The 144,179-nt window shown below is 36.3% G+C and overlaps 1 long non-coding RNA gene across 1 annotated transcript; it reads right to left on the bottom strand.

Annotated features, from left to right (window-relative positions):
• Positions 1-36,501: 36,501 nt before the first annotated feature.
• On the bottom strand, positions 36,502-100,000 carry LOC115896416. The gene is made up of 5 exons (XR_004056294.1): positions 99,709-100,000; positions 99,462-99,554; positions 99,076-99,181; positions 45,415-45,586; positions 36,502-36,938 (listed from the first exon to the last, which is right to left on the bottom strand). It is a non-coding gene; the product is annotated as an uncharacterized LOC115896416 (long non-coding RNA).
• Between the last annotated feature and the right edge of the window lie 44,179 nt (positions 100,001-144,179).

The following is a 144,179-nucleotide window of genomic DNA, read 5'->3' as shown; positions in this document are numbered from 1 at the left end:
TAGTAGTATTTAAATATGCATAATTTAGGTAAAAAGGAGAATTTAATTGTTTCAATAAATATAATTAGATGTAGCATATATATGCAATTTATGGAAATAGAAATATAGAAATGGGTAATTAATATTCCATCTGATTAATGGAGAAGTGTTAAATCCACAAATTACATACTTCTGCTTTTAACCTAATCAACTTTAAGTAATTAATTTTTGGGACAAGTATAATAAATTTGGGTGCATTTCATGATTACTACTAATTTCAATATCTTTTTACATACTCATTATGCTCTCTTTCATCCTTCAAAGGTATTTCATAATAATTCCTTCTACTCATATGACTTTAAAAGACTAAAATTCATTTTACCTTAAAAAGTTAACTGTCCACAGCAAAATTTAGAGCATCATCATTTATAGCAGGCAGGACTGAGTATGGAGCACCACACTGGAAAGGAAGTCAATGTCCGTATGTCCCAGTCTCAGGCTTGCTGTGCCTTCATTGTATGAAGCCGAGCATGTACCTTCTTTGATTTAAATTTCCTCACCTGAGATAAGGAAATAAATTAGGAGATTCTAAATTCTCCTTTGATCCTCCCAAGGTTCTATTATAATAGCATCTTAAAATATGAGTGTACCCCCCTGTTTTATCCATGGAGACGGATTTGCTGTAGAGGAAGTTGTGATCCATGGAGATGATAAGCTGTAGAGGAAGTTGTGATCCATGGAGATGATAAGCTGTAGAGGAAGTTGTGATCCATGGAGATGATAAGCTGTAGAGGAAGTTGTGATCCATGGAGATGATAAGCTGTAGAGGAAGTTGTGATCCATGGAGATGATAAGCTGTAGAGGAAGTTGTGATCCATGGAGATGATAAGCTGTAGAGGAAGTTGTGATGCTTCACTGTGTCTTTTAGAATATCAAAGGGTTGTTATCGCAAACTTCAAAAAGAAAAATATGTAGAACTGAAAGCTTAGGAGCTCAGCCATTTTGTTTTACTGTTGGAAGAACTGATGTGGATATAAACTTTTCCTGCCCAAAGTCACATAGTCATGGAAGATAGCATTAGAACTAGAGCCCAGTTCTCTTGACTCAACAATGTAGAAAGAATAAAATATCTTCTATTCAATCTGTACATATGAATATCACCATTTTTGGTGGGATCCTTGGGGGAATTGTTTTTAAAAGCAAAACATAATGTGCATCTATGAGTGAAAGCTAAGAACAACTCTTAAGTGTGTATTTGTCATCTCTTTTCTTGGAATTACTAAATTTTACTTGAAACTATAACAATTATTTAATTATGTAAATGATCCATATGTTTCACAAATGTTTTTACCATAAAATCTGTGGTTACATTAAAGCCAAAATTTTTCTTTATTTTTCTGTACTCAATGACAAATATATAACTTATTTTACAATGTTTATATGGTGATACAAGGAATTTCCTCCCTTCTTCTCTTCCTTCCCTATATATATAAAGACAGTCTCCAATGTGAGAAAATTTTTGCCAGGTACTGAGGATATGGGAATTAACAAAATAGACATGGTTCCTGCCTTCATGGATTTTACAAGATAGTGCAGAGATAGGTTGCAAAAATTAATATGTAATTATAATTATGGCATTTTATAAACATGTATATGATACTATAAAAATATTGAGGAACTAATGTAGATTGGTTTGAGCAATGAGGAGGACTAGCAATTCACATTTTGAAGAAAATGATGTTTAAGCTGGACTTGCAAAATGAATGTGTGTGAGGTAAAGCATAAACCTTATAATCAGGGTGTAAAAAATCCTGTCAGTTTGAATAACTCAATGGGTGGTAGGAACTGAGGAATATTGAATGTTAGAATATGGCTAAGATGAAGCTGAAAAACTGGTGCTGCACTATTTTTACTCTGAAATGTCATGGTATCATAAAACTAATTCTCAGACTCTGCTAATTTTCCTGCAGAATATTTCTTTTGTGCCTTATCAGTAGGTTTCATAACCTCTTGTTTCTATGCTTCCAAGAAACATTTCATCAGCCGTATTAATTCAAAAATCTTCTCACTTTCATATCTGTTTTCTTGTTTAACCATCATGGTGGTATATACCTTACCTAGAAGATGAACTTGATTTTCCTAGAAACTTCTGACATACAAATCTCTACCAGGCTCTTAAGATGAAAGAGTTTTGAAGAGGTTTAAAAAAAGGAAAGAAACAAAAGAATAAAGGAAGGGAGGAAAAGAGGGAGGAAAGTAGAGAGAGAATGAAGGAAGGAAAGAAAGAAGGAAGGAAATTACCCTTGAATATTAGTGGCCATTTTAAGACTTTCTGCTATATTCATTAAACTGGAGCAGAAAAAAAAGTTCATCACTCACTGTTATGAAACATTCCAACTACTGATTGATTCAAATAATTAATGTGTTCTTTTACTAAACAGATATTGAACCTCTGCTATAAATAAAGAGCTCCATTTTATGAAAGGGAAATAAGAATGTATAGAGAGTCACAAATGTAGCAACTGGATTTTCTGTTGCCATACCATAAATACACTGGCAGAAGAGCGGTTGTCCCAGAAGACAAACAATTGAGTACAAGATAAATTATCCATGTGATTATTTAACTTTGATATTTCACTGACAACCTGTCATCTCCTGCCTCCCGAAGTACTCTTCCAGATGATTCAATAGCTTAATTGGATGGTATTAGTTTAAAAAAAAAAAAAAAAACTATTTTCTTTTCCTCCTACAACATAAGGGACAGGGAAATCCACAGTGTGACACATTGCTTCTACTGATTCTTTTTACACAGGTTACTTGGCCTTTTTTATTTCACTGTATGTCCAATAACCTGGCATACTTTGGAGGTGCTTAATTCTTAGGACACCTTAGGGATTGAGCTATTATTTTCTTGTTAAGAGTTAGGTCATTAAACCTGAGAATATATGCATATGGACAGGTAATATCTCACAATAAATTGACAGAAGAATAAATAGTCTCTTGACTTCTATTGCAATATCCTTTTTATTAGAGAATACAACATGCCAAATTGGAAAATCTTCAGGGAAGATAGTGATGATTAAAAAGATACTGTTTATGGCCTGACTTTCACCTTACCATCACAACCATTCATCACCTTTATATTCCAATTAGCCTGTGACTTTCATCCATTAAATCCTAACCATTAAGAAATAAAATACAGAATTTTACCACACAATAATAGAAAAATAGCAATTCATAGTTAAAAATAAACAAGAAAAGTCTGCATGCCTTTGTTTTCTATTACACTTTATTCTATATTAAAATTCTTTTGCAAAAAATGTGAAAGATAGCGACAACAAATGCATCAGTCTTTAGAAAAGGTAATATGGAATAATGAAATAACTCTGCAAAAAAATGAATTTGATGGCCTACAAATATGGTCTAAATTTACTGCAATTGTGGAAAGATTTGGAAGGATGAAGAAAACAGTATAGCCAAGAGTGCATAGAAATTCCTAGAGGAACTTCCTTATGTATAGCTAAATGTGCATCACTTGTGTTATGTGAATTTACATTATGAGTTTCGCCCATTCAACCGAGTTGTTTCTTCTTCCTTTAGTGTCATTCACTGTGCATCCAAAAAGATACAACATAAAGGACAATAGGATGTAGGTTTGTTTATTGAATCTGATGTGTTTCATGTTTTATTTTAACTACCAAAGCCAATTTCTTAAAAACTATGAAAGCATTCCCCTAATGTGATCATTGTACACATAATGACAATTAAAAATACATTTTTCAGACAGTTGTTCAGATTCACTGACAGCTCCACACTAATTGTTGCTAAAGTCACTGCCTGTAAAGAACAAAAGGAGCTTGCGAATTATGTCGAGCCTTTGTGTTAAACAATGGAGAATTTTTCTTTTCTATTTTGAATCTAAGAAGATCAGTACATAATCAATTTGCATTAATGATTTCACTTTTAGAATAAGAAAAATGAGTAATTTTTATTCAATTTGTAGAAAATTGGCTTCATAAGCAAATTATTAGAAAGAAATATAAAGTAATGCAAACAGTCTGAAGAAATACTTTTAAAAGTCAAAATGGGAAATATATCTCTTTAAAAAGGTTCTGGAAGAAGCTGAAAGGTAAAGAGTGCAGTATTTGAACATCACTGTTATATGTTTATTAGACAAGTATTCAGAAAATGAAAATGGTTAATTGTATATGGTAGCACATTTTTAGATTTTAAAAATTATTTAAAAGTATCTTCATAATAAACATTTAGAAGGAAGATTGCTTTATATAGTCCTGCCCTTAGATAACTTGGAATGTCTGGTACTGTCTCAAAGAGTGAAGCTGTAATCACATTCCTGGGCATTTGCGATATCCGTGAATGGGAAAAGTTCTTTTATGAAGTGGTAGTTTGTGAAATGTGTACCTTTACTCTAACCAGACAATTCAAACTGATCCTGCAGATGTGTTTATGAGGCAAACTTACAAGAGTCATTAAAGATGCATACTGTGGCCAAGGAAATTATCTGTGACTTTCTTCTAAGAGCACACTGAAGAACAGTAAACATATTAAAAAAAGAAATTCCACCTGTATTGTTTTAGCACTGGTATCTAACACCAGGGTATTTTGCTACATGTTTAATCTCCAAGGAGTGGTGAAATACTTCAAAAAGCCTTTCCTAATTGGTGGATTTGGTCTCTAAACTTCTTTTAGCTCATTTGAAATGCAATTTTAGGTGTGTTTGCATGCATTATCTACAGATATTTACTTTGCCATATTGCAAAAAAGTCTTCGTGAGAGAGTATCTCCTTCATCCTGCTCATGTGTGTGATAATATCGAGGCCTTTGCAAGAGGTTGACTGTCAGCCTCTCATAGAAGATCCTGTTAGATTATTTAAACTTTTATAGGACACTCACATTATGAGGTGACATTAGCTTGTTTTTTAAAAAACTACTGGTACTTTATAGAGTTTCAAGATCTTTTATTTTCAAAGTTAAATATAAAAATCCTACAAATATTGTTGACAGCAATGATATTTCTTTATTAAAAACTGATTTGGTGGAGTGGTTCTTAAGTTCTTAACACAAGTATTGTACCTAAAATTATTTAGTAATTATACAATCTATAAAAGAGTTAGAGTTAATTTTATGTGTATGTTTATTTCAGTAGTACTAAAAATATATTTCATATAAAATATATGTCTAGTACGAATTTATAACTAAATAGAATAAGCTAAGGCTTTCAAAAACTGTAAAGTTATTTTATGTGTCCTTTCATCACTTTGCTTTGTTAGTAACTATCATTGCAGTGTCACCCAATGGAGGTGAAGCGAGATGGCTGAATAGAACCCTCCAGTGATGGTCCCCACTACGGGGACCCCAAATTGAAGAACTATCCACACAGAAAAGCACCTACAGAAGAATCAAAACTCAGGTGTGCAATCACAATACCTGGTTTTAACATCCTATCAAGGAAAGAGGCACTGAAGAGGATAGGAAAGACAGTCTTGAATTGCTGACAATACCCCTCCCCCAGCCCCCTAGCAGTGACCATGTGGTACAGAGGGAACCTGTGCCTTTGGCAGAGAACAAGTGCTGTGATTGTGGGCATTTGCATTGGAACTCAGTGCTGCCCTGTCACAGCAGACAGCAACATGGGGGAGAATTCAGATGGCACCCACAGAGGAAGCATTTAGATCAGTCCTAACCACAGGGGAACCTTCCATCACAGATGTCAGAACCTGAGTTACAACTAGCCCCATCATGATGGGCTAAATCAGTCTATGGTCCTAAATAAACTTGAAAGATGGTCGAGGCCACAAGGAATGCAATTCCTGGGCAAAGTCCGGGTGCTGTGATGAACTTAGAATGAGTGAACTTGGGTGCCTGTGACCTAGGGAGAAACTAGCTGGGTCAGACAAGAGAGTGCTTGCATCACCCCTCCTGCAACTCCAGGTAGTGCAGCTCACCATTCCAGGGGAGAGACTCCTTCTTTCTGCTCTAGGAGGAAAAAAAGGAGAGTAAGGAGGACTTTGTCTTGCAACTCAGATACTCACTCAGCCACAGTAGGATAGGGCACCAGGCAGAGTCCTGAGGTCCCCCCATTCCAGACCTTAGCTCCTTGATGACATTTCGAGATACACTTTAGTCCAGAAGGGAACCCACTGCCTTGAAGGGAAGGACCTAGTCCTGGCAGCATTCACCACCTGCTGATTAAAGAGCGCTTGAATAAACATCAGTGGTACCCAGGCAGTACTTTCTGTGGGTCTGGGTGAGACCCATGGTTGTGCTGACTTCAGGTAGGACCCAGTGCATTCCCAGCTATGGTGGCCATAGGGAGAGACTACTTCTGCATGAGGAAAAGATAGAAAAGGGTGGGAAGAACCTTGTCTTGAGGCTTGGGTGCCAGCTCAGTCACAGTAGAGTAGAGCAACAGTCAGACTCTTAAGTTTCCCAACTCCAGGCTTCTAGATGGCATTTCTGATCCCATCCTTGGCCAGGAGGGGAATCTCACCACCCGGAAGGGAAAGACACATGCCTGGCTGGATTTGCCACCTGCTGACTGAAGAGACCATGGGCCATGAGTGAATGTCAGCAGTAGCCAGTTAAAATCACAGGTCTTGGGCAAGACTCAGTGCTGTATTGATTTTGGGTGTGACCCACCACAGTCCCAGTGGTGGCAGCCATAGGGGTGCTTTTGTCACTTCTCTCACAGCTCAGCATGGAAAAACAGGCTCCGTTTTTTGGGGGGAAAGTAAAGAAAGAGAACAATAGTCTCTGCCTAGTAATCTAAGGAATTCTTCCAGATCTTACTCGAGAAGACCATGGTGATACGTCTACAAGTCTGCAAGAGTCACAGTTTTACTGGGTTTGGGGTGGTGCTTAAGGCAGATGTTGCTACAGCGACCAAAGATTTAGATCACAACTCTCAATTTCCTTTGAATATTTAGAAAGCCTTCCCAAGAAGGATGGCTACAAATAAGTCCAGACTGTGAAGCCTACAGTGAATACTTAACTCTTCAATGCGCAGACATTGATAAACATCCACAAACATCAAGACCATCCAGGAAAACATGACTTCACCAAACAAACTAAATAAGGGACCAATCCCAGTGATCAATCTTAGATTGACAGAGATATGTGACCTTTTGACACAGAATTCGAAATATCTGCTTTGAAGAAGCTCAACAAAATTCAAGATAACACAGAGAAGGAATTCAAAATCCCATTAGATAAATGTAACCAAGAAATAATTTTTAAAAATCGAGCAGAAATTCTGGAGCTGAAAAATTCAATCAACACACTGAAGAATTCATTAGTCTCTCAACAGCAAAACTGATTAAGCAGAAGAAAGAATTAGTAAGCTTGTAGACAAGCTATTTGAAATTACACAGCTAGAGGAGACAGAAACAAAGGATAAAAAACAATAAATCATTCCTACAGGATCTAGAAAACAGCCCCAAAAGAGAAAATCTAAGTTATTGACCTTTAAGAGGAGGTAGAGAGAAAGATCAGAAGAGAATATTTATTCAAACACATAATAATAGAGAACTTTCCAAACACAGAGAAAAATAACAATATTCAAGTAGAGAGGGTTATAGAATACCAAGCACATTCAACCTAAATAAGACTACATTGAGACGTTGTGGCTGAATGAAATAAATAAAATTGAAACTAAAAACAATACAAAAAAAGCAATGAAATGCAAAGTTGATTTTTTGAAAAAAAATAAAATAAAATAAACAAAATCAACAAATGTGTAGCCAGATTAAGAAAAGAGAGAAGACACAAATAAGTAAAAATCAGATATGAAAAAGGAGATATTATAATGGAAAATTCAGAAATTCACAGGATCATTAGAGACTACTATGAACAACTGTATGCACATAAATTGGAAAACCTAATAGAAATGGATAAAGTCCTAGATACACATAAACTACCAAGATTGAACCATGATAAAAAATAGAAAACCCAGATAGACCATCATCAAGTAATGGGATAAAAACTATATTTAAAAGTCTCTCAGCTAAGAAAAGCCCAGGACTCAATAGCTTCACCGATGAATTCTACCAAACATTTTTAAAAACAAGCTAATACCATTCCTACTCAAACCCTTCCAAAAAATAACCGAGTAGGGAATACTTCCAAACTTATTCTATGATGCCAGTATTACTCTGATACCAAAACCAGACAAAGACACACAACAAAAGAAAACTGCAGGCCAGTATAACTGGTGAATGTTGATGCAAAAAATTTTCAAAAAAATACTAGCAAACAAAATTCAATAACCATTAAAAAGATCATTCATCAAATCAAGTGGGATTATTCCAGGGATGCAAGGATGGTCCAATATACTCAAATCAGTCAATTTGATACATTATCTCAACAGAATAAAGGACAAGAACCATATGGCCATTTCAATTAATGCTGAATAAGCATTTGATAAAATTCAACATCTCTTCATGAAGAAAAGCACCTTAAAAACTGGGTACAGAAGGAATGTATTATCAAACTGAATGGAGAAAAACTTAAAAACTTTCCTCTAACACCTGGAAAAAAGATAAGGTTGCCCATTGTCTCCACTGGTATTCAACATGGCACTGGAAGTCCTAGCTAGAACAATCAGATGAGAGAAAGAAATAAACGACATCTAATTTAGAAAGGAATAAGCCAAATTATTCTTGATTGCAGTCAATATCTCATATTTAGAAAAACCTCCTTCAGCAAACTATTAGAACTGATAAACAAATTCAGTAAAGTTGCAGGATACAAAATCAACAGACAAAAATCAGTAGCATTTCTATATGACAACAGTGAATGATGTTAGAAAGAAATCAACAAAGTTATACCATTTGCAATAGCTACAAATAAACATAAATACCCAAGAATTAACCGAAGAAGTGAGTCTTGACAATAAAAAGTAAAACATTGATGCAGGAAACTAAAGAGGACATAAAATATGAAAATGTATTCCATGTTTAGGAGTGGAATTATCAATATTATTAAAAATGTTCATACTATCCAAAGCAATCTACAGATTCAATGCAATCCCTATGAAAGTACCAACGACATTCATCACAGAAATAGAAAAAGTAATCCTAAAATATATATGCACCACAAAAGACAAAGAATAATTAAAGCCATCTTAAGCAAAAAGAACAGAACTAGAGAAATCACATTACCCGACTTCAAAGTATACTATAGAGCTGTAGTAGCCAAAATGTGATAGGTACTAGCATAAAAAGACACATAGACCAATGGAACAAAATAAAGAAACTAGAAATAAATTCACACACCTAAGTAAACTCATTTTTGACGACAGTGCCAAGAACATATATTGGAGAATGGACAGTCTTTTCATGTCAAGTTAAAAAGCTTCTACATAGCAAAAGAAACAATCAAATAAGTGAATAGACAATACACAGAACAGAAAAAAGTATTTGCAAACTGTCTATCTGACAATGGGTTAATATTCAGAATATACAACTCTATAGGAAAAAATCTAATAATCCCACTAAAAATGGGCAAAAGATCTGAGTAGATTCAGAAGAAGACATACAAATGGCAAACAGAAATATGAAAATGTGCTCAACATCATTGACCACCAGAAAAACGCAAATCCAAACTGCAAGGAGATATTATCTCACCTCAGTTAAAATGGCTTTTATTCAAAAGACAAACAACAACAAATGCTGGCAAGCAAGTGGAGAAAAGAAAACCCTTACACATTGTTGGTGAGAATGTAAATAAATACAGCCACCATGAAGAAGAGTATGGAGGTTCCTCAAAAAACTATAAATTTAGCTACCACATGATCCAGCAATCCCACTGCTAGGTATATATTCACAAGAAAGGAAATCAATATACCAAAGAGATATATGCACTCCCATGTTTACTGCAGCACTGTTCACAATATCTAAGATTTGGAAGCAACCTAAGTGTCCGTCCACAGATGAATGGATAATGAAAATGTGGTACATTTACACAGTGGACTACTATTCACCCATAAAAAAGAGTAATATTCTGTCCATTGCGACAATATGGATGGAATGGGAGGACATAATGTTAAGTGAAATGAGCCAGGCATAGTCAGACACATTTTGCATGTTCTCATTTATTTGTAGGAGCTAAAAATTAAAAGAATAAAACTCATGAAGATAGAGAGTAAAATAATGGTTACCAGAGACTGAGAAAGGTAGCTGAGGATGGGAAGAGTTGGGTTGATTAACATTTATAAATAGATAGATAGAATGAGTAAGATCTAGTATTTAATAGCAAAACAAAGTGACTATAACCAACCATAATTTATTGTACATTTTTAAATAACAGAAAGAGTATAATTGAAAATTTTAGACAAAGAAATAAATGCTTGAAGTGATGGATACTCCATTCACCTCGATGTGATTGTTATGCACTGTATAACTGTATCAAAATATCTCACGTATTCATAAATATATATACTTACTACATATCCATAAATTTTTTAAAGTTGCAAAAAATAAAATGCAATTAAAATTAACATAGTAAAAAGTAATAAAATAAATTACAAGTCCCCAAGAAACTGAGTAAAGAAAAAGAAATTATTATCCAAATTACATAGTTACGAAGAGGGGTTGCCAGAATTAAAAACTAATGCATGACCCCATTTTAAAATAGGAGAGGATTAGCCCCTGTGAGCCGCTGGAATCAATTGTGTTGGGAATTGGTCCAAATTCTGTCTTTGTGCATGAACAGTTCATATTCAGATGGATGGGGCTGCCCCTTAGAATTCTAGGCCATAATTTATCCCACTACCTACAGGCAATACTGTTTATAAAAGCAATCCTGTAGAAGGGCTGTTTCTTATATTTCAGAGAAGTAAACATTGGTGTAATTTTAAAATCACAGCCTCAGAGGTTCACAGACTGAAATTGTAAACACAAGCTTGCAGCACTGACATTGATTCTTAAAGGTTCAAAATCTTCCAAGCTTCCATACATGGTAAAAAATTGTGTTGGAATGTGGAGAAAACTGTTAAAAGATTTTTTAAATAGATTACTCTTTTTTTCAAATGAGCGATTACTTTTCTCACGTGACTGTTCATTCAACTTGTATTTTGAAATATTGCATTACAGTAATTGAAATTCTTAAAAGTTACATAAACTACCCTACTATTAATAAAATAATAATATTAGCTATTATTTATATAGTGCTTATGTTCTAGACAACTCTAAGAGATTTTACTTAGTTTGTTAAATAATGGCCAGTTGTTCACTAAAAAAGCTATGGGACACAGATACAAAATATAAAGCATCTACATGAATCAATGGGCTATGGACCCAAATTTCAGAATGGTTCTAATTGTTTCCTTGGGCTGTTAAAAAGTATATAAATAAATGATGACCAGATAGCCTGCATTGTCTAGTATAGCACTAAATTAATATGTTCTTTCTCCCATGTTTAAGACTGTGGGATATTCCAGGCTTACAACACATGTTCAGCTATCTGCATTTTAAAGATTACAAGAACTGAGGACAGAAAAGTAGAGGTGACTATTTTGATATAAAAATGAAATCTAACTTCTTATTGGATAACTCCAAGTTAACTTAAAATGTCTCAGGATCCAGTGGATTAAGAGTTAGAAAAAAAAAATCATGGAGGATTCCTCTAAAATTTCAAAAGCCACTAAAAATATAAGAACAGCTGGAGACTCTCCTATAAAATGTGGAGGTATCTTCGGTAGATGCTATTTACTGAGACTATTATCACTGTGAACCGACTTTAAATGCAATGTATAAAAATCAACTATTTTTATGACAGAAAAAAATGAGTATAGTAAAAATAAAATTGAAACATTACAAAAAACTGTCAGTTGATTTCTCACTTTCAACTGTGATTACCTGTCTCTCAGGGACAAACATATTTTATTTGTTTTTGTAACATCCTAAGTATTCTGTGCATACAGAAATTATGACCATTCACTTTACAAAAATGAAAAATGGGGAACATAAATGGTTTAAAATAGCAGAATACTATACACACTATATTTGGAAGATTATTTCAACCAGTATGTATTTATTTTAATGGTTACATAATATTCCATTGTATGAATGTAACATAATTTATTCAACCAATGTCTTCATCAGATGTATGATTGGTTCCAGTCTTCTGATATAAACTATACTGCCATGGGTCACCATGTAAACATTTGTTCAAATATCTTAGAAGTAGAAATGCAAAGTTAAGTGTCAATATAATCTTATTATTAATATGCATTGCCCAATTTCCCTTTGGATAATTTGTAGCAGTTTGAATGCTTATAAGAAATGTATGAGTGTTTTGTTATTCAGTCAGAGACCAACACAAAGTGCTATCAAACTGATCTTTGCAAAACTAACAGATGAAAAATGAGCTCTAGTATTTTTAATTTGTATTTATTTCATCTTGAATGCCATTGAGTATTTTGTCTTAAATTTAAAGAATATTAATTTTTTTAAAAAGTTTGACTTCTCTAATCATATCCTTTGCAAATATTGTTTTCTCTACCATAGTTTGTCTTTTGGTAATTAATTTTTTGACAGGCAGAAAATTTTACACTTTGTATAGTTAAAGTCATTAATCTCCTATTTTGGGCAAAATTTGGGTATGATAATAGAGATGCACTAACTCATTCCAATGAGTTTTTGATTAATTAACAAACTTACAATGGATTTTATTTTTTCTTGAGAAAGAGTTGTTTTTTTCTGTTTGTTTGTTTTTTGAGACAGAGTCTCACTCTGTCGCTGGGGCTGGAGTGCAGTGGCCGGATCTCAGCTCACTGCAAGCTCCGCCTCCCGGGTTCACGCCATTCTCCTGCCTCAGCCTCCCGAGTAGCTGGGACTACAGGCGCCCGCCACCTCGCCCGGCTAGTTTTTTTTTTTTTTTTTTTTTTTTTTTTTGCATTTTTTAGTAGAGACGGGGTTTCACAGTGTTAGCCAGGATGGTCTCGATCTCCTGACCTCATGATCCGCCCGTCTCGGCCTCCCAAAGTGCTGGGATTACAGGCTTGAGCCACCGCGCCCGGCCGAGAAAGAGTTGTTCTTAAAATTTTGGCTCAAGATCAGTTTGTCATTGAAAATGAACGAACGAAATTCTTTTCTTCTTTTTACTATATTGAGCAAGCATTCCTATCCTTATTTTGTTACAGGAGACAAATATTTGGAAACATTAATTATTTTGCAAAATAACATATGTAATAGGTCAATACAAATATTCTGATTTTAAATGTACTATGCTTCCTACTATATTGTTCTCCTCTTTACCCTAATCAATTTTTAAAAATAGTTTTTATCTAAAATTAACGAATGTCATATTAATGGTTCAGGATATCCTTTTAATACCAATTATCTTAGAATGATTCTAGGATGTATTTATCAAGATTCAGTATATGAACAGGACTAAAAGAACTGCAGCAAAGCTAACCTTGGGAAAGTCAGAAACCAACCTATAAATATGGATGATTAATTAAAATATATTATTTAGGATTTGAGGTAGAGATACATGCAATCAAAGTCTGGTTACAGTTACCAAATAAAATAGATGAATGATAATATAGTTTGACACTCTTGGAATAAGTTACCAAAAATATAAGGTGCTATTTATCACCATTTAAATTGATTTATATTCCCATTTAATACCCCATTAAGGCTGATATCCTCTTTATTGTAGATTTTAATTATTGAAGCCCTATAAGGCAGTTAAGTACATCAATTCCTCCCAAAGCAATTGTTACTGTTTTTAAGCAAGAGCTCTTTTACACTCTTCCTGTTAAGATATTTCTTCTCCTTTTTGATATGTATGGTAAATGTGATTTCAGCTGAAGCACAGAAACATTGATACTTTGGAAATTACAAATGCACCTTTCACTTCTCAGTATCATGTCTCTGTTAGTGACAAGCCTATGCAAGAGGATTGTCCCCCTTTTAGGATCATGCCATGTTCACACTCAGCTTTAGAACTTGACTTCAGGTATGTTTGTTTTGGGTTCTTACAAAAATAAGAAACCTAACAAAATGATGTCTAAGCCACTTCCAGGTTGAAGTTCTATAATCCTGTGATGCATCCATAAAAAATCTAGAACCTAGGTATGTTTGAGAAAGTAATTGCACTTCAACACAAAAATTATCTTAGATTTTTATCAAGAAACATGCATGTTTTTGAAGTTTATTAGATTTATTTTACTATTAGTATGAATATTTTTTAGCTTTGAAAATTTCTCATCCTTTAGGAAATCACGCCACTTAACTATAACCCACATATAACACTTGGAAATGCAGTTTCTTGAAGGATGATCAGGTCATTTCTCACCATCTCCAACTGCATCTGCCCCATCATCAGTTCACATTTTCACACTTACCCTGTTTCTCATTTATAACCACCATTTCTTTTTCCCCAACTTGCTAAATGTAATATCAAATTTATCACCAGAATTCAATCTTCTAAAAGAAAGTAAATACTTCCCCTTGAAAGATAAATAAAATTGTTCTGCAAACATAATGAAAATCACTAAAAACATGACTTCAAACTAGACTACAAGGCTACAGTAACCAAAACAGCATGGCACTGGTACCAAAACAGAGATGTAGACCAAAGGAACAGAACAGAGCCCTCAGAAATAATACCACACATCTACAACCATCTGATCTTTGACAAACCTGACAAAAATAAGAAATGGGGAAAGGATTCCCTATTTAATAAATGGTGCTGGGAAAACTGGCTAGCCATAGGTAGAAAGCTGAAACTGGATCCCTTCCTTACACCTTATATAAAAATTAATTCAAGATGGATTAAAGACTTAAATGTTAGACCTAAAACCATAAAAACCCTAGAAGAAAACCTAGGCAATACCATTCAAGACATAGGCATGGGCAAGGAATTCATGTCTAAAACACCAAAAGCAATGGCAACAAAAGCCAAAATTAACAAATGGGATCTAATTAAACTAAAGAGCTTCTGCACAGCAAAAGACTACCATCAGAGTGAACACACAACCTACAGAATGGGAGAAAACTTTTGCAATCTACTCATCTGACAAAGGGCCAGTGTCCAGAACCTACAAAGAACTCAAACAAATTTACAAGAAAAAACAAATAACCCCATCAAAAAGTGGGCAAAGGATATGAACAGACACTTCTCAAAAGAAGACATTTATGGAGCCAACAGACACATGAAAAAATGCTCATCCTCCCTCACCATCAGAGAAATGCAAATCAAAACCACAATGAGATACCATCTCACACCAGTTAGAATGGTGATCATTAAAGTCAGGAAACAACAGGTGCTGGAGAGGATGTAGAGAAATAGGAACACTTTTACACAGTTGGTGGGACTGTAAACTAGTTCAAACATTGTGACAATTCCTCAATTGTCAAATGGTAGAAATACCATTTGACTCAACCATCCATTACTGGGTATATACCCAAAGGATTGTAAATCATGCTGCTATAAAGACTCATGCACACGTATGTTTATTGCAGCACTATTTACAATAGCAAAGACTTGGAACCAACCCAAATGTCCATCAATGACAGACTGGATTAAGAAAATCTGGCACATATACACTATGGAATACTATGCAGTCATAAAAAAGGATGAGTTTATGACCTTTGTAGGAACATGGATGAAGTTGGAAACCATAGTTCTCAGCAAACTATCGCAAGAACAGAAAACCAAACACCACATGTTCTCACTCATAAGTGGGAACTGAACAATGAGAACACTTGGACACAGGAAGGGGAACATTACACCCTGGGGCCTGTCATGGGGTGGGGGGAGGGGTGAGGGATAGCATTAGGAGATATACCTAATGTAAATGATGAGGTAATGGGTACGGCACACCAACATGGCACATGTATGCATATGTAACAAACCTGCACGCTGTGCACATGCACCCTAGAACTTAAAATATTTTATATATATATTATATATATATAATTTATATTTATTTAATAGAGCCAGTGGAGAGTAAAGTACTGTACATAATGTATTTGGGCATCAGTGGTATGTTTATATATATATATGCACACACACACATAGCTCTATTAAATAAATGCATATGGTCTCACAACATTTTTGCTTAATCTAATATCCTTTACAAATAACTAGCATTGAGTGTTATACATGTAAAAATCAAAGACTAAATTGTGCTGGATTCTATAAATTCTTAAGAGTACTGAATGTCTTGTGTATATAATAATATGCATCAAAATTGCTCTGATTTAAGAAGTAATGTGACCCAATTGTGCATGATAAAAATTGTGAGCAAAAACTAAACAAACTATTGTTTGTACTTTAGTTACTCCATATGAATATAGGAATTCACCTCATAGTGAGCAATATTAAGTTCTTCAATTACAAAACACATAAAAAGCACAAAGAACTTTCTTATTTTGACCATAATAAAACCAGGGTTATAATTAAACATTATTACATATATACAAAATATAGAGAAGGGTATCCAAAAGTATAGTATCATTAGGCTATTTTTTAAGGCTGTCATAAAATTTACATATCCATTTTTATTTTGTCCCCTCACTACCACCCTGATTACAGGCAAAAGGCAAGTGATGAATTAATCGAGTTGACTTTTCTTTTTTTGGCTCACTGTCGTTATTGGTCTAAGCAAAGTTCCTCTCTTCATCAAACTATCTATTTTCTAGTCCCATTATTTTATCTCTTATTCTACAGGTTACTATTCTAATATATTTATGCATATGCATTCTTTTGTGCCTCTGTGAAATATTTAGTGTTGGTGTGCATAGAAGTATCTTAAATTTGCATAAATAATATTGTGTTGAGCTGCTGATTCTGTTTCTTACTTTCTCCACTTACCAGTGCTTGTAAGATCTCTCTATTTTGCTACATGTGCATCCTATCAGGTGCTTTTCATCCTCTCAGAAACAGACACCTGCACCATGCTTAACTGTACAACATCACACACAGACACACAAAGCTGTAATGGGCATTCCCATTCTTGATTTCCTATTTACCGATCTTAAAATCCTCAGCGACAGATAAAACATTAAAAAATTATTTATAAATAATGAGAAAAATACTTTAAAAATATATGTCAGTAAAGGACAAACTAACATTCCAGAATATATGCTCAAACCAATGTAAAAGATTAGTAGTCTGTTAATTCCATCTGCTTCCTATGTAAAGGGGAAAATGTAAGATGGTGTCTGTTGGTGTAGGAGTCCATAAAAATAAATTCTTAAGAGTATTTCAGAATAAACATATAGGGATAAATTTTAAGAAAGAACTCTGTAAAACCAATATGTGGAAATGTATAAAAATATGCTGAAGAACATAAAAGATGATGAATAAATGGAGTGTCATAATATGTGTCTAGATTAAAGGAGTCAGTATTTTGATGATGTCAATTTCCCTGAAATTATTCTATAAAACCATAGAAGCAAATACAAAATGTTAACAAAATATATCATGAAATTTTCATGATTAATTCTAAAGTTAACATTGAAGGAAAAACATCTAATAATAGTCAAGAACTTATGAAAAATGAAAAATAAATGGAATGACTTATTCTACCAAAAATCAAATCTATAGCAGTAATGTAAAGCTAGAATAATTAAAATGACAATATTTTGGTGAGGAAATACACAAATATCTATGTATCAAAATAGAAAATTTAGAAACATACTAATGTATATGTGGAAATTTAGTATGATGTAGATGTACACCGTACTTCAAATCAATGGGAAAAAGGAAACCTAGGAAAACTTAATATACATTTAGAAATGAATTCTTATTTTATTTAATCTGTATTTTTCATTATTTGCAAAGATATCTCCAACTGGTTTAAAGATGTATATTTAAATCATGAATTTAGTAGAATAACCTACAGACTAATAGTTAATTACCTTGAGATAGTGAGAATTTAATCTGATTAAAATGAAGAATCCAGAAACCAAAATATAGTTGGATATGAAAAACTGCTCAACAGTACTAATTACCAGAGAAATGCAAATTAAAATCACAATGAGATTTTACCTCCCACCTGTTACAACTGTTATCATCAGAAAGACAAAAGATGAGTGTGGGTAAAGATGTGGAAGGAAGGGAACGCTTGCACACTGTTGATGGGAATGTAAATTAGTACAGCAATTACGAAAAATATGGAAGTTTTTCAAAACATTATAAATAGAGGCCAGGTACAGTGGCTCACACGTGTAATCCCAACACTTTGGGAGACTGAGGTGGGCAGATTTCTTGAGCCCGGGAGTTCGAGACCAGCCTGGGCAATGTGGTGAAACCCAGGCTCTACAAAAAATACAAAAATTAGCTGGGCATGGCAGCCTGTGCTTGTAGTCCCAGCTACTTGGGAGGCTGAGGTGGGAGGATCACTTGAGCCTGGGAGGTTGAAGCTATGGCAAACCGTGATAGTGCCACTGCACTCCAGCCTGGGTGATAAACTGATATCTTATCTCATAAATAAATAAATAAATTAATAAATAAATAAATAATAAGTAAAAATAGAACTATCACACAATACAGGAATCCTAGTACTAAGTCTATGTTCAAATAAAATGAAACCGGTATGTGAAAGAGATATTTGCACTACCATGTTCATTGCAATGCACTACAATGCCAATGCCAACATATGTAATAAAACAACCTAAGCATCCATCGGTTGATGAATGGATACATAAAATGTGTTTACACATATACAGTGAAATGCTGTTTAGCCAAAAAGGAAGGAAGTATTGTCATTTGTGACAACATAGATGAGCCTAGGGGACATTAAGTTAAGTTAAATAAGCCAGGCACAGAAAGAAAAATACCAAATGATCTCACTTACATGTGGAACTTAAAAAAAAAACTGATTTAATAGAAGTAGAGAATAGAATACTGGTTACCAGGGGCTGGGAAAATGTTTGTCAAAGGACAGAAAATTTCAGTTGGATAGGAAGAATAAGCTTAATCGATCTGTTGTACAACCTGATGACTGTGGTTAATAAAAATATACTGTATTCTTGAAAAAAGCTGAGAGTGAATTTTGTGATTCACTGTATATAGTAATGCCTATGTCAATTAGCTAGATTTAGTCATTCTACAATGTGTAGATACTTCAAAATATCATATTATACATAATAAATATACAAAATTTTATCTGTTAATTTAAAAACTTTAAAATAAAAAATATAAACTATAGTGGTTTGAAATACCTACAAATTAACTGTAAATATTTACAAGGGAAACAGATGGTATATATTAAAGAGAGAGAAAAACAAAAAGAGAGGAAAAAAACAGGAATAAGTATCTGTCACAGATAAAACAAAGGCTTGTTATCAATTATAAATATCATACATTATCACAAATTAATTTAATTTATTTTAATTAATTTAATTTATTAATTTGATCAATTAATTAATTGTAAAACTCTAGGTTTTAAGTGTACAAATATATAAGCAGACAATTCCCAGAAGAATGATTTTAAAACTACAGAAAAGATATAAGTATATCCTTAACTTCATTGGTAATTAAGTAATTATAAATGTATTTATTGGTCATCAGCTTCCCAAAGAAAAATATTTAGAAATTGCTAATACTGAGAGTTGTTAAGGTGTGGGACATGAGTATCTAGATCTATTTCAGAATGCAAATTGTTTATCAAAATACATTGTGTGCAATTACTACTTTTTTAAGAGATGGGGTTGCACTATGTTGATCAGGCTGGTCTTGAACTCCTGGTCTCACGTGATACTCATACCTCAGCATCTCAAAGTGCTGGGATTGCAGGCATGAGCCACTGCACCCATAAAGGGTTTTTACCCATAAAGGGTTTTTTTTTTTTTTTTTTTTTTTTTTTGAGACAGAGTCTTGCTCTGTAGCCCAGGCTGGAGTGCAATGGTGTGCACATGTCACGATGCCTGGGGATGAGACAGGAATCTTGCTGTGTTCCTCAGTCTAGTCTCAATCTCATTGCCTCAAGCATTCCTCCTGCCTTGGCCTCCCAAAGTACTGGGATTACAAGCATGAGTCATCTTGTCTGGCTCTCCAATCACTTTTGATTACAGAAACTCCACTGACATTTAGAGTTATACATTATCATAGATATATGCAAGTGTACATATGCACATGGATGTTCTTTACATTTTTTGTAATATTGGGAAAAAGTGGAAATAATCTATATTGTCATCTCTAATAAAAAGGTTAAGAAATCATGTAATTCTATGGCATAAACCACTATGGAGCTTTCCTTCCTAACATGAAATAGTATTCTGTAAATACAATAAAATTATCTTTAAGACATTTTGAAAAGCATAATAAAGCTAGCTGCATAATATGTATAGCGTAGGATTTTATTTATGTAAAATGGCACACAACATGCACCTGTGTGTGCACATGTGTATTTGAACATATAGAAACTTCTCCAGAAGTAAATGTACCCCATTTGATAATGATTATCTGAAAAGAAAGAGTGAGATTAAAGGTGATAGGGTAGAAGTGAGAGGACTTTTACTTACTATTCTATGGAGGCTTTTGAAATTTTTTAAGCTTCAAACATTACTACATTTAATTATTAAAGGACAATTTAAAAGTGAGAGCTAAATATAGTAACTACCAATATTGGCATTCAAAGACATGCTTTAATAAAAGACTAAACAAATGTTTTGAACACTGGGTAGAGCCGATAAGATCAATCTCTCTCTGTGACACATACAAGGGTTTATCTTTTTGTTGGAGTCAGAGCCAAAACTCAAATCTCAAATCTCAAAATCTGGCATTTTAGTTATTTCTTTAACTTGAATGTCTTGACTGCAGAAAAAGCTGCCTGGTTGTTTCCAGGAGGGATGAGGAAAACTCGGAGACACTCCGTCTCCATGTGCCTTAGAGCCCGGAGCCACGGGGAGGACACCCCAGGGCAGCTAGAGGTTTGAGAGCTTTTGTGTGCAGCTGCAAGAACTTATGCCCACGATTTCATCGTGTTCAGTCTGAAAGAGCAGAGAGAGTCATCAAATCGCCTGAATAGAGGGAATATTTTTTATTGAACCGTCTACTGAGTTAAATTAATTGAGCAATGGAACATGACAGTTCAATAGGTGAGATTATCAAAAGAAAACTGCCCCCCTAGGGCAGGAGCCCCAGATGGGTGCCTGAGTTTTTCTGAGAAAAGTGATTGCTTCATGATAAAAATATAATTGCCCCCTATTGTTACATTGCCCTTTAATGAATCCCATCCAGCCCCTAAATATGACAAATAGTAAGGGATGGTGTGCAAGAGGGTTGACAGTTACATCTGATGTTAAACCATATGAGGCTACATGGCTTTGAAAAGATGCCGACCTTTGTCTTGTTAAATCAAAGAATCTTGTCTCGGGTGCTTCAGCTGGACTTTCAGTGTAAAACTTGAAGAATGTTGCATCTTATTTTAAATGACCCAAATAAATTAATTTAATCTCAGGAAAAATAAACCAAAAAGCCTGTTTTTTTTGTGAGAAAAACATAAAATATTAAGTGAAAGGAGCTTTGTAATTTAATTATTCCTTTATTAGTTGGCCAAAAATAAAAATGAGTAAAGGACTAGTTATAGTGATAACATCCATCATTTAAGGGAATCAAAGTTCTTATTTGGTGCACAAAATATCTTAATTTTTAATGTTTAAACATCTTAACTTTAATTAGCTAGGATGCTTCCAGCTAGAAGGAATTGAACACTTAGCTCAAACTAGCTTAAACAACAATGGCATTCATTGGTTCAGACATCTGAAAGTCCAGGGGTAGGGCAAGCTTCAGGATTGATTTAATCTCATGTTTCCAGTGCTGTTTCATTGTGATTCTCTAGACCAACACTGTCCAATAGATCTTTCTCTAATAATAGAAATATTCTTTATCAACACTATCCAATGTTAACCATTAGCCACATGTGGCACTGGAAAAGTGCAAGTGACTTTTAGAAACCAATTTTTCTATTATTTAATTCTCAGTAAGTTAAGTTTAAATTGAATAACCACTTAGGTCTAGTAGTTTCTGTATTACACAGTGCATGACTACACTGTTTCCCCCTTACATATTGTGTGACAGCATCACTCACAGGTTTATAATTTGTTGGCAACAACCAATCAAACATGAAATCATTCAGATCAAAATAAGAACTAGCTATGAGAGCTCACCCAGAAGAGCAAATTCCTTCTTTTCACATTTCATTGGCCAAAACTAGATCATAAGCCTATTCCTGAACTGACTACTTTCAGAAAGATGATATAATCATTAGTCCTCTTGTGCCCATTCCTGTAATAGGAGTGGAGTTGGCTTCCTCTGGGAGGAAGGGCTATGGGTTTCCTCTGGGGCCCATAGGCAAGGTGAGATGGATGACCAACATTAGTGTTTACATGAGAGGAAGAAAAAGATGCAGTGGGGGCAACTAACTATATCCCTCCTTGCTCTTTAAACTACAGTTAGTACCAACTAGTCAAAAGGAGCCAAATGTCTGTGCTTTGGTTCCTGCCACTGCCTCATGTCTAACATTCTCACTCTGCCAGTCTGCCAAAAGTTACAGGGAAAAACTTCTTCTTAAGATATTTCTGCTCATATCCTCAGTAGGGTTGCTAAAAGGGACCACAATCTGCCGCTTTCCTGTCCCTCTATGGATCAACTACATTCCCTGACATTCAAAAACCACTAAACTTTCATTTGAGTCTCATAAAGCTCCTGCTGTTCTGTTTTGATGTAGCCATATTTAGATTATTACAGTTTTCTACCATGCTCCCTCTCAGTTAACATATTTCAAATTTATTATATTTCTTTATGTGCAACTCCTTGCCACCATCTTCACGAGACATTTCCTGTTCCAAGAAAGCTTCCTAGATCCATCCAAGTCTAAGTTCGGTATCCTGTTTTGTGCCTCTATAGTGTTCCAATCTTTCTTTATCTTAGCCCTTTTCAGACTCTTGTTTCCTTTATTTATTTGTGTTTGTCTTCTATTGAACTAAAGGTCTACAATGTCAGGGATTTGATCTTATTCATTTGAATATTCTTAATGTCTATCACAGGTATGTAGCTTTTTAAATTTATAAATGATACATGTTGAATAGATGAATTGGTTAATAAATGAATAGGGTGGCCAGTCTATATCTAATATATCACATCATATAATACACATATTTATAATCCTAAAAATTCTGACATATATCTATAACACATATAAAATGCTTCAACTAGTTATATTTTAATAGTCAAGTTCTTAAAATACATTGTTTTCTAAATTAAAGATGTGTTGCTAACTTAGTTCCCAGATTTTGGTTCACCAACATTGGCAAGACTCTCCTGATTCAGAAACTTCATAGTTGATCTTTTGGGAATCTATAGAATTTCATTTTCAGCATCTGTATGCAACAGAGTATAAGTCTTTATTTCCAAATAGCTCATCTCATTTAAAAGGCTGGAAATCCTTTGGGAAGTAGATAAACCATTGGAGCAGATCCTAAATAACAAGATACAAAGTCCTAGAGTGAGCCTCTCATGCAAATACTCTGTTTTTATTCTATACAGCCTGCCTTTTCATCATTATTTGTTTTGTGCTCACTGCAGAAACCCATTTCTATCTTTCTCTCTGCATCATTAATTAAAAGCTTTGAGGAGTTAAGATACAATACAGCAAAGTAAGTCATGCTTTATTGTCATCATCCATCATGTGAATCTGCTGGACTATATACAGTCCTGCATTCCCAGGAAAAGAAAATACAACTCTTAAAGCCCTTTCTCTTTAGCGAGGAAAAGTTATTTCTTAAACGCAGAAGTAAACATAAACATTCTCCACCTTCCTGTGTATATGTAACTTTAATCTTAGATTTTAGTCCTTTATTTCCATAGAAAATAGGTTAGAAGCACATTGAGGACAACAGCTGAGCATCTAGGAACATAACCAAGAAGGCATATATTTGACTACAGAGTCAGAAAAGGTGCTAGTGTAACAAAGTTGTTCCTCCTATGGAAGCTCATCGAAGGGCTACACTGGAAATTTATGGGCATGTATTCTTGATGTATAAAACCCACACATGTCCTGATGCTCAATATGTATGTATAAAAAGAAACTCTAATAATTTTTAAAAATTTAACCAACACTTTTACACAGCTACAATTTTAACCTTTGAGACATAATAGTGAAAATACAGATTATTGAGAACCCACTAGAATGGGACTTCATAAAAAGCTACTAGCAGTGGAATGAATAAGACTATGTAAGGTAGCTTAGCCTTTAACAGCAGTAAGTAAGGGGGAAGACCAAATAAAGTGGTCATCGCCTACAAAAGTCAGTGTTTTTTATCCTTAAAAGCACTCATTTATTTGTTCATTCAACAAATATTTATTGCTCAACTATAACGTGTTAGACATGGAAAGGTCTCCGTCCATAAGTAGGCCATAGCTCAATAGATAAAATAACTATTAGCAAATATAAATTACAAAATCTAATTGATATTGTTTGATACATGGGTGTACAAAATAAAAATGGTGGAAATGAATTATAATAACTAATCTTGACTTTCAAGCTGGGGAAACTTTCATAGAAGAGGGATGATATGGTTTGGCTGTGTCCCCAGCCAAATCTTATCTTGAATTGTAATTCTTATAATCCCCATGTGTCATGGGAGGGACCCAGGTGGGAGGTAATTGAATCATAGGGGTGGTTTCCTCCATGCTGTTCTTGTGATAGTGAGTTCTCACAAGATCTAATGGCTTTATAACCATCTGACATTTCCCCTGCTGGAACCCATTCTCTCTCCTGCTGCCCTGTGAAGAGATGACTTCCGCCATGATCAGTAAGTATTACGAGGCCTCCGCAGTCATGCAGAACTGTGAGTCAATTAAACCCCTTTTCTTTATAAATTACCCAGTCTCGGGTATTTCTTCAAAGCAGCATGAGAATGGATTAACACACGGGGCCACTTTTGTATGGGACTTGAGACTCATATGAGTTTGGTAGAGGTATGCAGAGGAAAAAGATTCCCTTCAGGCATGTGTAAAAGTATGAAGGCATACCCTGCATACTATACTTAGGAAATAAAAGAGATCTACAGATGCAGACAGAGAAAGATATTCTTGAAGAAAACTGTTAAAAGACTAATATGAAAAGATAATTGGGGTCAGAAAGGCAAAGAAACTTATAATCTACCTTGAACTTGTTCTATAGATAATAAGGTAAGCTTTTAAGCAGCATAGGACAAACATAAATCACACATTTTAAAAAATTTTCCCACAAAAAAGAAGAGAAAGACATGAAGCAGAGAGGGAGAGATTGGGAAAGAAGTTCCTTTGATACCACTGGGGGAAATGGTAATCATTTGGATGAAGTGGGCATTGAGCAGGGGATGCAGGTACAGAGGACATGGGAGAGGTAGGCAGTCTTTGTTGATTGTATGGGGTGGCAGCTGTAAGAAGTGAGTCAAGGATCATTAAGGCAACTGGCTCAGTGATAAAAATTTCATGCTGGATAGGAAATACTAAAAGAAAAGTAGAGTTAAAAAGAAAGGGAGTTTAATTATAGACATGCTGAATCTCTCGTATCTCTAAGACCACCAGATGCAGTTGCTCAGTGAGCTGATGAGAATATTGATCTGGAGCTCAGGAAGAAGGTTAGAGCCAGAGATATAGAAACTGGAGTTATAGCTATAAAGATGATTTGTTCCCCGAAACTAGATGAGATTTTCCACATTCCGAGAATGTAAAACACATTCACACAGATGTGTAAAACAAAAATGGAAGAGTGTGCAAACTACACTTACGGAGTTCACTCAACTAACTAAATAAATAATACACAAAGATTGAAGGGTCTCTGAAAGGACAACTGGAATGAAGAAGGTTTTTTGTTCGATTATTTTTCAAAAGTAAGAGTGGAGAGAAATCGGCAGGACCAGATGCTACTAGGAAGTATAACTAAATAGAAAAAGAAAGTCCCTAGACATAGGTAAAGGGAGATCTTGAGTTTTTGTCTGTTCAAGTCATGTAGACAGAAACTGGAATGCAGTGTGTTGGACTGTTGATCACTATTCTAGGAAAGCTAACAGTATAGACAGAGAGGACAAGAGTATGTGAATACAGTCAAAGAAACTCCATACATACCATTGTGAAAAACGGAGGTATAGCTACTAATAAGGGACATTAAAATGCCAAACTTTGGCAAAAATATCTTTTTTTAGAAGTACTGTGTTTCTAATTTCACCAGTTGTTAGCCTATAATTCAGATTCCCCATCAGCTAATTGAAAATGAAAAATATTAAAGAAATAAATACTTGTGGGTAAGTTGGTATTTCATTTTTTAGCATTATACTCTCTTGAATGTACCCTGTCTATGACAATATTTAATTATGTGTTTGGGACAGTGGTATTGGGAAGTAGCTATCAGCAACACTTATCCGCGATCATTACCATCATTGTCACAGTCATAATATGAAATAAATGGGGTATAGTTTTATCTGGAGAGACCTTATTTTGTTTTTCTTTGTTCTCTGCTAGCTAGCTACGACATTTAATTACTGAGGATACAACAAACATAGTATCTGTGAGCTATGCATAATTGCCTTCCAGTTCCAGAGAGAATCACTTGTATTTTCCCTCTGAAATTAAAATTGAAACCGCAATGCAAACTAGGTGACTCATATATAAGATCACATCCCTGTGGTGTGCCTTTCTATTCTGGATACATCTGTCATCTTTAAAATGAAACAGTTTCTTTCCACTTGAATTTGTACTTAAATCTTTTACATAGTCTGAGTCTGAATTAGATTTGGGTTCTGAAAGCTTATTCATGCTCTTTATGTGCCTATGAATGTGAACATCTGGTTATATTGAAGGTATTAGTCTGATTTAGCCTACTTTTTCGACCAGTTTCCAATGTTAGTCAGTGTAGGCTTGATGCAAAAAAAAACCTTAAGCCTAGTCAAGGCAAAGACTCTTGCATACCCCTACACTGGTAGTATAACTGTGGTTCTGACACTGAAGTGGATCTTTTCCTATCATGTGACCCAAACTTCCCAGAATGAATTCACTTTTACTTTCTGTTATTCCTGAGTCTAGAATATTAGATGGCACATGTAAGGTTATATTTTATTTTAACTAAAGAAGTAGAGACCTAAGTTGAAACTAAATTTGCTACCATTTATTTGGGTAATTCCCACCACTGCTCACCATTTTGCTGTTGCTGTTGCGTTTTCAAAACTTCTGTTCATCTCCTGCAAGCAGCTCAGTCCTCAGAGCAAGCCTCCTCAAATACTTGGCCTTGCAGAAGACAAAATCTTTGATATTGTCCTCAAATCCATACAACACATACACTGTAGTGTCTCTCAACTCCAAAATATTAGTTTTCACTCAACAACAAAACTTACATGGATGGTTAGTCTGTATCAGTTTAAAATTATTATTTAATTTAATCATGTATGTTAAGTTGGATCTCACACATTTTATTACATCACATAAATATTCTTGATAATATACTAATCCAATGGAAAAAAATCACTGTAGTTGAACACAAATGTACTTTTATACCTGCTGGACTGAGCGATTAGGTAGGTGTAGAAACTATGGCAGGCAGTTTCTGACATCGCTTCCAATTATTCCTACCTCCCAGTCTTCATGCTCTGTGTTATCTCTTCCCCTTGAGTGGAGGTTGGATCTGGTGATTTGCTTCTAATGAACAAAATAGCACAAAAGTGATGGAATATCACTTCTGTGATTAGTTTATAAAAAAGACTGTGACTTCTGCCTTAGTAGGAAGCTCTCTCTTACTGGCTTTGATGAAGGAGGTGCTATCTTTGAGTGGCATGGAACTGCGAGTATCCAATGACTAGTAATAGCCAATGAGAAATTGACATCTTTCTTGCAGGAGCCCTGAGGAACTGAACTCTGTCAACAATCACATAAGTGATCTTGGAAGTGGATTCTTCCTTAGTAGAGCCTTTCAGGTAATACTCCCAAAGCTTGATTGAAGCCTTGTAAGAGACTGTGATGATTGAAGCTGATTTAGATTATGTGAGGAAAAAAAGAGAGAGAGAGAGAGAGAGAGAGACTGTAATGCATAGGGCCTAATTAATCTGTGCCCAGATTCTGGACTCACAGAAACTATGAGATATTAAATGTGTACTATATTAAACTGCTAAGTTTTGAGGGTAATTTGTTACACAGCTACAGATAACTAACACATTTAACATTCATCCAAATGGCAATTAAGCAGGACTGTAGGACTGTTCAATAGCTAGTAAAAAACAGGATTGAGAAGAAAAAAAGAAATTCTCAAATAGATAATGATCATAACTTTATTCTTTAACAATAGTGTCAGGTCCTCAACCAATTCTTATTTACTCTTACGTCAGAGACAATTCTAAAAATCTAAATTATCAGATTTTCCAACAAACAAACAACAGAAGCAATTTTTTAAAAAATTGAAGTGGAAACTAAAATACACCCATATTACCAGCAGATAGATATGACTCTAAGGAATCCAATAGGAAAGAAAGAATGTATTTTGACGCTAAGTTTTGATAAGATAATTCAATGCATGAAAAAACAAAGTTTAAAAATTCTTTGACAGTTAATATATTCAATACATTAAAATAACTAAGATATTAATAACTTAATAAAAGCCTAGAATATAATTTTAAAATAATTCTAAATATTTTTAAATAGGTTGTAATTTCAATAAACTTTGGAAAGATTTATTACAAAAACTTTTACATTGGCATTGAAAATAAACTATTTACTTCAACGTTTGTTTTATAGAGCAATTTATTCCTAAATGAAGCTGGGTAAATGAAGTGCTGCTTTTATAAAGAATTGTGTGTTTAGAATAAGTCATTATGTCCATCTCATGCTTTCAAGAAAATTTAAACCATTGCCGAAAGAGAAGTTGACCTGCATGTGAAAACCTTCTATAAAGAGATTAGAGTTTCATTGGTTACACATTCCATGCCTTAATAAATATCACTGTCAGAAAATTCTCATATCTAACATAAATCTTGTTAGTTTCCCTTCAAACCCAAATAGTTGTGTTCTCTCTATCACACACATGGAAGACAGTTGGTGGCTGAGCTCTGTGAAGATACCATAAGAGACTTGAAAACAAGTTTTGTACGCCGGAATCCTTCACATTGATTGATTCATAGCTCAGAGCTTTTAAACAACAGTGGTGTCACTGCCATCCCTACTCCAGCCCCACTCCAAAGATATGCTTTAATTGACCTTCATGGTATAGAGTTTTGAAAAGATGAAAGTCGATATTTTGAGAGTCAAGAAAACAGCTCTTTCCATAAATTGCACACAGAAGGGCCTATGGCTATGAAAATTCCAAACAAGTATGTTCCCACTTTCTCATCACATTTGTTCAAATATTTGGAATCACTGTCTAATCACTATTATTTTCTCCTGTAGAATGAAAATCTTAATCTTCCTTCTACGTATTCTTCCTGTTAATATGAACTTGGGATCGCTTCCCTATTCTGATCTTTTCATCTGGACATGTTACGACGTGTTTCTATGTTTTTCCAAATTTCATTTTCTCTTTTATTAGCATATAACTCTCATATTCTCTCAATGGACTATGACTGTGACTGAGACTAATGGTATATTTTGTCTACCTACTGCAATTTTAAAAGCTTTTTTTTGCTTTACTTTCAGAAATTTGTATTTAAATGTGCTAAAATATTGTTTTTGATTTTCAAATTCAAAATAATATTATTATATTGAATTGATTTTCAAATTCAAAATAGTATTATTATACTGAATATTGTTTGAATAATATTATTATATTGAATAATATTATTATATTAATGTTATTACATTCAAACTCAAACTAAACATTTCTGCCTGTGATTTTTATACCATCAGGAGACTTATGTCACTTACCTCTTGTTCACAATAATTGCACATCAGTTTGCTTTTTTTTCTCAGATTATGTGACGTTGAGTTAGTTATAAACTCTAAATATTATTTGAAGCAATATAGACTTCAAAGAGATGTTTAATTTCATTCTTATGGCAATATATTTATCACATCAACCAAACCAGGGCAGTTTACTGAAGTTTTGATGTTGAGAGATTTTTATTGAGTCTTTATTATGTAAGCTTGATTAATTGATTGATTGATTTCCCATGTGCTTGAACTCAATCTTCCTTTAAATTGAACCATGTGACCAAAAGCCCCCACTCTGGAATGGCCAACTGCCATCCTAAATCACATGGTTAGATTGTCTGGCATGGCCAGCCACCAACCTAACTGTCTAGTGTGGCGAGCCCCACCTTAAGCAAAAGCTTAGGGTGAAGTTGATTATGGTGGGCCTCATTGTTATTTTATTCAGGTTTATTCTACTTGAAGTTCATTAGGAAAATGTTCTGATCTTATTTTTTCACATATTTTTATGTGCTTTCATCTTTTCCTTTCGTCTTGTTTTGGTATTCCAATTACACATATATTATTAGGCCATATAAACTTATTCCACAACTCTCTGATATTCTGTTCAGTTTTATTTTCCTTCTGTTTACTTTTGATGTTTCTCTTGCTATATCTTCAAGCTCATTAATTTCTTATTCTGTAATTTCTCCTATGCCCTCAGTATCATATGATATGTGTTTTTTTTTTTTCCTTAGACATTTTAGTTTTTATTTCCAGAAATTTGATTTGGGTCTTTCTTATATATTTTACATCTCTAATGTTCAACCTTTCTTCTGGCTTCTTGAATATATAGAATGTCATTTTAAAAACTGGTTTGATTTTCTTTTCTACTAATTTTATCATCTGAATAGTTTCTGAGGTCTTTTAATTTGTTGATTTTTTTCCCTCTTGCTGAGTTACATTTTTCTGCTTCTTTTCACTTATGGTAATTTCAGATGAGTTGTAGATACTGTGCATCTTATCTTATTCGATTTGGATATATTTGTAATTCCTACAAACATTCTTAAGTTTAATTCTTAGATGTAGCTAAGTAACTTGGAAAAAGTTTTATCCCTTTGGGTCTTGCTGTTAACTCACACCAAACAGGAGAAAGGCAGCATTTTAACAAGGGCAGATTTTGTGTCATTACTGATGTAAAAACCCTTCTAAAAAGGCTACCTGATGCTGTTTTTCACTTTTGCTGGTGGTAAAAGGAATGATTTACATATTTGTGTTTTAAAGATAGTTCCATCTAATCCTTTCAAAGGTTAATTTCCCAGCCTTGATTAATTTTCCAGCATGAATGACTTTATAAGTGTTCAGCTGATAGAGTTGTGGGAGAACTATGGATATCTGAAATTCTATCTCTGTGTATTTCTTTCCTTTCTGGTATTCTGCTGCAAATTCTAACTACATAGGCTTCCTTAACTTCCCAATTCTATCTCTTCGATTTAGGAAGACTTTCTGGTCTTGCTTGAGTTTCTCATCATGTTTTGAAAACTGTCTCCAGTTAGTAAGCTGAGATATTATATAGCTCATCTCTTGTTTTTACCCCTTATAGATCACTGTCCTGCATTTCCTAGCTTCCCATCTTTTCAAACCATTGTTTAAAATCTATTCCTGGGTGTGTGTGTGTGTGTTTTTAGTTGTTTCAGGTAAGAGGTTAAATCTACTCCCTTTAATTTCACCTTGGCCAAAAGTGTAAGTATTATTTACATTTTTCATATTAAACAAAATTAGTAAAAGCAAATTGCCCAGTTTTCCACTTACTGATAGGATGGAAACTTTTAGTATTAGGCAAAATTTCCCTGGGATACTAAATATTTACTCTTGGATTGAATGGTGTGCATGTATAAAGTGATTAGTTGGAATTTTTGAGGTATTTAATAGAAAATATTAATTTAAGTAAAACCTAATAATAAAGATCTAACTTTCAGCAAATTGAAATTAGTTAGTACTTTATGTTAATGGGAAAAGGGGTAATGAAACTTTTTTAAAGTATTAATTCCAGCTGGGTGCAGTGGTTAACCAGTAATCCTAATACTTGGGAGGCTGAGGCAGGAGAATTGCCTAAGGCAAGGAGTTTGAGACCAGCCTGGGCAATATAACAATACGCTGTGTCTACAAAAAAATTTTTGAAAATTAGCCAGGCATAATGGCATGTGCCTGTAGTCCCAACTGAGGGAGTACTGAAGAGGCTGACAGGATGACTGCTCGAGTCCAGGAGTTTGAGACTGTAGTGAGATGTAATTGTGCCACTGTACTCCACAAAAAGAAAATGACAAAGAGGAAGCAAAGACAATAGAATATAACAAATAGTAAAATAAGATGAAAAACAATTTTAAACAATCTTAATGTTATGATAAGAGAATTTATATAAATGAAACCAACAAATAAAAAGAAATAGTGGAGGAAAAGTAAAATGTAATACTAAAGAGATGTATTAGACACTATCAGTTAGGCTTTGTGTCCCCACCCAAATCTCCTCTTGAATTATAATCCCCATAAATCCCATGTGTAGGGGGAGAGACCAGATGGAGGTAATTGGATTATGGAGGCAGTGTCCCCCATGCTGTTCTCGTGACAGTGGGTTCTCACGAGATCTGATGGTTTTATAAGGAGCTCTTCCCCTTCGCTCAGCACTCCTCCTTCCTACCACCACGTGAAGAAGGCGCCTTGTTTCCCCTTTGCCTTCCACCTTTATTGTAAGTCTCCTGAGGCCTCCCAGCCACACTGAACTATGTCAATTAAACCTCTTTCCTTGATAAATCCCTGCCTCTGGCCATTCTTTAGAGCAGACTAATACAGACACAATCAGTGAAAAATTGGAATCATAATCTTTTATGCCACAAACAATCTGAGTTTTACCCTATTTAAAGGAAAAAAACACAGATTTTATAAATTACAATCAGTATGAGAAATTGTAATAAATCTCAAAATTTGACAGAACAGGAGAAAAATAGAGATGCTTTAAGAATAATAATTAACATATAAATTCATCTATCTTTCCACTCTTGTACTTAGCAATCTTTTTCTATCTATTGATACAGATCATGGAGTTACAGTTCATAACCCTGACAAGGTGGTCAGAATGGCTTTCTGAAGTTGAGCAGACAAAGTAGAGGAGGAGAATGTCAGACAGGGAAAGTAGTATGTGTTAACTAAGGCTCAGAGTCTTGAGAAATAATGCCCCATTAAGGCTATAAGTACAGAACTAATTCAGTATAATAAGAACATTGGATGGCCTTTTGAAAAATGATCTGAAGGTTGGGCACTGTGGCTCATGCCTATAATCCCAACACTTTGGGAGGCCAAGGCGGGCAGATCACCTGAGGTCAGGAGTTTGAGACCAGCCTGGTCAACATGACAAAACCCCGTCTCTACTAAAATACAAAAATTAGCTGGGTGTTGTGGCACATGCTTGTAATCCCAGCTACTCAGGAGGCTGAGGCAGGAGAATCACTTGAACCTGGGAGGAGGAGGTTGCAGTGAGCTGAGATCATGTCACTACACTCCAGCCTGGATGACATAGTGAGATTCCTCTTAAAAATAAAAACAAAACCCAAAAACAAAAAATATATATATCCGAAGAGATAAATGAAGAATCAGTCCGGAGAGGCTTTTTCTGCCTGCCAGATTGCTTAACTTTGCATCTTGTTGGTGATGAGAAAACAGTATGTTTGTTGCATAAGCTCTGGATGGGAGCAGACTTAGCTCCAACTGTGACTTTGAGACTCACCAGTTATGTAACCTTGTATACCTTACTTGGCATTTCTGGCTCTCAGTACTCTCTTCAGTAAAATGGGGGTAAAAATGCTTAACTGTCAGAGTAGGAGTGAAGAGTAGAGCTATGTAGTGTGGGACATATTGGAGCTACTCAACAAATGTTAGCATTGTTTCTGAAGCAGAAGGGTAGCATGGTAAGCTTTTCCTTTAAAAACTGCTACGTTTTCAGCAGGATGGAGCAGGAGACACAGAAGAGCCATAAGGATGCTTTTGATAATCAAGGTGAAAATTATATGGCTCTGAAGTGGAGCAGTGTTGGGCGTGAGTGAATGTGGAGTTGAAGTAAAGAGAGGGGAATAGGTTAATTCAACTTTTCTGGTTTAATTTATTCACTTAAAGAGGAATTGCATGAGCAGAAGTAGGTTTGGAGGTAACAATAGTAGCTGCGCGTATATAGCTCTTACTAATTTCAGGAATATAGTGACTACTACAGAAGTATAACTACCGTATGGTCATCAAAAGTAGCATATATGATAACTGCCATCTCCATCTTACAAATAAGGAAAGTGGGGTATAGAGAGATATGTTTACTGGGCCAAGGTCTCACAACTGATAAATGGCAGAGCTGAGAAATAAACCTGGCAGAAATGTTCCATTTATCATGTTGTTAATCATTCTATTGCATAATTACAAAAATCTTATGAAATATGTAGATCAGATGAGGCAATGTTCTGGGTCTTTCTACTAGAATATTGAAAATATTAGTCTTAGTTTCCTCACCTGTAAATTGTGATTATAAGGCTAATTGAAAATTTTCTTTCATTTCTAAGATTCCATTAACTTTACGTTAATAATGGTGAAGAAGAAAGTCAGTGATATACAGAGAGTTAGCAGCAGAGTCTAATTGGGAATACAAATTTTAAAATCCAATTATTTTCTATATTAAGGGCTAGATGTAATGGGATTTTAAAATTATTATTCAGTTTTGTTTTGTTCGCAGAAAATATTACAACACATATGCAAGCAAGCATTGCAGTGAGCTTGTTCTTCTCTCCATCTCTGTTCGTCTTTCTTATCCTTGAACCTTTATCTCATTGCATCCAGCCACCCTTTGTACAAAACATCCCCACACAAAAATAAAAAGGTAGCATAGTTATTTAAATATGAAAGTACTTTTTAAAAGAGCACGGTAAAATAAAATTAAATAAATTTCTTGTGAAATATATTATGGAATACAGTTGTACATGGCTACTCCACTACGAATCTGTTCATTAATACCTCTCTCTCTTTTTACTCTTTGTTATTCATATTTGGGAAGGAAAAATTAAGAATAAGAGGGAAAAGGAGACTGCAGAAAAAAACATGAAGCCAGCTGTAGGAGAAAAAGCTAAGAGACAAAAGAGAAAACAGAAACTAACAAAGTAGAAAAGAAGAAGAAAATGAATCAGAAATAATGAAAATACAGAGGGAGTGACAAAAGGAATGCTGATTTATGAGAAATTGTATGCCACATTAAATTAAAATCCTTAAACAAGAAAATACACACAGCTTTAAAGGTTTCTTAAAAAAAAAAATAGGTGGTTATGTGGCTATTTTATCTACCGGCTTTTGACGTTAAGAATTTTAATACCATTTCTTGAGCACCGCGTATTCTGTACCATTTGTACATGAGTAATTAATGAGAGTGCTGTTGTTGCCATCTTAGTATTCATCTAAGTGTATACAAAATTGTTATGCTAATAAGATGTAAATGAATCAATTCTGACTTAAGAGACTAGGTGACTCAGGGCTATCAAATTCACCAAAGGCAGGCAGTTAGGAAACATGAAAGCAGCATTAACTACTGAATGTGTTATTAAAGAGACTGGCGTGATGGTGATTTGACTGGCCTGGATGCTGTTCAAGGTGGAGCTCTTTTCCAGATGTAATGCTGGCTGTAATGTTACCTAAACCTATAGTTAATTTATCTTCTTCCATCAAGATCCAAATCACACATAATATAATTGCCTTTGTAAGTACACTATTCATCATGACTAATGATGCAAAGATGAACTGGATGGCCAAAGATCTGATACACTTATCTTTTACAGAATAAAAGAAAAGAACATCTCATTTTTTCATAATATACAAGTCTCCAAAAGGTAGAAATACTTTGAATTCTTTAACTAGTTGGGTTTTAATCAGTATACCCTGGCCATCTCTAATTTTAAAAATACATTGAATTTCAGCAATATATACCAATTCAAAAATATTTGTTCTACAGGAGAATGTTGGCAGTGATGGTTAGGCCAGCCCCAGTACGCCTAATTCCTTGAGCCCTCATGTATTATGGAACACTTTTTATGTGCCAGGCGGTAATTTATGTTCTTGGAATACAAATATGACAATGAACAACAGGGGTGAGTCCTTGCCCACACAGAGCAATAAATGAACAAACAAAAAAGTAAATAAGCCCAGGTGCAGTGGCTCACATCTGTAATCCCAGCACTCTGGAAGTCCAAGGCAGGCAGATCACGAGGTCAAGAGATCGAGACCATCCTGCCCAACATTGTGAAACCCCGTCTCTACTACAAATACAAAAATGAGCTGGGCGTGGTGGCGTGCACCTGTAGTCCCAGCTACTTGGGAGGCTGAGGCAGGAGAACTGCTTGAATCTGGGAGACAGAGGCTGCAGTGAGCTGAGATCATGCCACTGAACTCCAGCCTGGTGACAGAGGAAGACTCTGTCAAAAAAAAAAAAAAAAAAAAAAAAAGACACACAAGTAAATACACAGCCTTGCCTTAGTTGCTATGAAAACATATATATGCTCAACAAGGGGGAGGTGAAGTAACAGGAAATAGTTTCAGGTAGGGTATCCCACTCTAGGTTCTGTGACATACTAAGCAGGTACTGAGACAGAGTTCGGAGTTCAAAATTTTTATTTGTTTTTAATGTTGTAAAGTAAAAGGAAAAGAAGAAAAAATGAATAGTGGAAGGAGTCAAGCTGTGATGCAGGCAAGACACACCTTCTGAGAACCCACTGTGGAACTCTGGAGCAGGTATTGCTCATTAATGCCCCTGTTGCTCATTAATGCCCCTGTGGGTTGAAAATTATCAGTCCTTTTTTATCTCTGCCTCATTCAGTGGATGAATGTAGACTGCTATAGGAAGGGCATGACTTTGAATGGGCCATTTCTGCAAAGGAGGTAAACCTTGAAGTTGCTGACAGACCAAGGTTTTCCACTGATTGTACTTCCAACAGCTCAGCAGCATGTTCTTCCCTGGCACGGGATCTGGGTGGCACAGTTTTATGTCTACCACAATAGGATCACCAGGGAATGCTTTTTTTCTGAATAGAATCCTGAATGAAATATAGAAATAAACTTTGCTAACATACAAAAATGTATAGCTACACTCTAGACTCTAAAAAAAAATTTTAATAATCTATTTTACCATTCTTTAATTGTATTAAGCAACAACTTTTTTATAAGAATATCTGAAGGAAATAAGAGATAGGCAGTGAATAAAGAGATCAGGAAAGGGGATCTGGGAGCCTGGGAAGTGATGATAAGGACAGAAGTACAAGAAAGAGGAGAGAGGATGAGAGTGTATTGGACACAACGATCAAAATATTCATTGAGCCAACGTTTCCTAATAATTGAAGGTGCCTCATGGCAAAGACAGTCAGGTGGCCATGTTTGGTACTAGGCCACCCTAAACCCACCTTGGCATAGCTGTTTGGAGCCAGCATAGATACTTCACCCGGGGAAAACTAGCTCACACAGGCTGGACAGCACCTATGACTTGGCATGTCATAGAACTATAGCATTTTTTTTTTTAATTCAAAGAAAACAAACCAAAACACTACTTATTTGCAAAAATCTTTGTTGATTTATTCTATCTTACTTGATGTGCATTATTTAACTTCACAGTAAGATGAAAAAATTCAGCCAAACTGCTCATAAATGTGAGAATATAATTTCATATAATTCACTATTTTCATATAATCCTAAGTAATCTACTATAAGCAATGAAAGGGAAGAGTAGTTGGAGCATTTTAAAGAAGAGACACTAAAACACCAAAAGCTTGAACTAGCAATATTTAGGAATAAAAATATCTGTACAAATCTACTTTCTAGATTAGCAGTTTTTGAATGTGTTTTAGAATATGCATAGGTAAGCCTATACATTTCAAATTATATATTCACAGACAAATCATTTTTATAGGATCTTAGAATGTGACAAGATAGAAAAACAAAAGGAAACAGCAGTATATTATAACAAATATCTAGTAATACAAACCTCAGGCTGCTTCACAGCCCATCATTATCCTTAATTATGCCAACAGTTAATAAGAAAAGTATTTTATTTGCAATATTACATGTCTGTGGGAAAGTCATAAAGCTGATGGAGACTTACCAGGAGCAATAGCCCTGCCCAGAATTCACAGATGACAGAATAATAAAGGATGCTGAATTTCATTAGGTGCCTGATATTTACTAAGCAACACAATTATCATTCATTTTCTTTCCATCAATATTTATCAAAGGAGAAAAAAGGTTGATATTTTACTATTTCCAAAGATCTATTTCCTAAGCAATTAGCCTTTTTAAAATAACCAATTAAATTTGCTTTAAAAAAAAAAACAGCACAAAAATGTGGTGTTGAATTTTTACTTATGTCTTTTTTTGTATACAGTAATTAATGATAGCAAAATGTTTAAGTTCTACCCAAAGGGAGTTATGCTTGAAAAGTATAAGACAATTTGCTTTAATTAGGTAACACCCTTATTTGAGCTGAGTTATATGAGAATTTTAAAAATATAACTTTTTTCCTCAATACATTAGGGTATAAACAATTAAAAAGATGAAAGTCAGAGACATTTTCAAAAGCACGTTGAGCTTGGTTTAGCTGCTGAAGCATAGCAGATATACAGACATGAAGTCTTCAATATCTATTTTGATGTTGTCAGGGAACATCTACTGAGCATGGCAGCCCACTGTCTTTAGATCTGGCTTCAATCTTTAGCAGTGCAGAAAAGGCAGGAAAAGACTAGGTTAGAAGTGGGCTGGCATTGACAGAACTGACCGTCTCAACTCTTAGTCCAAGCCCAGTGACAAAATATATGACAATATGTAGAACAACCCAGACAAAAAGTTACCAAGTAGGTGAAGTCCCATGATAAAGTATGAGAGTATCTCAATGGGTGCCTGAGAAAGTGAGGGCTGCAATGGTTGAGGTGATACTTAGGTAATCATGTCAACAGAAAGGTTGTTATCACTGCACCACTATCCCACTCACTAGCAAGTTCTCCTCAGACCTATCTGTGGTTATAGGTGTGAGGAAAGCTACTGAAATAAAAGCTTGGGAGAGGAAGCATAGATCAAGCATAGTTATGTGATATGAGGCACCACGTGTGAGCTCCTCTCTGGGACTAGGAAGAAAAACCATTGGTCTGACTATGTGAACTATCTCCAAACGTACTCAGTACTTCCCCATGTCAGATCAAACAATGCTTTTTATTTGGTCATAACTTATCTCGCTTTTTTCTTCCCTTCAAAGTATCTCATTTAATGAAACTGAGTTAATCCTAAATTTTACTCACCAATATCACCAGTACCCAGATAACTCTCAGATCAAATGGTTTCATTTCAGTCCTCACCCTGAAACATATATCCCTGTAGAATACTTCTACTTTTTTGGGATCAGCTCTCACTTCTTTTCCTTCTTTCTCTCCCTTCAATCCTGGGAAAGGTCAGGAAAGAGGAAGAGAACTGCGAGATGGGTAGATTTCCTACAATCCATCCCAAGAGGGAGAAAAGAGGAGCTCTGAGGTTACATGAAAGCCAGGTTTTGAGAATTATCTAGACTCGTCATTGTATTTAGTGGACTAAAACTATTTTTGAAAATAAAAAAATGACCACAGTCGTTTTTATAATAAGAAATTATGCAGAGAAGGATCTGTTGAAGATGTTATCCAAGTGGTTAGGAAACAGCTCTTTGTGAGAGTTTTAAAGGGCAGTGAAAAGAAAGGATCAAGCTATTTTCTGCTTATGAGTAATGAAGTCTGGGATTTTGACATGGATAATTATACTAATGTGTATCAACATGTTATCTTCAGCCCCCAATTCATTTAAGACTCACACTTCCAGTTTCTATTGCGTATCTTCACCTGTTAGTCTGGCACCAGGTTATTTTCAGGCATCTTAACCAAGCATACTCAAAACCAAATTTGTACCTATCAAACATGTTTATTTTCCTATATTCTTTCTCAGTAATAAGGACATTATAATTCATCCAGCCTAACATGTTAGCCATCTCAAATCAATTCTGACTTCTACTCTCATGAGTCTGACATTTAATTCTTCAAGTACTTTGTCCTGTCTCCTGAAAAAATTTCACTTCTAGTCTTTGTCTTTCTTCATGTCCAATCCATTGACTAAATTCTAACCATCAAAATCTTTTGTCTAGACTTTTGAAATACTCCTTTATCCATCTTACTGTCTCCAATGTCATATTTTAGCTGCTCTCCTGAACTACCTCCAGTTTCTCATTTGTAAAACAAATATGATTACTGCATCCTCCTTTGTCTATGCACACTGCACATGATCTTTCCTCAAATAGAATCGTTTCTTCTGCTAGAGAACTCTTACGATCATTCAAGAATAACTCATCAGTTTCTGTGTCATAGCAGGATAAGTTTCCAACTCTTTTTCTTGATCCCATCACTTTGCATGAACATGAATTACAACATGAATCACTATGAATTGTGGTTATGTATTATTACTTCCACTCCTCCCTCCAGAGGCTGAGTGCCTTAAGTGTAGGTACATTTTTCAGTCATTTTTTATTGTCAAAATGCCTGGTTGTTGGATGAATTATCCCAATGACGGGCTACCATATGTGATGCTAGACATTTGACTCAACCTAGGGTTAAATCCTAGGAATTAAAGGTAAAGTTGACCCTTTAGTTTTGAGCCCAATATCGAAATATAATCCTTGATAGAAATGGATGTATGAGGTAGGTGAGGGAGATGAGGGAGTCAAAGGCTGGAAACCAGACTTCGTAAGTACTAGGATTCAGCAAAGCTAAAAGCCATTCATTCATTTCAGTCTTGTTTCTCTCCTTTCAATATTTTTTCCCTGTGGTTACCTAGAACTAGAGTTGTTTGTTTAACACATTGTTAAGATATCATCATAATCCACTATTTTTTGTTTGATTGTTCAAACATACTTACAGTTTTTTAATATAAGTCATTTGCGTTATAACGTTGTTGCTCTGCTTTAGTACTTATTCAACTCTTCAGATTGTTGAAGAATGAAGTATTACATGAATGCTCAATAAGATAAACAGTCAGTATGGACTGAGGAGCTGAACACATCTATATTTAGAAATTGAATGAGGACTGCATCAAGAGAAGATTGTCTACAAAATGCAATGATTCTGCTTATTATTGGAACACAAATGTAATTGCTTTTTATAACTCTTATAGCTTTCTTTTACAATATCTACATGAGAAAAGCTTATTTGCTAGAGCTGTCAACTAGAATGAAGTATTGTATTTGGAGGAGAGAAAGAGAGAGAAAAAGACAGCATGTGGTTATCTATGTATCTATATCTATTTATGTGTCTTATACATAAGAAGCTTTAGTGAATATATGGATCTCTGTGTGTTAGTCCGTTTTCATACTGCTATAAAGATACTACCGACTGGGTGCAGTGACTCACGCCTATAATCCCAGCACTTTGGGAGGCAGAGGCAGATGGATCACCTAAGGTCAGGAGTTTGAGAGCAGCCTGACCAACATGGTGAAACCCCATCTCTACAGAAAATACAAAAATTAGTGGGGCATAGTGGCATGTACTTGTAGTCCTAGCTACTCAGAAGGTTGAGACAGCAGAATTGTTTGAACCCAGGAGGCAGAGGTTGCAGTGAGCCAAGATCATGCCACTGCACTCCAGCCTGGGTAACAGAGCGAGACTCTGTCTCAAGAAAAAAAAAAAAAAAAAAAAAAAGATACTACCTATGACTGGGTGATGTATAAAGGAAAGAGATTTAATCGACTCACAGTTCTGCATGGCTGGGAGGCCTCAGGAAACTTACAATGAAGGTAAAGGGGAAGCAAGGTACATCTTCAAAAGATGGCAGGAGAGAGAAAGCACAGGGGAAACTGCCACTTTTAAACCATCATGGGAGAGATGGCCCCCACGAGCCAATCAACTCCCACTAGGTCCCTCCCTGGACATGTGGAGATTACAGTTCAAGATGAGATTTGGGTAGGGACATAACCAAACCATAGTACCTGGATTAAACAATTAGCCCCCAAACTAGGGATCATGTAGCAACATAATTCCCGACGTGTGATTAACTTATCATCTCTAAGAATTTTCGTCATAATTTAGAAATTTCCTTTTTATGGTAAAAATTCAACATGTATTTGTGATTTTAAAACAACCTCTCAGTAGATTATGAATAAAAGGAAAATATCTTTATTTTTTATTTTTATTTATTTATTTATTTAAGGCAGGGTATCCCTCTGTCATGTGACAGGATCACGGCTCACTGTACCCATAACTTCCCGGGATCAAGCAAGTCCCCTGCTCAGCTTCTGGAGTAGCTGGGGCTACAGGCATGTGCTAAGTTTTGAATTCTTTTTGTAAAGACAAGGTTTCACTATGTTGCCCAGGCTGGTCTTGAACTGCTGAGCTCAAGCAGTCTGCCTGCCTCAGCCTCCCACAGGCATGAGCCATGGTGCCTGGCCCAAAATTTCTTATTTTTTTTCTTAGAATTTTTTAATTGACAAATGAAACTGTTTAAATTGACAAATGAAACAACAAGTTGTTTTGAAGTCTATATACACTGTGGAAAGACTTAAGTATAGCTAACTAACATGCATTACCTCTCATAATTAAGATTTTTGTGATGCAAAGACTTTATATCCACTCTCAGCATTTTTCAAGAGTATAATTTATTGTTAGCTATCATCACCATGTTGTACAATAGATCTCTTGAATTGAATCCTTTTTCCTAACTGAAATTTTGTATCCTTTGACCAGCTTCTCTCCCCTGCCCCCAGCCAACCACCCCAACTCCTGGTAACTATCATTCTACTCTCCAATGTATACTAATGTCCTAATAGATAGAATATCTCAAATGACATATGATGGCAACAGCGATTGATGCATGGAGCAAAATGCAGGGCACTCTACCTTGAAAAATGATACTGTTTTAAATTACAGTAGCAACTACAATGCTGTAGATGTAGGGTTAGTTAACAATTGTAACCTAAACAGATATATATCCTTAACACCAATAATTTCACTTCTACACATAAGCCATTTGAGAAAAGAGATTCTGTCTCCATGTCTCCCAAAATGCCTAGCACAGTGGTAAAAAAGATAAATATGTAATGACTGGTTATCTGTTAAAATTGTGTAAAATTTTTGGGGAGGCACAAACAAGAACCTACTTCTTTCTTGGGTATTGCAATTTTCTCTTCCCTCCATTTTCTATTACGGTAAACATAGTCATCTTTATTACTTATTTAGAATATGTGACTGTTATGTTATCATTGCAGAGACCTTTTCCTTATTACCAATCTTCTTTTGAAGCATTACATGGAGGAACAGGAGTAGTCTGAGCTTCACAGTTCAAGATTTCAACAATCAGTTCTGTCTGCCTGATTTACAGGATGAAGGTGACAATAAGAGAAAGTGATCATAATAGTCAATGTTTAATACATATTTAATATATATAGTACATATTTAGATTTAACAACTGGTTAAATCTATTAGCTGTATATCACCTAATCATTTCTATACCTTCCTTTCACTCTTCATTTCCTATTCTTTCTTAATTCCAATTTTCCTACAACACACACACACATACACACACACACACACATACACCCACTATCCAGAAGACCATCACGTCTGGGGATTTTGGACATACAGAGCCTAATAAAATTCAGCAACAAAGATCATTCAAATTCATAACTTAAAAATTATCAGGTACAGAAATATATGAGCTGAGATGAAGAAAAGCTAAAATACTGTGAGAAGTGGAATATCTTTCACAAAAGACCTTCTAGGAAGATCATATGGTACTGTTCTGCAAATCTTTCCTTTTAAATATTGAATGTTTTAATGTGAGCTTTACTGATTCAGTTTCAAATCTTATCACTAATCCCGCCCTTAAGCAAAGTTGTAAAGACGGTGAAATTAATTTTTGACATTTCCTATTCTGCATTCTGTGATCTTCTCCTTCCTTTGAGGGTCTAACAACCTCCTACCACTTTCTGCTTTTGCCCATTACAACCCAGATTTTCACCTTTTGCACCTGGAGCAGGCCTGGCCTTCCACAATGTTCTATGTGCTATGAAATTCAGTTTCTGCTATTATCGGTGTGTTCTATTATTTCATGTATTTTCTAATAGCCTTAAAAGTTACTTTGAATAGGCCTGGAATTTCTAACACAATTAAATACTATAGCAGGCATATAGTACTACCAAGGAAAGTAAAGCAAGACATAGAACAAACCTGAATGATGAAAACTGAGATAAACTGGAGACAGGGACCATGTCCATAATGGACATCCATTATTCAACTGTAGCCGAATGTTATCATGTGAGAATGAAGGCCTAATGTTTCAAGAGTTTAGATTTTTCAAGAGGAGCCAGAAATGTGGATCTTCATATAAAAATTTCAATATTCATAAAGCACCATAAAAGTGAAAAAAAAATTATAAATCGGAATTTAGACTTTGTTGACATTAACTTGCTACTTCTGTGATAAGCAATTTTAGAATAAGATTTTATTCTTGCTTAATTCTTCTTTTCAGAGATACTTAGTGTAATAGGAGAATCTAACACTTAAAAATAGGTCAGGTATGGTGTCTCACACCTATAATCCTAGCACTTTGCGAGGACAAGGTAGGTGGATTGCTTGAGCCTAGGAGTTTGAGAGCAGCCTGGGCAACAGAATGAGATCCTGTCTCTACAAAAAATACAGAAATTAGCCAGCTGTAGTGGCCTGCGCCAGTAGTCCCAGCTATTTAGGATGCTGAGGTGGGAGAACACTTGAGCCAAGATGGTCGAGGCTGCAGTGAGCCATGATCATGCTACTGCACTCTAGGCTAGGCAAGAGAGCAAGACCCTGCCTCAAATAATAATAATAGTAGTAATAATAACAATTTTGTGATGGGTGATAAAAATCAGGGGCAAAATGTCATGGGAGCACGGAGATGGGAGAGGGGACTTTCACAAGCCTAGAATGTTCTCAAGGAGTATGTCCCAGAGAATATGAATCTCAAATGAAAGTAGGCCTTTACCAGAGAGAAAGAAAATAAAGGGTATTCCAGAGAGTTGTGTGTGGGAAGATGCAGACGTAAGAAACAGCAGCATTTACTTGGGGAAAAAATACTTTAGGTTCTGTTCCCAGATAAGTGGAATTATATCAGATACAGTTTTTGAGGAGAGGCTATTTGGGGCAGGAGGACCCCTTGAGTTCTTATTAATAGCTTTAAAATGTGAAAACACCTTACTGCACATTCGGCACATGTACCCCAGAACTTAAAGTATAATAAAAAAAAAATTTTAAAAAGAAAAAAAGAATGTGAACGCACCTCTATTTCTCTCTCCAGGTAATTTTAACATGACCTTGCTACTCCCTTGGATGAAAGAATCATCACAAAGTTTTACAACAAATTTTATGGTTATGGAAGTTCTATATTTACATTTGGAAGATGACAAGGTTGCCAGTAGCAGATATTTTAATTAAAAATATTTTCCTTACTATTCCAACATTTCTAATGTTTTAAAAAGTACATTTATCTTACAGGTTCATGTCAGATAATTGAAAACATGGTGATCTCAGACACAGCAGCACACATGTGAGGAAATGTAGTAGTCAGTCACGTTGGAATACCTTCAAAATCTTCAGTAAAATATGGTTGACGTTGACGAATGGTTCATTCTCCCTATGGAGCTATCCGCAGAGGCTAAAAATAGCTATAAATAGGATAATCCAGATAAAATCATGTTGTATCATGTGTATCATATCAATAGTAACATATACAAGTGAAAAATATTGTGAAAATAGTAGAGGTGGAGGACACATATGTTAATAAAGGGGTTTAGAGATAAAAGCATGGATAAATAAATATGGCATAGGTATTTTGAGCCAGGCTTTTCAATGATCATAACATATACTATATTTATATATTCATGTATTTTTGCATGTATACGAACTATTCACATTCCAAGAAGCTGTTGCAAGAGTGTACAAAAATGTCACTAAGAAAAACAAGATTTATCAGGTAATTGAAGTGTTTGCCATTACTTTTAATTACTTTTAATGGTGAACACTGCAGTCACTCTTGCACCAACTTTTAATTACTTTTAATGGCGAACACCGCAATCCCTTTTGCACCAACCTAATATGTGGCCTCAGGTAATATGCCTGTAATTAGCTTGTTGGTTTTATTTGAAACAACTATTGTGTAGCAATTAGAAAGTCGTTAGCAGGACTCTTTTGTCACATTCATTTTATGCAGGATAACCTTGAGTCTACTCTGTTATATACCTATTTTCAAGAAAAGTCAGTTTAGTTCATCTGTCTCTTTTCCCATGTTCCCCCACCATGTTCTTATTTCATGAATGTATTTTAAGTGTGTTTACTTAACCTGCAGATTTCTATTTTGTGTGGATTTTTTTTCATGGCATTTTCAGCTGATATGTTGATTAAATTTATTCATATTCTTAATCTAATCCAAGCATGCTGATCAATATTTCTGAACAGAATTGAGTGTGAAACACCAGACAAGAGGAGTAAATGCACACTCATTGATGTTTCTTTGCAGTGAAAATTATTTTAAGATGTGGAATGATTTGTGTATGCGGATGTGTGTCTCGTGAGATATGATGGTATAATCAATATGTTCCATTGAGGACAAAGTCATAAGGCTAAATGGTTTCAGCTGGGCTGTGAAGGAAAGCAAGTGAGAGTATCATTATTTTGAGGAAAATGCATGTGAGTTTATCTAGATAATGACAGTTTGTACTGTAGCAACATTCCTAGATGAAATCTCTGTACACCAGAGGTTTCCTCTAAAGCTTCATCTTTACTTATATACTTAGGTGAGGGTGAGGCAAGGGTTACGTGGGCCACTAGAAAGAAAATCCTGTGAGATTCTTCATTATGCTTCTATTATTCTAGAATTGTCACACTTGTTGAGTTCCATAGTTTTTATTTATTCATAAATGTCAGGAACAGGAAAAACCAAGCCAGATTCATAGAGCTTAACAAAGAAGAAGATAAAACAGCAAAAGTTGAAAATGAAATGTAGATGATGACACTTAAAATTAAGTGATTCATTTTTCAAATAACTTTTAAAAAGTCTTTCTTTTGTGAAAATCCAAAGAAAAAGCTCCTGGATACAGTGGGGGAAAGAAAATGGCATTTTCTTGATATCCTTCATCTCAGCCAAGAAAAAAATCTTACATTAAAAATGAGTGGTTGCATTAAAAACTTTTTTTTCTGAGAATCTTTAACATTATCAGAATAAATTATCCTTCTGTATCAAATTCAAATGAAATTTATCTGGAACATTTAATGTAGGCGATATGGCTTGGCTCTGTGTCCCTATGTAAATCTCATGTTGAATTGTAACTCCCAGTGTTGGGGAGGAACCTAGCGGGAGGTGATTGGATCATGGGGGTGGATTTCCCCCATGCTGTTCTCATGATAGTGAGTTCTTACAAGATCTGATGGTTTAAAAGTGTGTGGCACTTTCTCTCTCTCTCTCTCTCTCTCTCTCTCTCTCTCTCTCTCTCTCTCTCCCATGTGAAGAAGGTGCTTGTTTCCCCTTTGCCTTCCACCATGATTCTAAGTTTCCTGAGATCTCACAGTCATGCTTCCTGTTAAGCCTGTGGAACTGTGAATCAATTAAACTTCTCTCCTTTGTAAATTACCCAGTCTCAGGTAATTCTTTATAGCAGTCTGAGAATGAACTAATACAGTAGGACTATCACTTTAAAATATGTAAGAGACATAGAATAATGTAGTTTAAACTAATTTTTGCAGAAGTGAGGTGTTCTTTCCTGTTTTAATTACTAGACAAAACATTTGAATGAAACTTAGATGTATTCAGATGGATAAATCACTTTTCTACCAACCGATCCCCAAGGCCATCATGAACTACCAGTTAAGAAAATCATATTCTGTGCATTTCTATTCTTTTAGTTTTTTCATTCTATAATTTATACTCTATTCCAGTGTTTATGGCTTTTTGAGTTGTGTATATTTTGGGGGCAATATTACTTATGGATAAGAAAATGGAGGCATGAGGACTTTATCGATTATTCTAATTTTAAAGTGCAAGTTGTATTGTAAACAGATCTCAAAGTCCTGTGTGAAGTAGATTGGAGTCACAAGTAGTACTATTAAAACTGTGAATAGCCTAATGTTGTAGTTGCAGTTGAAACCTGAACAAGTAATTGTGAATGTGATATAAAATGAGACTGATCAGCCAATAACCACAGAATCACTGTTTTAAGTTCAAGGTCAAAGTCACTTCAGACATGTAGCACAATCTTTTTGAACATACTTGAGTGTGCAATAAATGGAATAAATGTTTACCTAAGAATTTACCTCTGCAATATAAGTTATTCTAAGGTATGAAATGTTTCCTGAGCATTTTCGTGTTCTCTGAGGTTGTGATGGAATAACTTATTCATTCTGTTGAAGATCAATTGCTAAAGCTGCATAATTTCAGCTAGAAATGAAGGAAAGGAAGAAGCAATTGCATCATGCTTACAAAGGCAAATGTCAGTTACATTGAGTAATAATGACTTACACATTCCAATGAAACCTCTGTGGCCCAGCATCTCCAAAAGTAAATAAGTGCCTTGAAGAAAGTAAGATATAAACCCAATGGTCTGCTAGGCAAGCTCTGATCTAAGGCCTTTCATTTTGTATATCTATTATCCCAGGCATTTATCTTACTAACAGGACTGTAAGTATTGATTTATGCATAAGGTGTCAGACATAGGAGCTCACATCTTTGGTCTGAATATGGTTTTTAATAATGTATCTATCACGGCAGCTTTTTAAAGTTAAGTTATTTCAGGATATAGAAAACCTTTGAAGAAAAAAAAAGTGACACATGGAGAAATTGTTTTCTTCTCACTTCCAAAGATTGACATTTATTTCCTTCCCTCCTTCCTTCCTTCCTTCCTTCCTTCCTTCCTTCCTTCCTTCCTTCCTTCCTTCCTTCCTTCCTCCCTTTTTTTCTTTCTTTTTTCTTTTTTTGAGGCAGATTCTCACTCTGTCACCCAGGCTGGAGTGCAGTGGTGTGATCATAGCTCTCCACAGCCTTGACTTCCTGGTTTCAAGGAGTCATTCCCACCTCAACCTCTAGAGTAGCTGGGACCACAGGCACATGCTACCATGCCCAGACTGCCATTTTTTAATGCAATGTTTATAAAAAGTGTTTTCCAAGTCTATAATCTATGTGATATAAATGGCATTTACTCACTTTATAATCCACAAATATCATTTTTCTCATTTGAGAAAATCCATAATTATGAACATTGTGGCCAAATAATTGGCACCATGCTATTTACACTTGCTGTCTCTAAGTTTTATAACGTATTTTTATTTATTCATCCTGATTATTTTATTGAATGATTCTTCTATACTTAATGAGAGCCCTTCTAGTTCTAATATTCTAGATCTGGATAAACAAATACATATTAATCATATTCACATATTTTATAATTCTATAAACTTTGATTCCTCCAACCCTACGTTCATTCTTATCTCTAAGTTTTTGTCTCTTTAAATCACATATCTTAAAAAGCCCATTCATCTTTGTATGGTTGTTCTTTTCTGGATCAGTTTCTATACTGTTATTTCTTTCTTAAGGTATGGCACACAGAACTGCATTCAGTACACTAATTTCAATAAATTATATTTTATTCAAGGATAAGAATAAACTTACTAGCTAATTTTTCTTTTAACTACATTCTCAATAATAAGCCTTATTGTTCTGTTGGCCTCATATTTTTCAGAATGTATTCTTAGGAATGATTCTACAAGAGGAATGCATTTTCCTCACAGTATAGAATGTATGTATGTGGGTATTGTGTGTGTGTGTGTGTAATTTTTACTTTTCAAATGCATTATTATACTAGTTCATTCAGATACTTAGCGTCTACTTATATGCCAATTTATACATAAGACTCAGTTGTAGCCTATACTCCTCCACCAGACATTTCATTATCTTTAAATATTTAGTGCTATTTGAAAGTCTTGAAGTTTCCCTACTGACTTTCTTTCATAGTGAAGATGTTCAGGTAGGTCTTGGCAGATCACCAAGTAGGTTATATCTTATGTATTAGTCAGGGTTCTCCAGAGAAACAAAATCAATTGAATATATAGAAAGAAAGAGTGATTTATGGTAAGTAATCGGCTCACATGATTATAGATGTTGGCAAACCCAAAATCTGCAGAGCCAATGTACTGGTTAGTGATGGAAATTGGAAAGCTGCTGTAGAACCAGGAAGAACTGATATTCCAGTCTGAGGATCATCAGGCAGGAGAATTTTCTCACTCAAGAAATTGTAGCCTTTTCTTCTATGTAGGCCTTTAACTGATTACATGAGGCCCTCCCACATTATCAAGGGCAATCTGCTTTGCTCTGTCTAAAGATTTAAATGTTAATCTCATTTAAAAATACTCTCACAGAAGCACCCAGAATAATGTTTGTCCAACTATCTGGGCACCTGTGGCCAGACACTGTCACATCATAGTATCTGTTTTTCATTTTTGAAAGGGGCCTATCTCTCCCTAGCCTTTGTTTTCTGTCTACGAGTTATTCCCTCTTTAAAGAATTTGTTCTTCCCACTTCATACTGATTAACTGCTTTTAATATTCTTAATTACATACTTTTGTATAATTTAAATTCTAAATAAATTATATTAACTGTTTCTCATATAAATAATCTGTCAAATAATTCTAAAGTTAATAGAAAAAATTTCCCTTGAAAAAATACCATATTGCCTTTCCACTAAATTTCTATGCATATTTAAGTGTAAAATAATCTTGCCTTTTATTGTAATTCCAGTCAGATATGGTAGTGCAATTTAACAGGTTGTACTTTTCAGGGTCTTTTCTGGGTGCAAATCACATTAGCTATGAGCTTGTTTCAGTTGTTCAGCAGAATATGGATTTGGATGTTATTTCTTGACAACTGAGCTGAATAATTACTTACTTTAGCCATGACATTGTTTATATGTAAATTCTAGATTGCTAATTAGATCTGGAACAGTTGTTCCTAAACAAATCAATCATCAAAATCACATGGAAACTTAGGAAAAATAAAATTGCAGGTCCCCAAACCCATACTTTTAAAGTATTACTTTTCTAATTCTAATTACAAGCCATTGATGAAGAGAATATTTGGATTTACAAAGTACTTTTTATTAATTCTCTGTTCTTTTTTATTTTTTACAATTATGTGTAGCTAGATATTTAGCTAACTTTTTCATAATAAAAATCAAAATAAAGAATCCATTGATTCTCTTTGCTGAATTCTATTTCAAAAGTCAGCTTTTCAACTACCATCATCATTGTATAGTCCTGGTGATTCTCAAGCTGGCATCTTACTGTTGATTTATTTACTTGTTTATTTAGAGATGGAGTTTCATTCTTCTTACCCAGGCTGGAGTGCAATGGCGCGATCTTGGCTCACTGCAACCTCCATCTCCCAGGTTCAAGCGATTCTCCTGCCTCAGCCTCCTGAGTAGCTAAGATTACAGGCAAGCGCCGCCACACACAGCTAGTTTTGTATTTTAGGTTGAGATGGAGTTTCTCCCCCATCTCTGACTCCATGGGGTCAGGTTGGTCTCCAACTCCTGACCTCATGTGATCTGCCTGCCTCGGCCTCCCAAAGTGCAGGGATTACAGACGTGAGCCACTACTCCCGGCTGTTGATTGATTTATTTATTTATTTATTTATTTATTTATTTATTTATTTATTGAGACGGAGTCTCGCTCTGTGGCCCAGGCTGGAGTGCAGTGGCCAGATCTCAGCTCACTGCAAGCTCCGCCTCCCAGGTTCCCGCCATTCTCCTGCCTCAGCCTCCAGAGTAGCTGGGACTACAGGCGCCCGCCACCGCCCCCGGCTAGTTTTTTGTATTTTTTTAGTAGAGACGGGGTTTCACCGTATTAGCCAGGATGGTCTCGATCTCCTGACCTCGTGATCCGCCCGTCTCGGCCTCCCAAAGTGCTGGGATTACAGGCTTGAGCCACCGCGCCCGGCCGGTTTTATTTATTTATTTTTTAAGCTTTTATTATTTTCTTTGGAATATAAAGCATAGTATTCCTTAAAGTCTTTTTTTTTTTTTTTTTTTTTTTTTTTTTTTTTTTTTTTTTTTTAGCTAGTCTTACGGGGTTTTTTGCATCTGATTTACCTTACTTAATAGATTTTCTTGTTTTGTTCCCTTTACCAATTGTACCTTTAAAAAATGCCTTCTCCTTTTCCTCACCCACAATGACCTCTTTTGCTTTGCCAGTTAGCCATACAGGGTTTTTGTTTGAACACCTGGGTTTCTTGATCCTTGGCACATATTTTGCCTGGGCTTCTAATAAGGTGTTTTAAACAGCTTCCAGGTTTCTGGTAGATTATTTGCTTTTTTTTTTTTTTTTTCCAACTCCCTTGCATTTTATTCTAATATTCACATTTTGATATACGTCTCTTTTCTAAAAGTGAGTTAGCATGTGTTCTATGTTTCTTGGCTTTTCCACCCTCAGTAGAAAGTGAAACTTAATCATATACTAATCACTAATATATAATGATTTGTGTAATTCCTGATTCACTTCCTGTCTTTTATGCAGAACTTGGTGTATTTCCTTTCCATGTGAATTCCAGAATTACTTAATCTAAGAAACAGTTATTTATTCTCCCAAAAATGTATTCCTCATACCTATCCTTAATGAGAAAAATCTACGAATCCAGATGTGAATAATTAAAATTCTATTTGATTACCGTCTGTATTGATTTCGAGTATTCTCACCTAGTGTCAATATTCTTAGCATACATATTATATTATGTGTATTGCATATTATACATACTAGCCTACAGACATATAGCATATTATATATGCTAAGAATATATATATATAATACACATATGGTATGTTTTGGGGCATAAGATGAAGAGGATTGAAGTAATCACAAATCTCAGTGCATAGCACATTGTTTGTATTAGCTTCTCTCTTGATTGACTGATTAATTGATCAATTATCTTCCTGCCATAGTTCTCTATTTTCTCCTTCTAGACATGTAATGATGCTAAGAAATTTAACACATCTTTTTTGCTTATTTATGTTCTTGCAAAATGTGCATTGTTGTTTTGTTTGTATTTTGTTGCTTATTGTACTTGGTATATTTGTAAAAAGTATTTTGATAGATATTTCCCACTGTTTCTTATATTTAAATCAGTGCTCTCTTTCTGTATAGTGCTATGAGTCTATCTAACCTGTTGTTTCTAACTGCTGTGTAGTACTCTGTGGTGGACATCCATGACTTTTCCTCTATTTTCTCTTTTAGTGACGGTGACTCAAAGTGCCTCTAACTCTCCTATATTATTTAGCCCTGTTTTATGGCACCATCCACCACTGATTTCTTGATTGCAATTAATTTAGGAAAGACTAATTCTCCTCCAAGTGGTCTCATAGTAAAATCTTTATTTAGATGAGTGCTTCTGAACCTTGGCACTTTTTACATGTATTGTAGGATATTTAGCAGCATCCCTAACTCCACCCACTACATGCCAATGGCACCGTATTTGTGAAAATTAAATACAAACAAACAAACAAAAAACCTCTCCAGACATTATCGAATGTCTCCTGGGGGAGCAAAATCAGTCATCGATGAGAACAATTGATATAGCTCTTCTAAATTTTTATGTAGATGCTACTTTTGTTAAATCTGATATGTTCTTAGTTGTCTGTGACCACCTGTGATTCAGTGGCACTATATCTTAGCTTCTTTTTCTACTCATCTGTTGTTTTTCCAAGATGTCAATTACAGAAGTTTACTCATTTCTTGACAAGCATTCTATTGAGGAATAGAGTCTATCTGCTTGCTTGATTGGATTTTTACATAATCACTAGGGAAGAAAATCCTGGCTTCTTTGCCAAGACAGTTTTGACACTTTTCAGTGACTAATCCCTTGTATAGTTTTTGTTTTTCGTTTTTTTTTTTTTTTTTTTTGACAGGTGACTCTGTCACCCAGGCTGGAGTGCATAACATGATCAAAGCTCACTGCAGCCTCCACCTCCTGAGCTCGCACTATCCTCCCACTTCAGTCTCCCAAGTAGCTGAGTCCACAAGTGTGCCACTGTGCCTGGCCAATTTTTCTATTTTTTGTAGAGACGGGGTTTCACCATGTTGCCCAGGCTGGTCTTAAACACCTGGGCTCAAGCAATCTGCCTGCCTCAGCCTTCTAAAGTGCTGGGATTAAAGATGTAAGCCAACATTCCTGGCCCCTGTATGTTCTTTACGTACAATGATGTTCTTTTTTACTTAATACACATAAGCCAGACTTGATGTTAAACAGAAATGTCAGCACTTGTCTTTAATTACTTAATTTCAAATTTGCAAGGAAACAAGCCCATGATTTTTGTCATATTCTAATTTTCATTATAACCTGAGTTATCCAATTATTTCACAGATTTGATTTTAGACTCCTTCTGTCTGTATTAAAAATGAAGCTTCACCAAAAAGTCCAAGATCTCATTACTCAACCAAGTGGCAGATTCATTACCCAAAGAATCCAGCTATCAGCAGTTATCTTCTTTTTAATTACTATCAAATATGAACAAGAAAATTACATATTTAGAGCCTGCATTAACATTTCATTTCAATGACTCCTAAAAATATATGAAATGTTATGTTGAACTTCCAATTCAAATGGTCTGAAATCATGCAAGCAGCATATTTTAAAAAGTTTAAATTAATGACAAGGTTAAAACTCTCAACAAAGGGTTGAGAGTCAAAATATTTGAGTTTAATAACTGATTTGTCCTTGTTCATTTTGCTTTAAAGTCTCTAAATTTTGTTTTTTTTTCAACTGAGAAATGGCAAAATTATTTTAAGATAAAATTATATTAAAGTCCATTAAACTCAAAGATGCTACCAAATAGATGGGATCATTTAATTCCTTACCAGAATTTTAACAAAATTTTGACTCGTCTCACGTATGAGACCTTATTTGTAGTGGCAGCAAATTATCTACAGAAATTCATCTGGACTCCATGAAGCTACCGACATCATCTGGTATTGGTTACATACTCACCTTTGATGCTCCCACCCCTCTATTTCTGCTATGACATCATAACTCACCACTTCCAGTTTGTCATTTGTTTTTCCTCCCTATCTTATCCATCTGTTGTTGGCCAGCACAAAAGATCTGCTTACTTCTGATTTCTGGTCCAATATTCATCCAACCTATCCCCTACCCAGTTCTGGCTCACAAATATTTCTCACTAAATATTCAATTAATGGACCAAGTCATAATCCCTGAACTGGTGTTCTTATACGTGTAACTCAAGAATATATATTGCCCGTAAAGATCGAGCCCATAGATATTCATCAAAAGAGCAGAAACAAATCCAGATAGTTTTGGATTCTGAGGTCATGCAATGCCCCTAATGAATAGTCTCCATCAGCTTCCCATTTAACTGAGAATAGAATTCAGTATCCCTACAAACACATCCAAACATGATTTGACATATCTATACCATCTGACTTCATCTGCTGCAGCTGTACCCCAGCACATTCTACTTCATTCACACTGATTTTGTTTCTCATCGTTGAATAATACAAAATAGACCTTGCAGAGTTGCTTTTCTTTCTGCTTGGAATACATTCCTTTATTTTTTTATTTATTTTTATTTTTATTTTTTTAATTATTATTATACTTTAAGTTCTAGGGTACATGTGCGTAACGTGCAGGTTTGTTACATATGTATACTTGTGCCATGTTGGTGTGCTGCACCTATCAACTCGTCAGCACCCATCAACTCGTCATTTACATCAGGTATAACTCCCAATGCAATCCCTCCCCCCTCCCCCCTCCCCGTGATAGGCCCCGGTGTGTGATGTTCCCCTTCCCAAGTCCAAGTGATCTCATTGTTCAGTTCCCACCTATGAGTGAGAACATGTGGTGTTTGGTTTTCTGTTCTTGTGATAGTTTGCTAAGAATGATGGTTTCCAGCCGCATCCATGTCCCTACAAAGGACACAAACTCATCCTTTTTTATGGCTGCATAGTATTCCATGGTGTATATGTGCCACATTTTCTTAATCCAGTCTGTCACTGATGGACATTTGGCTTGATTCCAAGTCTTTGCTATTGTGAATAGTGCCGCAATAAACATACGTGTGCATGTGTCTTTATAGCAGCATGATTTATGATCCTTTGGGTATATACCCAGTAATGGGATGGCTGGGTCATATGGTACATCTAGCTCTAGATCCTTGAGGAATAGCCATACTGTTTTCCATAATGGTTGAACCAGTTTACAATCCCACCAACAGTGTAAAAGTGTTCCTATTTCTCCACATCCTCTCCAGCACCTGTTGTTTCCTGACTTTTTAATGATTGCCATTCTAACTGGTGTGAGATGGTATCTCATTGTGGTTTTGATTTGCATTTCTCTGATGGCCAGTGACGATGAGCATTTTTTCATGTGTGTGTTGGCGGAATACATTGCTTTCATAATAAATGCCTAATAAGTATTTGTTGAATGAATGAATGTTTCATACCACTCACTTACCTCTGTTGCCATTTGTAAGGGCTAAGGATGAAAGCCAGTGTTCTATTACGTGATTTACAAGACTATCTCATCTAAATGCTATGTCCATTCCCAGTTGCTCATTGGTGGTTATCCACTGAACTTCCCTCCAAAAATAAATGCATAACTATGTATCAAGTGAATATTTTCATAAACCTAAAAGGAGGTCAGTATGTAATAATATATTTTATAATATTTTAGAATAGATCACGTGAACTTAAAATATGCATTTTTTGTACCTATTCTGTTTTCCAGCTCTACAAATCATAAAAAGTAAAGAAATTATTATGTTAATAACATCAAAAATCTGTAACCAACTTATTTTGCTATTAGTTATGTGAATTTTTTTTTTTTTTTTTTTTTTTTTTTTTTTTTTTTTTTGAGACGGAGTCTCACTCTGTCGCCCAGGCTGGAGTGCAGTGGCACGATCTTGGCTCACTGCAAGCTCCACCTCCCGGGTTCATGCCATTCTCCTGCCTCAGCCTCCTGAGTAGCTGGGACTACAGGTGCCCGACACCATGCCCGGCTAATTTCTTGTATTTTAGTAGAGATGGGGTTTCACCATGTTAGCCAGGATGGTCTTGATCTCCTGATCTTGTGATCCACCTGCTTCGGCCTCCCAAAGTGCTGGGATTACAGGCGTGAGCCACTGTGTCCCTCTGTGAAAGTTTTTTAACCTCTGTGTTTGTTAATTTATAAAATACAAATAAATTTGTATGGAAAATGGGTAAAATAAAAATAAATGAAAATGTTTATAACATTCAAAATTTAAATCTGTGATACATAATTTTTTAGTGATTACAGGAAACTGGTAGACCCATGAAAAGGAGGTTGAATTATTGTTTGGATTGATTCTCTTTATTCATGCTGAACTTTGCTAATACTATCTAACATACGAGGAAGCTGCAAGCTTAATCTTTGCCATAATCAGAAAATATAATAGTGATAATGCACTGCAGGCTCACACAGTGCTGTGTAATGTTTCCAGCCAGCTGCAATCTCTCTCTGGCAACCAGATATGCAGAGCCACATCTCCTGGGGATGAAGGAGAGACAATGCATTTATACATTCAAGTGAGTGTGTATCCAATTTGAACATTCTCATCAACGAGAAAGACCTGTAATTTTATGATCATTTTTTCCTTTTGTTTCCATTTCTGCATAAAATGCTTCTTAAGCAACATAGTAGGAGGAGGTTATTAAGCATAGGTTCAAACATATCCGTTATATAAACTACCTGAATGAAGAACACCAGCACTTACATGGTAACAGGCCATTGGTGTTGAGTCATAAAAACATCTAAATCTCAATTCTGCCATTTATAGCTAAGCTTGGGCAAGTTTCTTCATTGTTCATAATTTAGTTCTTGTCAGTAAAATGGTGGTAGGTGATGTTTAACTTAGAGGTCTAATTGGAAAGATTACAGTTTAAATGCCTTGCAGAGTTGTTGACCCATTGAGCACTCAGAAAGTTTAGGCCTTGAAAAACCACACCATCAATCATCCAACTAATGATAGATTCAAAGCCATGTGGACGGCACTCCATTGGAGAATTTTTATGTGCATTATGGTTAGGAACCATGTCTTGATTGACTTGGTGTGGTTAGGATCTTGCTCTGTGCCTGGCTCTTGTCTGATTAGGATTGTGCTCTTTGCCTCTCTCGTAATACGTGCTCATTAAATGTTGATAGTTGTTGAATGACACTCAGCTGTTCAAAGCGAATATGGAGAACTGAGGGTAGGGGAGAGTGGATCATCTCCCTTTGTTTACCTTTCTACCAAAGAGTTTGTTGATTCTTTTTATCTTAATGATTTGAGTGTTCTCTCATCAACACTTAGTTTCTCAACAACTTTGAGTTTAGCAATCTGAACCTTCCCCTTGTCTTCTACTGGCCAAACTTTGGGTTATTTTTCAATCCCCTGTGTTAAGTCCTGGGTGATTACCACAGCATCCCTTTCCTCCAGAAATCTTGCTGCTCTACAAAGCCATACAGAGCCCTCCAGATATTCAAACATAGAAATGGTTTCATAATAATTTATTTGTAACGGAATTATGTTATTTGCTTTTCTGAGATATGCTCACTCAGGAAGCAGGGTTCCTTAGTGCAAAATCTCTGTGCAAGGCACAAGGTGAGAGGTTCAGAACATATTGCACCGATCTAAATAAAAATGCCTCTCCTAGGCCTGTGTGTCTAGCTCCTCTGCTGACAAAGTATTTCTCATAGGAGAAAGAAGAGAACTAGGAAAGGAGATCTGCCCTAAACACACTACCGTCTTAGATATCTTTAAAACAGGCTTTCAGAACTCTTGTGGGGGACATATTGAGTTGCCCAATTGAATTGCCAGTGCTCATGCAGCATCTTACCAGGGCAGCTATGTTCTTCCCACTGTCAATAAAATGGGCAGAGTTTCAGTGAAGCAAAATAAACAGGCTCTAGAGATCTGCTGTAACCATTGTCAACAATAATATATTGTACACTTAAAAATGTGTGAAGAGAATAGATCTCATGTTGCATTCTTATCACAATAAAATAAAATAAAACACATATGTTTTTAAAAATAAATAAAAAATTGTGCCTTCTTCCCTACTAGTGTGGGAAGAAAAGAAGCTGGACTCTTAGAAGTAACAAAGGCAGGCATAGAATAAGATGAAATTACATTTTAATGTGGTTAAATCTAACAGCAAAATTTTGCAAGCAAGGAGGGGAGGTTGCAAGGGGGAAGGAAACGATTTACCATTCTCTGTCACTCTGGGATTAAAATTAGTTTCAGTGATTCACTTGTTATTGCTGTGTACTGTGAAGCCTTTATTTAGCTTTCCATTTGGGGTTTCTTTGTTCATTTAAAACGAATAAGGAGAGAATATTAGTTCATGAAAGAATAATATCTTTCGTATCATCTCTCAAGGACATTTTTTCTTGTTCTTCCAGAAACCTGGGGCTATTGCATTGATTTGCTTTTCCATCTACAGGCAAGTAGAGAACACTAGGAGAGCTTTGCTTATAGTATCGTAGATGATTTCCCCTCATTTTCCAGTGTTGGAAATCAGAATATCCAGTTCTAAACAGGTTGTCATGGTTGTGTGTGTCTCTCTTTTCAGGTTGGGTTTCAAAGCGAGTCTGCTTTATAATTTGTTCTGAAAATGCTCATTGACTTGAATGCCAGTTGGATTAAAGGGGAAAAAACTTATTTTATGATTTGTACAGCTGTTTCTGAACCCAAATTCTTATAAAAGGTACCCTGGTGGCATTTCCTTACCACAAGATTGACAGACTGTGGAAAGCTAAACATTTTCTTTTCTAAGGAACTAGTGGAAAATGGACCTATTTTCATGATTGGCTTGTCCTTGGTAACAAGTTTGAAACCACTGAGTTGCATCATGACCATAAAGCAAAGAAGTTATTCCAATGTTTTAATTTCTAGCCAGTGTTTAAGCAGCTGCAACAGAAAATGAAATTGCTCATGACTTTCCATGTCATTCCCAGTAAACTGATTTTGCTGAGAAATTTCACAATGGTCATTTCCTCTTCATGTTCAAACAGACGTTTAGTGTTTTTAAGACCCTTTCTGTAAAAGTCATATGGTACTTAAAGTATAATTTAGTGTGTACATGCTGTATGCCTTGCTGGTATTCTTTCATTTGAGAAAATATCAAAAATATCAGAGAGTAGGATAGGAAGTTTAGGTAGGATTTCTTGGGGGAAACCACATATGCACATGTTTCTTGAGGAGCTGACATCATTGAGATTTAGCAGTTGGAGTATCATTTAACCTAGCCTTTTTTTTTCTTTTAATAATTTTTTTTGCATTCCTTAGTTGGTTTCATTACCATGTGAAGGCAAGCTCTGCAAAGATGAAGAGGCATCATCTGCTCCCCAGAGAGGGAGGGAAACTAATATAACAGAATTTCAGGGTGTGAGCAAGAGTGCAGACACAAAAACCTCCTGTGGATTGTGGGAAACCAGACAGCTATTTTTTTAAAATATTATTTAGCTCCAACTCTAAGGGGAGAAACACTGTAAGACTACATGTTACAGTCCAAAAATAATTCCTTTTTCCAATAGAAAAAGGCTATGATATGGTTCTAACTGGTAACTTACTTGTACTTTTTTCCCACAAACAAATCTTCTTTCTGAACTTGTTGGCTATATTCTTACAGCCTTTGAACCCCACAATTTCTTCCCGTGTCTAACTAAAGAACTTGTTGGTTAAAAGTTAAGTAAAACAAATAAAAAACCTTAATTTCTTAAAATATTTAAATGTAGATTGGCTTTCTTTTTTTTCTGTTTTCCCTTTAGATGTACTATTTAGTAATCTAAAACAATCATCTTATTATCGTATGATTTAACTTTCCTGTCTATGCAATAGAAATTGTAAAACGTTAAATACAAATCTCTCAACAAAAATATTTTTTTCTCTTGCTCTCACTCCTAATTAGTGGTATGTTCAGATGGATCAGAGATTAAAAACAATATGAGAAACCTGAAGTTGAGTTTATTGGACATTTAGAACATTGTTGACCTAAGAGACATTAGAAATTGAGGTGGGGATATAGAGAACATTAAAAGAAAGATAATTTACTGCTGAGAATAGGGAAAAGGTCAGGAAGTGGCTATAAAATAATGATTGCTGCTTTCCATAAACCACATAAAACCCCCATCTCATTACCATATAGACATGGGTATACACACAGTAAAACCTTTGTAATACTGCATTTTAGAGGAAATGAGTTGCCAGCTAATGTCAAGTTATGGTTAATAAAGACTTAGTTCATGTTATCTCAGGTGGTATCCTTCTTGTACCTCCTTTATTCTCCCCTTAAAATCTTAGACTAAAGCATAAAAGGGCAGTGGTTTATAGATGTAAATCAATATTATTTATCTAAAGAGAAAAGACTTTAGTACAGCAGGGATCTACCTTCTCACTATTCATCAAAACGGTTACATGGCAAAATAGGCCTGTTAACCTCCTTGTTTCTCTCCTTTCAGCATCCTTATCAGTGAATCCTTTGCAAATAGCTAGATTCATCTCATTAATTTTAGGAGAAAGGGATCAATATACACACATATAATATATATCTTATATTATATACATATATGAGATTCCATAGCCCTTGAAACAGATATATGACACTCTGAGGAAAAGCAAGAAATAAACACTAGAACCATTCACTGATCTGTTAAAGTAGAGCTAAATATAGCTATCCAACTTCTGTGTCCTTGATCATTTTAATGTTAGTCCAAACCTCATGCAGTATGAAAGTAGATAATAGACATCTCTACCTAATATACTTCCGCTAGTTCTTTTTAATTTTTGGTCTTCTCCTCTGTGTTGCATAGACCTTACAAAATGTTGATGGTCCACTTTCTCCAGTGAGAATGCTGCTTTCATTGATCAAGCCCTTTTCAGCATCAACTTCTGTGCCAGAAGTGAGGATGCAAATGAGACACAAATGCTGCCCTTGAGGGGTCTGATATGCTAGCTTGGGGGACTGACTCTCCATTCCCTTTACCTAAACATCTGGGCCTAATACTGGCCCTTTAGAGTGACTACCCTTTCCCATGTCCTCAGAACTTTGGTTCATCAGAACAGTTCTCATATTCTTCAGGCATGAGAGAGTAAGCTTTATGTCTGGGATTTGTGTTAGGGGAAAGTGATGGTGCTTTGAGTCACAAGTTCTTAAAGTTAAAAATATGACAAATTACTTAGATATCTAGAGCTTTTTAAAACATACATTCCTAACCCAGTTTGATCCTTCTGAATTAGATTTTCCATACATGAAGCCTGTGGGATTCTGGTGGGCAGTAGAAGATAAACTGAACCTTAAGTGAGGTTGTTATAAGCCAGCTTGGGATCAGGCAAAGATTAGGTGAATCCTTCTTGATCTGTATTTGTATTTTAATCTGTTTAAGAATTGTATGTAAAATAAGTTAAAAGCTTGGACTGGGGAATCATTTGTTGTCCAAGTGTGGGGTACATTTTCACATCAACTTTTCTGTTTCTGTTCTTATGCAATTATAAGTCCGCATTATGCATAATAAATAGTGAAAGAATTTCCTCTGTCAGTATATTGCCATATGTATTTCTGACAGATGGATACAGACAGATGTGAAGTTTTTTTTTTTTTGTTTTTTTTTTTTTTTTTTTTTTTTTTACTGTATAAGCATATATAATCACATTACCTTTTTTTACAGAATCAATCTGATTGTATGTTAAACAAATACATGCAGTGCATGTTTAGCCAGAGGGTCTTAGGAATATATCCAGAGATAACTGGAAAATTTTTATTCATAAACAAAAGCTTTTACCACCAGCTCCAGTGAAACATTTCAAATGGATCCATGTGTACTAAATACAAATTGTACCTTCATTTGGAATTATTCAATGTTTAAAGTCCATGTAGCCTCAGAAAGCTCATCTTTTGTCCATGCAAGCCTTGGGATATGTTTAAGGCATTACAGGTAAAGTGTCAGAGCCACCTGACATTGCTGCTTTCCAATCCTCTTCCTTCCCCACCCTTCAGAGGAGAGAGTACCAGCCTAGTAGACTGGCACAGGCAGCCTGAGCCACACTAGCCTCTATGTGGTGTGCTCTGTGAGACTTGGTTGGAGAGGTTCTGGCTCCCTCTGTCACATATGATTCTGTGGTTTTGAACATCAGCTTTTTTTCCTTTTCCACTTTTTCCCTAGTGCTCCAGACTTTTTTGTGCAGAAAGCAGCTTCTCACATCACCCTGCATTAATCATCATAAACCCACCAAATCAAAAGTGGAAAAGACCCAGTGATTCAGTCATCTGTTTGCTAACAATAATCTTTTTGTGGGTTTGTGTGTCTGTGTCCTTTGTTAAGTTCTGTTTTAAAAGAATACAGGCTCCCAGACTGCTGGGGTGTGGTGTGCTTGCAGTAACCTCTCTGTGAGATGCTCCAGAGAGAAAGGCTTCCCATTGAAAATACCAGACTCAGAGCTGTCTTCAACTCATATAGCCTATGACCCTGAAAAAAAAAAAAGAAAGAAAAAGAAGAAAAAAAAAAGCTCTTTTTGGAACACATTTTTTCTCATCATTAACGTGAAGAAATAGAACCAGATTGTCTTTAAAGTTCTCATTATTTTGTCATTCTATGGCTCCTTCTAGGAAGTTTGTCTTCTCTACTTTGGCTTTGCCTCCCATATATTTTATTTAGTCATCATATTTTCCCTATATCTTTATTTATCTGAGTGAGGATGTCATCTTTCCGCAGGGCTGGGTAGTTTCTACTCACATCTTTGCAGACTGATTGCAAAATTATCCTTAAGGGAACACAAGCATTGACCAGCATTTATAAATCCCTGGCAGCACACCACAGATGGTTAATGAAATAAAATGCATTATCTCATAGGCTTAGCTAATCTCAAAGTTATGGACCATCTCTGGATGTGAGGACTTAATATGGAGGCAAGCTGTAGAGTGACAAATTAAAGCTGATAAGATTGCTGCTCTGCCTCATCCTCCAAATATTCATAAACTTTGAGCTGAGTCTCTCACAGAAAGCAGGGGTCACTACGGAGATATGCTACATATTGTACTTGCTTGACAAGGATGCATGAACATGAAATATAGGATATACTAGGCACAATTACCATCACCTGTTGCCTAAAGTAAAATTAAGGAAAAAAGTTGGGTTCAGAAATGTTTACTTTAATCTAATTATATGGTGGGTTCAAATTTGTCTCACTTAAGAACGAGCTAAGCAGTGGCCTCCAACTTTTTTGCCACCAGAGACCAGTTTCATGGAAGACAATTTTTCCTTGGACAGGAAGGATTTGTTTGGGGGAGAGTGTGGGGGAGGGTTGTGGGAAATGGTTTTGGAAAGTGTGCCACCTCAGATCATCAGATATTCTCACAGGTGCACAATCTGGATCCCTCACGTGTCCAGTTTGCAATACAGGGTGCAAGTTCCTATGAGAATCTCATGCTGCTGCTGATCTGATCTGACAGAAGGAGGAGCTTAGGTGGTAATGCTGACGCGCCCACCACTCTCTTCCTGCTGTGCGGCCTGGTTTATAACAGACCATGGAGGGTACCAGTCTGTAGTCTGTGGGCTTGGGACCCTTGAGCTAAGGGACTGATAGAAACATTTTATAAGTAAAATTAATTACATGCACACACACAAATACTTATTTTTAAATAATAGTCCACAAATATTATCAGCTTATTGATACCAAATGTAAAAGAAAATCCTCAAATGTTTACAGAATGAAAGAAATGATCAGTATCTTTATTGAATTTTCACATGCTTTTATCATTCTTAGCTTAATCTGGTTAAGAATGAGGTCATAGCAAATTCTTTGGGTAGTGAATTCTAGGTCTCCAGATCTGTAGTAAAATAAGGTACATAAAGTAGACAAAGAGAAACAAAAATGCATTTTCGTCTGGTTCCTCTTTCCTCATTTACTTGAAATGCAAATATATATCTATTAATAATCACATATAACTTCTCCTTTCTAACATTCCATAAATATAAATCATAATTTCTAAGGATTGAATATTTAATAACAGTCTTTTCAAAATGATAAAGCAAGCACATAATCCTGTTCTTGTTTATTGTAGCAAATGTCACAGCAGTTTACTGCAGAAATTAAACTGTTATTTATTTTGAATGTTGTGTTAAACAATTCTCTCATTAGGGGAAAAATATACTGTTAAAATAAGTGATAGTTATATCAAGAAGTAGATAAGCATTAGTGGAAAAAACCCAACAGTGTCTCTGTTTCCTTAGCAGAACAGGCTATACAGTGTTGCAGCAAGACAGACATCCTCACATAGCAGAGGTGCTAGGGACAGAGCATCCCTATAGGCAAGTACTGGAACTTCTCTAATGTACTTGTTTGCAGATTCTCCAGTTACACTAGCCCTTGCTAACATTGTTCTTCTTTGAATTTGATTAGTCTGAGCTCGTTCATGATTCTGTAACCATGTGAGTGGGAAGGGAAACAGGGCTCTGTGCTGCCATATTGCTTGGTTTTCATGCCTAGATTCAAGAATTCTTGAATGTGTATCAGACACAGATCACTCATGGATGCTTTCCACAGCAAATGGTTAACTTCTTACAAATAATTTAAAAGCATTGAGGATTGTGATATTTCTCTAGTTTGTCCTTAAAATTTATATGCAACTATTCCATCACATTTACTGGCTAATTTTGTGTGTCTAAGTAGCAAAGACAATGTTACAATTGCAAATCTAGGTTAGGATCCTTGGATAACCAGCTTCCAATGGCCCCCAATGATCCCTACCTTCTGATGTTTATATATTTGGGTAGCTCCCATGAATATTGTTCCAGGAGATTCCAGATCAGTGTGACCAATAGAATATGGCAGAGGTGATGTTATGTCACTTCCAAAGTTAAGTTATAAAAGATTCCTTGCTACATGCTTCTGTTGTACTCTGCACTTTTCTTTCATAATACTTACATATAAGTAACATTCTGTGTCTATCTTTATTTATTTTTATTTTTTTATTTTTGTGATGGAGTCTTGCTCTGTCACCCAGGCTGGAGTGCAGTGGTGCAATCATGGCTCATTGTAACCTCCGCTTCCTCAGTTTAAGCAATTCTCCTGCCTCAGGCTCCCAAGTAGCTGGGATTATAGGTGTGCACCACCACGCCCGGCTAAATTCTAAATTTTGCATTTTTAGTAGAGATGGGTTTTCACTATGTTGGTCAGGCTAGTCTAGAACTCCTGACCTGGTGATCCGCCTACCTCAGCCTCCCAAAGTGCTGGGATTACAGGTTTGAGCAACTACACCCGGCCCATTCTGTGTTTACCTTCCAAGCTTGACATTAAGCTCATCTAGGAGAGAAATCCTGCCTTTCTTATAAATTATGCATATCACAGCACCTAGCAGACACTCATTGTCTAATAAATATCAGGAGAGTTAAGGTGAGAAAAATAATGAATTAATTTAAATAGGCACCATTTTTAAGAAATCCAAAATGTTTTCCTACTATTTACTGATCCTTAGCTCAAGGGGTCCCCAATCCCCAGGCCATGGTGTTGGTGCATGGCCTGTTAGAAACCAGGCTGCACACTAGGAGATGAGCAGCTGGAGAGCAAAGCTGAGTTGTTTCCTGTCAGATCAGCAGCAGCATTAGATTCTCATAAAAACGTGAACCCTACTGTGAACTGCACATGCAAAGGACCTAGATGTGTGCTCCTTATGAGAATATAACTAATGCCTGGTGATCTGATGTGGAACAGTTTCTGAAACCATCCTCCCCACCCCACACTGTCTATGGAAAAATTGTCTTCTGCAAAACCAATTCCTGGTGCTAAAGTGGTTGGGGACTACTGCTATAGTTCTCTCACAGATTAACCTGAAAGCACTATAAGGCAAAGTTAGGATATTTTATAATAATTTACATGCCTGTCTTCAAAGACCTATAATAAAATATTCCTTTTTAATAATAAAACATGTAGTAATAAATAAAATTAAAATTTCCAAATTAAAGGAAAGATCTTTTGTCTCTTAAAAGTGATAAAACTGCATCCCTCTTTTGTTTAATTCTGTGACATATTTTAAAGTATTTTCATATTAATTTTTTAAATTTTGTCATTATACCTATCCTGGGAAGTAACCTGTTCTGTAAGTGAGGAAGTGAATTCCTAGAGGGTAAGCAAATTTGCTTTGGACTGCAAAGCTCTTTTTTGGTGGAACCAAGGCTAAAATCAAGAGAGCAATACTCATTACACATTCAGAACCCTTCCAACCAGTGCAAACTGCCTTAGGAACCTAATAACCAAACACTGGGGATCTAATTTCAAGATGTAGCTCTCTCTCGCTCCTGTCTTTAAATCTTCTTAGCTTCTTTCCATTCTCTGTTTTGTGACATGTTATTATTATTTTCTTTACTGAAGCAACTTGCAGAAATCCATTTTTCCTCTTCTTCCTGAACTCTAAGCAGTTTGAGGGGGCAGATCAGGGCTTATTTGTGTTTATCTATGCTTCAACCTATAATATAATTTCTTATGTAGATTAGATGACCAATAAATTATTATTGAGCTAAGTTGGAATACATTTTATAAAGAGTTATCAGAAAAATTATTTAATACTTGATTATTTTTTGATAGCAATCATACAATAAAAGTACATTTGAGGTTACATTTGGTTTTATGTAATCAACATTACATAGTTATTCTTTAATAGAATTCTACAGTTAGTGCTTTCCCAAAGAGTAGATGGACCACTTGAGGTTGCTTGTTTTCTTGAGGTCCCCTGGACATTTTTACATTTTTGTACTAAGTGATTTGGCTAACATAACAATAATAACTAATAATATCTAACATTATTCAGTGCTTACAACTTAATCTTCATAACACTAGAAAACAGGCAATATTAATTATTTTTATATTTCAAGTAATTTTCTCAAAATTACACAGCTAATAAAGGCAGAAGCAGGTTTCAATTCCAAATTGCTGAACCACAAGGCCCATATTCTTAATAGAAATAATCAAGAATAAATAACACCCATAGGTCAGTTGTTCCTTAAAACTTCCACCTAATGACTCAATGTATGAAAAGATAATTCTACATTCAATTTAATTAAGTTAGGCCGGGCGCGGTGGCTCAAGCCTGTAATCCCAGCACTTTGGGAGGCCGAGACGGGCGGATCACAAGGTCAGGAGATCGAGACCATCCTGGCTAACACGGTGAAACCCCGTCTCTACTAAAAATACAAAAACTAGCCGGGCGAGGTGGCGGGCGCCTGTAGTCCCAGCTACTCGGGAGGCTGAGGCAGGAGAATGGCCTAAACCCGGGAGGCGGAGCTTGCAGTGAGCTGAGATCTGGCCACTGCACTCCAGTCCGGGCGACAGAGCAAGACTCCGCCTCAAAAAAAAAAAAAAATAATAATAATAATAATAATAAATAAAAAAATAAAATTAAAAAAATTAAGTTAGATATCTTTAGAGAAAGGAAATACAAGATAATTATCTGAATCATACTCTGACAGAGACAGTTAATGAATTCATACATTCTTACCAAATTTTAAGGAAGATATTCACTTTGAAGGGTAATGTTTTTATAATATAGAACACATGTTTCTGTAAGAAGAGAAAGATTCTCAAATTGCCATTGCCTTAAAAAGAAGGAAATTCACAAAGGAACAGTCAAGATGGCCAAATAGAAACAGTTCCAGTCTCTGAGAAGAATGAAAACAGCCAGTGAATTCTGATCTTTAATTGAGGTACCCAGGTTTTCTCACTGGGACTGACTGGGTGATTGGCCTGTACCCACGGAGAGTGAGGAAAAGCAGGGTGGAGCGAAGGCCCACCTGGAAGCCGCACGGGTCAAAAGGAGCTCCCTCCCCAAGGTGGTCACGGATTGTGCTACCCCGTCCTGAAAACCATGCTTTTCCCATGAATCTCTGCAACCCATGGATAAGGAGGTCCCCCTGTGAGCTCATGTCACCAGGGCTTGGGTCCCAAGCACACAGCTCTGCAGACTCATGGTGCCTGCTTGGGTGGGTGACCTCTCAAGCAGGCACTGAAACACAGGCGGTTGTGCATACTCTGGCTCCAGGAACTCTGGTGAGGCAGGAGATCCATCCACTCCCATAGGATGGGGCTGAAGCCAGGGAGCCAAGCAGCCTTGCTCAGCAGGCCCCACTCCCACAGAACCCCACAAGCTAAAACCCACTGACTTGGAATTCCTGTCCGCCAATGCAGCAGGCTGGAGACTGCCTAAGAAGACTGAATTCGGGGACAGAGAGGGGCGGCTGCCATCACTGCGGCTCCAGTCAGTCATATTCCCCTGCTGCCATTGTCGGCAAGACTGGGTGGTTTGGTGGAGGAATTCCCCACAGCGCAGCACAGCGGCTATAAGAGTTCATGGTAAGACTTCTTGAAGTGGGACCCTGACCCATTTCTTCTCACTGGGAAGGGCCTGCCTGCAGGATTCTCAGCATCGCCAGCTAGGGGTTTATGGACAGAACTCTGATTTCTCTGAGAGGAGCTCCTAGGAGGAAAGGTGGCCACGGTATCATGAATCAGCGGTCTTAGTCTTTTATGCCTGCCAGCTCTGGAGAGTCAGGGCAGCCCAGACAACGGGGATTACCCCCTGTACAGCACATCTGCTCTGCAAAAGGGCAGGCAGACTGCTTATTTAAGCAGGTCCCTGATCCTATTCTTCCTGACTGGGTGAGACCTCCTACCTGGAGTCTCCAGACACCTCATACAGGAGTACTCTGGCTGGCATCAGGTTGGTGCCTCTCTGGAACAGAGATCTCAGAGAAAGGACCAGGCTGCCATCTTTGCTATTCTGCAGGGTCCACTGGTGATAATTCCAGGTATAGGAGGGACCCAGGCCCATCAGTGATAGACTGGATCAAGAAGATGTGGTATATATACATGATGAAATACTATGCAGCCATGAAAAGGATCAAGATCATGTCCTTCGTAAGGATGTGGATGGAGCTGGAAGCCATTATCCTCAGCAAACTAATGCAGAAACAGAAAACCAAACACCAGATGTTCTCACTTATAAGTGGGAACTAAACAATGAGAACACATGGACACGGGGAGGGGAACAACACACACTGGGGCCTGTTGCGGGGTAGGGTGGAGAGAGGGAGAGCATTAGAAAAAATAGTTAATGCATGCTGGGCTTAATACCTAGGTGATGGGTAGATAGGTGCAGCAGCCACCATGGCACACATTGACCTATGTAACAAACCTGCACATCCTACATACGCACCCCAAAACCAAAAAGAAACATTTTTTTAAAAAAACCTCTAATATAAGAATTAAAATTCTGCTTGTACAGGTAAGAAAACTATATTTTGGTCACACTATTTGTATAGGATTGATCCAGGACTCAAACTAGGATCTGATGAGCTCCCAAGCCCCTGCCTACAACTTTGATACGCACTGCCTTATCACATTAAATGTTCCCAGCACCAGTCTCATAAGGAAACATAAATTTAAAAGTACAAGTAAGAAGGAAATTCATATATAGCTCTTTTTTTTTAAATTAAATTAGACTGTGGGCTCCTCCAAGATAAGAATTATAGGGTTTTTATCAACATATTTATTTTTTTCCAATATGGTTTTTGACAGGTAGGTGCTCAATAAATGCTTAATGAATTAGTAAGTTAATGTGTAACTAAATAAATGAATGAATTTTCACAACCTTGTGTTGATATTTTCTTCATTATTTGATGTCCACCAATCACAGGAAAGTCATTAGAAGGTGAGAACAGCACTAAATCTTTTCATTTTTGATAACAGCATCTTCTCCTCCCTCTGCATACTTGAGATAGGACAGACATTCCAAACAAGATAGCTAGCTACTAAAAACAATAAAAAGGTGTCCATTCATTTTTGCCTTGTTACTTTCAACTTATATATTAGGTCAGTAGTTATTTTGGACAACCATGTTTCATATCTTTAGAGTCATCATTCAACACGTCCTACATTAGGATAAAGTAGCTTGAAAATGGCATGACTTTTCTTGAGTAAGTAGCTCTTCTACATCATACCTATATAGCTCAACTCTGAGTTTCAGTTTCTTCCTGTACAATATAGTGTTTAAAAACTCACTTTCTATTGTGTGTGACAGTAGAGAATGAAGGTAAGTTATTTTGCTCAGTGCTGGCAATATGGTGGTGTTAATAATAGCTGTGATGAACACCTGCCAGCAGCCATTCATTGGACTGAGTGCTTCCCATGTGCTGTGGTTTGAATGTTCCCTCTAAAACTCATGTTGAAATGCAATTATCCTGTAACAATATTAAGAGGTGAAGCTTAAAAAAGTGATTAGGTCATGAAGGCTCTACTCTCATGAATGAATTAATCACATTATCAAGGAAGTGGGTTATTTACTGTGTGAATGGCTTTGTTATAAAAGCAAGCTCTCTTTTGCCTTCTACCCTTTCACCATTAGTGAATGGTTTGACTCTCTCAAGATGCCAGCACATGTTCTTGAATGTCCCAGCCTCCAGAACCATAAGGCAAATAAACCTCTTTTCTTTTTAAATTTCCCAGTCTGTGTTATTCTGCTATAGCAGTAGAAAAATGTACTAAAACAACATGCACCATCACACTTAATCATTTCCACATACTCCAAAGGAGGTCTTATTCTTATATCCCTTCACTTCACAGAGAGGTTAAACCAGTCCTAAGCTCCTAGATGGCAGAACTGGACTCAGAACCCAGGTCTGCTAAGGCCATAGTTACAGGCTCTAGTCCACCATACAGCACCAGCTGCCTAGATGTCCATGGTAGTTCTCAAAATAAATAGCTATTATAGTCATGTATCACCTAACCATAAGGATATTTTAAGAAACATATCATTAGAATACTTTATCATTGTGCAAACATCATAAAATGTACTTACACAAACCTAAATGGTATAGCCTATTACACACCTAGGCTATACCATGTAGCCCCTTGCTTCTAAGCTACTACTTGTACAGCATATTACTGTACTCAACACTGTAGGTAATTGTAACCCAGTGTTAGTATTTGTATATCTAATCATATCTAAACATAGAAAAGATAGAGTAAAATCATAATATGAGATTTTGAAAATAGTATACCTGTATAGGGCACTTACCTACCATGAATGGAGCTTACAAAACTGAAAGTTGCTCTAGGCCTTAGTGAGTGAGTGGTGAGTGAATGTGAAGGCCTGGAACATTACTGTATACTGTAGACATAAACACTGTACACTTAGCTAACACTAACTGTTTTTTAAAAAATTTCTTTCTTCAATAATGAATTAACTTTATATTACTATAACTTTTTGACTTTATAAACATTTTAATTTTTTTAAACCTTTTGTCTCTTTTGCAATAACACTTAGCTTAAGGCACAAACACATTGTACAGCTCTATATAAATTTCTTATATCCTTTTTTCAGGCTTTTTTTTTCTATTTTTTTTTTTTTTTTTTTACTTTTTAAACTTAAAAAAAATAACAAAGACACAAGAATGCATATTAGCCTAGGCCTACATATGGCCAGGAACACCAATATCACTGTCTCCCAACTCTACATCTTGTTCCACTGGAAGGTCTTCAGGGAGGATAATAGGCATGAAGCTTTCATCTTCTATAGTAACAATGTCTTCTTCGGAAATACCACCTGAAGGATCGGTCCACGCCTGATTTACAATTAACTTTCTTTTTTTCTAAGTAGAAGAAATACATTCTAAAAAAAAAAAAAATTACAAGCTAGGTACAGTGACTCCTGCCTGCAATCCCCACAGTTTGGGAGGCTGACGTAGGAGGATAGCTTGAGGCCAAAAATTTAAGACCAGTCTGGACAAGATAGGGAGAGCCTGGCTCTATCAAAACAAACAAACAAACAAATAAATAAATAGATAAATACATACATACATAAGTTATGCATGGTGGTGGTGCCTATAGTCTCACCTACTCAGGAGGCTCAGGCAGGAGGATCATTTGAATCTAGGAATTCAAGGCTGCAGTGAGCCATGACCATACCACTGCACTCCAGCCAGGGTGACACAGAAAGAACTCATCTTTAAAAATGTAAGTAAATAAAAATATACATTAAATAAATTAAATAATGATAAAATATAATGTAATTAATAAATCACTATGTATTATCATTATCAAGTATTTCAAGCTGTACATAATTGTATATGCTATACTTCCATACAACAGGTGGTATAGTAGTTTTTTTACACCAGCATCACCACAAATATGTTAGTAATGCATTATGCTATGACATTATAATAGTTATGATATCACTAGGGATTTGAAATTTTTCAGTTTGGAAATAATATTATGGGGCAACCACCATACACATGGTTTGTTGTTGACCAAAACATCATTATGTGATATGCATGAGTGTGGTTGTATTTGCTGTTCTAAATTTATCTTAAAAATAATAATAGATGGAGTGCATGTAGAGATTCAAGCAAGTAAAAGGAAAATTATACACGTATCCAAACAACATGCTCCAAGTCATCACTCACTTACCAAATGAGCTATCGAAAAGGAAGATTACGGGTTTTCCAATCTTAATGAAAGTGGACAAAGTGAAAACAGATCTCTTTCATGTGTTTGTTAATGTGTTTTCTCTCATGTGGTTAGAATTGGAAGGGATTCAAAGCCTGGCTTAAGCACAATGTAAACTGGGCATAAGAAACCATATGGATGCAGCTATTTATTGCTGACAGGGTGTTGACCAAATTGTCACATACATTGACTGCCTTATTCAGAGGGTTGGGAAAAACCATTCCAGATGGCCTATATTCCAAGTGGTGCCACTTTCCAGAATGACCATCATGAGGTTTTACCAAATCTTAAAGGCTATCTGATTTTGAGGAACTGGCTTGGAAAACCTGAGCAAACCTGTAACAAGATGTAATGATCACAAAAAGGCATGGGCTTTATAATTGGTCCATGTAGAGCATAGCCTCCAGATTTAAGGCTTTATGGCTCTAGTTTAAAATATTAAACAGGAGGTCTATACTGGGTTCACTTGCTTCCAGTTCACTTAAACCCACTTCTGATCTTGCCTACTGTTCTTCTCTCATTATTCCTGCTGTTGCTATCTGTGGACAGCCCAATCCAGTACCTTTTCCCTCTTAAATAGTCAGTAGTTATTGGTAAGATGTGTTAAAGGCATAGTAAGGTTTGAAGACTTTTTTCCTAATGTAGGAAAAATTTAAAGAATTTGAAAATCTGCAAAATAACTGACAGCTTATATATTAAAATTTTATTCCCTCAAAGAAGAGTCAATTAAAAAGGGGTCCAAAATAGATACTTATATAAAAAAATTAAATGCTCATCATAGAATATATTATTCTTTAAGAGCACCTGAACCAAAGTTAATATGATATCTCGTTTCTGCTACCTTGACATTTGAGGTCAGTTTTCCTGTGTTTCTAGCATAAAATGATGAGAATGGAATGAAGAAATATAAAGGTATATCTTACCCTGGTAAAGAATGGCATGCACAGAATTCTACTTATGAGTGAGGGGATGGTGTGGTTTCACTAAACTTAGAGTCTCAGAAACAAAGCAATTAAAGCAGGTGTGTTCAGAGGTGCATTTCTCCTGCTCTCTGGGCATTTGCCCTTCCCTTGTCAATGACTTGAAGTGGTAATATCTCATTTGGAAGACATTAATGAGTAATTTTTAAAAGGACAAGAAATAGTAAAAGAAAGAAAAAGTCATGGCAAGTGTTGTTCCACACATGTGAACTAAACAATTATATCTGCATTTCATATTTTATTTTAGTTGAAAAAAAATCTTTTTCACTTTTTCTTTTTGGTACCCAGGTAGACTACATTTTCCAGGCTCCCTTGCAGTTAGAGAGAGCCATGCACATGCATTTTAGCCATTGGGATGTGGCTGGAAGCAATGCATGACACACAGTTATCTCTCACAAAACTTCCTACACGAGATCCTGCATGCACTTTAGCCATCTGCCTCAGAGAGAACTCAAATGACCTAGGGGAAGGCAGAGCCATAGGAGCTTGCATACCTTAGTCACTACTACAAGGATAGCTAATTAGACAAAGAACATCACCTTAAGACGGTTGTGTAAATTATGGTGCACTAAACTAGTGATATTTTTGACATAATTTTAATAGCAGTTAACCTACCCTCACTAATATAATCAATTATAAATAAATCAGAACTCTTTGAAATTCAGTAAGTGATAGCTTATAGCTCTTGAAAGTGTGTATTTGAAATATAAATTACAAGCCTTCCTAAATTGTATTTAATTGCATCCAATGACCTGAGCCCATACTACAGATGTATAGTCCTTACATAGGAAGCATGGGAACACCTGAGAATAGATGTGGTAGAAAGAAAAGGGTCTATAAACTAAGAGAGGCATAATTTTCACCTCTACATCTGTCTCCTTCCAGATGTTTAATCTCAAACTTTTTTTGAACCTCATCTCAAAATGGTGAAATATTATCTCTCAAAATGAAATAAACCAGCCCCTGCAATGTGCTTGGTATAAAGTAAACACTCTGTATCAGGATTCTTATCAACCTAAGGTAACTTTTAGGATATTAGCATATTTCTCAATGTACACTCAATTTTCCTCTTGAAACTCCTTTTCTATTTTTGTGAAAGCAATCTTTTTTATTAGTCACTATTATTTATATAGCATTTAGTGATAGTAGACACACGGTATATATTTCCTGAATTAATTAAAAAAAAAGTAAGTTAGGAAGGCAGGGAGGGTAGGGCTTCAAATTAATTGCTTTGGCATTTAGCCTGAATATTGAGAGTTTTGAAAACTCCCCAGATGACTTTAATATTTAGACAATGTTGAGAACCAGTTATCTAAAGCCTTGATAGTCAAAATGTAATCCATAGCATTGCCATCATCTCAAAGCTTGTAAGAAATGTAGAATCTTGGGCCCCACCTTGGACTTTACTGAATCAAAACCTTCATTTAACAAGATGCCTAGGATATCTGTATAAACATTAAAGGTTGAGGTTGAGGGGTGTTGCTCTAAAAGTTGTAGTCATATCAAATGCAATTCAGTTAGTCTTTAAATACCATGATGTCAAATTCAGTGAAGACACAATTGCAACATTATTTCAGTTGGCAGTCCAATGCAAAAGTCATACAAAGCAGCAGGTGATGCTGGAAAATTTGTTCATAAAAGTGATTGCATGTCATGCATCTAAACCATCAATAGAACATAAAGATTCCCTTCTAATGTGGACTAATGTTAGCATTCCAGCAACTCCATGAAGTAAGTATTGTTCTCTCCATATTACAGATGTAAAAACAAACATTTACAGAAATTACACAATTTGACCACATCAGGGAATTTGAAAATGGAGTATCCTGGACACTGGGTTGGTTCAGTATGGCAGTTGGAAATACTGTTACTTGAAAGCTACAAGGTCACCAAAATTCACCCCACATATCTCAGATCTCAAGACTGTTTGCTAATGAAAGAAATTTAGGAATGAATATGGGAGCCCAGCTGCAGAGCCAGATAGCTCAATCAGGTGACCATACATAATCATAAGTCTAAGTCAATTTAAGAAAAGGAAAACCTAGCTGTCAGTGGGGGGCAGCATAAGGAGGCCTAGGAAGAGAGGTCACCTAGGAAATGGGCCTGAAAACAAGTGCTCCAAAGGAAAATGTAAGCTCTTCCATAATGGGAGAAATTCAGGAGTTCCCAAACTCTTACATTCTCATTGTAGGGAAAAATCTTAATCTATATTTTTCAAGCAAATGTGGAGGGGATGTCTTTTCTAGATTTTGAAAACTATGTCTTTTCTGGCTTGAATATGCAGACATCTGTAAATTGCAAGGGTTTGACATTAATCTGGAGTTACAATGTCAGCAGGAGGCACACTAGTTAACTAGGCAGCTTGTGAATTGATAGATGATGTTTTGGCACAGTGTAGAGTCTTGTCATCATTAAGCAGTAGTCAGAAATTGTATAAATTTGCTACTCCCAAATAAAAATAATATGAAATGCTGCAAAACCTGAGGTGCTCAAGGGGATTTACACAGTAATTGATACCTTTTTTCTCTTGAATTGCCTTCAAATTTTACCAGTGTTCCCAAAAGAAACAGAACAAAATATGCAGTGACTTTAGTAGTTTTCATTGCGTCTTCTCTGAGCAGCCCTCTCTATAAAAGAAATGCTGTCTCTTTACCATTTGCACTCCAATTGGAACTTAATTTAGGTAATAAATTAGAAAATGCCCTACTTTGGAATACCAATGTATCTGCTGTTTGATTTTCTGTGTTATGTCTGAGCCATGACTTAAGTGTATGTATCAGGTACAAGAGTCAGAGGGAATTGTCAGGGTACTTGGGTGTGTCTCTGTCACAGCAGAGCTGAGAACACTACATATTAAAGAAGAAGTTAAAATCATAGTATCCTGGGCCTTAGTTGTAGAGAAGTGGGACTAGATTAGAAGACTGGAAGAAAATGAGCCTCACAGAACATATTGGCTTCCTCTCACAAAATCGAGCACAATATATATGAAAATTATACTTCTGAGTAAACCCAAACCCATAGAAGGTCGCTTCTGTATCATTCAGAGACATATTCAGGGTTCAACAACATGTGTGTTGTTCTCTTCCTCAAGCCCTTTACTGCTGGGCCTGGAGGTAAGTTAACAGTCCTCTTTCCCTCCCATTCCTGCTTGCAAACCATTCAGACTCTTCTGCATGCACACCCTGACTTCCAGCTTTGCATCTCATTTCATCTTCATGAGCCCCACTACCCTCCTTGTTGCCCTCAGTGATCAATCTTTCAAGCACTTCCCCTTGTTTGTTAAAGATTCACTGTCACTCCACGATAACGCTGTTTCAGTTGTTGGTGATTTTAATGTCCTTGCAGCTATCTTTTTTCTAATACCATAGTCTCTCAATTCCTTGAATTCCTCTCTCTAGTGATCTTTTCTTCCATTCCCTGAGCCGCTTACTCCATGGTCATTCTTTAGACTTGTTATGATTTTTCTAGTTTGCTCCCTGACATGACGGAATTTCAGAAATACCTTATCAACATAGGGATCTACAATCCACTGATCCTCCCACCTCTTCACTCTCTCTCTGCCCTTTCATACCCTTGCTTCCCTCCTTCTCAGGTTGGTTTTTCATGATCAGCTATAATCATACTTTTCTACGCACTGTCAATTCCTTTCTCTTTCTCTTGCTTTGTCCCAGAAAACAACTACATTCTTGATTTAATTCAACTTTCAATATACTTCACAGCTTTCTCCTTCACAGCTGACCCATATTCTCTGTGTTGTCAAATCAGATTTCCTTTTGTCAGCCATGTAAGCATTATTTGGCACAGTTGAGCATTTCTTGCTTACTTACTTGGCTTCAGAAATCACACTCTCCTAGTTTTCTACCTTATTGGCCACTCATTTTCAGTTTCTTCTCAGCTTCTACCTCATCTTCTCATCCTTATATTTTTGGAGAGCCTCAAGACTTGGTGCTTGGATATTTTTTCTTTCAAGTCTATACTCACTCACTTATTGATCTCATTTGCTCTCGCAGTTACAAATACTACCTAGATTAGTATAGTTTGCACATTTCTATCACTAGTTCAGACCTCTCCCCCTGGAGTCCAGAATCATATGTCCCACTATTCAGCTAACTACTCAGCATATCTACTTAAATATCTAAGACAGTGGGATCTTACTACAGGTTTTTCTATTTATCCCAACTCTCACTCTTTAAACTTTGGTCACAGAAATCTAGGAACGGAATGGATTCAAACAGGAAAGATAATTCTACATCCAGATTCAACTCCTGATCTTCTTTCAAATACATACTATTCTTACTGTCTTTCTTATGCCAGAAAATGATGATACAAGCTTTCCAGTTTCCTCAGGCCAAGAATCAAAAAGACTTTGGACCTATCTTTGTCTCCTCTCTACTCTGTCAGAAAATCATGTTGGTTCCACTTTAAATTTAAATTCAGAATCGACTCTGTCTACCAATCTCACCATCACCTTCCTTGTCAAAACTACCATGTTCTCCCTCCTAACCAGTCTTCTGCCTTTACCTCTTCTGCCTTCAGTCTCTTCTCAGCACAGCAATCTGAGCAATCCTGCCAGTCAGATGGTCTCTAATGCACTTACAAAATGCAGTGGCTTTCCAGTTCATACTGGCTAAAAATCAAAAGCACTAGCATGCCCCACAAGACTTTCCCATGTGGCCTCATCCCTTAGGACCCCTCCCCATGCTCACTCTGTTCCAGCTGCACTGGCTTTCTTTCTGTTCTGTTCTTTAGACATGTCAATCCTACTCTTACTTCAGAGCCCCTTTCCTTGATGTTGTTTCTGCCTGGTATACTTTCCCATGGACTCTGCATATCTTCCTTCCTTGCCTATATCAGATCTTTCCTAAAATACCATCTTGTATCTGTAGTCTTCTAAAACCACTGACCAAAATGAACCAACTCCAGATGCACACACTATCCTCCCTGCTCTCTTTCCTGCTTTCGCTTTCTCTGTGTGATATGTTATACATTGTACGTATGTATTCAGTTATTGTCTATTTCTTTCCCAGAATGTAAACTCCTTGAAGACAGGAATTTTTCTATGTTTTTTTTAATTGCTAAGTACCCAGTGTCTGTAACAGTGCTTGACACATTTTAGGCACTCAAAAAATAAATATTGAATGAATAAACAGACCTGTTACTCATAAACAAAATCACTAACATCACCTAGGCCTTATGGATGAGTTTTGAGCTATGACATTCTTCCTGCACTGGCACTTGGTGGAAATCCCTACTGTGACAGCACTTATGCCCTTTCTCTCTCTCTCTGTTTCTCCCACCCTCTTTACATTCCAATTTTCAACACTCCTTTGTCTGCATCTACTGTGTAGCAACTAGGAACTCATGCATGTCTACCCAGTGTCTTCATGAGCACACCTGGCCATGGCTTATCACACAAAGGTCTGTGGGGACAGTAATTAAGCATGGGGCTGGAAGAGCTTTCTAAGGCTGCATAACAAAGTGCTACAAACTGAGTGGCTTAAGCAACAGAAATTTATTATTTCACAGCTCTGGAGGCTAGAAGTCCAAGATTACGGTGAGAGAAAGGTTAACTCCTTCCCGGGGCTGTGAGGAAAAACCTGTTCTATGCCTTGTCCCCCAGAAGTTGGCTTTACCAGAGGCTGATTTTCTTCCAGTCTTTGGCATTCCTTGGTTTATAGATGCATCACATTAATCACCGACTTCATCTCCACATGGCAGTCTCCTTGTGTGCCTATCTTTCTCCAAGTTTCTCCTTTTTACAAGGACACCAGTCAAATTGGATCAGGGCCCACCCAGTGACCTCATTTTAACTTGTTAACCTCTGTCAAGACCTTATCATTAAATAAGGTCACATTCTAAAGTACTGAGGGTTAGGACTTCAATGATGATTTTTGAGGGGACACAATGCAACCCATAAAAGCTTTTATATCCCTGTTTGGAATAGCACGCTGATACAGAGGATGAGTCTTTTATTCTCCTGAAGGTCTCAGAAAGAGCAAATAACTAAATGATAAGAATGAATTCCCTGAGTTTAGACTCCCTGACTATCTCACCTACAATTCCAACAATGTTACAAAACCCTCTCGAAAAAAGCCTTAATTAGGACACATAATATTAAAGATACTTAGGACACATAATTATTAATAAGGAACTCAGATCAAAATAGTACAATTTCATAGATTTCATGTTACAATTAATTCATCATAGTGGAAGGAATTTACATATAGAAAAGTAATTGAAATATTTCAATCCAATTTAACACAGTTTCAAGATAAGTCTTAGGAGACAAAGCAACAGATGTCAGCCTGACCAGGCTGCTAGAAGTGAAAGCACCCAGGGGGTATCTCTGGAATGATGGGTAATGAATGAAATGCTTATTTTGTCCAAAGGCACAGACTTTAATTCCTTCCAACAAATCCAAATATAGAGCTTACTATTTTCAAGGCTGAAAATATACAACAGCTGCCACAACTTCTGAAGTGGTAGAGGAATGACTTCTTGGGACTGGGAGCATGTTTCAGCAAAAGTCTAAACATAACAGTGAAAATAAAATGATGCTCACATAAGGTGAACAGATTTCTATAGCAGAGAGTAATGAATTCTGATTTTTTATGGTTAGACAATATGCATACATCTTTACTGACTTAGCATTAATGACGTGTTTATTATTATGCCTTCTATGTGCTAGACACATTTCACATTAATAAGACACAATTCCTGACCTCAAACTGCTCACAATCTAATGAGATAGTTAAGAAAATTAATCCTTTCAATACAGTGAAATAAGTGACCTAAAGAGCATATTAGACGAGTACAGAACAAAACACCTTCCTTGTCTTAGCCTGCCAAGATTAGGAAATACATCCAAATTCCTGATCTCAGCTGAGTCATTGAGGAACACTTACCTGGCAAAGAGGGGTTGGCAGGTGTTTCAGGCATCAGGAGAAGCAAAGGGAGAGGCATGAAGGCGTGAGGTAGCACAGTGGTCACAAAGCACAGGAAGTAATTCAATATGGCTGGAACATATTTTTATGAAGGACAAAGAACATGATCTTTTCTTTTAAAGACCAAAAATAAAAAGTGAAGAACAAGCAGGAAGAATGGTAATTGTGGAACAGCCTGCTACCAGAAGGGGAGGGTGTTTAATGATATTGAATATCTCAGAAAGGCAAGTATCAATGATGTGAATTTATGAAGCCATGGTAATGGAGTGTTTGTGTCATCAGATAGAAATTTCCAACAGGTATTTCAAACCATTTCTTCTCATCTGTCAGCCCTTTTCTATTCTTATTTTCTCTTTTCCTTTATCTTTTCACCCTTGGATTTTTCTCTCGTCTGACAGCTTCATCAATAAAAGAACACTGCTGGATTAGTGAGAAACACAATAAAATATTTTAGATAGGGTAAGACTGAGGATCCCACCATACATACAAGGCATATACGGGTCGTCTCAGCCAACTAAGACCTTATGAACTGTACATTTTAGTGCAGTACATTTTTTGCAAATAAGTGACAAAATCTTCCATAGTGGGTTTTTCTAGGTTTTGAAATTTACGTGTAACTATTAATCTCCGTGAACATCAATGAGCTTTACAATGTTGAGGGTACTGTGAAAGGTGGTTAAAAAAATGATCCGTAAGACACAGTACTGTTCTGAAGAAGCTTACAGACATGTACAGAAAAGTAGCTTTCACATCAATAGCGGTTTGGATTGAAACAATTTCCAATGTTAAACTTCTGTCAAAATGATAACACATACCAAGCCAACTTAGATTTCATTTCGTGGAATTGCTATCCCAAAGGGCTGTGAAGTCCTTTTTGCCATTACACCACCACACTGGGTTACCCTTTACCCACATTCTCCCTTCACCCACTTGGTACAGACCCAGAACTGTAACCTCCACTGACTTCTGGCTGCTTATTTGTTGCTAGAATTGCTTTGTGTTGGGGTTTGAGGGTGTCTTAACTAGTTCTCTCTTCTTTTTTTACCACCACATACTGAGGCTGTCATCTTTAATTTCTATGTTAAACTTCCAAGTCTTTCTTGGTAATAAAAGAAAGCAGTTGGCAACAGTCTAGCTTTAATCTTAGTTCAGGGCTCTAGAAACCCCAAATTCACTGTTGTCATCTATATAAACATTGTCTTTTCCGAGATGGAGATGGGGGAAGGAAGCATTACACAGATGGAGGACATGTTAGGTCAAAAAAAAAAAAAAAAATGAAAAATAGGATAACCTGATTTTACCCAGATTACTCCTAGCTGATTATCATTGTCCCAGTGTAATTACATAATAGCATTCCTTTCAGTCTCCAAAGTGTCCCATTCTGGACAATAAATTATTTAGTCACTGCAGTTAAAGTTCTATTCCAGGTCCAAGGAATTTCCAGTGATTAAGTGAGGTTCTCATAAATATGGGAAGAAAGTAGGATCTATTTTCAATTAAAATAGAATAAATATTACAAATAACTTTTCTTCTGGTGAGTTTTTAAATTGCTGATTTACTTTTTAAAATCTTATTATAAAAATGTTAAATATGCATATGCGTAAACAGAATATTATAGTGAACCCGTGTATTTATATGCAGCTTCAATAATTATTAACTTATGGTTAAGCATATTTATTTTATGACACTTCTCATTCTTCCACATTATTTTAATTTATTATACTTTAAGTTCTGGGATACAGGTACAGAATGTGCAGGTTTGTTACACAGGTATACACATGCCATGGTGATTTGCTGCACCCATCAACCTGTCATCTACATTAGATATTTCTCCTAATGCTATCCCGCCCACCGCCCAAGAGGCCTCAGTGTGTGATGTTCCCCTCCCTGTATCCATGTATTCTCATTGTTCAACTCCCACTTATGAGTTAGAACATGCAGTGTTTGATTTCCTGTTCCTGTGTTAATTTGCTGAGAATGATGGTTCCCAGTTTAGTCCATGTCCCTGTAAAGGACATGAACTCATCCTTTTTTATGGCTGCATAGTATTCCATGGTGTATATATGTCACATTTTCTTTATCCAGTCTATCATTGATGTGCATTTGGGTTGGTTCCAAGTTCCACATTATTTTTTAAATAAACTTTAATTTTAGGGCAGTTGAAAGGATAATACAGAGAGCTCTTATAGACGCCACACTGGGTTTCTCCTGTTTTTCATATTTTATATTAGTATGATAGTTTTATTACAATTGATGCCTTTTTAGTAAGTAAAGTCCACAATTTATTCAAAATTTTTTAGTTTTACCTAATGCTTTGTTGTTGTTGTTGTTCCAGAATCCCACCCAGGGTACTACATTACATGTAGTTGTCCTGTCTCTTTAGGCTCCTCTTGGCTGTGACATTTGCACAGACTTTCTTGGTTGCTGATAACCTTGGCAGTTTTGAGGAGTACTAGACAGGTATTCGGTATAACATCTCTCTACAAATCTCTATGGGATTTGTCTAGTGTGTTTCTCTTGATTAAACTGAGGTTGCGAGCTTAGGTGGAAACATCAAAGGGTAAAGTGTCATCTTTCCCGCATCATATTAAGAGAATATACTATCAAAATGACTTATCACTGATGATATTGACCTTGATCACTGGCTGAGGTAGTGCTTGTCTCAATTTTTCACTGTAAAGTTACTTTTTTTTCCTCTTTACACACAGTACTCTTTGGAATGAAGCCATTATGCACAGCCTACTCTTTAAGCGGTGGGGAATTATGTTCTACCTCCTTGAAGGCAATGTATCAATATGGACCAACAGATATTTATTTTATATTTTAGGTTCTAATACAATACTACCTCTTTTGTTGCTCAAATTGTTACAGCTTTGGCCATTGGGAGGTCTTTCAATTTGTTCCTGTGTTCTTTGACAAATGCCTATCAATTGTTTTTCTTTTTTTTCTTTTTTGAGACCAGATCTTGCTCTGCAATCCAGGCTGAAGTGCAGTGGTGGGATCACAGCTCACTCCAGCCTCAACCTCTCAGGCTCAAGTGATCCTCCCACCTCGGCCTCCTGAGTAGCTGGGACCACAAGTGTGTGCCACCATGCCTGGCTAATTTACTTTTATTTTTTGTTGCTACAGGGTCTCTCTATGTTACCCAGGCTGGTCTCAAATGCCTGGGCTCAACCAATCCTCCTGCCTTGGCCTTCTATAGTGGTGGGATTACAGGTGTAAGTCAAGATGCCCAGCCATTTTTTTTAGGCTCTCTCTAATGGAAGATCAAGAAAATGTGTTTATATTACCCAGTGTACATATGCATCTCTATAAAAATCTCCAGATGTAACTATTTTTATCTATATTAAATTAAATATGAGTTCATACTGATGTCTCCAATTCTAATTCATTACTATATGGATTATCATAGACTTTTTCCCCTTACCTGTTATTCTTACTTTACTCCTTCTTCTTCTTCTCTTCTCCTTCTCCTTCCCTCCTCCTCCTCCTCCTCTATAAATAAAATATATATATATATATATTTTAAGTTATTATACTTTAAGTTCTGGGATACATGTGCAGAATGTGCAGGTTTGTCACATAAGCATACACTTGCCATGGTGTATACCTATGTATAGATATGTCTCCTCCTCCTCCAGCTCCTCTTCCTCCTCCTCCTTCTTCCCTTCTTCCTCTTCCTCTTCTTCCTCTTCTTTTGTCTATATTGCCCAGGGTAATCTCAAATTCCTGGCCTCAAGTAATCCTCCCACTTTGGCCTCTCAAAGCACTGGGATTGTTGATATTAGTAACCATGCCTGGTGCCTTTTATTTTCTTATAGTTGAGCTCCAAGAGCTCTTTCTATGTTTTGAATATAAATCCTTTATTGAATATATATTTTCTATTTTCCAAATATTCTCTTTCAAATTTTTTTGTGTCCATTTTTTTATTCTTTTAGCAGTGCCTTTCAAAATACATAATTTTTAATTTTAATGATATCTAACATTAAATTATTTTTCATGAATCATGATTTTAGTGTGTATCAAAAATATAATGTCAAACCATAAGTCACCTATATTTTTCCTATATTTTCTTCAAGAAGTTTACTATTTTGTATTTTACATCTAAGTCTATGGTGCATTTTGAGTTAATTTTTGTGAAAGATATAAGGCTTGTGTATAGGTTAAGTTTTGCATGTTGGTTTCAATTGTTCCCACACCTTTGCTGAAAGGACTATTTTTTCTCTATTTAGTGGCCTTTACTCTTTTGTAAAGGATTGGTTTACTATATTTGTGTGATTATATTTCTATTCTCTTCCATTTATCTAAGTGTCTGGCCTTTCGCCAGCATCACACTGTGTTGATTACTCTGATATTATAATAAGTTTTGGAATTGGATAGAATTTCTCCAACTTTTTCTTCTTCTTCAATATTATATCAGAATTCTAGGTTCTTGGCCTTTCTATATAAATTTTAGAATGAGTTTTCAATATTGAAAAAATAGTTTTCTGAGATTTTGTTGAAATCTATAGATTTGAGATTTATGTTGAATCTATAGATGAAATTCGGAAGAAGAAACATCTTTACAACACCGAGTTTTCCAATCCATGAACATGGAATATCACTCCATTCAATTAGAGCTCTTTTGATTTTCCACAGGGTTTTGTATTAATAGCTTCTAGCATATAAATTATGTACATATTTTGTTAGATTTATGCCCAAATATTCCATTTTGGGGTGTTATTGAAAATGGCATTGTTATGTTTATTGCTGGAATGTAGAAAAACAATTAACTTTTGTATATTAACCTAGTAGCCTGCATCCTTATCAATTCCAGTATATTTTGTTGTTGTCATTTTGATTAATTGGGATTTTATCATGCTCTTTGTGAACAAAGACTATTATATTCATTTCTTTTTCTTGTTTTATTGCATTAGCTACCACTTCCATGCTAATATTGAACAGGTATCGTAAGGGGGATATCCTCATCTTATCTTGATCTTAGATAGAAAGTGTCCAGTTTCTCACCATTAACTATTACACTACCTGTAGCTCTCATGTTATTTATAACTGATACTTTAAAAATATTTGAGAACACTTAAGGTTGTTGCTATTTTTCATTTATGATATATTCCCCCTTTTGTTGCTACCAATAAACTGCTTATTACCTTCCAAAGAGCTGAGTTCATTTTAAAGATAGGCTAGGAAAGGAAAGAAAGCAAGGATGGTCTGTTCTGATGAATAGTAAAGGATAAATGAAATCTTAATCAGAAGCAATAAGTTGAAGCTCATAAGCCACTCCTTGGAGCCATATTTTAAAAAAAGGGAAGATCTGAACCCCGTCTCTACTAAACATACAAAAATTAGCTGGGCGTGGTGGCACATGCCTGTAGTCCCAGCTACTTGGGAGGTTGAAGCAGGAGAATCGCTTGAACCCACGAGGCAGAGGCTGCAGTGAGCCGAGATCACGCCACTGCACTCACTCCAGACTGTCAACAGAGCAAGACTCCATGTCAAAAAAAAAAAAAAAAAAAAGAGGTCTAAGTTTGTAAGTTTTGTTCCTGGGTTGGGTAGTGTCTTTCTAGAAATACCTATTTTTATCTGATCCCTTTGGAGTTTGAAGAATTTGAGCAGCACACAGAAAATGGGAAAGATGAGAAAAGGAGATTTCAACTCTCATAACCTGAAGAATTTGTTTCTTATATTCCAAATTGGAATTCTGAATGAATTCTATTACAGCAACATATCTATATCTGGTAGCTATTTTCTCTAGAATTCTTGGTAGAATACCATGTTGTACTTCACATATTATGCATTCATTTATTAAACATCCATTGAGTGTGGTCTCCATGGCATTGAAAACCTACCCAGTATATATCCTTATACATGAACATGCTCTGAATTCAAAACAGCTGATTTCCACATGCAGCATTAGATTCCAACTATTTGAACTAGTTGAGTCCCATTAGCAGAGTTTTCCTTTCGCAGGGACAAGGCAAAATCATTACATAAAAGGTAATTTTTAGTCCTAATGAGAGTAATATCTCTGGGCTCATCTTCCCACTTTTCTTTCAGTCCAGTTTGTTCTGATCTAATATCTCCAATTTTCATCCTGGTTTTTATTATCTTGTGTGAGAGAGATGCAAAACTATAATACATTATAACAAGTATACATCCTCTCTGATTGATTTACGTAAGAAAAGGCTCCTTCTGGAAGAGAAAAGGTGTTAGAAAGATACAAGAGAAGGAAAAAGCAAAAGGAAAGAGTTTGGACCAGAAAGAGATTAGACAGATAGGCAATTAGATTAAACATGTGTAGTAAAAGAACAGTCATGGTGAGTGAAACTGAGTAGAGAGAAGAGCAAAGATAAATTTTGCTGTGTATTAGGCAACATAACCTCTTTGTTGTGCCACTTTGAACATATTTAATCAACATTTGCATTCATTTTTCTTTTTCAATATTGAAATAGTGCTTCCTTCTCTATGACCTCACTCAGATTACTTGGTTACACTAGTTTCCTTCTTTCTTCCTAACCCCTTGCATAATAACACTACTTGGCTGCTTGTGACGCCTGATTCTAGTTTTGCCCCTAGGATCCATGGCTCAATTTTCCCTTGATTCCAGCCCAGCCTGCCTGCTGGAGCAAGCCTATGCTAACAGATACCCCACCCCATATCCCACATTCTGTATTCCCTCTTGCCCAAGACTCTCTGACAGTCAATTGTGTCAGGAAACTCATAACAAGTGATTACATTAAGAAAATCAAATTTTATATGGCAAACTAGTTATAAAGCTTCCAGGAGGATGATAAAACAAAGAAGGAACAAATTAACAAAAGCAGGAAGCGACCAGCATTACTAAGACACGGGAAGATGTTATACAAACTGATAAGCCAGGGCCATACAGTGAGAAATCAGAGTCAATCTGGGGGAGCTGGGACTATGGAGAAGGAGACACAGCCACTGCTAAAGAACTGCCTGAAACCGAAAAGGTAGAGGGAATACTCTGGCTTCTCTCTTCCTTCTACCTCCCAATTTCTCTGCAGTGCTTCCCATTGATGAAGCTTAGCCAGAAGCCAATGGACAAAGAAGCTAAGAAATGTGATTTTTGAATTTGTAGGGTCAATTGGCTCCCTATAATTCAATTGGCTCCCTATAATTCAGAGCAAAGCAAGGGGAGACTAGAGAAATGAGCTGAAAGCAAACAGAAAAATTACATACAAAAGACAGTAATTCTCTGAGGACCTAGGTCACAAGTCCTCACCACTGATCTCAATTCTGAGATCTATTACTATTACAGATACCACCTGCCCATTGTATATTCATTCATAGTTACTGCATTGTATCCCAGTTAATGAGAATGTGTCTAGAGTTTTGGGTTTAAGGATCTTTAATGTTATGCTATGACTACTTACAGCTTTAGACACTTTATGAATCGATGCTAAAAGTGCAGATAGTTCTCTGGATTTGGGTCCATCATAGAGAGCACTACCACTGCTGCCCCCTACCCCCCACCACAAGAGCAATTTCTGGAGAAATGTCTGTGCCTCTTCTTGGTTTCATGCTTTGCACAGAAGCCATATAACTGGTCCATAACCCTGCTTTCTCCAGGTTGTTTGTTGAAGATACCTTACCTCCAAGCAGTACTAAGCAACATCTTTCACAGGTTCACCCTGGGATGATGCCTGCCGTTAAGATGGGTGGATGCTGGCAGGATCAGAATCAATGACCTGTTGCCCTGTAGAACATTGACCCTAATTCCAGGACGTAAAGGAGAAATGACTCAATTGTGTAGCCCCAGATTCAGGAAAGCTTCAGGGAAGTCCTATATGCACAGCTGTCTGGGTAGCGTGAGCCTTCCAGAACTTCTGAATTGGAAGACCTCCCCATGAGTATCAGAAGCACCTGAGAAATAACTTTTCTTTTCTCCTTGATGCTCTGCCATTAAAACTCAGACCACTACTATAGAAACAGAATAAAGCCCTGTTATTCTCTGCCCAGACTAACCATTTGCTGATGCCCAGGAAGAGAATAATATACTAGTTTGGGAACCTGTGCCTAGGTGGCCATTTTCCCCATGTATGCTGAAGCTGCGGTGGTGGCAGAGCCCAATTGAGAACACTGCTGAATCTTACCCTACAGTAAACTTTAAACCATAAAATGAAACCATCCTCCAAATTATAAGATGAAAACAGTGCAGAACTGCTTTCTGCATCTTCTTTCAAATCCTAACTGGCTCTAGGACACTACTCCCTTTATTATTATATTCCTCACCCAGATATGACTTTCACCAGAATCACCAAGCCAATCAATTTCTTCCTTGGAACTAGTTTTGGAGTTTTCAAGGTCTTCAAAAATTGCAACGTTTGTCTACTATCCACTGTCCTACTCCACCCTATCATTAATAGGTAAATTAGATCATATCATTTACCTATACTCAGGAACTTCAAGAGATTTGGATTTACATAATTTTACTCATCAGATCACTAATCCTTTTAACTCTCCATCACAGAACTGACTTACAATCTTTTGCTGATTCTCCCCTCACAGCACCTCAATTGAAAATAGCTCTGCTTTCTGGTCCAGTTCTTGTCCACATTCCACTTGGAAACAATTCTCCAACTACTGACCATCTGAGTAAATGTCAGTTACTGCCTAGAGGGATCATCAGGGCAGTCTCTGGTGGGCCAAAAATTGGCACAGTTCTGTGAATTTCTGACAAAGAAATCCTTTTGAGCAGGCTGCCCATGACAGATGCACTTGTGCCTCTGCTGTGAATCGAGAGGCTGCATCTGGTTTCCATTGGGTTATAAAAATCACCAATTCCCTCACTCCAACATCTTCTACTACTTAGTACCCCAAGACCTTATCATCACATTCTCCTGTCCCCAGGTTATTTAAATAATTTCACTTACTTCAATGTTATCTCCCACCCATAATAGCAGGCAGGAAAAGGGTCTTATTACTGCACCTCAGTGTCTCAGGAATATGACTGACTTTCTGTTCTCACCTTCATTCTAAATGCACTTGCTCTATTTAAATGATTCTTATTCTACCATCTTGCTATTTTCTTTGTTCTCCTTTCTCTGTTCAGATATTTACTGTGATATGAGTAAGTATGGTCTAATTGGATCTCAGTTCTGGCTTTACTCATGGATTTTACCTTTGACATTACATTCTGGCAATCACGAAGCAGTTTTGCCCCAGTGCTGTGGCCAGCTCAGACTCCCAAAAACAATGGGGTCAGGGGCCAGGGCCCTAGACCCTGCTTGCATAGAAATTAGGTTAAGACTTAAGCAAGTAAAGACTGTATTTGCTTATATGTGCAAAATGGTTTGTGCTATGAATAACACTGGCTATTTCTTTCATTTAAGTTTGTAAATGGATATGAAGACTTAAATGATTTTCTCATCCACAGTTTCTAAACACACACACACACATGCACACACACACACACACACACACACACAAACAGTGTTTCTCCAGTACTTTCCTTCTTCTACCCATCACCTCAGGATGTTAATTGAATAGGTATTGAACTTGATCTTCTTTATGGGGTACGAAGAAAGACCTCAAATAAAGTTTTGTGTATGGGATCATACAGTAGCCTGAAAGAATTGTTCCTTTTAAATACGAACAATTTTCTTTTCCATCACCTATAGGGCAACTATTTCTATAAATTCCACTCTTGAATGTTACCTTAGAATGCAAAAGAAAACAGTTTCTTGTGAATTAAACACTTTCTTCATATAATTAGAGTTGAACCACCATACTTCATCATCCATGATGCAAAAAACTGTAAAATATGCCAAGTTTTATTTGAGGCCTGTTTTTTTGTCTCTTTTTTTAAACCATAAGTACTCTCATATTATTTGTATATCTTGCCTTCCAACCAAACATACCATGACAGAAAACCAGGAAACCACAAAGGAAGACAAGAGAGGAAGAAAGCAACAAAGTATCTTCAAGAAAATAGTTAACAAAATGGCAGTGGTAAGTCCTCACCTATCAATAATAACCTTGAAGGAAAATAGATTAAAATTGTAAATAAAAATAGAATGAACAAATAGATAAAAAAATAAGATCCAACAATATGTCACCCACAAGAGACCCACTTCACTTTTAAAGACACACATAGACTGAAAGTGAAGGGATGGAAAAAGATATCCCACACAATTGAAACCAAAAGAGAGCAGAGGTAGTGATACTTCTATCAGACAAAACATATTTTAATTCAAAATTTGTGAAAAAAGACAAAGAAGGGCATTATGTAATGACAAAGGGATCAGTTCCTCAAGAGGATATAACAATTGTAAAGACTTATGCATCCTATAGTGGAGCACCTAAATATGTGAAGCAAATAGTAAAGAATCTAAAGGAAGAAATAGCTTGCAGGTCAATAATATTAGAGGACTTTAATACATCACTTTCAGCAATGGAATGATCATCCAGACAGAAAATTAAGAAGAAAACATTAGACTTGAACAACTCTTTAGATCAAATGGACCTAACAGACCTATACAGAATATTCCATCCAACAGAATACACATTCTTCTCAAGAACATACAAAACATTTTCCAAGACAGATCTTATGTTAGGTAACAAGACAAATGTTAACAAATTTGATGGGTGCAGCACACCAACATGGCACAAGTATACATATGTAACAAACCTGCACATTATGCACATGTACCCTAGAACTTGAAGTATAATAAAAATAAATTTAAAAAAAAATTTGAAAAGATCAAATTATATCAAGCACCTTTTCCAGTCACAATCAATAACAACAGATATTTTGGTAAATTTGCACATACATAGAAGTTAAACAACATGCCCCAGAACAACCAGTTAAAAGGGAAGTTTAAAATATCACAAGACAAAATGGAAACATAAAATACCAAAACGTATGGGATGCAGCAAAAACAGTTCTAAAAAAATGTTTTATACCAATAAACACCTGCATCAAAAAAGAAGACCACACTTGTAATTATAGTTACTCAGGAGGCTGAGGGACAGAATCACTTGAGCCCAGGAGTCTAGACTGCATGAGCTATGATCATGCCACTGCACTTCGGCCTGAGTGACAGAGTGAGATTCCATCTCTTAAAAAAACTTAACAAATAAACAACATTTTGTCTTAAGAAAATAGACAAAGAAGAATATACTAAGCTCAATGTAAGCAGAAGAAAACAAATAATAAAGATCAGAGCAGAAATAAATGAAATAGAGGCTAGGAAAATAACACAAAAGATTAACAAAATGAAGAGTTTTTTTCAAAAAGATAAAATTGACAAATCTTTATCTAGAAAAACCAAAACAGGCTCAAATAAATAAAACAAGATATTAGAGAGGAGATATTACAACTCACATCAAATAAAAATACCATAAGAGACTTTTATAAGCAATTATATGCCAAAAAATTAGATAACCTATAAGAAATGAATAAATTCCTAGACACATACAACCTACCAAGACTGAATCACACACACAAACACACATACAAATAAAATAAAAACACAAAAAATCTGAACAGACCAAAAAATGTAAAAGAGGCATTAAAAATAAAGAGGCTTTGGAATAATGAGTAAAGAGATTGAATCAGTAATAAAAAGTCTTTAGCTGGGTGCAGTGTCTCACGCCTGTAATCCCAGAACTCTGGGAGGCCAAGGCAAGCAGATCAACTTGAGGCCAAGAGTTCCAAACCAACCTGGCCAACGTGGTGAAACCCTGTTTCAACTGAAAATACAAAAAAATTAGCCAGGCATGGTGGCACATGTCTGTAATCTCAGCTACTCAGGAGGCTGAGGCATGAGAATTGCCTGAGCCTGGGAGGCAGAGGTTGCAGTGAGCTGAGATTGCTGTACTACACTCCAGCCTGGGGGACAGAGCAAGACTCTGTCTGACAAAAAAAAAGTCTGACCAAAAAAAAAAAAAAAGTCTTCCACCAAAGAAAATTCTAGAACCCGATAGCATAGTCATTAGATTCTACCAAGTATTTAAAGAACAACTGTTACCTGAGATAATGCCTATGTGGCATAGCTGAATTTCTACCCTGCCCTAACTCTGCTTATCTTTAAGAAACAAGACACCTATGATAAAAATTCTTGTTGTAATCAGACTGGTTAGAACCAGAGCTCTTTGTTTTGAGATTGTTTAGAACCAAGATAGTCAATTAAATTACTTGAAAAAGACCTCAGGCTTTATTATAATCTCATTTCTACACTAGATGACACTACCATAAGTGCCATGACAGTTGACAGTTGCTGTGACAATGACCAAAAGAAGCCATAAAAGGAAGAAAAAGGGAGGAAGCACTCCATTTCCAAAATGTTCACCACCCATTTCCAAAAAAGATATGAATATCCTTTCCCTCTCTTTTAATGTCCACCCCATGCATTAGAGATACCCCATATTTTAACCCACTCACCCTTTGCTAGTCAAGAAGTTTACTCACGAGCCATGCTCCCACTTCTCAATTCCATGGCCATTAAAGAAAGTCTGCACTGCTTGAAACTCACTTTCAGTTTCCTTTATTTGGTTTCATGACAGTGAACAGGGAAGACTCCATGTTATTATAGGGGACCAGCTTTGTCAGTAACAGAACTGGTTAACCAGTGTGTGGCCCTGGACTAAATGGTCCACCTCCCTGTATGGGAACTTCTTTTCTCCCTGGAGACCCAGCAACTGGCACCTGACAGCATCAGCTGACAAAGAATTGTGACCTATACAGAATATTCCATCCAACATAATACACATTCTTCTCAAGAACATACAAAACATTCTCCAGGATAGATCAATGTTAGCTAACAAGACAAATGGTAGCAAATTTGAAAAGATCAAATTATATCAAGCATCTTTTCCAGTCACAATTAATAACAACAGAAATTTTGATAAATTTGCAAATACACAGAAGTTAAACAATATGTCCCAGAACAACCAATTAAAAGGGAAATTTAAAAGAGCATGAGACAAACAAAATGGAAACACAATGTATCATAACTTACAGGAAGCAGCAAAAACAGTTCTAAAAAATGTTTATACCAATAAACACCTACATCAAATAACGTACGTTTGTCCTGACTCTAGGTGCCAGGGATCAGCTTTGAGGAATGTAATATATTATTGTTGTGAGGGAGTAAGCAGGCAGGCAAAGGGTTATAGAACTATACTGGGAAGGACCCGCTGAGCAATGTACGGTGGGACATTTTCCCAGGATTATGGTTCTGCATGGGGACTCCTGGCACCACATCATTGTCCCATCCTCAGTAAATGGCTCATTACATCCCGAGACTCCCCTAAGTGTCTCGGCAACGGTGAGAAAGGAACTGAAGGATGGCTATGCCCCAAGTAGAGGGCCTGCAAAAGGCTCTTGAAAAGATGAGAGAAGAACTGAAGGGCTGACAGTCTAGACTGCAGGATCAGGAAACAGCCTATAGGTAAATTTGTGTGTGTGTGTGTATGTGTGTGTGTGTGTCCTTCTCTGTTCCTCTCTATTTACTCCTGTTAGTGTTTGTTCTCTTACATCTGTAAAAACCTCCAACATACCATTTTTCTTGCACTGGAGAAGCTTGGGTTTCATCCTCCTTGGAAAATACCTCTTCCCACTCTTTGACAAAACCAAAAGGACAAGGTGGCCTTGGCTACTCTACTGAAAGAAGAGATGTCAAGGATGCCTAGCTGGCCTTCAAGAAGATATTAGGGATGCCTGCATGCAGTGATAAATAGTAGTTTTGTGCACAGTAAGAAATATTTAGAGTTCAAATGGTGAGCCTGCACTTATTAAGCAGTTTTCTAAAGCTATCTTCCTCTCTTTTCTTTGCCTGCTGTGAATCCCCTGTGATCCAGTTGCTGGTGGTGAGATAAGACTTATTATTTATGGTCTAATTGAAATGGAGACATTGGAAACCCATTTGAAACTGAAGAAAAACTGTAAAAGAGAATTAAAAAAAAAAAAAAACTGCCATAAAAACTGCTTTGCCCAAATTTTGGTCCACAGCCTTCCTTGAATACTTATTGGGTCAAATGAAATTTAGTCATGTGAACGGGTTCCAATTTTGTCAAAAAAAAAAAAATTAAATCTGCCATTTTGTCACTTATGAAATGGTGAGTTTGTATTGTATCTCACGGCTAAAATTCTGAGGTAAAAGCTCTTGGATCTTTGTGTATGTGCAGAGATGTGTTACCTTATGCAGGAAGTCTAGCATACCACCAAAGTGGCTTGTAAGTAAATAAGTACTCATGAATTAAGTAAGTCCAAATGCTCTTCAAGTTCACATGAATTTAGTAATCTTTGATGAATAAAAATGGTTTTAAAATTAATAAAATAAAAATTTTAAACATGTCTTCAATATTGTTAGGATACATTTTTGTTCAGATTTGCTAATTATTTTTTATTTAAAACTCAGTGAAGGGAAACAGAGCCTCTTACCCGCAGGGAAGAAAGTGAAGTGGCGGGGTTTTGGAAGAGAGGTAGACTTGACAGTTTCACATTCATTCACCCTCACCTTCCAGGATCCTAGGCGAGGCCCCAGTTGAAATGGGCAAGGTTACCTCGCCCTCATCTCAGGGAGTGTGATGGGGGTGTGGCTTGCTTCTCCAGTGCCCACTGCTGGAACCTCTAGGGGAGCATACAGACAGGCAGGCTGTGGGGCAACAACTCCATGGCAGTGTCTAGGGTTGAATGTTTACAGCTGAAGCCCCAGTGGGCGTGCGTTACAGGGACCTCTTTTAGTTTGCCTTCTATAGGCAACTTGTGTTAACCAGCTCAATGAGACCCCCTTCCTTATCACAAGGACAGAAGGAGTTCTGTATCCCCGGGTTTCTTGCTTTGGTGTACCAGAGGAATCAGATCACACATGGGCTTGGAGAAGGAATGCAAGGTTTTATTGGGTAGAAGTAGCTCTCAGCAGATGGGGGAGTCAGAGGGGAGATGGTTTTCTCCTGGAGTTGGGCAGACTCTTCTCTGACTGCCCCAGCTAAACTCTGCCTCGTCCCCCTGGTGGATGACCTGCTATGTGCTAGCGTGCCTGCCTGTGTCTGTCGGTGTACTCTTCAGCTGACGTGCTCCCTCCCCGTCCTCTAGGGTCCAGTCACTTTTGTCTTCTTCTGCTAATGTGTTCCTCTTGACATCTGGCCGCCTGTGTGTCTGCCCGCTAAGGTCTTTGGTTTTTATAGGCGTAGGATAGGGGTCAGGATGGTCTTGAAAAATGCAACATTTGGGCATGAAAGCAGGAGTGCCTGTCCTCACCTAGTTCCGTGGGGGTGGAGCCCTTGCCAGGGACCTACCTGTGTCTACCCAGCACTGCCCTACCCCACTCCTATATCACTATGTGGACCCAGGCATTCAAAAACTCCCCTGCAATATTTGGAGAAGCCTTAGCTAGGGACCCAGAGCACCTGATTCTTCTGAATGGATGGCATAATGTGACCAAGCATTCTGAAAACTTAAAACCCTACTCACAATGCCCCCACTATTAGCCCTAACCAACTTAAACAAACCTTTCCATCTTTATGTTTCATAAGAGGAAGGAATTGCTCTAGTAACACTAACTTGAAGGTTGGGCCCACTGACCTGGATAAACGATCTACTTTTCCAAGCAACTGGAATTACTTGCTAAACGCTGGCCCCCTTGCTTTAGGTCAGTGGCAGTCACAGCCCTCCTTTTAAAAGAAACAGAAAAGTTAACCTTTGGCCGACCCCTAACCGTCTGGACTCCCCACCATACCCAGACCCTCATGAATGAAAGGGGGTCAAAATGGCTGTCCTCAGGCAGTGCTCTCCAGTTACAGACAACCATCACATAACTTTGAAGGTATGTAATATCTTGAACACAGCCACACTCCTTCCACTTGAAGATGGTGACTTATCTCACAACTGCTTAGAGGATGGAGTAAGTTTACTCCAGTAGGCCGAACCTTAAACGTGAATCTATTGAGAATGCAAAATCCTAGTGGTTCACCAATGAGAATGGCTGTATGCAAGAGGAACAGGGGAGGGCAGGGTATGCTATGGTCTCACTGATACCGTAGAAGCGGGCAGTCTCCTACCTGGATGCTTTTAGCCTGCACTGTCAAGCCTGCACTTCTTGACCCTCACTTTCAGCTTCATTGTATTGGCTTTGTGATACTGAACAGAAAAAGGCCCCATCTTTTGGGGGACAGAAGGCAGAGCTTGTTGATCTAACTGGGGCATAAAATTGAGTGAAGGGAATGAGTATGCTGATTCCAGGTACTAATATTCCATCTTTCATACACATGGCACTAGTTAGAGGAAAAGGGGCATGTTAACCTTGGATAACAAACAGGTCAAAAATGGTACCATCATTTTAGGGTTATTAGAGACTGTAAGACAACTCGCCCAGGTGGCAGTAGTTCATTGCTGCAGCCACCAGAAGGGGGATGTTAAGGTAATTAAAGAAACTAATAAAGCCAACCTAGTGTCAAAACAGGTGACTTTAGGGAAGGTCACTTTCCAAATGCCACTTTCACCTTCTTTCCTGGGTCCTGCTCTTTTACCCTCTTTGACTCTCAAAAGGAATGGAAAAAAAAACCTCCAAATGGGGTTATACCAAAAGTATTGATCAGTCAGGATGGCTAATTAGCCCTCATGGACAATTTCTTTCCCCAAAAGCAGTTGACTTGCAGACTGTTAAAACAAAAACCATTCCAACACTCACTGGTCAAGAGGCCCGTCAACTGACTTTGTAAAAGTATAACTGTCCCAACCCTCAGGGAGCTAATCAAAGAGATGGGTGAGACTAGTCCATCTGCTATGTTAATAACCCTAATATCCACCTTATGCAGTGGGTGGGGAGAAGGGAAGGGAGACTACACAGCTGGTCTAGTACCAAGGTAGACACCCAGGGAAAGACTGGTAAATCAGTTTCACAGTTATGCCCAGAGGCTCTAAAAGCTTATATACCACCTGGTTCTTACGGACACCTTTTCAGGATGGGTAGGAGCCTTTGCCAGCCACACTGAAATTGCCCATGAGGTGGCAAAGGTCCCCAGATTCAAGCTGCCTTGGTCAATCCAAAGTGATAATGGACCAGCATTTATAGCTTTCATTACTACGGCTGCTTCTTGGGGCTTAGAAATAAAATGATCCCTACATACCATCTGGAGACCACAGTCTCAGGCAAAATACAGCACACCAACCAGACCCTTAAAAGGACTTTAGCCAAAGTAAGCCAGAAAACCCATCTCCCATGGATTTCATTATTCCCCACAGCCTTGTTAAAAATAAGAAGAACTCCAAAAGAAAAAATCAAACTGAGCCCTTATGAGCTAATCCATGGCCAACTGGTCCAGGTCTGGTAAGGTAACCAGGAGGTCCTCAGAAACATGAAAAAAATAAAATATGCCACCAAGGTTAGAAAAATAATAAAGGCCTTTTAGGAGTATAGAATTCAAGGATTACCTTCATCATCTCATTTAGCCTTTCATCTTTTACATCCCAGGACTGGGTTTTGTTAAAAACCTAAAAGTGGGAGGACCACAAGATTATTTAGAACCTAAATAGACAAGACCATATCTGGTAATTTTCACAACTAGCTCTACCTTAGAGTTACAGGGAGTGGCACTTGGGTCCACCATACCCAGATAAAGGCAGCCATGGAACCTAAGGAAGAAAGTGCCACTTACTCAACTGAAACATTCTCAGATCTAAGTTTCCTTTACAAAAGGATGGACAAGAAACCTCAAACACATAAGTTACCTTGGACCCGCATATACTTTTCTGCCAGGACTTAATCTACTTGTCTTGCTTGCAGGTATTCTAAGCTTTGCTCTTGGAGTCACTTTGTTTCATTCAGAGCCTACCCCTGTTTGGAAAACAGATGACATCAAGGAGAGTGCAGTTAGGGAACCTAACCCCCAGACAAGTCAAAATATTTAATTGTTTTCCATTCCCCTCTTGCTCAAGGAGTAAAACAGCGATTTGGCTTATTCTGGCTGGCATCAGGATAGTGGGCAGTCTCCTTGCTCCATAGAGAAGGTTTGCCTACAATGAAGTTACCCTCCACAACTTCAAAACAGTTATAGAAACTTTAGCCTATAAGACTGGTGATGGCCTTATCTGCCTCACAGTCTCCTCAGACTTACTAGCCATTATCGTGCATCATAACTGTCTGGCTCTTGATGACCTCTTGGCAGAACAAGGTAGGGTGTGTATAGTCACCAACTCTTCCTGTTGTGCTTGGGTAAATAATTTCAGATAAATAAAAAAATACATTAAAGTCATCTACAACCAGACCAAGTGGTTGCACCAATTTAACCAAAAGGGCATGGGCCCGCAGGGAATATGGAAAAATTATAAAACAGGCCATCCCTAATCTTGCATGGTTCTTACCCTTCCTGGGCACTTTAGCTGACATCCTACTTCTTTGATTTTTGGGCCCTGTTTCTTAAACTGCCTTGTTTCTTTTGTGTCTAAGCAAGTTGAGGCCATACAGCAATATGAACGGCTAGGCTTGTACCCGGGAGATAACGAGACCTACCTAAGACTAGCTAGGAAAAATTTCACTCCTCCAATGGGTCCCACATCAACACCTGGATTCAGCTTAAAGAAGTTATAGAAGATGGACCTTCGTCCCTTCATACCCCTCAAGAATGAGGAGTACATATAGAGAAAAGGAAGAATTTGTTACACAGTTTAATGGTAACGTGACATAGCTGAATTTCTACCCAGTCTTAATTCTGCTTATCTTTAAGGAACAGGACACCTGTAATAAAAAGTTCCCTTTGTAACCCTTACGAGCTGAGACTGGTAAGAACCAAGATAGCCAATCAAATCACCTCAAAAAGACCTCAGACTCCATTATGATCAGATTTCCATGCTAAATGGCACCATGACTGCTGACAATCACCATGACAATGACAAAAAGAAGCCATGAAAGGACAAAAGGAAAGGCAGCACTCAGATTCTGGGACATTTCCCTCCCATTACCAGAAAAGACATGAATATTCCTCTTCTTACTTTTAAGGCAAATCCCTTCATTAGAGAAATCCTATATTTTAACCCTTTCACCCCTCACTAGTTGAGAAGTTGATTTGAGCCATGCTTTTACTTCTCAATCCCATGGCCATTGAATAAAGCCTGCACTGATGGACACTTTCAGTTTTGTGTATTGGTTTTGTGAGACTGAACAGGGAAGGACCCCATCTTTTGGGGGACCAGCTTTGTCAGTAACAGAGTTAATACCAATTCTCTAAAGACTTTTCAAGAAATTACAGAGAAGGGAACAATCCTAAACTCTGTTTACAAGGCCAATATTTTTCTGATACCAAAGCCAGACAAGGACATCACATGAAAAGAAAACTATGGGCCAATATCATTAATGAACATGATGCAAAAATCCACAACTAAATACTAGCAAACTGAATTCAGCAACACATTAAAAGGATAATTCACCATAATCAGGAGAGATTTGTCCCTGAGATACAAGGATGATTCAACATTCACAAACTGATACATATGATACACCACATCAGCAGAATAAAGGACAAAAATCATATGGACAAAAATCAACTCAAAATGTATTAAAGACTTTAAACATAAGACTTGAAACTATGAAACTACTAGAGGAAAACACAGGAGAAAAACTACATTACATTGATTTGGGCAATGATTTTTTTTTTTTTCAGATTTGACCCTAAAAGCATAGGTAACAAAAGCAAAAGTACACAAATGGAGTTACATCAAAATTTAAAAGTATCTGCACAATAAAGGAAAGAATGAACAGAGTAAAGAGAACCTACAGTTTGGGAGAAAATATTTACAAGCCATACATCTGATAAGAGATCTATATCCAAAATGTAAAAGGAACTCAAACGAGTCTATAGGAAAAAAAAACAAATATTCTGATTAAGAAATGAGCAAAGAACCTGAATAGACATTTCTCAAAAAAGACATACGAATGGCTACTAGATATATGATAAAATGCTCAACATTACTAAACATAAGAAGATGCAAATTAAAACTACTTCACATCTGTTAGAATGTCTATTATTGGAAGATAAATGATAACAAGTGTTGGCAAGGATGTAGAGACAAAAGAACCCTTATACACTGTTAGAATGAAAATCAGCACAACCATTATGAAAACCGGTTTGGAGATTCCTTTAAAAAACTAAAAATAGAATTATCATATGACCTAGCAATCTCACTACTGGGTATTTACCCAAAGATTTGAAATCAGAATGTCAAAGATATGTCTGCATTTCCATGTTCACTGCAGCACTATTCACAATAGTCAAGACATGGAATCAACCTAAGTGTCCATTAAGGGAGGAAAGGACAAAGAAAATGTGGCATATGTACACTGTGGAATTCTAGACATCCTTAAAAAAGAAAGAAATTCTGTCAATTGTGACAATGTGGATGAAACTAGAGAACATTAGGTTAAATGACATAGCCAAACACAGAAAGCAAAATATCATGTGTTCTCACTTATATGTGAAATCTAAAACTATTTAACCCATAGAAGCCGAGAGTAGAAAGCTGATTATCAGGGGCTGGGGGAAGGGTGGAGAATGGGGAGATGGTAATTGAAGGGTACAAGCCTCTTAGATAGGAGGAATAAGTTTGATTTGTTTTTTTATGTTTTGTTTTGTTTTTTTTTTTGAGATCCATTGCACAGCATGGTAAACATAGCTTATAATTGACTGCTGTACATTTCAGTATTGCTAAGATAGTAAATTTCAAATGCTGTCACAAAATAATGGTAATACTTGAGGTGATAGATGTTAGTTAGCAGGATTTATGCATTCTACATTGTATTCCAAAATCACAACATACTTTTTACCCCATAAGTATTTTTAAGCATTATATATATATACACCTATAATTTATCAATATAATAAAACTAAAATACTCAAAACTACAAAATCATATTCAAGTCCCCCAGATTAGACCAGTTCAACTTAAATCTTAAAATACAAACAAATAAACAAACACAAGTTCTCCATTAAAAAATATAACTCTTTTTAAATTGTCTCATTTTGTCACAGTTTTACAGCAGCAATAGCATGATGCACATAAGCTTGAGTATCCCTTATCAGCTTTCCCAGGAGAAGGATGGCAGAATTAAATTTCCATGCAACACACTAAGAAATAACAGGCACAACTTAGAATCAGGGATAAAAATTCAAATGGACTAGTTTCTGGGACGAGATACCACCTAGAAAATGTGGCAAACATTAATGTTTCCAAGCAGTGTCACTCTGCCTTGTGAAATTACCTGGGTCTTTTGGTGTGCTGGCTACCTCTTTGTAAGTGGTTGAATAAATTCATCATCTCAGTGTCATATGAGCTCACTGCTGGCACGGTTTCAAGAAATCTCATTATTTTTTGATGTCTATGATGGATTAAAGATGAGAATATTGCTGGCCTAAGGGTTCGTTAGCCTTGCCTGTCATATTTGTCAGCTACAAAGCAGCTCTGCTGAAGGGTTAGGAGGGCGTTTGGGAGAGTGGGCCATTAAAACACAGTTCCATTACTTACACTCAGTTAGACTGAGGAAATGGAGGGTAACAAGTGTGAGAGTTGCCCCATGGGATCCATTTTCTTTGTTACACACCCAAAAAGAAAAAATCAGGATGACAGCAGAAATGGCAAGAAACTCTCCCAACATGGGATGGCTACATCTTGTAATTTCTCACTGCGGGAGAAAAGTGCTTGTTTCGGTAACCTCACAGGCAGTTCTGGGAGTTATGTGGCCAGGCAACATCCTGCGTGATCAACCCCAATTCTTACCGTGAACTGACCTTAGATTGCTCTCTAGCCTCTTAGAGGTGGAACAAGGCTATCTGAAATCTTCTAAGTCCTAGGAACAAAGGCTATCACAGCACATATGGAGAATAACCAACAACACATTGTGATTGAAAATATTAAACATATTTCAAAGATATTTTAAATGCCTCACATAATGATAATAAAATTATCTTTAGCGCTGTAATTTTTAAGTAGATATTATGTTCACAAGTTTTCAGGAATGTTGTACATACAAGGTAAAGCAATGGACATCTGCAATGTTACCGAAAAATTGATTACCTAATTCATGGTAATGCCTTCCAAGATTATTTCTCTCATGTTCATGTAGCAAGTGCTACTTATAGATCAGACTATGCAAGGATGTAGATACCTTTGGAAATTTCTTCTCTGAAGTCCAATATAGCCATTTACTGAACTAGTTTTCTACTAACTGATAATGATATAGTGGTGAAAAAAAATACAAGTCCTTTCCTTGCTTTCTTGAAGCTTACAATTTAATATGGTGACAGACATTAAACAAATCTTATCTTATACATATATATTTCTTATTTGGTTTAGTTCACTTAAAAATGTAGGTGTATCTACTACTTGTAAGATAATGCATTACTAGTTCTGGATTCTACAGACATGAAAACAACACAATCCTTTTGGCCTGCATGATGCTTATGGTTTTGTGGGAGAGAAAGATATGTAAACAGATCATGACAATACTTTGTAACACATCTAGGCTTCTGTTTCATTCAAGAGAGTCCCCTCCCTTCCCCTTCTGCTTCTGCTTCTTCTTCCTTTCCCTTTTCCCTTCCCCTTTCTTTTCCCTTCCTTCCCCGACTTTCCTTTCTTCTTGCTGTTTAACTATTACATTGCTAATATATATCAGGGACTATATACTAAGCGAAGTTCAGATAGGGTCAATTGGCTGCTTATTATGTGCCAGGCACAGTGTAAATTATACTACATGCATGATTAACTCAAACAAGTCTCAGAATGGTAGTATTATTATTATTATTCCCATTTCATAGAAGATTAAACAATTATCTAAAGAGTCAAATGGAATGCTGACATTTGAGCAAAGATCTGTGTGATTTCATAGTCTGTGTTCTTATCCACTATATAACTATATAGGAGATTTGTGTTAGAAAGAGGTGTTATTTAAGAAAAATAATAAACCTTAGCCAAAAGTGAATAAAGATAAATTATTTCTATAAAGTGAAAATACGTACCCAAGAAAAATTATACTTGTCACTTTAACTTATTAACATTGTCCCCAAATGGATTAAGTAACACTAAAATGTATTTTTAAATAGTAGAGTATAAAACCTTTCATTAAGTAATACTATAAAATAGTGTGTATATGTATAGGTATATGTGTTGCCACACATGCAATTGCAATTTTAAAAACTTAAGTAAAAATATTTTTATCTTTAAAATATTAGCTCTGGGCTTAGTGGAAGAATTATTGGGCCTCACTAATTGTACCAAAAGCAATGGCTGTAACAGTGCAACGCTGAGAAAGTGTGACTTTGGATGAGTGGTGGTGAGGGCTTAGGGGACATCACCGCCTGCTCTGTCAAATCCACATGCACATCCAGGAGGATGGAGGGAGGCAAGTGGATGGTTGTTGAAGGATTATGTTTTTTGTTATGTTAGTTAACATGGAGGCCACATGAAAACACACATCAGCTCTTTCTAAGCCAAATTTTCACCTTGAGGGAGTCACGCAAGTATAAAATACAATGCCTTACAGCTCATTCAGTGGTGTTAGAGGGAAACAAAATTAAAAATGAACTGCAGGAGGCATGGATCCTCCCGTACCACCTCTGAGGCTGAAAGTCAGTAGAAAGATAGATTAGGCTCTGCCTTGAGATACACACAGGCTAGCAGAACTGAGACATCACTTGACACTATGGAGACTACTGAGCTTTGCTGAACGCAGTGTTGGTAGAACCATAATGAAGCTAGGTCATTCCTATGTATTAACATTCTGAGAAACACCAAAGCCAAGGCATGTTTCTCTGGATGCACCATGGGCTCTGGCTTGAGAAACAACTCACTCATTCGTTTGCAGGGATGTGCACATCTAACCCACAGCACAGGTCATTCACATCTTCTCACTCCCACAGCCTCTTGTAGGGGAACTGTTCTTTACTCAAGAGAATAATCAGCTGTCTCGAGTCCCCAAGATAAGTAAACTAAAAATCTCTACCTTAAGGACTATTTGGTAGACAACAATTGTAAACAAGCTCAGATTTGTACTCCTCACCCTTATAGTGTTATATAATACATAATTCAAAACCTCCAAATTTGATTTTTTACATTCAGTGTTTTAAGAATTTAATCTTACTGTGTCAGTCTCCAAATCAATCTCCCTAACACATTGTTTTGTCCATCCACCACTTACTGAAATTGTTCAATAATGTATCTCGTCTGTACCCCTTACCCATTGTACCTACAACTTCTGGCTGCAGGATAGAGTCTACAGTCGAGAAGATTAAGGAAAAAGTATTGAATCTAAATTCCCAGAATTTTTCCCATAGTATTCCCATGAGTTCAAAGATCCTAGAGTAAAAAGACCATGTCTATTCTTTCTTTTGAATTCCCAAGTGCAATATCTAGTGCCTTAAACATAACATGTTTACATTAGCACTTGAGAATATTTGCCTCTTTGATATTTATTATTTATTTTTCATACATTATTTTTGGGGGTACTTGTTTTTTTCTGTTTATTTATTTAAGTTTTGGGGTACATGTGCAGGATGTACAGGTTTGTTACACAGGTAAACATGTGTCATGGTGGTTTTGCTGCACCTATCAACACCTCACCTAAGTATTAACCCCAGCATACAGTTAAGTTACTAATTTGGAAACAAAATATATTTGGAAGTGAGAATCATTCATCTTACAATTTTTAAAAGAGAAAATAATACATTTTAACATTTATCTATGCTTACTCTATGCAATACCTTGTTCTACTGAATTTTCAGCTATCCATACTTTTCCAAGAATGGAAACATGTCTGCTATATTTCGCACTAGAGAGTTACTGAAGCTTGAAATTTTCACAACAGAAACAACGTCTTTTGCTTTCCCTTAGATAATTCAGCTGCTTCTTTTCAATACAATCTGGTCATTTCTCTTTTTAAGAGTCACAGAAATATCCCCTCAGGGATGTTTTTCCCTTTCTTTCTTCACCACAGCACTTTCTAATCTCAGGGGAAAGGACAGTCAAGGTTTTCTATGTACATTTCCCATACTGTACAAATTCCCTGTATTTTCTCCCAATGGACACAACCTGTCTCCTTCCCTTTTATTAATTGCCCCATTGCAAAATGAAAACTCTTTAAAAAGTTGAGTATTAGGTTTTTTAATTTGTTATTTTTTGTGAAACAAAATAAACATTTTAATTACTCAGATAATATAGAAGTTAAATAGAATGATGAAGGAATATAATGACCATATGCTGAAAAATTCACATATAGATAAACTAGCAATATTTCTGAAAAACTTTACACCAGGAAAAAATAGAGAATTTGAAAATACAGTGTTAAAGAATGAAAGATGAAGATAAATTATTTAATTAATTAATTTTAAAATTATCACAAATTAATGTAACCAGAATAACTATATAATTTTATATTATATTAATTTGAAATATAATCTGATTATTCAGTACCTATACTTGTGAAATTTCTATAAAGGCATTTGATATAATATGAAAATGTTTTTCTGTGAGTCCATCTTATTTATGAATATTATTTTTGCTAGATACAGTGGGCATTTAGCAAGCTTCTTGGAAATTTTGAATGGTAAGACAAGATGCTGAGCACTAATTCAAAGACAAAGATAAATTAGCAACTTTCTAAACTTGGGGTCATTAAACCCAGTGAGATCATTACTTTTTAAATAACAGATTAGATGAATAAATAAATATACAGATAAATAATTTAAAACTTTTTCTCTTCTTTTGAATTTTTCACATGAGTTCTACACATGTTACATGGATAACAGAGCATGTAAACCCAAAAAACTGTGATTCACTTTTTGTACCTTATGCCCAAAAGCTGTTATTTTATTCATAGCATCACAAAAGGTCTATAAAAACCATACAAATTAAGTCACACAATTGTCTGCATCTCTTATCCAAACTCATTGATTAAAAGCCAACTGGTAATTTATCCCAATGTATTAGGAAATAATCATTCTGTTTCTTTTTTTGTGGTTGTAATGGCTTTACAGTTATTCATAAGACTCCAGAGAATAAACATTTAATACATTTTCATTCTCACATCTTAATGTTTATACTTGAATAGTAATAAAAGGAAGATTAGTTTTCTTTCATTTCTAAAAGTTATATTTTAATTGTATATGGTAATATAGTGAGATTATTAAAATACCACATGAAATGTAAAAACTATACAAATGGTAGTAGTAGCTGAATTAATCCTGCAAAAAGGAAAACCTTGCAGAAAACCCAAAAGGAAATTTAAAGTTTTAATACTAGAACTTACAGATTCCACTTCAATTTGTCTTAATGAATAATGAGGATAATAAAATGACCCTTCATATACTCAGTGAGTTTTCATCAATCACTTCTTAAAATGTCTGTAACAACAAATTGCTAGCTTATTTCTGATAACAAATTGTTGTTTGAAGGATCAGGTACACACTGATAGAATTTTAAAACCAACATAACTATGAGTTACTCCATATAAAAGAGGTATATCATGAGTCATGAGTCTTGTGTACAGACAACACCGATGGAGTTGGGAAAATGAGATTGAGTAAGGTGATTGATCCAGCAAAGGAAGCTTCTATATCTGGATGAGTTATATCCTGAGTTGTGTGAAAATTTTACAGAAGGAGCGCATTAAAACTAAATAAATCTTTAAAAATGTCAAGGAGATGAGAATAATGTCAGAAGACAGAATAAAGACCAATAAAATAAGACTTTCTAAGTGATGTAAAAAATGGATATTTGAGAGTGACCTTCCCCCCAAAAATACTAAGATAGATTCTCCAACTGATGATCTAAAAATTTAGTAAAAAAAACACACACTTGTCACTAGGAGCACATACAAATTTACTAAAAGCAAGTCATTTCCAGTAACTTTATCTTCTCTTTTGTTGAGTGTATCTCAAAAGCAGAGACTGATCAGTAGGTTTAATTTGAATCTTTGGACTCAGTAAATTAGGGGAAAGAAGACAAGATTACCCACCAGAATATGCTAAGCAGAATGAAGTAAGACTTTTTTTTGCAGTAAAGATCATATATTCGTACTGTTTGAGAAATAAGATGCAGGATTTCATAAAGTCATGTTTGAGACCACAAGTTACTCTTCATAGAGTTCTGTAATTTAGCAACATGGAATTGAAGAAGTGAAAGGTTTCTCTGTGGTGTGTAGATGAGGTAGCATAGATGTTATTTCAGTTCCATTGAAATCAACATTCTGAAAAACTGGCCCATAAAGTCTCATTCCTGATACAATTTTAAGCTAGCTTTCCTTTTTTAAAAAGAGAATTTGTATAGTTATACATTTTAATAAGTTTAAATCAAACGTTTGTTAACATTTACAATGAGTTAATTTAATTTGAAACTAGTTTTAGGAGCCATCCTGCTCTCATAAATAGCATCATCTTTTATTTTTAGATGATTTTTGCTGTTTTCTACCAGTTCTAACTTTGCTAGAAGCTAGAAATGATCAAAAATATTTTTGTGAAATTTATATACCAATTTCTCCTTGGTCTTAACCCCAGAAGAAATTATAGACTTTAGGGACCTTTAGGGTATTGCTAAAGGTCAAAAACTCCATAAAAATGGCAAGGTTTAATTAACGCAGATCATGAAGAGCAGACAAGGCTTGATGGCTGGTAAGAAAATGTGTGGAAAATTGTGCTTCAGAGTACAGCAAATAAAGCAAAACACTTACACAAACCAGCCCTAATTTGATCTGTATCTGAAACATAATGTCATCTTTTTGATTTTTACTTACTTGGTTAAATTTCATTAAACAAAATATATAAGCATCAGTAATTTCCTGAGAAGCACTGTCATTTGAGAAAAGTGTAACTATAAAAGGACTAATAAATGCACAATAATTAAGCCCAAGTTAATTACATTGAAATAAATTTGTTAAGTCCTCTCACCTTTAAATTACATAATAAACATATCAAATAAATGCCTGTACACAAATCAAGCTTTTATATTTTATTTTTGTAAAAAGGGTATTTATTCTATTGACTCAACTTTATCAACTTACAAAAACAACAAAAATGCTAGACAGTAACCAAATTTAATTTGAAGCTTATCTCTGCAAGTCGTTGTCAAAGAATATGAATCCAAGGAGTAATTAGCATATGTGCCTAACATCCTTACCTGTTGCTTTGGCTGTGATTCAAATGCACAGTGAGAAATAGGGTTGGGCTCACTTTTTTGATCTACAAGACTCTGAAAATGTCAAAAGGCGAAACCTGAGTTTCCTGTGCCTTTTGTCTACTTGTGGTGAGATAGGATAACTATCCCTCTGGTTTTCTTTCTGGTATAAGCTGAACATTAGGGAGAATACAGAGCAGTTTGAAGCAGCTGTTAGAAGTAAAGGTAGAGAGTGATAAAAAAATTCTAACAACTGGACTAAAGGATCATAGTTCCTTATAAAGTCCCTTTAAGCAGTGATCTCCAACCTTTTGGGCTCCAGGGACCGGTTTCATGGGAAACAACGTTTCCATGCATGGGGTCGGGGTGGAGGTGGGCTAGAGGAGATGGAGAGTTCCACAATAGGGTTCATGCTCCTATGAGACTCTAAGGACCCTGGCTCATCTAACAGGAAGCAGAGCTCAGGTGTTAATGCTCCCCCTCAGGCCGCTCACTTCCTGCTGTACACTCCTGATCCTAACAGGCCACAGATTGGTACTGATCTATGGACGGGGGATGGGGACCCCTACCTTTTTTTGGAAAGCGTAGTAAACAATTTTATCTTTGCATTAACCTATAATGTAACCCCTTTACCTCCTCTTAGTTCATAGTAAACTTTCTTCTTTAACTCAGGTGGAGAAATAAATATATTGACACATATGGTTCTTGAATATATTTTTGCACAGGAATGTACTATAGCTGTGTTTACCCACTAATATGCAAAGTTTGCACTGGAGAATTCACATTGTCGATATTTGTGTAAACATATATTCACGTGTATATATTTCTATATATTTTTAATAAACGTATCTACATATCCATAGTGTATACTTGCCAGGGAAAATTAGGAAATGCCTGCTATCTTTAAGTTTGTCTTAGTGAAAGTTCATGATTTGTCATGCATCTGGAAAATAATATATATTATTGAAAATTTTCACCTCTTTCATTATGTAAATAATATAAATATGCCTCACTCTTTTTCCAATTTCAATCAGTATCCAGAATTTTCCAGTTTTAATCATCATTCTCTCCATTTATGCATTTTCCTCATTAGCCTCAGTTCATGAAATAACTTCAAATAATGTTTCTGATGGAAAATACTTTAAGAGAAACAGAAAATATGTTTATATATCCCAACTGTGATAAAATGCACCAGGCAAATCTGTCAATGGGATTCAGCAACACAAAAGCTCATAATATATGTGTGTCCTAAAAAGGGCACATTGTGTTTCTAGCTATATTACTGTGTGTTGCCAACCCTGCAAATTATTAGGTGCTTTTTTTTAAACATTATTACTTTTTGAAATTTTTAAAAACTTTTATTTTAGGTTCAGAGATACATGTGCAGTTTTGTTATATAGGTAAACTCATGTTACAGTGGTTTGTTGCAGAGATTATTTCATCACCCAGTTATTAACCATAGTACCCAACAGTTATTTTTTCTGATCCTTTCCCTCTTCCCACCCTTCACCCTCAAATAGGCGCCGGTGTCTGTTGTTTCCCTCTTTCCATCCAAGTGTTTCTATTATTTAGCTCCCACTTATAAGTGAGAACATGCGCAGTATTTTTGTTTTTCTGTTCCTGCTCTAGTTTGTGAAAGATAATGTCTTACAGCTCCATCCATGTTCCTGCAAAGGATATGATCTCTTTGTTTTATAAGGTTTTTTTTTTTTTTTTTTTTTTTTTCTGTATTACCTGGTATATATGTACCATATTTTCTTTATCCATTCTGTCATTGATAGGCATTGTATCAATTTGTTCTCACACTGCTAAAAGACGTACCCAAGACTGAGGGATTTATAAAGAAAAGGGGTTTAATTGACTCCCAGTTCTGCATGGTTGGCGAGGCTTCAAGAAACTTGCAATCATGGTGGAAGGGGAAGCAGTTATGTCTTACATGGCAGCAGGAGAGAATGTGTGTGTATGCATATGACTGCAGGAAAAACTACCACTTACAAAACCATTAGATCTCATGAGAATTTACTCACTATCATGAGAATAGCATGGGGGAAACCGCCCCATAATCTATTCATTTCCTACCTGGTCTCTCCCTCCAGACCTGTGGATTACAATTAAAGATGAGATTTGGGTGGCAACACAAAGCTAAACCATGCCATTCCACCCCTTGCCTCTCCCAAATCTCATGTCTTCACATTTCAAAACCAATCATACCTTTCCAACAGTCCTACAAAGTCTTAACTCATTTCTGCATTAACTTAAAAGTCCAATTCCAAAATCTCATCTGAGAAAATGCAAGTCCCTTCTGACTATGAGCCTGTAAAATCAAAAGCAAGTTAGTTCCTTCCAAGATACAATGGGGTTACAGGCATTGGATAAGTGATGCCATTCTAAATGGGAGAAATTGGCCAAAACAAAGGGGCTACAGGATCTGTACAAGTATAAAATCTAGTGGGGTGATCATTAAATCTTAAAGCTCGTAAATAATCTTCTTTGACTCCATGTCTCACATCTAGGTCATGCTGATGCAAGAGGTGGGCTCCTTTGCCCCTGTGGCCTTGCAGGATACAGCCGCCCTCCCAGCTGCTTTCACAGGCTGGTGTTGAGTGTCTGTGGGCTTTTCTAGGCACATGGTGCAAACCATCAATAGATCTACTATTCTGGAGTCTGGTGGACAGTGTCCCTCTTCTCACAGCTTCTGTAGGCAGTGTTACAGTGGAGATTCTGTGTGGGGGCTCCAACCTCACATTTCCCTTCTGCACTGCCCTCGCAGAGGTTCTCCATGAGGGCTCCAGCCCTGAAGCAAACTTCTGCCTGGACATCCAGATGCATCATACATCCTCTGAAATCTAAGTGGAGGTTCCCAAGCCATATCAAGCATTTAGATTGATTCCATGTTTTTGCTATTGCGAATATTGCTACAGTGAATTTATGCATACATGTGTTTTTATAATACCTTCTGAACAACAAGAGATACTGTCAACACAGATCATGGCAGATGGGAGGCAGGACTAGATTACAGTTCCCACTCAGACAGACAGAGCAGTCTGTGGAGGCTTGTATTGTGAACTTTTGCTCCAGAACGACTGCAGGAATACGTTGGGAAAACCAAGAGAACCCACAGACACTCTGAAAGAAGCTGATTGGTCCTGCAGGACTCAGGAGACTCCCCAAATACTGTGAGTGCCCAAACTGTGGAAGTGGGAAAAGGGGATTGGCTGCTCCAGAACACACCCTCACACTGGGGAACCTGAAGGTCTATGTTATGGGAGAAGATTCTGATCTTACCTGGATCTGAGTCAATTTAGAGAGCTAAGAGAAATACAAGGGTAATGAAAGCAGCTGAAATAGCTCTGTGGGCTTGCTGGGTCCCCAAGCAAGCTATTTTTACCCTGCCTCAAAAGGGTCCTTGGGGAGGGCAGAGAGAGACACTGGAAAAGTCTTCCAGGAGAAGAAAACCTCCAGTTGAACTTTGTTAACAATCTGAACCAATCAAGATGTCTCCTGGCCAGAACTCAGAAGAAGGTTTGAATCCAGTGTGCAGACTCCACAGGCAGGGGAAGAACGAAAGCCCTAATTGTTTTTGCAGCTGGGAGGTGAGTAGCCTGGGGCACGTTCTCAAATCTGCTTGCTCCCTGCCTGTAAAGAGACTCCATGCTATTTGGGGAGGTATGGTGGTTGTGAGACCAGACCTTTGGGTTACATCAGAGCTGGGTGAGGCCTGTGACTTCTGGCTTTCTTCCACTTCCCTAACAACCTGCATGACACAGTACAGGCAGCCATAATCCTTCTAGGAACATAATGCTATTGACCTGGGAACATCACCCCCATCTCCCCAAGCAGCTGCAGCAAGACCAGCCTAAGGAGAGTCTGAGTTCAGACATGCCTAGCCCTGCCCCCACCTAATGGTCCTTCCCTACCCACCCTGGTAACTGAGGACAAAAGGTATATACTCTTGCGAGTTCTAGAGATGATGCTGTCTTAAACACACCACCTCCTGGCAAGAGGCCAACCAGCACAAAAATAGTACATTAAGCAACCAAAGCCAAAGACCCTCACAGATTCCAGCTTACCTCCCTCCCACCTCCACTGGATCAGGTGCTGGTATCCATGGCTGAGAGACTCACAGATGGTTTACATCACAGGACTCTGTGCAGAAAACCCCCAAAGTCTGGTAGACTTGCTGGGTGGCTAGATCCAGAAGAGAGATAACAATCACTACAGCTCAGCTCTCAGGAAGCCATATGTCTTGGAAAAGGGAGAGAGTACTACATCAAGGGAACACCCCACAGGACAAAAGAATCTGAACTACAGCCTTGAGCCCTAGACCTTCCCTCTGACAGATCCCACCTGAATGAGAAGGAACCAGAAAACCAACTCTGGTAATATGATAAAACAAGGTTCTTTAACACCTATCTCCCCTGCCAAAAAAAAAAAAAAATACTCACATTAGCTCACCAGCAATGGATCCAAACCAGGAAGAAATCCCTGATTTACTTGTAAAAGACTTCAGAAAGTTAATTATTAATCTAAATATGGAGGCACCAGAGAAATGTGAAGCCCAATCTAAGGAAATTTAAAAAATGATACAAGAAGTGGAGGAAGAAATTTCCAATGAACTAGATCACATAAATAAAAACCTTCAGGAAACAATGGATATACTTATAAAAACGAAAAATGCTCTGAAAAATCTCAGCAATAGAATCAAACAAGCAGAAGAAAGAACTTCAGAGTTCAAAGATAAGGTCTTTGAATTAACCCAATCCAACAAAGACAAAGAAAAAAGAATACAAAAATATGAACAAAGCCTCCAAGAAGTATGGGATTATGTTAAATGACCAAACCTAAGAGAAATTGGCATTCCTGAGGAATAAGAGAAATCTAAAAGTTTGGAAAACATATTTGGGGAATGATCAAGGAAAATTTCCCCAGACTTGCTAGAGACCTAAACATCAAAATATAAAAAGCTCAAAGAACACCTAGGAAATTCATCACAAAAAGATCATCACCTAGGCATATTGTATTAGGTTATCTAAAGTTAAGATGAAGGAAAGAATCTTAAGACCTGTAAAGCAAAAGCACCAAGTAATCTATTTAAAAAAAAAAAAAAAAAAAAACCTATCAGATTAACAGTAGATTTCTCAACAGAACTCCTACATCGTACAAGGAATTGATGCCCTATCTTCAGCCTCCTCAAACAAAACAATTATAAGCCAAGAATTTTGTATCCAGCAAAATTAAGCTTCATAAATGAAGGAAAGATATAGTCTTTTTCGGACAATCAAATGCTGAGAGAATTTGCCACTACCAAGCCACCACTACAACAAGTGCTAAAAGGAGCTCTAAATCTTGAAACAAATCCTGAAAACACATCAAAACAGAGCCTTTTTAAAGCATAAATTTCACAGGGCCTATGAAACAAAAGACAATTAAAAAAAATGTATACAGGCAACAAATAGCATGACAAATGGAATGGTACCTCACATTTCAGTACTAACATTGAATATAATTGATCTAAAGTCTCCATTTAAAAGATGCAGAATTGCAGAATGTATAAGAACTCACCAACTAACTATCTGCTGCCTTCAAGAGACTCACTTAACACATAAGGACTCACATAAACTTAAAGGAAAGGGGTGGAAAAAACATTCCATGCAAATGGACACCAAAAGCAAGTAGAAATAGCTAGTATTATATCAAACAAAACAAACTCTAAAGCAACAGAAGTTAAAAAAGACAAAGAGGGACGTGATGCAATGATGAAATGCCTTGTCCAACAAACAGGAAAATATCACAGTTCTAAATATATATGCATCTAACACTGGAGCTTCCAAATTTATAATACAATTACTAATAGGCCTAAGAAATAAGACAGACAGCAACACAATCATAATGGAGACGTAAATACTCCAATGACAGCACTAGACAGGTTATAGAGACAGAAAGTTAACAACAACAAAAAAATGGATTTAAACTATACCCTGGAACAAACAGACTTAACAGATATATATAGAACATTGTAACTAATAGCTGCAAAATATACATTCTATTCAACAGTACGTGGAACTTTCTCCAAGATAGACCACATGATAGGCCACAAAATAAGCCTTGATAAATTTAAGAAAATTGAATTATATCCAGCACTCTCTCAAGACCACAGTGGAACAAAACTGGAAATCAACTCCAAAAGGAACTTTCAAAACCACGCAAATACTTGAATATTAAGTAACCTGTTCCTGAATGAGCATTGGGTCAAAAATGAAATCAAGATGGAAATTTAAACAATTGTTTAAACTGAATGACAATAGTGACACAACCTATCAAAACCTATGGGATATAGCAAAGACAGTGCTAAGAGGAAAGTTCATAGCATTAAAAAGTCTGAAAGAGCACAAACAATCTAAGGTCACACCTCAAGAAACTAGAGAAACAAGAACAAACCAAACCCAAACCCAGCAGAAGAAAGGAAATAACCAAATCAGAGCAGAACTAAATGAAATTAAAACAAAAAAATTGCAAGAGATAAATGAAAAAAAGGTGGTTCTTTGAAAAGATAAATACAATTCATAGACCATTAGCAAGATTAACCAAGAAAAGTAGAGAGAAAATTCAAATAGGCTCAATTAGAAACAAAGCAGGAAATATTACTACTGAAACAACTGAAATACAAAGATTCAAGGCTACTATGAGCAACTGTATGCACATAAACTAGAAAACCTAGAGGAGGTGGATAAATTCTTGGAAAGATACAACTTTCTTAGCTTAAATCAGGAAGAAATAGATACCCTCAACAGACCAATAACAAGCAGTAAGATTGAAATGGTAATAAAAATTACCAACAAAAAAAAAGGTCCAGGACCAGATGGATTCACAGCAGAATTCTACTAGACATTAAAGAAGAATTAGTACCAATCCTATTGACACTATTCCACAAGATAAAGAGGGAACTCTCCCTAATTCATTCTATGAAGACAGTATCACCCTAATACCAAAACCAGGGAAGGACATAACCAAAAAAGAAAACTATAAACCAATATTGCTGATGAATATAGATGCTAAAATCCTTAACAAAATACTGGCTAACCAAATACAACAACACATCAAAAAGTTATTCTATCATGATCAAGTGGGTTTCATACCAGGGATGCAAGGATGATTTAACATACACAAGTCCAAAAATGTGGTACGCCACATAAATATAATTGAAAACAAAAATCACATGATCATCTCAATAGATGCAGAAAAACCATTTGACAAAATCCAGCATTCTTTATGATTAAAACTCTCAGCAAATTGGCATACAAGGAACACACCTCAATGTAATGAAAGCCATCTATGGCAAACCCACAGCTAACATAATACTGAATGGAGAAAAGTTGAAAACATTCCCTCTGAGACCTGGAACAAACCAAGATTGCCAACTCTCACCACTCCTCTATAACACAGTACTTGAAGTCCTAGCCAAAGCAATCAGACAAGAGAAAGAAATAAAGGACATCCAAATCAGTAAAGAGGAAGCCAAGCTGTCACTGTTTGTTGATAATATGATTGCTTTTCTAGAAGACTCTAAAGATTCTTCCAGAAAGCTCCTAGAACTGATAAAAGAATTCAGCAAAGTTTTCAGATACAAAATTAATGTACACAAATCAATAGCTCTTCTATACACCAACAGCAACTAAGCTGAGAATCAAATCAAGAACTCAACCCCTTTTAGAATAGCTGCAAAAAATAAAATAAAATAAAATACTTAGGAATATACCTAACTAAGAAGGTGAAAAACCTCTAGAAGGAAAACTACAAAACACTGCTGCAATAAATTACAGATAACACAAACAAATGGAAATACATCCCATGCTCATGTATGGGTACAATCAATCTTGTGAAAATGACTATACTGCAAAAGCAATCTACAAATTCACTGCAACTCCCATCAAAATACCACCACAACTCTTCAAAAAATTAGAAAAAAATATCAGAATTCATATAGAACCAAAAAAGACGAAGCAAAAAGAACAAATCTGGAGGCATTATATTACCTGATTTCAAACTATACTATAAGGCCATAGTCAGCAAAACAGCATGGCACCAGTATAAAAACAGGCACATAGACCAATGGAACAGAAGAGAGAATCAATCCAGAAATAAAGCCACATACTTACAGCTGACTGATCTTCAACAAAACAAACAAAAACATGAAGTGGGAGAAGGACACCCTATTCAACAAATGGTGCTGAGATATTTGGCAAGCCATGTAGGAGAACTGAAACTGAATCCTCATCTCTCACCTTATACAAAAGCCAACTCCAGATGGATCAAGGACTTAAATCTAAGACCTGAAATTTTTAAAATTCTGAAAGATAACATTGGAAAATCCCTGATAAACATTGGCTTAGGCAAGGATTTCATGTCCAAGAAGCCAAAAGCAAATGCAATAAAAACAAAGATAAATAGCTGGTACTTAATCAAATTAAAGAACTTCTGCATGGCAAAAGGAACGGTCAGCAGAGTAAACAGACAACCCACAGACTGAGAGAAAATTTTCACAATCTATACATCTGACAAAGGACTAATATCCATAATCTATAACTAACTGAAACAAATTAGCAAAAGAAAATAAAAGCAAACAATCCCATCAAAAAGTAGGCTAAGGACATGAATAGATAATTCTCAAAAGAAGATATACAAATGGCCAACAAACATATGAAAAAATGCTCAACATCACCAATGATCAGGGAAATGCAAATCTAAACCACAATGCAATACCACCTTACTCCTGCAAAAATGATCATAATCAAAAATTAATAGATGTTGGTGTGCATGCAGTGAACAGAACACTTCTACACTACAGTGGGAATGTTAACTAGTACAACCGCTATGAAAAACAGTGTGGAGATTCCTTAAAGAACTAATATTAGAACCAGCATTTGATCCAGCAATCCCACTACTGGGTATCTACCAAGATAAAAAGAAGTCATTATTCCAAAAAGATACTTGCACACACATGCTTATAGCAGCACAATTTGCAATTGCAAAAACATGGAACCAACCCAAATGCCCATCAATCAACAAGTGGATAAACTGTGGGGTGTGTGTGTGTGTGTGTCTGTGTGTGTGTGTGTGAATGGAGTATGATGGAATACTACTCACACATAAAAAGGAATGAATCAATGGCATTCCCAGCATCCTGGAGGGGACTGGAGACTATTATTCTAAGTGAAGTAACTCAGGAATGAAAAGGTAAACATCGTTACGTTCTCACTCATAAGTGGGAGAATGTCACTCTAAGCTATGAGAATGCAAAGGCATAGAATGACACAATAGACTTTGGGGACTCGGGGAAAGAGTGACAAGCAGGGAGGGATAAAATCTATAAATTGGGTGCAGTGTATACTGCTCGGGTGATGACCAATATTTCACAAATCACCACTAAAGAACTTACTCATGTAACCAAACACCACCTGTTCTCCAACATCTTATGAAAAAAATAATTAAAAAATAAAACTATCAACACAGTAAGGAGATATCCTACAGAATGGGAGAAAATATTTGCAAACTATGGATCTGACAAAAGTGCTTTGTTATATTGCTTGTTTTCTTCTAGTTAAATCATATTTCTGGTATATGAGTAAAACTAGAAAAAAATTTAGTAAACAAGAATGTTTCACTTCTATCCTGTATGTTCTCGCTAAGATATTCTAAGAAAGAGCTGAGAGTCTATTTTACTACAGACATCAGCTTGTGTTCTCTTAACAGAATGACATAAATGACAGTAGAAAAAAACTAGGAATAGCATGTGGACAGGTGAAAATGTAAGTACACTCAGGTTTTTGGGCAATCATACACAATTGGTATATTAATGCAGAGATTTTGAAGACAGCAATTTCCCTCTTTCCAGCACCTCTCTTCCAAAGTTAATTACAGAGTAACTTTTTTTTTTTTAAATGAAAGCCATTAAAATTCTTGTCCAGGCTCCTCATGTATTACCAAATACATGAGGTTATAAATAAAGGTTGAGAAAGGCAAGTGGAGAATAAATGGACCTCAAATACTCTTGCCTTATCTGGTTTTGTTACTTTGAAAGGCCCTCTTCACTCATCTCTCCATCTGCTGTCTGTGGGTCTCAGGTGCTGCTGAGATTTAGAGAAACAAAGACACCTCAAGGCACAAGAAGACACACTGAACATGATTAGCAAATGTTCGGTGCTTTCCTTGGTAGACAATGTGTAGCCAGTGAATTCAGAGCTGCACTAAATGACTTCTAATACCCTTTGCAGGCCTGAAATTCCATTATGAGGAATCAATTAACAAGAGCAAGTTTCTGATGTGTACACCCTGCTCTCCTTATTTTGAGGAAACAGCAAGATAATATATATATAGCCCAACAGAACAGATTAACACATAGACAAATAGACTAACTAACTAGTCTGTTCTAATAGAATAGACTAACATGCAGACAAGCTGGAGGGGATATTGGCCTAATATTTTGAAACCCTTGCTTTACAACTTGGGCCATAAAGATACAGCTGGTATATAAGGGATATTTATAAGAGTATTTGTTTTAAAATTCACGTTTGGTTTACCTGCAGTATATAAAAATCACCTCAGATTTGTATATATATATAGGATTGTATATAGAGAATATACAAAGTTGATGTGACATCCCAGAGGTAACATTTATTTCATTATTTGAAAGAGATATTTCAATATTACTAGAACTATAAAGCACCTTGAATCCTAGGATAAAATGATACTCCATATATTAATATTTGGGGTAAAAAATATATCTCTCCTTACATGTTTATACAGAACCTGGAACCCAAAGAACATTTCCTAAACACTGGTGGGCTGTATCCTGTCCCTGTTCTATAATTACTAAATCCAGCATGCAAAGTAGGTTCACATGACAAATGCCTGTTTCTATCTGTTGAGCTGCCACTTCTCATTATTTGCTTGTACTCAAAGGGGCCTGATTGATGCAAAATTCCAAGCCAAAGCTTTTGCTAAAGCAAAACTGTGCCTATTGATATTGCAATTTGTGGGGTTCAATATTTATGAATAGTGAACCCGTCATAGGGGAAATGACTAAAACAGAAAGTATTGAGCAATAAGGTAGGTCATGTCCCAAACTTTAACATAAACTTTGGTCAAAGAATTGGCTGACTCCTAGGTATCTGGAAAAGAGAGATTCTGTGTTGTATTGTTGTGCCAAAAAGTGGTATGTTAGTGGACTACTCACAGTAATGGTTGCAGGCTAGAAGCTACAACGTCTTGAGAGTGTGCCCACCTGTGACCTTTCACTGCCCGTTTGCGCATCGGGTAATGTCAGGATGCACTTCAGGCCATTTTCTAAAGAACAGTCTCGAGTTGTTGATAGGAAAGAAAGTTGACCTTTTTATATAGCATAGTTTTCCCAGTCAGTGCTTCATAAATACAGATGTACTAACCTGCTGCCTTTCCCTCAGATACTCTGGTTTAGAAAATAAATGAAGATAATTATCACTTTTAATTTCAGTTCCAAGCTCTCAGTTCTTTGTCCAGGTTAGTTTTTTCTAAACTGCGTATCAAGGTCAGTTGAATTTCTCTAATATAATATATTTATTTCAAAAGAGAAAAAAGAGGAAAAAAATAAAAAAGTCATCCGTTTCCACCAGTTATGCATTTGCACACCCCCTGCCTAGGAACGTATTCACCACCACAGATGGTCACAGTGTCATCCTTGGCTGTTAAGTTGCTCCAGCTGTTATTTTCTAGCAATGTAGCAAGTATCTCAGAAACAAATGCTATCAAGGCATGTTTTCCCAACTGTAATATGAAAAGGTATATTTATACAATGCTATTAAGTGTGCTGTTTTACTAAGCACCTCTATTATAAATTTTACATTCCTTTGAGAAAAATGCTTTTTCTCATATTTCATTTGCTTTACTTACAATCTCTAATTCACTGAGTCAGATAATATTAGAGTGAAAATTACAGTGCAGGCAGATCACTTGGGCAAATGTAGTGCAGAACTGAAAAAAAAATTTGAATTGTTTGAATTCCAATTCAAGTTTAAATCTACTAGGTAAAGTATATATTTTGATATATAAACCCTCATGAATCTCATTCCAGACTTAAAAATTTTATTTCATTTACATCAACTTTCTAGTTAGTGAGGCACACAAATATGCTTAGTGCACTGTGAAAGGCAAGTTGTTCTCAATAAAGGCCAGACAGAAATTTTATTTTCCTTCATCAGCTTGGCAAAGCAGAAAACAAAGTTGGAACATTACTTTGAGACTTGTTTTAGCAAAGGGGTTAATTAACTCTCAAATTGTTTTCTTCTCCATTAATGCTTTACATGAAAATCTGTGATGTTCAACTCCATCCTATTTCATCCCCAAATTAACTTCTGTCATGGCAGGCTCCAAAATGTATCCTGAAGAGAATGCTGAAACAGAAAGCAATGAGCAATAATGCTGCCATTCAGGCTGCAATATAAGTGACATTTACTTTGAAGAAAGAGGTAACACCTCATCAATAGGAGTAGTAGTCCTATTGTAGGATGAAGTGATGAGGAGACAATTGCTTATCACTTTGCTGGAATGACTATAACAAGGGCCACAAACTGAGTTACTTAGAACCACAAAGATGTACAGTCACACAGTTCTGGAGGCTGGAAGTCTGAAATCAAGGTGTTTGCAGTGTAAATTCCTCCTGAGGACAGTGAGAGAAGGATCTGTTCCAGCACTCTTTCCTTGACTAGTATATGACCGTCTTCTTCCTGTGTATCTTTAGATGACTTCCTCCATGTTTGCATCCCTTTGTCCAAAATTCCCTTTTATGAGGACACCAGTAATATTGGGGCAGGGCCTCACCATACTCCAGTATGACCTCACCCTAATATAAAGAATTACATCTGCCACAACCTCATTTCCAAATAAGGTCACATTCTGAGGTACTTACTGCTAGATTTTCAACATATGAGTGAGGGGGGAGCACAATTCAACCTAAAACATTCATATATTTTAGGCATGTTCTCATACTCGCAAAAGATACAAGAAGAGTATTCAACATCATATATCCTCAGGGAAATGAAACACTGAAGCCATGAGAAATACCATTATATCCCACCATAATGGCTAAGGATTCACACATCTTTCAACAGCAGAATGGATTTATTTGTTGTGGAATATTCATAGTACAACACTACACAGGAATTAAGAAGGAAAAACTGCCACATGCAACACAACAGTTGAAATACACAAACTTTGGCAAGGATGTAGAGCAACCAGATCATTGTGTATTGCTAATGAGATTATAAAATAGTACAACCACGCTGAAAAACTGTTTGGCATAATCTAATGCCAATGGTATATAAATTATCATGTTTAATTTCAGTTCAGAGCTCTCAATTCTTTGTCCAGGTTAGTCTTTGTCCAGTTAGTTGAATTAGTCCATTCTCACACTGCAATAAAGATACTACCTAAGACTGGGTAATTTTAAAGAAAAGAGGTTTAATTGACTCACAGTTCTGCACGGTGGGGAGGCCTCAGGAAACATACAATAATGGTAGAAGAAGAAGCAGGCACCTTATTCATAAAGCAGCAGGGGACAGTGTGAGCAGAGAGCAAAGGGGGAAGAACCCCTTATAAAAACATTAGATCTCATGAGAACAGCATGGGGGAAACCACCCCTATGAGCCAATCACCTTCCACCAGGTCCATCCCTCAACAAGTGGGAATTACAGTTCGAGATGAGATTTGGCTGGGGCCACAGAGCCAAAACATATCACTGCTTGTCCTATGACCCAGCAAATTTCACTCCCAGATGTATGCCAAGGAAAAATGAGTGCACATGTGCACCAAAGAACATGTACTAGAATGTTCAAAATAGCTTTGTTAAAATTATCAAAAACCTGGAAACAACCACGTCTTTCAACAGTAGAATTGATAAGTCAACTGTGATATATTCATAGTAGAATTCTACCCAGTGATTAAAAACAAAACAAAACAAAAAACTACTGCCACACACAACATTATAGCTGAATACTACAGGCATAATTTGGCCCAAGAAACCACAACATAAATGAGCATATACTATAAATTTCTATTTATATAAAATTTGGAAAAAAGTAGAACTAGTAGTAATAAAAATCAGAATAAGAGTTATCTTTAATGGGTTGATATTGACTACGGACATGAGGAAAGTTCATGTGATATACTTCATGTTCTACATCTTAATCCAGGCTGTGGTGAAGTCAGTAGATACATATATAAAATTTCAACATTTTTTTGTATATGTGTTACATATCCAAACAAAAAAATTACAAAATACAAGAACAATAAAAAAGATTAGGTAACATGTATAGTACAGTTCTCATAAAATCATAAACAGAGTTGAAAGAGCAAAAGCCAATTAGTAAAGGCAGAATCTAGTCATAGGCTCCAGTTTTAAGATTTTATACCACTGGTTCAGAGGCTCAGCTATAGTAGAGAAGTGGGAAATTTCACTTAACCTAAGAAAATTCTTTGCCTTCTACCTGCTTAAGTTGGGAAGTAGTGGTAGTGAGATAGTTTGGTCCTCACTTTCTGCTTCACCAAGGCCTCTCTCAGATATCACACCTGCACTATAGTTTCCTAATTCAGCATGCATTAGGAAATTCCCATTTTATGATAAGTATTTACAGAAAATATAGGGCTCAGGTGAATGATTAAAGATGCCCCTATATATTACATTCATTTTAATCAAAACTCAAGGCCCAGGCCTGAGGCATTTTCACTTTATGCCAAAATACTATAAGGAGAATATTTCCATTGGAATGACTCAGGCTACTCACCAAATCTTTACACATCCTTTCACACCCTTACCTCTAAAGAGCTGTAATGCAATGAAGAATTTGTAAATCTGGAGATGTTCCAGAATCATATAAATCCACATATTCTGAATTCAAAACCAAACACCTTAAAAGAGAAGACTAACCCTTATTAAAAGTATTAGGAACACTGCTTATAAATGTCAGAAAATAAAGATTGTAAATAATTTATCTATCACTGTATATATTTCACCAGTGGAAGAAAGGCAACAACAATACACCCATCAGGTTAGAAGTTGATCTCCACCTATTTTTAACTTTGAGTTGTGCATAGAGAAGAAGGAAACTCTTCTGGAGTCCATCAACAAATGGACAGATGTACATATGTTCTGAGTATGTTGCAAAAAGTCTTCCTTTTTTCTTCTCTTAATCAATTGCCTAATTAATAGCTTTTTTTTTTTTTTTTAGCAGTAAGCATCAGGTTGCCTTAGGGCAACTGTCTTCTGATGCATAGGAGAAAAGTAATTTGTAGTTTTAAATTCATGAGGTCACTAAACTTTTGAGTCAAGACTCAAGACACACTCTCTCTCTGGCACTTTTCATGGACAAAGGCACTGAAGTATCAAAAAATGTAAAGGATAAAACTGTATGGGTCAAAAACAATGAAGAATGAAAAAGATGATTAAATATACTAATTATCAGGCCATTGATAACTTTTAAGGAAGTTGTTTTACTGGAGTAAAAGCCTTAATTGTTTTACTAAAATTTGCAGTAAACGCTGACATAATTGGGTGGGCTAAGTATGGACTCTACATAGACATTTCAAGCATTGCTACTATATTTTCTGTCTTCGATTCAGTAAAATAACTGTCTCCTACCATTGCCAAATGCCTCTAGTCAGGGCTGATCCCAATCAATGGCAGAATGCTGGTGAGGTTTGATCCAACCACCTTTCTGTTTAGTTCTTGCTCTAAAATCCAGAGACCCAGTGCTTAGAGACAGCCCTGTATGGGAGGAGCAGCCGTCTGCATATTCTTCCTGGTTTAGGATAACGCACAGTCTCCCAATTTACTGCTTCATTAAACTCTCTCTACTTGATCTCCATTCTACCAGACACTGAATATGGCAGCCACAAGTGGGGGTAAACCAATGCGTTGGCTTTCTGAAAAGGTACCAATCTCAGCTTAAATGATCAGCTTTTATGAAGGTACTTTAGGAAGAATTTAATATGGGAAAGTTCAAACAACTTAAGGAGGGTCCATTTAAAGGTGAGGGTCCATTTCTCTCTCCCCTTCTAATCGCACCTCATAAGTCATTATTGGCTCTGCTTTTTTAATGCTGCCCTTGCCTAGAGTATTAAAGACAAAAATAGGGAAGTAAAGGGAAGTGGAAATTATTCATCAATATATACCCTTCTTTCTATGTGTCCAGGGCACAAACACAGAGCTGTGGCATTCTGATGCATCTCTGGTTTCACCAGCTGTGGAAGTTCAGGTGTATGTTTTCTTGATACTGAGAGGTTCTGTAGATATGTTATTAATTGACTCTTTCCTTTCAAGGGGCTTCTGCTCTTGATGCTTCCTGCAACCTATGTAGATGTTTTATGGCAGGAAGCTGTAGAATTGGGCCCACTGGGAGTACTTTTATTAGAACCCAACATGGACTGAAATAAAGTTCTATTGCAATTGGGACAGTTTGCAAGCTCTCCTACTTACTAGTACCTTCCTAATTTCCAAAAGCTCATCTCTTCCCTACACACAAAGCAGCCTGGGGAAATATTGGTTGACGTATGTAAGTAAACCACAATTATGTTTTATTGTGCATGACCAGTCTGTTAAGGGATAGACTCATTATGTACTAGAGACAAAGGTATTTTCCCTCATTCTCATTACTCTAACATCTAAAGTGTTAATAAAGGTTTTAAAATAATGTATGAGCAAGCACTGGATCCTTTCCTCTCCCAGGTCTCCCTCTTCAGATCCTCAGATCAGATCCCTGATATCACAGTATGTGAATCCCCCGTTGACTGAGTCTCTAGACAGCATACAGAGTGGAGTATTGCTGAAATCACTTTCCTCTGCAGCTGCAATTTAATAATTCCAAAATAGTTTTTCAAAGACAAAGAAAATATAGATTTATAAGAGCACTTGAAGGAAAAATTATTCCCACCATGTCTAAACTTCTCATCAAAAAGAAATATTTAGAAAATTCAGGATATATAGATTTTTTTCTGACTTCAAACACAAACCTGTTCATTACTTTGTTTATGCTGATATTTTACCAGAATCCCTGGTGGTACTGAAACTTAACATTATAAAGTTTTGATTGTTGATGCTATTTTTTACCTGCACCTGAAAAATGCCGAATATGACATGATCAGAAAGTATTATTCCTTAATTCACTTACCAATTGTGATATATGTTAGGAAATCATTTGCACATCATTCTTTGCTAGACAGTGAGGTTCTGAGAAGGGGAATGAGAAAGGCAATATTTACAAAGACTTTTGCTGTAGGAAACATTTTCCTAAATTATTTTATTTCTTTCTGACAATTTATTTATAGATAATTTTTGCTATATGGGACAATTTGACATACAGAAAAGACATAGATGATATAGGTAGCATCTGATTACTTCAATATCAATGGTTTGTGTGAGCCTCTTTCTAATAATAAGGAATGGAAACAACCATATTTCTCATATACTTTTCTGAACTATCAATTTATAAATAATTTCTTTGTATTAAAACCATTACTGCTTTCTTTTAAATCAGAGGAGAATATAATTAGAAAATGTTTAATGCCACAGAAGCACAATAATGAATTTGAAAACCTGTCCATTCTCTCACAAAATCCACATAAGACATGTGCCACTTGCACATAAAACAAAGCTGTTTAATCGGTATGACTGAAAGATCCTCAATGCTTGAGGCAGAAAAGGTTTAGAACAATATTGTCCTGGTGACGAGAATAATAATTAGGTGCCATAAAGAATTATGTAAAACCTACAAAGCTAGTAGTAGAAATTAATGTTTTCCCCCAAGTATTAGTTACACATTGATTCTTGTAATGTTCTAGCCTAGGATTATAGGAAAATAACGCTTAAAAAAGCATGAAGAATCATCTCAGAACACATTTTTGGGAATTGTTCCTTTCTGAATTTTGGAATAGCAGGAAACATAACTAGAAGAAAAGAAGAAGATAAAAGCAGAGAGGGATCTCAGTAAAAAACTGATGATCTTATTTTGTACATAGCAAAAGGTAGGCAGAAAAAAATTCCATTGAGGGTTTACTTCTCAGAACAATAGTCCCATGCTGTGTGCCACACAAGGACAAAAAAGTCAAAAACTATTCACATATGTGTACAATATTAATTGTAATCAGGTGGTGAAATTTTATATTCAAATTTCTCTATTTAGCAGTATTTAACTATTATCAAAGTAAAGCAGAGTTTAAATTGGGACTGAAAAGATAAAAGCAAATATTGCACCACTTCATAATTCATTCTGCATCATTTTAATTGTATCACACTTTAAGGAATAGCATCTTAATATGTAAAAAAAAAAAAAAAATGCCCTTGACAAATACTTCTCCGTTGATGTGACTGGATGCATTCGAAAAGGTTTGTTCCAGGACAGAAAGAATGTCCTGCTTCCAAAATCTCTTTGTAAATCAGTTAGCCATAGTTATTTTATTATTCTTTATGGGAAGGATATTCAGATTGTTGAGGCAAGTGTAGATTTGTCAGCCCTGGGAGGAACATTTTTACTCAGCCTCTCCTTGAATTAATGCTTTTTTCTGAATTATTAGTAAGCCATATTTCCAACAATTATAGTAAGTAGATTCATGAGAAAAAAAAATGCTGTTGACTTTTTAGTGAATATATGCTGGGGTCATTTTCTTAATTTTAGTGATAGATTGTTTCCCAAATTCAGTAATTACAGAATGTGTATGAAGAAAGCAGCTGCAAAGTTGCTGCTACAAGTAAGTAAAATATTGCCTTTACATAAAAGGTCTCTCAAATGAGTGGCTCTGTGGCCATTAGAGAAACTCTGTATTGTGATAAAACTACTGTAAATATATGTGAGAACCATAGGAATGTCAAGCAAATTCAATGTCTATAGTTATTACTTTCTTAGTTTTCTAAGCTTTACTTACTAAACAATTAACACTAAAATCAAAACAAAAAACAAAACAAAACAAAAACAGCAACAGGGAAACAATACTTTGCATTTGGATTCTAAATCTGACTTCACATGTTATGCATTATTGTTCTCTGTGCTGTGATTTTGATTCAATTAACAACATTTTGTTTCAAAATGGAGTAGAATCCAATTCTGCAGAATGTAGTGCCTTAATTACCCTTCATTTACAGTACTCCCTTTCTTTTAACCAGATTTGTACTATGAGTTAAATTTGAATAAGCATATACCAAAATATTTTATTCTTTGATACTTAAATATGTGTTTACCTTAAATACTTTTGAACAGTCTCATTGTATTGCTTGAAACAATTAAACTTTATACCTTTTAAATATTATCTATTATTTGGATATATCTTAATGGGGGAAAAGTCAGATTTCAAATGTGTTAGCAAGATATCTTATTGTGACTTTTAGCCATGAAGTTTATATTGATGCAATGGCTCCATTTAAAAAGAAAGTTGCCATAATATGCAACTCATTTTAAATCTCAATACATAATTGACATAGCTAATTCAGTTTCTTTGAAGGAAGGCTCAACTTTCAATCATATTTTTCCTGAAAAACCCTAATTATTATATTTTATTGGTTCTTTAGTGGAATAAACCAATCTTTCTCTGCTGTTTAATTTAGAGCTATAATAACTGTCCAGATACATAAACCGAAAACTGGTGGAGAGCTTGTGCCATTGTCCAGTGAATTCAGGTTTCAGGAATAGTCACATATTCATGGAACCAATGTTTATTGAACATCTACAATGGACAAAGTACATTTTTGGTATTGGCGAGCAATGATAAACAAAATAGACAACACTCCCTACCTTCATGGAACTTGCATTCTAGTTGCAGAAACAATAATTCAGGAAAATTTAAATATTTATTATATTCGTTATAAAATTTCTAACAAGGAATAAAAGCCTAAGAGTGAAAAAGGAACATGTGTGCATGGGGGCAGGGTGGGGGGTGGGGCGGTGTCTCTATATATGTTAGCCTAGGAAAAAACTGCTTCCAGATAAATCAAGAAATGCATTGAACTAATTCAGTTTATACCCTGAGAGAAACACACCACTTTATTAAAGAATCAAATGATGTTTCTTCATGTGAACTCTGATGAAAACGTGGTAAGAAACATGCTCTTCAAGAAGTATGTTTGAATCTAGCATAATAAGCAGAAAACAAATCTTTATAACATTGTATATTGATATATTTGGGCTAGTTGGGTCTGTTTTTACCATTATCTTTCACAAAACTGAAAGATTCTGAAGAACAACAAGCAAGTTGTTTCACCTCAATTGGAGGTCTAGAATTGCAAATGAATTAACAGTAAGGGCAAAAAAATATTTTGGCTCCAAACTTCAGTCCCACATGTGTTAGAGTGGATTATAAAGCACACAAGAACAAGTGATCTTTCAGGCTACTTGGCAAACTAAACTTAAGCATCTCAATATAGGAACCATAAAATAATATTGCTCATTTTTGTAGTTCCAACAATCACTTTGAATTATTTTTAAATAAATTTTTAATAAGTAGTTTTGACTGAAGGAAAACTATTATGGTAATGATGCAAAATATGCTAAAAGAATAAGGAACATTTCTCACTGAAAGACACTGGAAATACATACACCTGCCTTTCAAGAGACGTCAACACATCACATTTAAGCCATCTAGTCTGTAGAAAGATGACAAGGTATCTTATACTTTCTGTAAGATATTTAATATCCCTCTATCATTCTCCCAGCAGAAGAATTTATAAATTTCCCAAATCCGTGTTCAAGTCACTCTGCCTCTCAGGATTCTCAGAGCAGCTGCCAATTTCTAGTATCAAATGTAGAGAAGGATCTCTCATGACCATAAATCAATTCTGTCATCATCTGGGATTACATAAGGACATAGAAGGAAAGACTGATCTGGACACAAATCCAATTAACAGTGAGCTAGACATTGGAGCAATCAGTCCCTTTTTCAGCAATCTCTTTTCTGAAGCGTCCTTGGCCTGAGATCCATTGAGGTGAAGGTCCTTGTGGGCTCAAAGACTACTCTCTCATAGCTAATATTTGGACCTGCTCTGAGCAAGAGCCAGTGTTCCTATGATATAACCTCTTTCAGATTCTGGTCTTAGCTAAACTACCTCTGGCGAGGCATGATCTGTGTGTGAACTCTAATGAAGCACTCAGCAACTGGCTTCTAAAACCTGGGTCCTGTTAGAGGCAGATGAGCTTTATTAAAACGTTACCAAGCCACTAATTTTGTTATTTGATGAGCCCCACCAAGAGTTGCTTACAGAACTCCTTGCTATTTTTCAAAGAACTAAGAAGCAAAAGTTGGACTTTTTGTTAGCAGTGTTTCATCTTTCAGATAAGATCGTTCTTGCTCAGCATACCCACCTTCCTCACTAAAATAATTCCCATAGGAGTAAAGCTGTCTCTGCCAATTTCATTTTCACTAGAAACAATCAAGAAAAGACCATAACATCTTTGATTTCTCAGCAGAGTTCTCTCTTCCTAAATACGGGTGTACTTAGCCAATTACTGCGAACATATGGATCTTTAATATTTGTATGATTTAATATCAATTATGACAATCTATCTCAAGGGAATTGACTTGTGTAAGAAAAAAAGTTTTCTGGATTTGGATTTTTCAAAAAGGTGGCAAGGGTTTTCTTCTCTAAGGGAAAATCCCCTTCAAGCTGTCTGTAGAGATGTGTTTTCTAATTATGTGTAAGGCATGCCAGCAGGAGGGGCCTGACACCTGCGTAGAGGAGAGATTCTGAGTACTGTGGTAGTGACCAGGGTCAGGTGGCTCAGGTTAGAGATGCCAGGTGTACATGCCCCAGGCCAGTTTCACAGGCAGCCATTGTTTCCCCAAATCTAGTCAAGACCAGAATGTCAGTGATGAACAACCTTAAGGGAGCTAATTCTCACAGTGCTGTGTATCCAACTGTGTTGGAAATTACCCAGGGAAGCCTGTTTCAACAGGACTTCTAGCTGCAGTGGTGGGCCCAAAAGGTTCAAGGGAGTCTTTGAACTTGAGGATGCCTATCATTCCCAGGTTTTGAAAACTTCTAAGAACTGCTAGCTGCCAGTCGCCAGGAAACAGAGAAAGGAAGTTAATAAGCTAATTCACTTTAGCCATAATTTATTGCAGTTCATGTTTTTCCCTGTCTTTTTCGCACATTTGGAATGCAGTGTTACCATAGAAGGATCTACTCCTCAGAATGTATTTTGAATCTTTTTTTTTAATCCTTGCTTCACAGAGTTTCATAATCTCTGAAAAAATATATGCTTTTAGTTATTCCTGTTGATAAAATTTCTATGAGATTTAGCCACAACAGGCTCATAGATACACCTAGAGATTAACAGACACATAGTCTAATAGACTCACCTTCATTTCTACTGACTTCTAGTGACAGGCACAGACTGCTGTATTGCATGCCACAGTGAAAGAACTTGAGAAAAACAATCCAGAATTGGAATATGAGGCCCCATGCCACAACTACTGCTTTAGGACCAGGGAGTAGTTTTCCTAACCTTTCTATAGTTTTAGATCTATAAAATGGCCATAAAAAACATGCCCTACATCTCAAGACGTTTGCATAAGAATCAAAGGAGATAATTTATTTAAAAGCTGTTTGATAAGGGCAATATCCTGCAGAAATAAGCACTTTTGATTTTTACAGATATGCTATATCCGGAGCTTTCCCAAATTTGGGTTGTCTACTATTGAATATTTTATTTCTTAGGCCTCTTGTATTTATATAATTATATAATTCTCCACTCTGGGTGATAATTACATGTAAAGGAAGAAAAACCCTCGATAAAGGGAAATAGAAAAGGTTTAATATCTTCCTCCCCTAATGTTGTTCCCCTGAGGGTACAGTGCCTGGCCACGGTGGACTAGTCAGAAGAGAAATGCACTGCAGACATTCCTTCATGCTTCTGAGTTTTTTTAAAAAAGATAAAACTCAAAGCACTGTGAGAAACATGCCATCTTGAAGGGGAAAGACCCATTAATTGAACAAGGAGTGGAGTAACTTCTAATGGGGAAAATCAATAAAAGATAGTTAAAGATAGTGTTTTCAAAAATCTCTGCTCTGCCAATTCTCATGAAAAATACATAAGTCATAGGATATTTGTTTCTGGCCCTTGAGTGATTTGCAATTCAATGTGCCCAATCCTTCTGACCTCATTGACCAGAAAATAGCCAAAGAAATTATTATTAATAAAACAAATGAATGTTGTTCATTAGTTGTTGTATATTACTTAGAAGCTAATTAGGAATGAATGGGGAGTGTATGGCTGCTGAGTTGACAATGTGGTTTTAATATCACTACTGATTGTCTACTGTCAAACGGGCATCACATTACCTTATAAATTCTCCTTCATTTGAACAATCATAATTTAATTTCATAATGGCCAGCTATTTCTGTCAAAGTATTTCTTATTTTTTGATTCTAAATTGTTTAATTTTTCTTCCAAGACTTCCTCAGAATAGATTATCTAATAAAATTATTTGAAGAATCTAGATGCTTCTTTTTTATTCCCAGTTAAGTTTTTGAATTAAAAGTCCTGTCTTCCAGCTCACGACTATTTTTTGTTTGTGTTCAGGTCACTTTTCTACTGTTGGGCCAGTTTATCAACTCTTGGTTTTCAAAGGTACTTAATTTTAACTACAACTTACTCTGAAAATCAAGTATTCTTTCTCTTTTTCCATTTCAAATACTTGCAAATAAAACAACATTGTGAATTCTCATTTAAAAAAATATAGCTGTAGAAATAAGAAATATTAGTTAAAACGTCCTCTAGAAGTAACATTATAAGTAAAACTTGAAAATGAATTACTATCGCCGGGCGCGGTGGCTCAAGCCTGTAATCCCAGCACTTTGGGAGGCCGAGACGGGCGGATCACGAGGTCAGGAGATCGAGATCATCCTGGCTAACACGGTGAAACCCCGTCTCTACTAAAAAAATACAAAAAACTAGGCGGGTGAGGTGGCGGGCACCTGTGGGAGGCTGAGGCAGGAGAATGGCCTAAACCCGGGAGGCGGAACTTGCAGTGAGCGGAGATCCGGCCACTGCCCTCCAGCCTGGGCGACAGAACGAGACTCCGTCTCAAAAAAATATATAAAAAGAAAAAAGAAAATGAATTACTATCTTTTAAAAGTAAATGTGAATCTAAACTTGATGTATTAATAATGGAGGTAAATCAACAAGCCAATAACAACCCTATTTAAAAAATGGGCAAAAGATACAGCCACTTCTCAAAAGAAGACATACATGTGGCCAAAAAGCGTATGAAAAAATGCTCAGTATCACTGATCATTAGGGAAATGCAAATCAAAACCAAAATGAGATACCAACTCACACCAGCCAGAAGAGCTATTGCCAAAAAGTCAAAAAACAACAGATGTTGGTGAGATTGCAGAGAAAAGGGAATGCTCATACACTGCTGATGGGAATGTAAATTAGCCTCTGTGAAAAGCAGTTTGGTGATTTCTCAAAGAACTTAAAATAGAACTACCATTAGAATCAGCAATACTGTTACTGGGTATATACCCCCAAAATGTAAATCATTATACCATAAAGACACATGCACGGACATGTTCATCACAGCACTATTCACAATAGCAAAAACATGGAATTAACCTAGATGCCCATCAATAGAGGACTAGATAAAGAAAATGTGGTACATATACATCATGGAATACTATACAGCCATAAAAAAGAAAGAAATCATGTCCTTTGCAGCCGTGTGGATAAAGCTGAAGGCCATTATCCTAAGCAAATAGACACAGGAATAGAAAACCAAATACCGCCTGTTTTCACTTATAAGTGGGAGCTCAATACTGAGTACAAATGGGCATAAAGATGAGAATAATAGATACTGAAGTCTATTTGAGAAGGGAGTGTGGGAGATAGGTAAGCGTCAAAAACCACCTATTGGATACTGTACTCATCACCTGGGTGATGAAATAATTTGTACACTAAATCCCCACAACATGCAATTTACCTATGTAACAAACCTGTACATGTATCCCCTGAACCTAAAATAGAATTTGAAAGGAAAAGTAAATGAAAGAATTGGAATTACTTGGGGAAAAAAAGACATAGTTGTGGAGAGCAGGATTTCAGAACAAAGCTGCTTTGAAACATGAGGACATTGAGACCCAGGATATGCAGATGTTTGAAAAGGTACAGCAAATGAAACGGATTCTTTGGATATATTTTTAAAAGGGAAATAATTGATTTAATACAGGAATCACAGGCCACAATAGTAAAATATATATATATGCAAAAAATGTTAAAGTTTCTGGTGTGTCTGATTTAACTAAAATTTGAACTTACATTAAAGGAAGCAAATGGAGATGACAATCTTTTTGGAAGAAAGCAAAGCCAGCAGTTGGAGACCTGGAAGTCTTCCATGGACAAGAGACAGACAGCTTGAAATATGGGAGTTAAATCAAAAGATTCAGATTAATAATGAACATATTCAGGTGGACTTAGCAAAACTAAGAACTTTAATGACAAATTGAAAAGTTAAGTGCATTTCAGAGTTAGTTAGTAAACATGAGTCAAATTTCTATAAGGCTGAATTAAATAAAATGAAATTTCTAAGATTTTCCATGAAGCTAATATCTGTATTTATTACAGTATCATAGTAGAGAAATATTAATGTGAATGAAATAATTATGTGAAAATATAACATCTACTACTGACATTTTGGAAACAAATGTCTTGAATAATAATTTCCACTGGTCTTGAAATCATGAGTATTTTAATTTTTATAGAACTTAATTTTTCTTAAATCTCTTAATTTTAATTTTTATAGACCTTAACTTTTCTTATATCAATCCCATTTTAAGCCTTATAAGAGCTTTGAATATAAAAACAATTTGTTTATGTAGAATAGTGGTTCTCAAACAACTCTAGACATTGGAATACTGTGTGGAATTTTAAAAACACTAATGCCTGAAGTCCAGGCCTGGAAATTCAACTTTAATTTGTATGGAAGTGCAGTCTGGGAAATGGGGGCTTTTTAAAGGTCCCCAGGTAACAACAATGCACAGCCATGTTTGAGAACCAATGATGCAAAAGGAATAAGAAAAAAAAAAATCAGTTGATGCTTGTTTACAAGAACACAGCAAGCTACTTTAGCACAATCACTGCTTAATGCAGTCTCTTCAATTTATTTTCCAGCTGTGACTGAAATTATTGACCACAGAGTGCTTATGCAGTTAGTAACACTCATTCCAATTAAATGTTAGCAGTAATTTTCTTTCTGTTGTTTCTTTCCACAGGGTTGCACAGTAGTATCTGATATTCTAAACAGGTGTCCCCATTAATGTGAATTTGCAAAATCAAATATCAACAGAGCTGCTAGTTAAATATGCCAATACTGTTTGTGATGGCTTCTAGTTCTGTCCTTTGAAACTCACTGTGAGCCACCAAGAACAATTAATAACTGGCATCTGCTGCTCGAGTTTACTATATAAGAATTTCAAAATGATTTTAATCATCTTTTTGGTAACAGTAATTTTTATCAAACAGAAAATGATCCATGCAAATTATTAACTTTCAACTCATAAATAACAATGAAGAATTTTGTACAATCTTAGAAAAAAATATTCCTCACTGATGACCTAAAAAGTACTCTCACTTTTTCACAGATGAGAAAATTAGCCCCAAGAGGTTGATGTGACTCACTTACTACCACATATCCAAATGAGACAAAGCCCTACCTGGAACAAACACAATCTGTTTCTCAGTCCACTGTTCTTTCTGTAACAGAATAACTTCTCTTGGAAATTTCAGAATACTACAAGTAAATATTTATTATTTGCTGGAATCACACTTTCTATAAACTTAAGGTTATTTTAAAACCTTGATGAAAACATAAATTGATTTCTCAGAGTTCTTAGATTTCTTTTTTTTTTTTATCATTATACTATAAGTTCTAGGGTACATGTGCAGAGTGTGCAGGTTTGTTACATACGTATACATGTGCCATGTTGGTGTGCTGCACCCATTAACTCATCATTTACATTAGGTATATCTCCTAATGCTATCCCTCCCTGCTCCCCCAACCCCACAACAGGCCCCAATATGTGATGTTCCCCTTCCTGTGTCCAGGTGTTCTCATCGTTCAATTCCCACCTATGAGTGAGAACATGCGGTGTTTGGTTTTTTGTCTTTGCGATGGTTTGCTGAGAATGATGTTTCGAGCTTCATCATGTCCCTACAAAGAACATGAACTCATCCTTTTTTATGGCTGCATCGTATTCCATGGTGTATATGTGTCACATTTTCTTAATCCAATCTATCATCGATGGACATTTGGGTTGGTTCCAAATCTTTGCTATTGCAAATAGTGCCACAATAAACATACTTGTGCATGTGTCTTTATAGCAGCATAATTTATAATCCTTTGGATATACACCCAGTAATGGGATGACTGGGTCAAATGGTATTTCTAGTTCTAGATCCTTGAGGAATTGCCACACTGTCTTCCACAATGATTGAACTAATTTACAGTCCCACTAACAGTGTAAAATTGTTCCTATTTCTCCACATCATCTCCAGCACCTGTTGTTCCCTGACTCCTCAGCAAATGTAAAAGAACAAAATTATAACAAACCGTCTCTCAGTTCCTAGATTTCTTGTCGGTGAAATTATATCAAAGTTAACTATTAAAAGAAAGTGATCAACATTTAAATCTCTCAAAAGCCTGTATCACCTTTCACCAGAAATAGTTCCATTAATTGAATGCATTTCTTTAAAACTGTTGATTGGTTCTATTAATGTCCATTTCTTAAGAAAGATATGTCTTAAGTATACCTCTAATTTGGATCAAAAGTTCCAACATTTCATCTAATGAGAGGCAAGAGAGCTAGTCTAATTCCCAGTTTCCACTTATGAAATAGAGTTCATGAAACATGGCTTTCATTCATGCAACAACTTACACAGCCCTACGGTGGGGCTGCTCTTTATTGTATTTTGGAGGACTCTCAAATTCTCACCAGCATTCAGACCAGTGTGATTAGCCTCTAAGCTCCTATTTTAGTTACTGGTGCCTTCCTTTTCCCCCTATATGAAATTATTTGTGGCTTAAGTTAAATTTTCTTGACAGGCATTACCATATTTACAGCTTTATATTGAAGATCAAAATTTCTAGTCCATGCAGCCACCTTTGCAAGGTTTTATTTGCCCCTTTCTATGACTGTGTTTTAATAGAAGAATTGTAGAACAGTAATGGAGTTTATCTTCACATGAACCTCCACAATTTCAAACTCAGAGACTTGTATTATATTTCCTTTATACTCTTCAAAGAAGGAAACTGTGACATCCTCTACTCAGGTATTGCTATGTGTCATGCTATTTCCAAATACATGACTGTGTTTTTCAAATATTCTTTCATTGTGGTTCATTAACTTTTCATCTATTATAAAAAACTTAGTGGATCAATTACAAAAATGATTCTATCCCATGTTAAGAGCAAAAGTTTTGTTTTTCTATTTATTTTGTTTTGTTTTCCAGGCAGTCTCTAAATCTCTTTCTTGTTTGCTCTTTTAGTTATTGGTGGCTTCCTTTGATGCATTATGTCATTCTTGCCTCAATTTAATTTTCCTGGCATACAATAACCTGGGTTTGAATTCCAGCTCCACCATTTCCTAGTTATGTGATCCTTAGAAACTTATTTAAACTCCATAATTTCTGGTTTCCTATGAATATAAATGAAACTAATAATAGTACTAATATCAAAGTATTATTACTAGGGCTAAACATAAGGCATATCGCAGGTGTCCAGTACAAAGTAGTTTTTTGAATGTGAGTTATTTTATTGTTTGTACAATTGGAGGTAGTGGTAAGAGTGAATAACAGAGAGCTAAAGAGGAAAAAAAGAGGCTGTATTAATTCCTTCTCATGCTGCTAATACCCAAGACTGGGTGATTTATAAAGGAAAGAGGTTCAGTTGACTCACAGTTTCACAGGGCTGGGGAGGCCTCAGGAAACTTACAATCGTGGTGGAAGGGAAAGCAAACACATCCTTCTTTGCATGGTGGCAGCAAGGAGAAGTGCTGAGCAAAGCAGGGGAAAAGCCCCTTAGAAAACCATCAGATCTCATGAGAACTCGCTCACTATCACAAGAACAGCATGGAGGTAACTGCCCCCATGATTTAACTACCTCCCACCAGCTCCCTCCCACAACACATGGGGATTATGGGAACTACAAGGTAAGATTTGGGTAGGGACACAGCCAAACCATATCAGAAGCCAACTCCAATTTTGACCTCTGGGATCAGTAAAGCTTATTGGTATAGGGAGACGGATCCCAAGATTCCTTGTTGGTTGTCTTCCATCGCTACAATAAAGGGGAAAAATAGATTTAGTCACTGGATCCAAACAGGTCAAATGTTTCTCTAGATTGAATGCCCACTAACTCCTTAGTATTATCAGCACATATTGTACTGCACAAGTTACACATTCCTATGGTAACAAAAAGCATGAAAAGATTGTAAACAGTAATTGGGTTTCAGTACCACTCAGTTTTTTAGCAAATTTGTATATTTCACTTATCATCTTTATTGTCTTTACTGAAGAACTTTACTGCCTTTGTAAATAATGTCTTCAGGACATATCCTTCCCTCCTCAGAGTGTTAAATGAATGTACACAGGAGCCTGCTGTGTTCTAAGAGCAAACATGAAAATAATTTCTAAGCTATCTTTTTCTGCAAAAATTAAAAAATCAATAGCAAACTAAGGGCTCTGTTTCCTGCATTAATATTATAACCTCAAGTATAATAAGAGATTTCTATATAAATTTATATTCTTGAGGTTATAAAATGCTTTACTAAAACTTTATATTTGGGTAGTAGGAATTCAAGGAAAGACAATACAAAGTAAATCACAACTCCACTGTTGTATACTTTGTTTCTCTAATTTTTGAAACTACATAACACTACAACTTCCCCTTTTGAATGTATTCAATTTACAGATATCTTCATCATAATTTAAATTTGAACACAAACATGTGTTCTTTAATTAATCTTTCTTTTGCTATAAGATCATTTAGCAAATACAAAAATTTTATGTATCTACATTTTAATTAACTTTTTCATAAAAGGTTAAAAGCCCAAGTAATATGATAAAATAAAATTCAAAGAATTAATGAGACTAAAACATAAATTATTCATCAAGTAAATGAGATATGATACAGCCATGTTACATTTTTACCTAAAATAAGAATTAAAAGAACATCTGATAAATAGGCAGAATATCAAGCAAGAGAATGGTTAGGTTTCAAGGTGAAAGTCTGGTGTTCTTTTATAACTTAACTGAGGAAGAAATCACATCAGCTCTGGAAAGAAGACAGAAATTCAAGAAAAGTGATAAAATAACGGATTTCGATATTATTGAATTTAGCACCTGAACTGAAAGAGCATAAAATCTTAGCCTTTCCTGAGGAACACTGGGCATTAAAAAAAATTATTTGCACTACAGGCCAGAAAAGTTAAGAGGTGAGATGCAAAGGTGACAGTTTGACAGGTTTACCCAGGTGTGGGAACATTTGACCAAAAGTCTGGAATCTCTACATTGATGAATTTGTAAGTAATGAAAGTGGGAAGAAACTGACAGTGATTGATGGCTTTACTGTCAGAATTAGACTGAAATGTTTGCCAATATTAAGATAAGGTCAAATAATGAAAACCCAATTTATTTCTATAAAGTTTCCCAGGTTATGAGAACTTTCAGATACATTATCTTACTTAAGCTTGTCAATGATTTTAAAGTAGGTATGTCAGGAATCATTGTTTTGATTTTACAGAGAAGGCATTGAGCCTCAGAGAAGAAGCTGCCTAAGGTGAGAATCATAATCAAAGCTCTCACTCAAATTTTCTGACTCAAACTCTTATGCTCTTTTCAATAAGCTGTGAAAGGAAGAGAAGAGAAGGAGGTAAGTACATACTTAACATTTACTTTTTTCAGGAACAACACATTTGTGATTACATTCAATCTTCCTGACACCCCAATATTAACCAATGATAAAGAACTATCATTTACTCTAGCCCTTTTATATTTTTCAGAACATGCCTATCTATTATTCCTAAATGCTCATAATAGCACTGCAAGGTAATGTTAATATTTCCATTATGCAGATCAAGAAAATGACTCACAGAAAGATTAGAAGACTAGTCCAGGATCCATCAAGCATCTTTTAAAAACACACAGCTAATGTCACCTAGCACCTTCTGTTTAACCCACTAATGGATTCCCTCTGGTCTTAAATAATGATTTGTTATGTGAAGTCTTGATCTTCTTTCTCCAATCTTATATCGCCCCATTACCTTCCTTGTTATCACCCTTGTCCTGGTCTCTTTGCATGAAACTCTAGCCTCATTCACCCAGTTAACTCTTTTATTTCCTCAGATAAACCTTCCTGACTAAACCAGTCTCTACCATCACCTTCACTCAATTTTTACTCTAGTACAGACTCTTTTTGATAGCGCATAAACAGGGATAATTTTATATGTATCTATATAATTAGTACAATATTGCTTATCTCACCCCAAATCATCACTTAGATGAGGGCTTGGATGCTGTCTTTCCTTTTTCTTGCCATTTTGTCACCAGCTTCAGAACAGCACTTGCACAAGTCTTTTTAAAACAAAGATTATTTATTATTTTTTTATTTTTTAATTTTTTTATTATACTTTAAGTTCTAGGGTACATGTGCATAACGTGCAGGTTTGTTACATATGTATACTTGTGCCATGTTGGTGTGCTGCACCCATCAACTCATCAGCACCCATCAATTCATCATTTATATCAAGTATAACTCCCAATGCAATCCCTCCCCCCACCCCCTTCCCCATGATAGGCCCCAGTGTGTGATGTTCCCCTTCCCGAGTCCAAGTGATCTCATTGTTCAGTTCCCACCTATGAGTGAGAACATGTGGTGTTTGGTTTTCTCTTCTTGTGATAGTTTGCTAAGAATGATGGTTTCCAGCTGCATCCATGTCCCTACAAAGGACGCAAACTCATCCTTTTTTATGGCTGCATAGTATTCCATGGTGTATATGTGCCACATTTTCTTAATCCAGTCTGTCACTGATGGACATTTGGCTTGATTCCAAGTCTTTGCTATTGTGAATAGTGCTGCAATAAACATACGTGTGCATGTGTCTTTGTAGTAGAATAATTTATAATCCTTTGGGTATATACCCAGTAATGGGATGGCTGGGTCATATGGTACATCTAGTTCTAGATCCTTGAGGAATCGCCATACTGTTTTCCATAATGGTTGAACTAGTTTACAATCCCACCAACAGTGTAAAAGTGTTCCTATTTCTCCACATCCTCTCCAGCACCTGTTGTTTCCTGACTTTTTAATGATTGCCATTCTAACTGGTGTGAGATGGTATCTCATTGTGGTTTTGATTTGCATCTCTCTGATGGCCAGTGATGATGAGCATTTTTTCATGTGTCTGTTGGCTGTATGAATGTCTTCTTTTGAGAAATGTCTGTTCATATCCTTTGCCCACTTTTTGATGGGGTTGTTTGTTTTTTTCTTGTATATTTGTTTGAGTTCTTTGTAGATTCTGGATATTAGCCCTTTGTCAGATGAGTAGATTGCAAAAATTTTCTCCCATTCTGTAGGTTGCCTGTTCACTCTGATGGTAGTTTCTTTTGCTGTGCAGAAGCTCTTTAGTTTAATTAGATCCCATTTGTCAATTTTGGCTTTTGCTGCCATTGCTTTTGGTGTTTTAGACATGAAGTCCTTGCCCATGACTATGTCCTGAATGGTACTACCTAGATTTTCTTCTAGGGTTTTTATGGTATTAGGTCTAACATTTAAGTCTCTAATCCATCTTGAATTAATCTTCGTATAAGGAGGAAGGAAAGGATCCAGTTTCAGCTTTCTACTTATGGCTAGCCAATTTTCCCAGCAGCATTTATTAAATAGGGAATCCTTTCCCCATTTCTTGTTTCTCTCAGATTTGTGAAAGATCAGATGGCTGTAGACGTGTGGTATTATTTCTGAGGACTCTGTTCTTTTCCATTGGTCTATATCTCTGTTTTGGTACCAGTACCATGCTGTTTTGGTTACTGTAGCCTTGTAGTATAGTTTGAAGTTAGGTAGCGTGACGCCTCCAGCTTTGTCCTTTTGACTTAGGATTGTCTTGGCAATGCGGGCTCTTTTTTGGTTCCATATGAACTTTAAAGCAGTTTTTTCCAATTCTGTGAAGAAACTCATTGGTAGCTTGATGGGGATGGCATTGAATCTATAAATAACCTTGGGCAGTATGGCCATTTTCACGATATTGATTCTTCCTATCCATGAGCATGGTATGTTCTTCCATTTGTTTGTGTCCTCTTTTATTTCACTGAGCAGTCGTTTGTAGTTCTCCTTGAAGAGGTCCTTGACATCCCTTGTAAGTTGGATTCCTAGGTATTTTATTCTCTTTGAAGCAATTGTGAATGGAAGTTCATTCCTGATTTGGCTCTCTGCTTGTCTGTTACTGGTGTATAAGAATGCTTGTGATTTTTGCACATTAATTTTGTATCCTGAGACTTTGCTGAAGTTGCTTATCAGCTTAAGGAGATTTTGGGCTGAGACGATGGGGTTTTCTAAATATACAATCATGTCATCTGCAAACAGGGACAATTTGACTTCTTCTTTTCCTAACTGAATACCCTTGATTTCTTTCTCTTGCCTGATTGCCCTAGCCAGAACTTCCAACACCATGTTGAATAGGAGTGGTGAGAGAGGGCATCCCTGTCTTGTGCCAGTTTTCAAAGGGAATTTTTCCAGTTTTTGCCCATTCAGTATGATATTAGCTGTGGGTTTGTCATAAATAGCTCTTATTATTTTGAGGTACGTTCCATCAATACCGAATTTATTGAGCGTTTTTAGCATGAAGGGCTGTTGAATTTTGTAAAAGCCATTTCTGCATCTATTGAGATAATCATGTGGTTCTTGTCTTTGTTCTGTTTATATGCCGGATTATGTTTATTGATTTGCGAATGTTGAACCAGCCTTGCATCCCAGGGATGAAGCCCACTTGATCATGGTGGATAAGCTTTTTGATGTGCTGCTGATTCCGGCTTGCCAGTATTTTATTGAGGAATTTTGCAGCGATGTTCATCAGGGATATTGGTCTAAAATTCTCTTTTTTTGTTGTGTCTCTGCCAGGCTTTGGTATCAGGATGATGTTGGCCTCATAAAATGAGTTAGGGAGGATTCCCTCTTTTTCTATTGATTGGAATAGTTTCAGAAGGAATGGTACCAGCTCCTCCTTGTACCTCTGGTAGAATTCAGCTGTGAATCCATCTGGTCCTGGACTTTTTTTGGTGGGTAGGCTATTAATTGTTGCCTCAATTTCAGAGCCTGCTATTGGTCTATTCAAGGATTCAACTTCTTCCTGGTTTAGTCTTGGGAGAGTGTAAGTGTCCAGGAAATTATCCATTTCTTTTAGATTTTCTAGTTGATTTGCATAGAGGTGTTTATAGTATTCTCTGATGGTAGTTTGTATTTCTGTGGGGTCCGTGGTGATATCCCCTATATCATTTTTTATTGTGTCTATTTGATTCTTCTCTCTTTTCCTTTTTATTAGTCTTGCTAGCAGTCTGTAAATTTTGTTGATCTTTCCAAAAAACCAACTCCTGGATTCATTGATTTTTTGGAGGGTTTTTTGTGTC

Source organism: Rhinopithecus roxellana, chromosome 3, assembly GCF_007565055.1.
Source record: "Rhinopithecus roxellana isolate Shanxi Qingling chromosome 3, ASM756505v1, whole genome shotgun sequence".
Lineage (NCBI taxonomy): Eukaryota > Metazoa > Chordata > Mammalia > Primates > Cercopithecidae > Rhinopithecus > Rhinopithecus roxellana.
Note: the sequence above shows the minus strand (reverse complement) of the source record. Positions and strands in the feature narration are given on the sequence as shown.